This window comes from Typopeltis vanoorti, chromosome 3 (genome assembly GCF_054136105.1).
Source record: "Typopeltis vanoorti isolate ZY-2024b chromosome 3, IOZ_Tvanoo_1.0, whole genome shotgun sequence".
In the NCBI taxonomy this organism is placed as follows: Eukaryota; Metazoa; Arthropoda; class Arachnida; order Uropygi; family Thelyphonidae; genus Typopeltis; species Typopeltis vanoorti.
Genome location: NC_143551.1, coordinates 46,289,798 through 46,431,934, shown reverse-complemented (window position 1 = coordinate 46,431,934; position 142,137 = coordinate 46,289,798). Strand labels below are relative to the sequence as shown.

General features: G+C 35.4%; 1 protein-coding gene across 1 annotated transcript; it reads left to right on the top strand.

Annotated features, from left to right (window-relative positions):
* Positions 1-27,255: 27,255 nt before the first annotated feature.
* On the top strand, positions 27,256-102,595 carry LOC150108097 (heparan sulfate glucosamine 3-O-sulfotransferase 6-like). The gene is made up of 2 exons (XM_090415580.1): positions 27,256-28,463; positions 101,443-102,595. The coding sequence occupies exons 1-2, from the start codon at positions 27,859-27,861 to the stop codon at positions 102,059-102,061; spliced, it is 1,224 nt and encodes a 407-aa protein (XP_090271706.1). The 5' UTR covers positions 27,256-27,858; the 3' UTR covers positions 102,062-102,595.
* Positions 102,596-142,137: the final 39,542 nt, after the last annotated feature.

The window sequence follows — 142,137 nt, the reverse complement described above, 5'->3', positions numbered from 1 at the left end:
TAATATCAAAATTCGTAATAATAAAAACACATACACAAAATAATAATATGTATAGTTTCTGTATCCACCGGAAGATGGCAGGACTGCATGATATTTTTGACATTGGCTTGATTTATATATCGTCTTATTTCAAAGTATGACGAATGCAAACTCATGATGAAATACTTCTTATATCCAATAGGATTAGAATAAACTTTTTTTTTTTAAAAATATCTTATTTTCTTTATTTTTAAGTAAGCTATAGAAACAGCATAAAACAAACAATAAAGTGTAGCCAAGTGATGAAAATTTCGCCTGATGTTTCGTATTTTAATTATTATTCTCCCCCCCCCCAACTTAGGTTTGTTGCTTTTCAGCTGTAGTTCTTTCATTACAGTCATACCTTTATATATACCTATTTTAATATTTCGAAGGTCAGTATGATTTTTTTTTAATTTTGTATTTCTGTAGTTAATAAATTAATCCGTAGTAATTTCATTAATTTGTTTCATCAAATATATAAAAACTGTCTTTACATACTTTTATGACAATTCAGCCACCGAAAGACCGGAAACCTATGACATATTAATTAATAGTTGGATTATAAATCAGATGATGTAGAAACTATGCAGTATTTTTCTTTGAGGAATTATCTAAAGAATTATTAATTCTTTAGATATTCCAATTAATTATTATTAACGAATATTTTTATTATTGCATATCAAACTAAATAAATTAAATATTAACATTATAAATATTTATTTATAAATTACTGAATTAATAATTGAATATGATGGATAATTATTAATTAATAAATACGTGTAAATAATCCTGATTATGTAACAATATTAATAAGTTACAAAATTAATTTTGTAATTAATAAAGAATTAATTATTTACCTAAATCATTACTTTACATACAAGGACATGCCTTTCATTATATCTAATAGTATTTTATTTACATTTAAATTTTCTCAGAATTGAACCTTTCCGGTTGCCAATAGATGGCAGCACAAATTACAAATACGTCAAATAATGTCCATTTCAAAGTTTTCGAACTTTGTGTCATCTTTCTGAAGAAACAAATATGAATCCTAAAACTTAGTGGGGGGGGGGGGATACATAGGCGAGTATTTGAACTAAAAAAAAAAATTTTTTTTCAAACCTTTAGAAAAATCATCTTGATGGTGCAGTTTTCTTTTAAATTAACTGTGAAGTTGAAAATATGATTTTAACAACGTCAAAAGTGTATTGATTAATGTGATCCGCTGTCAATTGTAATTTGAAACCAAATTCTAAAAAAAAAAAAAAAAAAAAGAAGCAATGAGAACAATTTTGACAGATTAGAGATTTTTTTTTTTCTGCTTCCATCTCCGAGAAAAAGAATCACCCTTTGATAACTCATGAAGGTATAGTACTGTAGAATGAAAATCTGTACGACGCACCCCTAGAGGCCAGCAGCAAAAGTAAGAACAATGAGCGGTATACCACGACCCTGGGGTTGTGCGCACACTAGTGACACCTATCTGATTAACATCATTATTCCAGAAGGAGTGACTCAGTCTAATGGAGAACAAAACTCTCCATCCTCACGCCCTTATCCCCTCTACGGAATGGCTGACGGAACAAGATGTGCACTATTTCTACACCGTTACCATTCCCAAAGGCCGGATTAATTACGTACTCATAGCCGGCGGTCGTGTCGGCTCATGCCTTGCCTGACCACCGGAGGGGCCAGCGGATAATGAGCCAAATCTAACGTGAAAGCTGTAAATGCACGTCTCAGATTTGTCATTCGCTAATCGCGGGATGATAAAGGTCACTAGGAAACCCCAAGTAACATCATTGTTATCTAGGTACGCGGACATAACCAGTACTGCCACCTGGTATAGTTCCTCAAAATCAACATCGACTTATTTGTTGAGCAGTTGGTACGCAGTGTATTCTACGATATAAAGACGCGTTATGAATTTACAGGTACGGAAGAGAAACGTGTGGCAATTCCTCGAAGTTATTTTGAGAAGGAGCTAATTAATTACAAATGGATTTGTTAGTATAAAGTAATCCTTTAAAATTACGTCTGTTGGTGTCTAAGGCATTTTATTTTTGGTTTCCACTTGATGATAGTGAATGCTGTTATAAAGCGCGCGCGTACGTGTACGTATTACTTTAAGTTTTCATTTGTTTAGTAGTATCGTTACAGAAGTTTCCTAACTTCAGTTTTATTTTTCGAGTGATCTTCCATTGGTTAAAGCTGTGAAATTGAGCTTCACAGCCAGTTGAAACCAGACAAAGTGAATATTTAATAAATAAATAAAAAAATAATATTAATAATAATACCCTGGATCTCCTATTTGCGAAATGATGATAGAAATATATAAAAGGCAGGGTAATGAACACAAATAATGAAGCTGCACTATATTTAAATAAACAGCATATACCAACTGCTAATAAACTGGCAATTGTTAATAAAATAAAATAACCCTTAGTTCGATTTTAAAATTATTTATTTATTTTACGTAATTCAAATTATCTTTCTGATTTTTTTCAGGTAGTGCTTTGTGCAAATGACGTTTGCATCAATAGCACTAGACCGCCAGAAGAAAGACCTTTCTAATCGACTAGGGAACTTCTTCTTGGCTATTTTTAAGCCTCTTCCCGAGTTAGTCGACCTTTGAATAGGCAAGTAGGGTTTTTCTCCTGTAAACTCGAGTTCTTAACCCTGTAACTAAAAAAGCGACTACAGAACTCATTCTAATTCACACAATAACATAGTATTAGGATTAGAGATGGCGAGAGTATTCTGCTGTACTCTCTTCCTCGGATACTTAGGAAATCATTGATAGTCTTGAGTCAGCTATCAGTGAGAACCGAAGATGGAGGTTGATGCCCACCGATGTTCAAAAAAAGTTAGTTAAACGCTAAACGGCCTATCCTTCGCCCTTCGTAAATAAAATAAACAGAGAATTTTGCATTTATTTTTTGAATTATTATGTTTCATTTTAAACTATTTTACTTTTGATTTTTATCTCATTTAGCTTATAATTTATTTATCAAACTTTATATTTGTTAGTGATATTTTATAATAACTTGTGCGTACTGGTTGACAATGGTTGGCCAAGCTGTATTGGTAGTGTACATCTGTGCACATACTTAATGGAAAATTGTAAAGATAGGATAGACTGGAATAATAACAGTCGTTTGTTTCGTCACTTGAATTTGTGTACTTCTTATTTTACATCTTTTTTTTTTTCTTCCTTCGCTGTGGTAGGTAAGAAGTGAAGGATGTAGGAAAAAAGATTTAGATAAAAAGTGAATGCCAATGAATAAAGAAGTAAAAATGAATGCCTATAAAATAAAAATAACAAATTACTAAACTATCATCTTATTTGTGCAGAGATATCAGAAAGGAAATCATTACAGTCATAAGATGTATACAACCGATGTAATTAATACAGTATGGTTTCATTACATTGATTTTCAAATGTGGAATTTATTCACCCTGTGAATTGTACCTTCAAAAAAAAATCAACTTGCGCTTTATTTACTTAAAAGTGTAACTTAAGAGGAAACTGGTTCCTCTTAAGTACACTCGACGTGTCAAGAACGCTACATCTCGTTATAAATTCACAAGAGGCCTAGGGGTTACTTTGAAAGCAACAGCGATGTGTAAGTCAACTATACCCTTTTTGTATATAGTAAACATATTAAGGCAAAAGCATCTCAGACGTTTTTACATGACACTGTTAATCGTGATGTATTGTAAGTGATAAAAGATGTTCGTGGATTCGTACCATTTAAAAACTTTTTTTTGGACAACGTTAAAATCCACTACACAGAAAATCTCTGTGGGAAGTGAAAAAGCAACTGAGAATGCTGAATGTAACTCTTCTTTCCACGGCTGTCGCCATCTGTAAACCAAAACTCTTTGTAACATAATAGAGCATCTGTAAACTATTTTAGGAAATTCAGAGAATTATTTTATGGTAGAACTGCTGGGAAACGTGGACCAACAATGAATAGCACAAAATATTCAATTATTTTTCAGAGGAGAAATAATTTTCCTAATTAAAATCTTTGTTGGAATATTTATGATTATTAACAAGTATGGAAATAATCAAAGACAGTGATAAATACAAAGGCGTGCATTTCTTAATCGGAACCAAATTTCATCAACATCCGTCCATCCATTACTCTTACTTATTCCTACTTTCAGTTCCACCCTTAGTGGCATTCATTTCCAGCTGCAGTCTGCAAAACCACACACACACACACACACACACACACACACACACACACACACACACACACACACACACACACACACACACACACACACACACACACACACACACACACACACACACACACACACACACACACACACACACACACACACTTTTCTTATTAAATAAACTCAGGTTCTCTTTGAACTCTTTTCATCTCAAAGGCCACATTTGTGCAAATGTTCGTTCTGATATACAATGTCAGAGTGTTCCAGCTTAAAATTTCCTGTTCGATCGTCTTTGGCTAAATAATCTCTCTACTGCATTCTATCAGATTAATTTCCTATCTCGATTGCTTTCTTAATGCTACTATTAATTCTGAACGGTTCAATTCACTTTCGTTAAATGTTGATTTTTTTCGTTCAACTTTTCTAACAGTGGAGTCATCTTCCATAGACATTTTAATCTTCGCAGTTCTAACTGGCTTTCCTTTTTCAAATGCACTAATCCAACAGGCAGAGACGCCAAGGCATTTGCTAACACCCAGTGATCTCACTCAGATTGTTTATACGCTTACCCTATCCTACCATATCCTCACACGAGATAGTCCTAAATACTTTTGCCTCACTGTGTGATGTATTAAACCATATTGCTGACGGTTGTTTTCTAGACAATTCAGACCACAGTCTAGTGTTGATTCTTCTTGTGAATTAACTATCCCTTGTGAGGGATACTCACAGATATTTTCATTCACATTATAAGAATGCCAATAGTTATTTGTTTTTTATGTTCGTGATTTCTACGCCTTATTTTCTTCGTTGGATTGTTGTTTTACAGTCTTCATTATTCAAATATTTGCATCAGTGCTTTACTTGAAATAATTTTTATTGGTATGAAAACATGTTCAATTCACTTTCGTTAAATGTTGAATTTTTCGTTGATTTTTTTCCTCCTTCAATATACCCTATTCCTCCTATGGGTTTAAATTTGGAAGAAGGCTGTTTCAGAAGCCTTAAGGTAGCAGCCCTACCACTGAACTATTCCATCGGCAGGCTAGTCCCCTGACATTGAGAACATAATGCTACTTGTAAGCTGACAGAAAAAGATAATCGGATTGAATCTATGGGAAACGACCCTGGAATGGAAAAGGGAAAACGAAAATGGAAACGACAAAATATAACACACATAGCAAACTGGAATGTAAGAGGAATAGCATATAAAGAAATAGAATTAGACCAGTTATTAAATGAAAGAAATTTTAAAATAGCAGTAATCACTGAAACAAAAAATAAATTAAAAGGAACCATGAGAACCGAAAATTTTAATGTGATATACAGTGGTGTCGTCAGAGACCAAAAAGCACAAGCAGGAGTCATGATTTGGATTCATAACTCCTTTTCAAAACAGTTAAAACATTATAAATTATGGAATGAAAGAATAATAGAAGCTAGAATAAAAATAGATAGAGGCTATTTAACAATAATTGGTTTATATGGCCCAGAAGAAGGAAAGAACAGGATAATATTGATTTTTATAATCAACTACAAAACATATATAATAAAATAAATATATAATATAATAAAATATAATATAATAAAATAAATAAAAATGATTACATAATTTTAGCAGGAGACTTAAATGCAAGAATTGGAAACACGAAAATTAATAATAATATAGGAATACATGTAGGAATACATGGAGAACATACTCTAAACAGGAATGGTAAAAAATTGATTGAATTTGTAGTTTATAATTAATAATCTAAAAATAATGAATTCCTTCTATAAACATAAAGACATACATAAATATATAGGTCAGTTAAGGGGATAAAAATCGGCTTATTGTTTTTCAGCCAGTAAGCGAAACTAAGATCGAAAACTAAGATCTGAACGTTTCATGCCGACGAACTGTCAGCGTATCCAAGCGTAAGTGACCACTTGGTAGTGCCACACCACGGCAACTCGTTGCAAAGGTGGAGCAAGATCCCTCACTGTTCTTGACATTTTCTCATAATGTAAAAACACACAGCTCTTAGGAGATGTAGTACTGTTTTACATTATGAAGAGAGGTCACTACCCAGACCGGTTTCAACCTTTTTTGAGGTCTCATCAATGAGTAGCTAGACCTAGAATATCAGAGTTTAAGTGAACAGAACGTACATACTTTTGCTATACGATTGCCAAAAAGGTGTGTCACTATATTATATTATAACATATTATAACTAAGATGAAAAGCCAAACGGCTATTTTTTTTCTGGCGAGGTTGATCAGTTAAGGGGATAAAAAGGGGATTATATTATGAGAAAATATCAAGAGCAGTGAGGGATTTTGCTCCACCTTTGCAACGAGTTGCCGTGGTGTGGCACTACCAAGTGGTCACTTACGCTTGGATACGCTGACAGTTCGTCGGCATGAAACGTTCAGATCTTAGTTTCGCTTACTGGCTGAAAAACATTAAGGGATTTTTATCCCCTTAACTGATCAACCTCGTCAGAAAAAAATAGCCTTTTGGCTTTTCATCTTAGTTATACATAAATATACTTGGGCAGCAAGAGGATGGAAATCAATATTAGATTACTTCATATTAAATGAAAAGACATCAAAATTTTCACTAGATGTTAGAGTTCACAGAGGATATGAAATAAGCAGTGACCACTTCCTTGTTAAAATAAAATTAAGATTACCATCTAAATGGCTACAAGTAACAAGAACAGAAAGAAAAATTGAAACATTTGTTTATAAAACTAGACTATTGAATGACACAAATGTACAATGGCTATATGAACAAAGAATTAACCAATAACTAGATAAAATAAAACAAAACGAAGAAACAGAAATAGAATGGCTTAATATAAAAACTATACTAAATGCATCAGCAAATGAAAGCTTAGGAAAGACCACAAAATTCAATGAAAGGAAAAAACTGAAGATCTGGGATGATACAATGAAAGAAATAATCAAAAAGAAAACAGAAGCCTATCACAAATGGTTAAGCAGTAAAAGATTAGAAGATGAAATAAAATATAAAAGAATAAGAGCCATAGCTAAAAGAGAAGTCAGAAAGAGACATAGAGAATCATGGAATAAATTTGTTTCTAATTTAGAACATGATTTATATAAAATAAGACCCAATGTATATAAGATTTTGGAACACTTAAATGCAGATACCAAAGAAAACATAAAATTAAACACCGAATTGAAATTAGAAGAATTTCTAAATTACTATACAGAATTGTGGAGACAAATATTTTAAAAAAGACAACTGGCAAACAATTAACGAAAATGAAAAGGAAATAACTGAAGAAGAATTAGAAATCAGCCTGAAAGAAACAAGAAACGGAAAATCACCTGGAGAAGATAAGCTAGGTTCAGAACTATACAAATACGCAGGAACGAGATTCAAAGGAAGAATCTTATTATTTTTAAATAAAATTTATTCAACTGGTATCCCCCCCCCCGAATAGAATGGAAGAAAGCAATTGTGATTCCTATCTTTAAGAAAGGTAATAGAGATGACCCTAAAAACTATAGAGGTATCAGTATACTAAATTCATGTTACAAAATATACAGCAGAATCTTAAATAACAAACTAATGAAATATTCCGAATAATTCATTAGTTCGCTATTTAAGATTCTGCTAACTAATGAAATAATCCGAAAACTTTATTCAAGAGGTACAGAATGGATTTAGAAAAGGACGATCGTGTATAGACCCGGCCTTTTGCCTAAAATTAATAATAGAGAAAAGAAGAGAATACAATTTAGAAACACATGTTGCATTGATTGACTTTGAAAAAGCTGACAAAGTTAAAAGAAACATATTATTTAACATATTAAAAGAAAGACAAATACCAAATAATAACCTAAAAGCTCTCACAAGTATATATGAAAATAATCAAATACAAATAAGATTAAATCACGAGTTATCGTATTAAATCACGAGATAAACCAAGGGGTCCGACAGGGATATCCCCTCTCAGCAACTCTTTTTAATATCTACTTAAATGAAATAATAATAAAATGGAATAAAAATTTACATCAAGGAATTAAACTTTCTCCTGCAGTAAACTTAAACACTCTCCTCTTTGCAGACGACCAAATAATAATTACGAATTCTGAATATAACTTACAGAAAGTTATTTTAGATCTAAATGAGATATCCAACGATTATGGTATGATAATATCAACGAAAAAATCAAAAACTATGGCCTTTAAAGGACAAGATCCAGCAAGAACTAAGATAGTAATAGATAACAAGATCTTGGAACAGGTGAATTCATTTAACTACCGAGGATGTATGATCACATCATGAAAATGAAAAAGATATAAACGTAAAAATGGCAAAATATTTAAAAATAATAGGTGTAATTAACTCTATATTTAAACCAAACCTAGTTCAAAAACAAACCAGGCTAAAAGTATACAATACATTAGCCCTGCCAGTCTTAATGTATGGAAGCGAAATCTGGTCAATAAAACAAAAAGACAAACAAAGATTAACAACAGCAGGAATGATGTTTATGAGAAAAATGCAAAGTATACCCTATTTGATCACAAAAGAAATGAAGAAATTATGAAAGAATTAAACCAAGAACCAGTAATAGAAAAAATTAAAAAATATAAACATAAATGGAAGGAACACGTTCAAAGAATGAAAACAGAAAGATTACCAAAACAAGCCTTAAAGTACAAGCCATTAGGAAAAAGAAAACCAGGACGTCCTCTTAAACGATTCAACGATGACTTCTAAGGCTGGAACAGGTCATACTAGGCCTAAATCCTTGATACGCATGATGATGATGATGATGATGAAAATATTCATTGCCCATTCCTCTTTAAATTCTTATCCCTCATCAAAGTCTCTGTCTTCAGGAAGTCTGTTACCGGTAGGCCAGAGAAGAATCACCATATCGCAATTGTCTACCGTAGAAATATCCATCTTTCTTTTCTGTTTATACCAAACCTCGAAATAGTTGCTACAGAATAATCAACACAGCAAAACTAGCAGAAACAACAAATAGCAAAAAAAAATTGTATCATGTCCAAATGGCAGTCATAATTTTTGGTGCACTGCCATAACTTTTGTCTAATTCTGCTTCACCTGTTTTGCTGTCGAATTAGTCTATTAGATCCTTACCAACAGAAAAAAAAAAATCTTGGCTTCTTGGTTATTTTCTCAGTTTCCGCTTTGATGATCTTGATAAATATCTTCCAACCATTCTCAACAAGCAACATTCAAGTTACCCTACTTTAATTTTCGCCGAAAAGCGATCAAAGGCATTTCCTCGATTTTGTGAAGACTGTTTGTACTCTACAGTTGACTCCAGTTCTCTCCGTTTTTTGTTCTTTCTTATTCCACTGCTGTCTATCCTGTAGCCAGTTATCTACTAGGAGAATAAATATCTCAGCTCCTATTCCTGAGAACGGCGACAAATCGTAATCATCAAATTAACTTTGATTTCTACCTGGAAACCGTACCAGGTCAGTATGGATTCCGCTGTGGCCGATGAACAGCAGATCGTTTTGCTTATATCACCCACCTTTGAACGTATGTCATGGAAATGTTTGGGGAATTTCAAGTAGTTGCTCTCTTAATATCTAAGGATCATGATTCGCACAGTGGCTTATTAAGTAATCCTACTCTTCTCGTATGGTCTGTCTTCTGACTTCTACAACTATATTTCTTTCTTTCTTTCTCTCTCTCTCTCTCTCGTCGCATTTGATGGAGGGTGGACTTTTATTATCAAACTTTGTTAATAATGCTCGACTCATTTGACTTTTCTTTTCATCAGTGATCTTCTCCAGTTGAATGCAATACTCGGTTCAGCTGATGAACAGTATAATGTGCTTCTCTTTTCATTTAACAAACTCATGCGCTTCAAATCAACAAAATTTCCCGAATATCAACTTCTATAAACCCTAAATTCTGATCTGAAAATCACAAACCGTTCTTCAGTGGGGTTCTGATAACTTAATTAATTTTAGTAGTAGAAAAACTCAGTTCTTTCTTATTTCTCAGCAAAAAGAGCTATTTTCCTGCTTTAGGCATCATCCAGATCTCTAGAGAAGAGAAGATTTCTCTTTAATAGATAATTCCAACCTCCATTATTTGTGGATATAAACATATTACAAATATCTCCTCCCAGGCATCCAAGAAATTCAGTTTTCTTTTTCGTTCGTTCAAAGCGTTACTTTATCATGGAAAAGTTATTAACTGTATACAAATTCCAAATCTGTGTTATCACTAAATACTGTTCTCACATTTAGGGCTAACAATAGGGAATAAATAGGGAATTTATTCCCTAAAAATACTTGATTTAATTGCGAAGAAAGCAATTGGGTTGATGAATGACCTGTCTCTTCACATTTTACTCTACTCTCTTTGATACAAGGTTCAATTTCTGCTGTTTAATTTTCAACAAATATTTCTATAGACACTGTTTTTCATAATTAGCATAAATTTAATCATTAATAATTCTTCTAAATCTGTTTCTTCTAAATCTGTTTAAAAAATGTGCAAAAGAAGTTCAATGCTCCACAGTTCGACTCCACATAGAACAGATTTTTTTTTCTCTTCGTTCATTTCTTGTAGTGGTTTCTTTTTTTTTATTTCGTGAAGAATATAATGTGCAGGTCTTGAAATCCAATGTTAGCCACTTTATTCTTTCTCTCCAAGTTTCTTTCAGTAAAAATTATTTTAATACTTGCAGCAATGAAGGGATAATCACACGGAAAATCGATTCTCTGATGCTGATTGTTCTACACAATACTCCGAACATCTGCATGACATCATCGTGTCTCAAGCATCCTATTCCCTACTTTCCTTACGAAATCATATATCCCTTCCTCCCTCTTTCTCTCCGTCTGTCTCTGACTGCTTCCATCTGGTTTTCAGACAGATCATTCTTGGTTAGCTGCACAGATTTTCACTTTGTTCCAACTAATATTTTTTATTAAAACACATGCAGCGCTCTTAGATCCAATTATTGTAAAAATAAACATCCTGAAATTAGTTAAACAAACTGGAAATCGGCTTATTGAAATCTGCAGATAATAATAAGATGATCTGAATATTTCATAGCAACACAGTTCATATCAAAAAATAAGAAAAACTACGAGAAAATAAACTTCCTCATCAATTCACAATTAGAAAAGCACTTTGTTAGTTTTTCACCGGGGGGGGGGGGGATCGATTTATTAACATCCGAGCTCGGTGAATGAACAAGTCCACATCTGATAATATAACTTCCAACTTCTTGGATTTTTGCAAATTTATGGATTTACAGTCATTTTTTTTCTCTTTTTCTGTAACATTTGACAAGCAGTGCAATGAAAATATGCTTTGGTGGTTGCTCAGTAATTTCAGAGTATGATTCTAATGATTTTAAATAAAAATCTCCCTAGATGAACATAAACTAACATTAGCAGTATTTGTAGATATGCACAAAGCTTTTGACACTGTATCACATGAAATTTTAATAAAAAAAATTAGAAGTCATAGGAATACGAGGTGCTGCCCTAAACTGGTTCAAAAATTCCTTAAATGCCAGATCACAAATTGTAAAAATAAACAACAGCTATATCAGCTCCAAAACGGTATACTCTGGTGTACCACAAGGACAAGTTTTAGGATCAATTTTATTTAGTATTTATATCACTGACTTCTTCATCTTAAACTGAACAGTAAAATAAATAGTATTGCAAATGATACCGTCTTAATTTTCTCTATGGACACGTCAAACAAATGCAACCATAGCTGATCTTTTGAAAGTAACAAATTGGTTCCCGTCAAATAAACTTAGTCTGAATGCCTCAAAAACTAAATATGTAAAATTTAACTTGCGAAATTCTTTCTCTTTCTTAATCTTTCCCTTTTTTACATTTACAGTGTCGAGGGTTTCTATTCCTTATAACCGCAACCATTATGCGAGGAAAAGGTGGTTAGTTCTATGTCTGTAGAAGCGTTATGTTCTGAAGACCGGTTTGCCTGTTTGCGGGAGGAAAAACCATAGATAAACTGAGGAGGAAAAATCCTGCAGTCCACGCTCAAGAAAGATCCAAAGCTCCTCACGTCAGCGACGGGAATCGAACCCAGGACACTCCTTTCAACCTTCTCATATGGTTGCGAAACGCATAGCCACTCGAACTTCACTTGCGAAATACAAGAAAAATGAACTTCACGGCACGATTATTCTTACATGATTAGAATTGAAGGACAAATTCAAATTGCAACTGTGCTGAAATAGAAACAGTCGGTGTAATCACTTACTTAGAATGAAAAATTCATAGTCATTTAAGCAGGAAACCGCATATTTTAGATGTCTTAAATAAAGTAAGGATTATGTTAAACAAACTTTACTACCTAAATAGATTCTTAAATTTAAATATGCTAAAAATATTCTGCCTGAATTCAAAGCACACTACAATATGATATTTTAAGTTGGGGGGGGGGGGGGGGGGAAACCTATCGCACTACGCTGAAACCTCTAATTTCGACTCAGAATAAAGTAATTCAAATCTTAACCAGAAACAAATGCAAGGATACTGCCATGTACATAAATATACCATACTAAACATACTGTCCCATTTTTCATTTACAACATGATAATATATACAATAAGATAATACAGTAAGTACATAGCATGCCTATTTCAGTTAACAATTTTCATTTACAAAGTGATAACATGCCCAATATCTATTTTCACCTAGAGTCATGTGCAATCATTTGGGCAGTTATTTTGTCATTTAACATAAGTTACACATTGAAATATTACAATATTTTTACCTTATCTGAATATCATAAGACATATACAGTGATCCAAAAGTAACAGAAAAAGTAAACATTCAATAATTCAAAAAATTCAAAAGTAAGAAGTATAGACAGTAGAACGATGCGGTTTCACAGAAATGCACAGAAAGACATGGGATTTTTTTAATAACAAAAAAAATTTATTACCAGAATAATTACATTTTCCACCGACAGGTGGCGCTTCAGTTGTATCAGTAGTTTGTGCAGTGGCGCAGCACAATTCGCAACGCTACTAGGATTACAAATGTTCCATGTGACGGCCGTCATTCATGAGAATGGACGTCAGATGTGGCAGGACACCCTGCACAGCATCCAAGAGGGATTCAGCTGTAATTCCTGTCACATAATGGCGAATCGCTTCTTTCAACATGGCCAATGACGTCGGCCGACCTCTGTACACCTGTGACTTCAAGTAGCCCCATAACCAAAAGTCACAAGGTGTAACGTCTGGAGATCTTGGTGGCCATTCTTGTGGGAAAGAGCGACTGAGGACACGGTCATCGCCAAATGTCGATCGCAGCAGGTGCTGGACAGGACCTGTGATGTGCGGAGGTGCTCCATCCTGCATGAATGTTACACTATGGAGCGCTTGCCTCTCTTGCACATTCGGAGTTCTGATAATACAGCTTAACTAAAAGTGCTTTATCTCGTAACGATAACATGCCTCACCTTGGCGGAACGTTTAACTTCAGTAATAAACGTTAAATGCTTAAAGTTTAACTTCAGTATTCACTACGACTGAAATTTACATACCTCGCGGTTTAAATAGTGACAGATAGCAGCTCCAGGACCGCTACAGCGCCACTTGTCGGTGACAAATGTAACTATTCTGGCAATAAAATTTTTCGTTATTAAAAAAAATCCCGTGTCTTTCTGTGCATTTCTGTGAAAACAGCATCGTGCTACTGTCTATACTTTTCGAATTGTTGAATTTTTATTTTTTCTGTGACTTTTGGATCACCCGGTAATTCCTCTTATGCAAATAGATATATTCATTACTATACAATATTTCTACACTTATATATACATATTTACATTATGCGTTTAGTTTTCTGTTCCATTATTTTTCCTTTCACAGTGAATTGTATTGGCTTGTTTTCATGTTTTTACTTTATGGTGGGTCTTTTATTTCTATTATTTGTATGTTTTCTTCATATTCATCCGAGATAAGGCCTGTCTTCCGCCATTGGTGTTTTGTTATCTTTTATCTGTTTATTGTGTCTGTTATGATTTCGTTTAGTTGTTTGTTGAGATTTTGCATTATATCTGGGCCTGTATCTCTTCCATAAATTCTGTCACATCTGTATGTCCAGATGGAGTACATTGTTGTTATAATTCTAATTGCTTCGGTTATTGTTATGTTTCCGTCCTTTAGCCAGAATAGTGTGTGTGTTCTGTGACAGGTTCTTTGTGTTTTATGAATTTCTGAACAGTGTTCCATATTGGAGAGGTGTGGGGGCAGTATAACATTATGTGATATAGTGTTTCTGGTTCAGGGCAGAAGTAGCATTTGGCTGGGGCTTGAAGTGGAATACCTTTGTATGCGCACCACATTCTGGTGGGTAGGCAAGCGTGGTGAACCTTGTAATAAAATGTTTTTAGTTTGGGGTGTATAGGTAATCTGAATGCCTTTTTGAGTACATTGGATAATTTAATTTTACCTTTTTCAAACTCTCGGTGTTGTGGTGGCGGTATAACTGCTCGCGTGAGAGTGATATGTTCAATTTTTGGTTTCATTTTGAGGAAATCTTTTATTGCTGTATGGTTATTAATGAATTCGTACCCCTCCGCAACTGCAATGAACATTTTTGGTATTTTGCCATTCGATTGTTAAATTCGAATGGCAAAATGCCATTCGAACAAATTAAACAAATACAAAACTCGAATGAAAGAATATTTATTTTCCCGCAGAAATGAGGAAGCTCTGTTCAAAATAATTGCATAAATTAGTATTAGCATATTTGTATTCAAAGATCCGGTTTCATGTGTAAAATGTAAAAATTTAAATGCTATTTAATCACTTCGTTTTATTTTGTTCCAAAACCTAATTAATGTTATGCAACTTTTTCTGTACATATTAACATGTCTCCGTGATTGTATTATGTTATTATATTCTAATAATATAATAAAATATAATATGTATATTATATAGATATACATGTGTGTTAGAAGTAGATGCATTACATAACTTTTTGTAGCTCTATGCACATCATAACCTGGAAACAGCAAACTGTTGCTTCCAGATGCGCATGAACAAGTAAGCCCCTTTTTCCTCCCCAAATGAAAACTGTCCTGCACAGCAGCTAATTTTTTGCGGGACGTGAAATGCCCCACTGTTATCGGAAATGTGAAGGTCTTCATGATTGGGGGTTGCTACGTGGTGGTGAATAAGATGAGAAAAAAAAAAAAAAAAGCAAAATGTGTTATAATTTATGACAAGATGTCTGGCCAATGGAAGAAATGTTTATCCGCATTATTTATTATTAATGTTCCGTTTATTTATTTATTCATACGAAAAATTTATAGGATGTTAACCTTCTCGACTATACGGTAGCATTTTAAATGTTATGTTAGAAGGATAAAATTAATTGCAAGCATTAAAACTAATTTGTTATTCAAATGATATTAATAAATAAATAAATAAAAAATGATAAATTGGGATTCTCAGTACAATTAATAATTCTGAAATTAAAATTAGATTAAAATTTTATTTCATTGTAATAATGAAATTTTTATTTATTATTTAAAATTAAATTAATTTAATTTTACTCATCAATCCTTCCCCCTTTTAAACGAATCAAGGTTGGAATTCTCTAAGTAAATAATGGTTTAATATTCAAAGGACAAGTGTGAGAATTAATTAAATATTTTCGTTACTTTTAGACAAGCGATGGGGGGATTTCTTCTTTCTCATTTTGCTTCAAGTTTTTTATACCGCCTTGTTCGATGCCTTCTTGTAGTCACGATACTTAATTCTATGTGGTAATGCCGTCATTATTGCAGTCGTATTCAAAGTGTCCCACAGTTTCTGACAGTTTACAAGCAGTAAAAAAAACTAATATTGAAAAAAAAAAATGCACCTTCCCCTTAATCCAACAATCTTCTTAAGCTAAAATGCAAACATAGAAAACATTACACTAAGCCAGCAAACCTGGGTTCTAATATTACAATTCTTGAATATGTGGGTCGTCTTTCTCTTACGATCGTGTCTGATAGGAGAGATTAAAGTTCACTTCTCGGTTACGTATTAGGTTTATATCGGATGTTATTGCTTTGTCTAACGACTGAGCTATAACAGCGGAATGCAGACCCATTAACGTCACCAACACGAAAGCAAATAAAGTTTTTTTTTTAATTTTCAATCGTCCGTACAAGGCAAGTGAATGGGAACTAGTGGTGCCATCTATCGAGTGGTATTCATTTACCGTTCCCGTATGCCCAAAATAATTAATTACGATTATTTTGTGCATGTAACCCACCCTAGTTGACAATAAATTCTTGATGCCTTGTTAGAACATTTACCATGTCAGGGCGTATTCTCTGAATAAATGGTTCTTAAGATACGGCAGCCCTGGATCGCAACAGCGTTCCTTAAAGAGAAGGTGGAGGAAAAAGACAGAAACACAGAACTCCCCATTATCACTTCTTAGCCCCCTGACATGTGCACAAAAGGCCAGCGTCTCCGTCCGTCACCATGACGGATGTTTGCAGCGCTCGGAAGAATGATGAAGATCCCCCCACTTGCATCTAAATGTCCGTATTGCGACTCCTGAACAAGTCTATCAGGGCGAAGGTAAAATGTAACTCTCCTTTTCCGTACGAGATGCCTTTTGTATATTTTCGTAACGGATAGCAGAGTCAGCCCTCCTTCCTCTCCCCCCCCCTCTCACCGGTGACAGACACTGATTATTATCGCAGGCGCACCGTGATCGGTAGCCATTGACTGTTAAGCAGCTGTTCATTTCTGTCATCCTTACAGCGCTGTCTCGTCTGTTGATGTCAGCAACAATCATTTCATTTACAATTCTTTAAAAAAAAAAAAAAGAAAGAAATAAAGACTTTTTTGTTTTGTTTTGTTTGTACAGCAAGAATAACTGGACTCCTGAGAAAATACCATTGTAATAATTTTACTTTGCTAAAATGTTAATCTCTTCAACAATTGTGTTTAGAATTCAATTGTTGGAAATTTTATGCAAGTAACTTGATGACAATTTTATTGAAGTGGCTTTTATATGAAAGCCACTCCAAATTTTTCACTGTTATCTATATCATCTAACATTTCTAATAAAAATTTAATTGGTAACTTTATTCTTGAATTGATACTTTTAATATCAACCATCCAAATTTCATTATTAATTTTAAATATTTATTTCAGGTTCACTGCTTCGGTTTACTTTACCATAAATTACTTTGATTACCTTGATGGACCTGTGATTTCAATCAGGATTTCTCTGTGACTGCAGGTCGTAAAGAGTCCAGCTATTCCTATCTAGGGCCTTTCTTCTCCATTTTCTTCCGACTTTCTTAATCATTGGGTCTTCCCACCTTAAGGCTGGTCTTCTAGGTTTCCTTTTGATATCTCTCGGATACCAGTTTGTAACTCTGACTGTCCATCTGTTGTCTCTCATTCTGGCGAGATGTTCAGCCCATCTTCTTTTGCTGTTGTAGATTGCTTTTATTATGTCCGTGAGTCCAGACTTCTTCCTGATTTCTGTGTGTCTTACGTGGTCTATTTTGTTTATATTGCACGTTGAGTTGTTATTAAGCTTTGTTCTTCTTTTAAAGTTGTGTTCCATGTTTCACTGCCATAAGTTAATGCTGGTAAGATGTGACTATTGAAAAGATGGGCTCTTATTTCTATATCTATGTTTTGGTTGGTAATTGTTATTTTATTTTGTTGAAGGCTATCCAAGCAGTTCTTTTTCTCCTTGCTATTTCATTTGATATGTCGTTATTCATTTTTATGTACTGGCCAAGGTAGATGTATTCTTCAACTTTATCAATGGCGTGAGATTCTAGAGTGATTGTATGATCTTTACAGTATTTGTTTTTCATCCATCGTGTTTTGTCCGGGTGTATTTCCAATCCAATTTTTTTGGCAGTTTTGGCTTATTCAGCATTGATTCTAAGAGTTTGGGTGAGTGAGATGTTAATACCATATCATTGGCGAATAATAGGATATTTAACATTTCACCATCAATGTTTATTCCATCTTTCATGCCAATTTTTCGAACGATGCTGTCCAGAGTAGATGTGAAGAGATTAGGTCCTCCTCTACTTGTTAATTTTAATCGAGTGATTAAAAAGGGTGATATTTGTTGTGCCTTCTTTGTAGATATCTTTTATGAGTTGGATGTACGATTTTTCTATACATGGTTCTATTAAAGCTTGGAATACTGCGTTATGCTCAATTGTGTCAAATGCCTATTTAAAATCTATAAAAAGAAGACAAAGTGGGATCTGGTATTCTCTGCATCTTTCTGTTAGCTGAGTAATAGTTTGAATGTGATCTATTGTTGAAAAGCCTTTTTTGAAACCAGCCTGTTCTATGCAGCTATTTTCGTTGATGGAGGTTTGTATTCGGTTTAGGATGACTCTGGTGAATATTTTATATGTGTGTGTGTGTGTGTGTGTGCTAATAGACAGATAGGTCTGTAGTTTTACCTTTTTTATGCAGAATTATGGTCTTTGATGTTTTCCATTCAGTGGGTACTTTCCTTAATTGTATATATCGGGTAAACCTTTCTGCTAGAGCTTTAAAGATTATTCCACCTATTTTTAATTTATCAGATTTTATACCGTCAATTCCTGGTGCTCGATCATTTTTCATATGGTGGATAGCCATTTTTACTTCAGGTAGGACAGATGGTATTTCCAAATTTTCGTCTGGTACTGGGGATGTGATTACTTGTTTAGATGAGTAAAGGTTCTCATAAAACGATTTTCCCATTTCACCTCTGTTTGTTTGTCTGTTTCCTTGATTGTCTATGAAGGCTGACGGTAGTGGTTGCTTTAGATTTATTTCTTTTTCTACTTTTTTTAGGCTACTGCGGAGCCTAGTTGCTTCTGCCAATTTTGTTGTTCTATATATGATATAGTCGCCTTTGATATTCTGCCTCAGTTGTTTACAAATAATTTTATATTCTAGACGATCTTTTCCTGAATCTTTCAGAATTCTTCTTTTCTTCAATAGTTCTATTGTTCTTGCTGATAGGCGTTCCCTGGTCTTAGGAGGAAGTTCATACGAAGTTCTTTCTTTGCAGTTCATTAATTGATTGTTAAAATTTGTTAAATCTTCGTTAATGTCATTTTTTAATTTCCAGTCTCTTTTTTTTGTGTGTATTTTGAGGGTGGCTCTTATTGGACGGTGGTCTGAATGAATGTCGCAGTAGGTTTTCCCAATGACTTCGAGATTTTTTTATTATTCTTTTACAATTAGGATGAAATCAATTTTATTTCTTGTCTCTCCATTTATATACCATACATATTTCATAAATTATTACATTTGCTAAAAAGAATTGCTTATTCTTATTTCCCGTTTGTGAAAGATCAATTACCCTGGATTTCTTGTGGTTTCGGAGCAACAGTTGGAATGAAGATCCGAGTAAGACTTCTATCGACAAATTAATTTTTTTTTCTTGTTCGCAGATGTTGAATTTGAGGCAGTGGTAGGAAGTAGGTGGAAGGTCGGGAGTCTCTCCCGCATAATCGCCACCGCACTCAAGACTTGGCAGACGTTTTCCTCCCCTGATGGCGGAAGTTGACGAGCATTATCAAGTGGTGTCAGATCTGAAGTAGTCCTTGTCAATGTCCACAACACCAAGTCCTTTAGTTACTTGGGCACAAAGTTATCATAACTATTTGCCCACATAGAAACAGCTCTTTTCCACTTCAACTCAAAGGTTTAATTCGATGATGAAATGTAATTCTCTAGAAGAATATTTAGATTTTTTTAAGAATGATTAAAGAATATACGAATACAGAGAAAGAAAGCGCGCGAGCAAGAATGAGTGAGAGAGAGAATCCTGACAAACAAATGTATTTTCGTAAAACCAGGAAGGGGTTATTATTATATTACCACGCGTGCGCAAATATAACTGCTAAAAATTAGTTTCTGAAATCATGAAGTTTTCTTCCTCGACAGAGAGCAGTCACTTTAGCGGTGAAATGTAAAAGCTGTGTGTTCTATCTTTCTCTCTATCTCAGGAATAAATATGGCTTTTTCCAAAACCAAACAAACGATCCTCTTGAGTTTAAAGTAACATTTTGAAGTGCGAATGTTTTTCTCCAAGAAAGAGAAAGATTCGTCAGCGAACTCTGAAATATATGTGCGCTTGTCACACGCGCGACAGTCTCCTCCCAGCGTGGTTCATCTGTCACTTGGCTAAAGAGAGTTGTCAGCCCATCGGCGTAGGTGTCAGACAAGAGCTCACGGTGTCTACCTTCGTTACAGAACATTGTCACTTGAGCGAGAGGAGTGGGGGAGGGGGATATCCCCCTAGCTCAACAATAACCTCGGCCACTTACTGTAGTGATTCCCCCCCCGCCCCACCTTACACCCCCAATGGATGATTCCCTGTAGGCTCATTGATAAATGACTGGTCACGTAAGTGAACTGTATCTGTCTATTTCCCCTTGAGGGATGTATGCCGGTGACTTTTTCCTCGTCATAGAGAGTCGGAGAACCCATATTCGATCCCATATAGTAAAAGAGCTCTTCCACACATTTATAATAAGTAGAATCCAGTTCTAGATAGTCCGTCGAGATTTTTATAGTCTCAGGTAGGCTTAGGCTCAGGAAGTCAAGATAAACTTCAGACCCTACACAGTACATTAACTGTAAGCAGTGTTAATATAACACTGAAAGAATATCCTCCAAAAAATCCTTTGCGAATGAATAATCATGAACATTACATCCTATCTCAGTCATAAAAACGTGCAGTTAATTTAATCCGAGGTACAAAAGCCTCACGAGGGATTATTTTTATCCTTAAACTGAATTCACTTGCGTAGTTTAACGATCGAAAAAGCGGTGTCAGGTCATAAGAATCGTTTGTCAAAAAAGCATTAATTAAAGGCGAATAGACTCATCAGAGATCGTGTCTTTTAAGTAGCACAATACCAAATACTCATGAGACAGTTCGTAACTAGTTTGTGGATACTGTGTCATAGTGCTACTAATATCATTTCATTTTACGCTTCTGAGATCGAATTTAAAGTTAGAAATATTCATACAGGATCGTTAGTCGAATGTGTAATCCGATTGATAGATGTCACTCACATGTTTTATCCCCCACCCCCAAAAAAGCAGTGTAGTCACTCTAGTTTTCTATTACAGCACCGAAAACTGCTGCTAGGGACGAAACACTTTTATTAAATATTTGAAATAAGATATCTTTCCTTTCAAATTCAGTATAGAATGAAATGAAAGGGTTTTTTAAGCACTTTGAAAAAAAAAAACGAAATTTTTTCTATTTATTTTGTGATCTGTAAAATGAAAAAGAAAAAAAAATCTAGAAACACAAAATTCACTACCAAGTTACAGTTGATTTGGGAGAAAAAAAACATCACTAGAAGAGAATTTTGCTGCTCATAAACCGACTATGTGCATGTTGCTTGCTTAAGATTCTGAATAAAACTCCAAGCGGTGATTTCTTTCATGCCGAAATGAACTCTAGCGTATAATAATCGGTGTACGTGTGGGTGACTTCTTATGTTTCGGACATCTTAGCGTTCTGTTTGCGCAGAGCATTTAGTGACCAGCTGCATGCGACATACGAACGCCAGACCACGTGGCACAGGACGTGAAGGGCGTGCAACTATCTGAGTTTCTCCCTGTGGAGAGGGTGATGAGATTTGGGAGCTGTCATGGAAGCACATGTCGTGCAAATAGCGGTTCGTAGTTCTGGTGAACTTGAACGCAACACATGTTGCCCTTGTCCGTCAGATGAAAGAGAAACACGAGCTCCAGAGGTAAGTCGAGGATAATCGGTTAGCTGTGGTCTATCCGAGAAGGTGTCTGGAAAGTATCAAACCTTCTGCGAGAGAGAGTTTTTCTTTTTACAAAAAAAAGGAGCCTTCACCTAAGACAAATGAATCACGTGATCAGTGCATGCACACCTATGGTAGGGTAGGAAAAGAGAAACAGAAAAAAGACTGAATTGAATAACAGAAAGAGAAAGGGGTTGGTTGTTTAGAATTAATGATGAGAGATATTGTGAGACAAGTATATTATGGCCGTCAACTGTGTGTGTGTGTGTGTTAACTCACCAATTTACGTCTTTTTTTTTTTTGAGGAAACCAAAGTTTCAGGATAAGAAAAAAAAAAACCAAACCTGTTACTTTTACCTGAGATTGACTAACCCGCTAATCCAGATTAAGCCGAAGAGGATTAGAAGATATCCTTCAATCCTTGAGAGGATTCTAATCTGAGTCTTATCAAGCAAAGGAACATCTCATTTTACCAAATTATGAAGGGAAAGAAATGTAAACATGGGGAACGGACGCATGAAGAAAGAGACTGAAAAAAAAAAATAATAAAAAAGACGGGAGACACCCGAAAGATAGAAAAAGAAACCAAGGGATGTGTGTGTGTGTGTGTGTGTGTGTGTGTGTGTGTGTGTGTGTGTGTGTGTGTGTGTGTGTGTGTGTGTGTGTGTGTGTGTGTGTGTGTGTGTGCGTGTGTGTGTGTGTGTGTGTGTGTGCGTGAGAGAGAGAGAGAGAGAGAGCAAGAAATTCTATATCCATTCTTCACGCCGCAGTTTCTAGAATCCCTGGCGTTTTTCTATTAAACATCTGCAATGACGCCACAAGTGAAGGCGAACATTTGTTCGTTTACCTGCGATATTTGTTGCGCAGCACCAGAGGAACAAATTTTCAATGTTTCTTGATTAGTGCCTGATGCTGAAGTCTCAGTGGATTAATTCTAATCCCATTACGGATATTCAGTGCCTTTGCTAAGAGTAAAGTCACTTACGCTAAAAGAAAGATTCGCTAAACCAATTATGGAAACGTCTCCGATTTTTCCCGATTTTCAGTTGGTATTCCGCTGTCTTAGGGGAAGGGGACGAAGAGGGGGGGGGGGGGAAGGTATTACAAGAGTTCCTCTTTGCACCAGCTTAGAAAGACTATCTGGAAGACTTGTGTCGATTCTTTGAGGGAGGTGAGGCCATTAGCGTTGCACCTGTAGCTCGTGATAGCTCTGTGCTGTTCAATTAAAAATAATTAATGTCCCTCATAAGAGACGGGACGGGCGAGATAATTCTCAGTTTACCATCCATCACAGAGCTACACGAATGACGCTATCGCTCTTTCCACTCGGAAGATAAGAAGAGTTTTAGAGCTGGCGTTCCAAAGACGGCACCTTGTCGATCTCTGATTGACTGATTAGCTCCCGCACTTCATGAATTGGCGTTGTCGGCATCTTGGCATCTACTGCAGTCCACCAAAAACAGGCCCTCTCAACACCTCGGTCCACTTTCTTGCAATCGTGTCGCTTATCAAGTTAAAGAGCTTGTTTGGATTCATCATCGCTAACTCCAATCTGTTTTCACAGCAGATTGCGTCTCAACAGAAAACCAAATTAAAAAAAAAAGAAGTGTTTCAAATTGACCAACCAGTCATTGCATTACCATCCTTATATTTTTTATCATTTTTTTCTGTTCTCACTTTTTTTTTAATATTTTTTGACATTTTTTATTTACTCTTCTGCCATCCATCTTTTCCCTTATCTCCAATTTTCCATATTTATGATCAGTTTCCCACTCTTAGTTTGTTGTCTTACATCAGTTTTGCAGCTACTTCCACTCTATTAGCATTCCTTTAGTTAACCATGATCAACTAAAGACATGCTGTGGATTAATAACTAAAAATGCATTGGTATTCATGAGTGATAAATCATTAAACTTTTGTAATATTGCAGCAGATTATAACTTGACTATATGTTGGCTTATCAGGACACAGCTTACAAAGCACTTATGGAAAAACTTCTCGATTGTGAAAGAGTACCATTGTAGAACGACAGCCTATCTTTATCTTACGGTTCGTAGGTAGATTATTTCATTCTATATTCCTGTTGTTAAACGAAATATTTATTTAACAAAACATATTTACAGGATTGAATGTAATTTCCATTCCACCTTATCAATACTGCTCAAAGCATCAGACAGCAGCGATAAGTCTTGTTATTCCTGGCACAAAATTATTTTTGTTTTCATTATTGGCGATGTCTTAGAGAACTGGGGTCCTACTGCAGAAACCGCATCATTGGTAGTGAAGCATTTCCCGTGGACTGGTTCTTTACACTGAAAGAAGAGATCGAAATCTGGAGTCTTCACATGTTTATGTGAGGACTTAACAGGTGAGGCACTTGCCATCCATATTTTTCTATAAGTGCATTGTCCTGAATAAGCCAGATTCTTTCTTCATTTTGAAGTCTTATTTTGCAGCAAGAATAACCCTAGAGACGAAAATGAGAATATCACGTGTCTATACAGAGTATGGCTTGCAAAATGACATGGAGGTGAATACCATTATATCATCCCGTTGGCCGCGCATGCGCAGAGTGCAGAACTTTTGAAAAAACCATGACATTTCAAGTCCTTTATTCAGTAAACTTTATGTTACTGATTTTGTAGTACGGTCGTAAAATAATAGCACTGGGAAATAAGAAACTTTTATAAGAGCTTTGCGAGAGAAGAATTAGCTGATCCATACGGAAGTCGAAGTATTTTTTCCTTCACAAAACAGAAAAGTCGGTAATAGAATAAGCAGTTAATAGAATCCGTGTGAGGTGTTATACCACTTGCTTTGGTGTAATTCAAACGAACACAAGGGTTTCATTAGCAGTGACATTTACAACAACTTTGAATTATGTATAAAAATTCTGCTCAACAGATCTTATACTGATTAAGACTGAAGTTATTCGTAATGTATATGAGATTGAAATGTGAACTATTTTCTCGTATAATTTGTGTGCTAAATATTATAACAGAAGTGAAAATGCTCTCGTTAACACAAGTGTTTTCAGGTAAAACGAACTTCACGAACTCTTATATGATCATAGAAGCAAATTAGAAGCGTTACTATCGTAAAAATGCTAACGTGCAGCATCGTTAATACTTGGGTTAATAATTTAGATTACACCGAGAAAGAATGAAATTTAATATTATAATTAAGCGAAGCACTGAATATTTAAATCGATAGAATGTTTTAAGTATCAAAGTAGAAAATAATCATAGGAGAAAAAAACAGATAATTCCATTTATGTTCAATGTATTCATCCGCGTGATTTTGTTTTCTGTGAAAATGGCTTCGTTTCTTGCACTTGTTTGTCAACTAAGTGGCCCTCTGGAAGAGGGCCACTTCTAGAAAACTAGAGTTCTACTGGACAAACTTCAACGGTCTACCAGCATTTCCTGGACCTATCCTGTTCACAGTATTCACTAGAGATATTTTGCACTAAGACATCTAGTGATCGGCAGATCTTTTCTCCTATTTTCTCCCAAGAGAAAAACTTCCGATATCGTCCATTGGATGTTTTTTACGATAGACAATATTGGAGAAACTGTCATATACTTTCCAATTTATATACACCACTGACCAGCTGTTAGCTGCATATATCCTCGCCTCGCAGAGTTCTCACCAAATGTTTATTTAAAAAAAAGGAAGAATTTGGGCTTATTCTTCCACCAAAGTATTCTTCTAGTGAAGTTGAAAGAGTTCTTGCGATCAACCAATATCCTAATTTTTCCAGCGATAGTTCTATAATGGGCTACATGATACTGGAGAGCTTAACATTTGAATCTCTCCCCACTTCCTTTTCCTCAAACTATGTCGCCACAATCCTTGCAGTGTGTGACCCTCTGCGTTATCATGTTAACGATGTTGAAACCCATTGGGTCGTTTCCATATAATAGTCAGAGCGCGGGCAAGAGTCGTTCTAAATGTCTACGATAAGGGATTCTAGTCCAAATTGGGAAGATATACTCTAGCACGGAACGTTTTCCTAGCAGCTGCAATATCCCAATAAGCCAGAATAATAAATTATTTGATGTGTTGGGTCTCAATGCATTTCGCTGACTGATAAAAAGTGGGCCATTTTATTCAAAATCATAGCTATTTTTATATAAAGAAATTGGTTCGTATGACCGTGGCTGTTTTATAATCAAATGCAGTTGTTGTGCATTAAAAGGAAAACAGCCGCTGAGAAGGAAATTATCCTGTTGAAAGATTAAACGTTTCCTGCGATGAAATTCAACTATTTGTTAATATGCAGTGAAACGTTCCAAAATTATTACAAAATGATAAATTATTCAATCGGATCGGTCCGAATATATACGTGCGAGTTTTTCCAAGTTAAATTAGTGTTATTCTTGTAGCAGCACATTACTGAGGCAGCAACATTTGAACAGTAAATAAACACTACAAGATTTCAACAATGAGAGCGAGTAGAATACAACTGAGCCACTAAAACAACTGAAATATTGTCTTTTGCAAATGCTCTCCTGGTTTGCTCAAAATGATCTCTTTTGATCCAGCCTCGTGTTCTACAATTTTCCATTCCTGACCAATATTTTTAATGTTCGTTTCCTTATTATTTTTCCGCTTGTTTCTGCATCATTCACTCATTCCAATGTGCCGATGAATTCCCTTTATCCCTAACTATCAGTAGATCTATGTGTGGGTCCGGTGCATTTATACCATGCGAGGAGTTGCAAGTTTTCTCTCTGCTTCCCTAATGGCAGTTCCTCGAATGAGCGCGTGTTGTTTGCTGTGACCGAAGTGTGCTGTTGATGAAGAAAGTGTGGCGTGCAGGAAATTGCGGGATAAAGTGTTTTATTCACCGTGCTGTTTAATGTGACGTAGTTCTGGGCATAAATTGAGTTTCGAGAGGGGATTTAAGGCGGAAATTGGTTCTTCAACTCCGATCATATTCGTCGAGTGCTGCAAATACAAGTACGGAAATTTCGCACCGACCCCCTGCCGTCCCCCTTTATGTCCGTGTCCCCACTAGTCTCTCGCGAGCGACGGTAAACTTCAATAAATCTGTAACGTGGTTTGCAAATGGCAATTATGAACGTGTAAGAGGTGACGGACCGACTAATACGTCATCTGTGACTGGAGCGTAACGGCCTGCCTCGAACCAACCGCTTTCTGCCAATCACCGAGCGTCTTGACGACTATCCCACCTAGAGATTCTAACCTACCGTAGTCTGAGTCGGGGCTGCTACGGAAGTAGGCAGTGTCGGCCGGTAGCACGTGGAGTGTGTCGTTGAAAACAGGGATTTTTTCCCCCTTTTCTTTTTCTTTTCTTTTCTTCTGTCGGGTTCGCTGCGGCAGAACAAGTCGGTGCAGTCGCCAACACCCAGAGAACTTATCAAACTCGGATCGATGCTGACAATCTGCTAGATGATGTCTGCTAGTCTACGGAGCACGTGGAGCTAGCTGGCTAGCATGTATGTATGTGCGAGGGAAGGGTGATGTGTCGGGTCTTGGTCGGACGGTCGGTTGATCGTCAGCGTCTGTCGCTCTACGGCAAACATTAGAAGCACCATTCTTACGGGGCAAACGATCGCATCGACCCCAAAACTAGGATGATTTCTTGGCACCAGCTGCGTTGCGGAGGGAAGTGGAAGTGCTCGCTCGAGACACAGTTCGATCTGCAGGCGTCAGCTGTGCGATCAGAAAAGTTAGGCTTAGGATCACCGTTAGGCCTAAGACTGTAAAAGGGCGGTTTCCTCCGTCGGCATGCGGATCACTGAAGGTGCGTTCCGTGCTAAGGGTGGCCGGAGCTTCCACGTGAGCACGCGCCGCGACCCCGTGTTATACCGGCCTCGTGGCAAGTGATGGTGACGGGAGGTCTGAAAATTGAGTGCCGCCTGGGCGGACCTGGACGACGTTTAATCCCACTTACGGCTTGCATGTGTCTCTTCGTGTTCTACTCCACCCTACAACTACGACCTCCGTGTTACATGACCCCTTTGTCGGAAACATCCGAAGTTGGGGAGGTGAAAGAAGCGAGACCTTCCGAGAGACTCTGGCCGAGCACACCTACTCTGGTGGGTCGCAAGGGCACGAGGAAGCTGTCGGCCCATATAGGCAAGTACAAACGCAAGCAACTTCTGCAGGATTACACATATGACGACGTGCAATCCGACTCTGGCAGAGGGACAGCGGACATTAATTATTTGACCGTTTCGTCAGGTATTGGAGCAGCAGCAGAGGGCGATCTGAAAGCGATTGACACGAACATTGCTGTGAAAAGTGTTCAACCAGGCAGATACAACCTCACCTGGACTCGGAGACTGCCTCAGGCTATCATCATCGGCGTCAAGAAAGGAGGAACCCGAGCTTTGTTGGAGTTTCTACGACTACACCCAGATGTCAGGGCCCCTGGACCAGAGATTCACTTCTTTGACCGGAACTACAACCGTGGTCTCAATTGGTATAGGTGAGAATTCTCTCTATCAGTTGTGTCTCGTGATAGCACATTTTAAATCTCTTGCTCACTATTCCCTCATGACTTTTGCGCTATCTGCATCCTCCCCTCCAATTCCTCTGTTAATCCGTGTCTATTTATCTTTTCCGCATTCAAGGCTTTCTCTCTCTCTCTCTCTCTCTCTCTCTCTCTTACTATTTAACTATATGCAATACCTTAGTATCATCACAATAATTTTATTTAATTATTATTTGCATTTATTTCAGTATCCACTTCATGTCTGTGTAGTCCGTCATCAAGAACTAAGCTTTCAATGACATCACTTACGAATTCAGAGATTATGGACAATAAATACGACTCTTCCTATTTTTGCCGTTTTCTTGTTTCGAGTATCCTTCCTTGAAGAATGCTATCATTTTTCTTTCCTTTCTGTAGATATTCTTTTAAATTTGAATGCTGATATTAAAGTTAAACCAACAAAGAACCGAATTCTGCAACATTAAACGTCGAATTGAAAATAATAAATTCTTGGATTTATTTCTCACATCATAAGAATGAATACCAAGACAGATCCATTAAAAATCATCTTTTTGACCCTTCCTTTGCAATAATCGTAATATTGAGATCACTCAAGAAATATCAACACTTTTATAGAAATATCAATAGAATAAAGTAGATCAAGAGATCAAATCAATATATAGATTAATCATAGAAATATCAATATTAGTAGAAATATCAATAGAAGCAGAACTTTATAGAAATATCAACATAATACAACTGCGATTACTCAAAAAATATCAACACAACGTTTTTGTATAAGACTGAGTGCGAAAAATTAATCAATAAACAGAATTTATTGCTATGTTTCCATTTTACTTTTCAAAGGTTATTTGCTTATTTTCTTTTCAGGTTTGAAAGCAGTGAACAAGCAAAAACGAACGATTACTTACAATTAGGACTTTTTAAAGACTGAATTTAAAAAAAAAAAATAATAATAATTTTCGTGCATGCACACTCTTGAAAGTTCATAAAGAGCGTCACATTAAAATATTTTGCACAAAACCTGAACAGAGTTATGATTGCCTGCTTCACTTTTGCTAATCATGCCCTTTAAGTTACCGTCTTCTTTCTTCTGACAAAAAATATATTAAGGAATCTTACCAGCAGAGTCCTGTTGAGCTTCAACTATCGAAGACATTTCCTCGAGATTGATAAGCGACTCCTCCTAATGTCCCTGAAGGAAAATGCTCAAAATATCTTACAGAATATTACCTCGAGAAATAGGTCATAAATTCTCTTTCCGAATTTGAAAACGGATTCATTAAATTTTCATGTTTTATTAAGGCTCGTGTTCTTTTGAAAGCCAAGAATTATTCGACACCAGAAGGCATAAACTTCAGCTGTTCAAATATTTTTGAGACGATCAAGTTCTGCGACGGAGTGAATCAAGAAAACGTTTGTCTTCAGTAACCGACACAATACAGTACTTAAAAGTCGTATGAAGGTGGCACTTTGAATGACTTCCTTTACGATAGATTACTGGCCAATATGATGGCCATGCAGTCCAGAAATCCTAAAATGAAAGCAGCTCAATGGGGGGATGTTTGTAATAATAGATGCAACGTTCAGTGACCTCTCGCGAGTTTAAGGAAATCGTGAGTTTAGCTCTTTTCCAATTTTGACAAATGTGGGTGTTGATGGCCCTGTGCATGAAGAAATCTGAGTAGTGCATACACCACATTTTAAAAAAAGAATGGCACAACTCGTAATGAGAATATATCAATGTGGACCATCAGATCGGCTTATTTATGTGTACTAATTATTGTGCATGTTCTTCAGCCTGTTTTGTAAAAGCAAACCCCAAGTTTCCGGGAAGGGAACAAAATCCCTGCCACCTCCGTGCGAGACTGGATACCTTACCTTCAAACGAAAAGCTTGATAAAAGTTTTTCATGCCATGGACGGAATTTAAACCGAAGTCTTTCCAACCGAGGGACAAATATTGGATCGATTTCGCAACTGAGCTACGAGGCACTTATAATAGGAAAGAAACAACGATGTGTATTGATTCATCGTGATTTCACCTCCTCATTTCACCCTCAGGCGCAATTCTTTATCACTCGGGATAGTCCTGGGATTTGATATAACTCCACAATCGCTTGAGATCTCAAATGTGATTTTCTTGATTTCGGTTGACATAACAAATGCTCAAATAGCTTCATAATCGTCGTGTTGCAAGGAGACAGTCCGTTTCTGAAACCGAATACGCTTTGAAAATTGGCAGACATTCATAAAAGTATTGATATTTTAATAAATAATTTATGTTCCGCTTTTGAAATTCAGAAGAATAATTTCAGATAATTTCGACATGGTTTTGCGATGACCACTGAGAATCGGACTTGCGTCATAATGCCTGTTACTGAGAATTATAAGGATTCTGCAACTTTCTTTCTATTTTGATGTCAAAGAACGTTCAAAGTAAGTGAAAGTTTTTCCTTGTTGTTGTTAGACAGACAATTCCTAAAATCAGCTGGTTTGGTTTATCTCTATTTTAATCTGTGCTCTTTCAAACTATCAAGTAATTCTCCACCATTATTAATAGTTAACAATTTTCAAGATTCCCAGTCAATCATCGTTAGATATTTATTATTTAGGTTAGAAATTTTCCTGTCTCTTATTTGGTAAGTTTCCTTTGCTACCTGTCCATCAGTAGCAGAAATTTTTGATTACTTCCTTAAACGTTTTTACTGTTCGATAATTTCATATGCTGAGTTTTCCTTCACTTGAGGATTTGGAGTTTGTAATCGTTGACTGCTGTGCCACAATTTGAGTTTTATTTTGTTCATTGTCTTTGGATCTTCGGAATCAGAAACGCCTTGGTGCCGAACCCTCCAAGGCAGGGCAGGGCGCACGAGCGGATTGTGTAATCTTGTTGTACAAGCTTACGCCTTGTTTCGACATACACTTCAATAACAAGGTGACACATTGTTAATAATCAGCTGCCCACTCAACAAGATGAAAGATTTTGTTTTTCTTTCTAACACAGTTCCACCTCTTTTACATTTGTTTTGTAGAAAGATTTACCACCTGATCGAGATAATTCAGCCAGTTACATTACATCAAAAGTTCTTTTTCTCAAACTGACACTTTTGTGAGTTAACTTGTACAAAACACCTTGTATTATCTTAACCGACATGCAGCCTATTTGCAACACTCACTGAGCTTAAGCATTTCAGGTTAATCTGTGAGTGGTGTTATCAAGCGGTGATTACATACAAAGTATTCCATTGCTGGCTTGCTCATGTCGCACCTGGAGTGAGTATTTGACACCCACTGAGAAAAACATTCCACCCTTTGCGAGCTCGCAAACAGACAGAAAAATAAAAAATCTATGAAGAACGGATGATGTTTTATTGGAAGGGGAGGAGGGAGGGGGGAAATGACAGTTGTCATGTGCAGTGGAATGAATAACTGACATACCGATTATTCAGTAACTAGACCTTCTTGCATTGTAAAATAATAATAATCATGCATATCAAGGATTTAAGCCTAGCATGGCCTGTTCCGGCCTTAGAAGTCATCGTTGAATCGTTTAAGAGGACGTCCTGGTTTTCTTTTTCCTAATGGCTTGAACTTTAAGGCTTGTTTTGGTAATCTTTCTGTTTTCATTCTTTGAATGTGTTCCATCCATCTATGTTTATATTTTTTAATTTTTTCTATTACTCGTTCTTGGTTTAATTCTTTCATAATTTCTTCGTTTCTTTTGTGATCAAATAGAGTATACTTTGCAGTTTTTCTCATAAACTTCATTTCTGCTGTTGTTAATCTTTGTTTGTCTTTTTTGTTTTATTGTCCAGATTTCACTTCCATCCAATAAGACTGGTAGGGCTAATGTATTGTATACTTTTAGTCTGGTTTGTTTTTGAACTAGGTTTGGTTTAAATATAGAGTTAATTACACCCGTTATTTTTAAATATTTTGCAATTTTTACGTTTATATCTTTTTCATTTTCATATGTGATCATACATCCTAGGTAGTTAAATGAATTCACCTGTTCTAAGATCTTCTTATCTATTACTATTTTAGTTCTTGCTCGATCTTGTCCTTTAAAGGCCATAGATTTTGATTTTTCCGTTGATATTATCATACCATAATCTTTGGATATCTCATTTAGATTTAAAATAGCTTTCTGTAAGTTATCTTCAGAATTTGTAATTATTATTTGGTCGTCGGCAAAGAGGAGAGTGTTTAAGTTTACTGTAGGAGAAAGTTTAATTCCTTGATGTAAATTTTTATTCCATTTTATTATTATTTCATTTAAGTAGATATTAACAAGAGTTGCTGAGAGGGGGACATCCCTGTCGGACCCTTTGGTTTATCTCTCTCGTGTATGATAGCTCGTGATTTAATCTTATTTGTATTTGATTATTTTCATATATACTTGTGATAGCTTTTAGGATATTATTTGGTATTTGTCTTTCTTTTAATATGTTAAATAATATGTTTCTTTTAACTTTGTCAAATGCGTTTTCAAAGTCAATAAATGCAATATGTGTTTCTAAATTGTATTCTCTTCTTTTCTCTATTATTAATTTTAGTCAAAAGGCTGGATCTATACATGATCGTCCTTTTCTAAATCCATTCTGTACTTCTAAAATAAAGTTTTCGGAATATTTCATTAGTTTGTTATTTAAGATTCTGCTATATATTTTGTAACAGGAATTTAGTAAACTTATACCTCTATAGTTTTTAGGGTCATCTCTATTACCTTTTTTAAAGATAGGAATCACAATTGCTTTTTTTTTCCATTCTATTGGAGGGATACCAGTTGAATAAATTTTATTTAAAAATAATAAGTCTTTCTTTGAATCTAGTTCCGGCATATTTATATAGTTCTGAACCTAGTTTATTGTGTAAAATAATTGTGTAAAATATATATATAATTATAGTGTAAAATAATTGTTAACTCAATTATACACTTTAAATTTATCTCGCTTTTCAACATAATCTCCCAATGGCAAAACATACTTGTAAAAAGAAAGCACTGGCGAAAACTGCTATTTGAGATCAAAAACATTGAGAAAGAAAAGAAAAAAGCTGCAGCACTGTTCAAAATAGAAGGGAGAAAACTTTTCCGCCAGTGATATTTTAAGTTCCGAAGTAACCAAAAATCGTGGGAGTGTTAGTATGAGGAGGAGAAGAGGAGAGAATGAGAACTTTTCTTTGCATTTTCTGATAAAAAGAAAACAAAAATAGAGAATACAATGTAATATTCCAAAGTGGAATATCAATAAGATAGAATAGCGTGATTTGTGTTGAATATTTCCAGGGAAAAGCTGAAATCGCGGGCAACCCATCCTTGTCACAAGTATCATCAGTGGCCACCTTTCTTTATAATCAACACTTCAATCAGATTTTTTGACCTCTGTGAAAACTTTGGTCTTTCGAAGACTAAATGAAAGACTCCATTCTTCTTTATTTCTTTCTTTTAACTCGTTTATCCACCATCTGAAGCCGCTTTCGTCCAAAGAATTATCATCACAAACATCTCTGGAGTTGACACTGAATATTAAGCAGTTATCTTTCGAATTATTTTTGTAATATATACTTCATATAATAATAAAAAAAATAAAAAAAAACTCAAGTTCCAATATTGTATTGTTAACTGGCTGGTTGCCGCTGTTTATTCAGTTAGGCCACGCCTCTATGTACACAGGATCCAGCTGTCTAAAATTCACGTTATTTGCTCGGCAAACTTACAATACATATTACTTCATGCTATCTCGTAAACTGTACACATGCGAAGTGCGATGCTGAGACTTTCCCAACTTGGTGAGAACAGATCTCAAAAGATAGTATGAAAGCTGCGAACGTTATCTTATTCTCAACTAAAACTTACTCTTAGCGTGTCTGTTTGGATAGTGAATATGCAAATAATTGAACGGACCATTGCTGTAATGACAACATGACCTGTGGACCGCAAACGTAAAGCTACATTATACAACGGAATTCCATAAGTGACATTCTCATTTGGCTTAGGATTGGTTGGTATTGATTGCAGTTAACAGATTTAATATATTAGCATAATAATGCGAAGTAATAATACTACCCTGATTACTTAGCATAATGTTTTAGCTATTAGGTAGAATATGGTGTCATTCCGATATAAATAACCTCAGCTACCCCTTTAAGTACATGCTATATAAGAAGATGAAACCGTTGACATCTATATATTGCATCCGTCTAAATCTATATTTATAGCTTAATATCTGGCACCTGAAAAGGCCGTAGGTAGGATGAGCAAATGTATGTCAGGGTTAATAAGTCTGCTTTTGATTATTCTAGTGGTCGCTAAGATTAGAAATCATCCCTTCTAATTGAATATTTTCAAGGTTTACCTAATTTATAAGTGTTGTCGCCAAAGTAATGGAAAAGTTAATTAGGATTCCTATGCATACCATCCTTCATAGAAATTATTGAATAATGCATAGCACGATTTCTTTAAAGGGAGATCCATTCTGACAAACGTATGCTATTTTTTATGAAGAGATAGTCTGAATATGCGCATTAAAATGTAGCAAATAGATAATGCTGACATTTAGTGGAATGAATGCTCTCAGTTCCGATGGGGTAAGCAAGTGACTGAAGGACTGTTCTGAATTCAGGACGTTAGGATTAAGAGTGAAAATTATCTTTTTGTTGATGGTGGAAAGCTGGGCAGAGTAATAAATTGTATTGTTCTTATTCTCTTTAGGATGATCTTAAAAGATTGGTGGGACAGGGAAGTGGGGGTTAAAATTTAATCTGTGATAAAAGTATGCGATTTGGCAAAAAATATAAAAGAGTGTATTATTAGATGGGCACCTTTAGAAAGATTTAATAAATACAAATATTTGGGTGTTTTATTTCGGTTGATAGCAAATTTAAATTTAAAAGTTTCCTAATCATATTGATAAGACGACTAATAAAGCTCATAAGATTGTTGATTTAATTAAAAGAAACCTTATTAGTAGGAAAAAGCAAATTATGATATCGTAATACAAGTCTCTAGTCAAGCTATTACTGAACCGGGTTTTGGGGTGATTCAGAGAAGATTCATGGATGTATGGAAGCACTCTATTTTGATAATTTTGAGAATCGGTTGGTTACTGCAATTTTCTAAACTTATCAACAGAAGGAGAGGGGATAATTGAACTTTTTAGAAGTTAACTCACGGAATACATAATGCAGATAGCCTAATTTAGCGGATATAATAAAGTTTACAATGAATTAATTTTTTACTGTTAGTATGGAGAATTGCTGGCTGTGATTGGTTTTAACCAATGCATGTTTACAAGTCACTTCCAGTCTCCAATAAGCAAGATATCACAGCAGGTGATCTCAGGCAGTGAGAATCATCTACCACTCCAAAGACATTCGTGCCATAGTAGCACATATGACGCAAAAAAAGTGCTGAATAACTTCTTCTTCAAGTTTCATCTTCTAGAAGGGGATTGACAACCATGTTACGGAACTTTTTTCTTTCTTTTGCTGCTCTGGAACATTTATGGTAATTCAAGCCAGTCCAGTCTTTAAGGGCTTCAAACCACATTCTCCTGGATCTACCTCTCCCTCTTTTCCCGTCCAGTTTTCCTTCTAATATTTATTTCTGAATGCCTTCTTGTCTTGTTATATATGGAGTAGACAGGTGTCGAAGTTCAGTTTGTTGGCTGGAAAGTAGAAATCACATCATTCTTGATGTGATTTCTACTTTCTACATTCTACACATACCTGGCACTGAATTAGAAACCTTTATGCAGATGTACGTAAACGTCACTTACATAGCGTATATGCAAAACACTTGGTCACGTGGGTCATCAGGTTTTCTAGGCATCTATTTAAGAATGCTGCTGGTCAGTAATCGTCAATAGTGTTGATCACAATGGGGAAAACAAAGGATCTTTCAGAATTCGATAAAAGGTTTGTTGTGAGTGGAGCCACGATATTGAAAACAACAGAGCTGACTGGTTTCTCAAAAGGTGAGATATTCCGGGTGTTTAATCAGCGTAAAAATAACCCAAAATGTTTGTTTATAAGAAGCGTAACTGTGGTCCTTAGAGAGTCTGTCGGGAACGAGATCGCTGTCGTCTGAAAGGCTTGTACGGACAAACAGAACTTCCTGTAAGCAGCAATTGACAGAAGCATTTAATGAAGGCTGTTCCCGCTCGAACTATGCGCAGTTAATTGAAGAGGATCGGTATTGGCAGTCGCATACTTATACGGAAACCACTGTATTAAATGAACGTTCCTAATTCAGTGGCCAGTAATGCAATGTAGAAACATAGATAATTCGAAATTTTCTGTACGAACATATGCGACGAGTGTTAAAAATAAAAATAAAACAATCAAATAAATAGGGGATAGTATGAGGAAAAGGAGAAGAAGAAAGAAAGCGAGTTAACTTGAGAAAGTGAATATGTGCAAGCTCATTTATAACTTATTATACCAATAATGGCTGCAGTTCTCGATTCAGTTTTCCTCTCATGAACTTTTGGATATTCTGTGTTATTAGTACATACACCGTCCTACCAAATAGCGAAACATCCTTCCGATTATGGAAAAAATGGATGCAACTACTCAATGGACACATTTCGTGAGACATAAAGCTCGGCAGTTAGCTCGAGAGTCATTTCGATATTGCATGCCGAACGACTGGCAGCGTTTAAGAGACGAACGATACTTGGTTCTCGTGTAGGGAGATTGCCTGTACATGTCATTGCACAGAATTCCCAACTCACTGTTAGCAAAAATGCTCAAGAAATGAAGGTCCACGGTTAGTGAGGCCAAGAAAAATCCTGACAAGCGTAAATACTGGGTGACAAGAGTTGTCGCTTCTTGAAAAAGTTTGGCCTAGTTCACTGCCATCTGTGTTTGGAGATGAAGAAGCGGTTCCACCAGAGGTTTCACAATACGTAGTGAGCTGCAGCCCGCCAACATTTGAAACAATGAAAAGCAATGCTAAGGAACGATGTTTGGGTATGACGAGAAGCCTGGAACAATGGATTGGTGCTATGGGCGTTTGGGTATAATGAGAACTTTGGAGACCGTTTTTAAGTGGGTGTGTTGTTCCAAAAATAGTCTGGTATTGGCAGTATAATGAAGTAGGGGTGCTTTTCATGGTATAGATTACATCTATAGGTTGTGATACATGGAATCACGAAGGCTAGGTCCTGCAATGTTAAAGACAAATTTGAATGACTTACGTTATGTTAATTTTATGCCGGTATCGGCCTTTAGATCTTCAATTCAATAATGCTCCATGTCACAAAGAAGCAATGATTGTAAAAACGTGGTTTGAAGAGAAAAATGTCGGAACATTGGGAAGGTTTTCGAGTCGGAAGTGACTTGAAAACCTTGGGGTACTGCCCAAGGTTTTCAAGTCACTACAAACACCTGTGGGATGAACTGGAACGTAAAATTAGGGGAACGCAATAGGCTGCGTTTTCATTATTTATTGGAATTTTCAACATATTAAACGATGTTTCCTTGTTTGGTGGAATTACAGCCAAAGAAATTAAGGCCATGAGGCCATGTATTATGCCTATGAATTCTTCTGGTTGGTTTGCTTTTGCGAGAAAAAAAACTCGGATTTCCCGGAGGAAAACCCTGGCATCATCACATCAGTCCCTAACGTACGTTTTTTCAAGAAAAGGGTATCGTTTGCAGTAATGGGGACGCAGGTTACAATACCACCAATTCCTACCAAAAATAGGACTCGCTGTCCTAACAAAGAAATTATCAGAGCTAAAAGATGGAACAACGCTATTCATTTATTAATTTTGCCAATGTAGATGAATTGTTTATATCTGCAAGTGTCACGTGACTTTTACGTGGCGAGAGTATGACTTTAATTAAAGGTCAGGAATTAGTTCATTTGCGAAGTTCACGCCACTGCCATCCTAGATGCGGCAAAGGATAGCGGCTCTCTTCCCTGTTGGAAAGACGCGGTTTAAATCCGTTAAGAGCCACAATAAAATTGTTATAAAAGATTTAATATTTAGGACTTCATATGCAATCAAACAATTTTTGCACACATTTTTAGTTTCTCATTATTTTTATTTTGTGTTTTTCTCGTTTAGTTGTTCACTTTCGCAATTTGTAACCGCAATTTATAGTTAAAACTTGCAGCATCTTTCTTAAATAAATTATGAATTGTTCCTGATACGAAGCAATATTTTCTAAGAATCCATTAACAACGTCGGAGTTTGTGGTATTAAATACTGCTGTAATTTTCCTTTCCATAATAAGTCTTTGGAATCAATAAATATTTCCAATGATGAAGATAAGTTCTCGAGAATGATCATGTTGAGATTCCGAAGTATTCGAATAGTCTAATGATCATTAAAATCAACGGTATGGATCAATCAAATCAGATACAACACTCTCATAATATCCGGTACAGATTATATCGTTACATTTTTCTGCTTCATATAATCACCCTATCCCCCTCCCTCTAGTGATTAATAAATACCAAGAGAACTGGGTGGAACCAGTCATACTGTTTGAGTGAGCAAAGTACAGGAGTTGAGCACTGAGAAGGTGAACTTGATGATAATGCCCCAAGCTCAGATTTGACAGATAAGCCTTTCAAGATAAATTATATAATATCGGTGCAGAGCATTCTGTCTGTGTATACAGGATGCAGTTGATCGCTCCAAGTCAGTTTTTCATTTCTTCTTTGAAGCTTTAAAACTATTACTTGCCAAATTAAGAAATCACTATTGATTTAATATATTATTATTATTATTATTATTATTATTATTATTATTATTATTATTTTAATGAGATCGTCATCATAAGTGCTTCAAGTCAGTTCACACTGTCCAAGATCAAAACTCTTAATTTTCATTTCTTCACGATAATTTTTAATGAACTGTATGACCTGCTTGGACTACAAGGTCAATCGGTTTGGACAAGTACTATCCACTTCCTCTTCGTGACGTACTTTGCCTTGATACTTCCACTGCCGTGTTATTGTTGGCTTCTCCGTTCGGACGCTTGTCGCTGTTGTTTACACCCTACCTGAAGGACCCCACTTGAAACACGTCGTCGAGTGAATAGCTTCGTTGAACCGCAACCAAACGCAGTAAATACCTAACGCAGTAAAGACCCCGGCGTGTGGAACGGCAAGAGCTCGACCTAACAAAGCGTCCCTCAATATAAAAGGGCTTTGACTACGTACCGCGAACCAACCGCTGCTTTCCGTAGATATTAGGTGAACTTCCACCGCGATTTTCTGTTTTGAAGCTTTTATAAAGAATGAGATGGACATATTTCAGGATTGTGCCTACAGATGACTACAACAAGACTTAGGTAATAAAAAGGGAATAAAAAATTCAGTGCGTGAATAAAAAAATAAATATTTAATATATATATTTCAAATTTCGCAAACGAGTATTGAAATGATTTAATAAAATGCACGTTACGTATAGTAGAACTTTTATTAAATGAAAAAAAAAATTCCAATTGTGTTTATAAAAAACATTTCATTTACCTGCAACGTTCATTTTCTAGAATTCCAGTTTGAGTTTCTGTAGTTTTATATTATAGAATTAACTGCAATATTAACATACAGTAATCCGAAAAAATAAATAACGAATGGATTCGTTACTACAACTGAAAACTTAGCAGACGACCAATTTTTACTTTGTACGTAACAGATAAGCTGGCGCCCCCATACGTGGCATATTTGGAAATATTTTGACGTGAACAGCTCAATTATTTATTTATTATTCGTTTAAAAATTGATTAATTAGATAAAATTCAATACAGATGGTTATTTAACCATATTATTTCTTCATTTACAAATCCTACATTACGATACAAGCAGCTAGCATAATTATGCGACAGTTTTGAATAAATAATAAATAAAATAGTTATTAATATCTACTTTTGGGCTATGCATATTTGCATAGACAAGAATGAAATAAACTTCTGGACTATATAAAAAATAAACTAAAGTTTTTCATAAGTGCAAAATATTATTAAGTGCTAATAATAATAATAATAATAATAATAATAATAATAATAATAATAATAATAATAATAATGTTAAGTGAAACGCAGTAATTTGAAAATTTAATTTTTCAAGTCACTTCCTTTGTCACACAAGACTTGTTAACACAAGCTTTACATTCAGAGAAAATAATGTCTTTACAGAAAATAAAAAAAGTCTTTACAGTCTTTTAAGAAATAAAAGTCTGAATGAATAATATGTATCGTTTGCGGATGTTCATAATTTTGTACACGCAATATATTTGTTTTTGTTTAAACGCGCAGAATTCTCACGATCCGTGATGCCTGGCCAAAATCGTTGTTGAGATAAGTTCTTTAGAATTAGAAGCAAGTTAGCAAAGTGTGTTTTGTTATACGAAAAGTCGTAGTTTAATTTTCTGGAGGGAAAAATTCTACTATCATCGTATATAGCTACCTAACAGCTTGCTTAAAAATAAAAATAAAAAATCGGGGAAAATATCCTTGCTTACGAACTAAGATCGTTCCAAACACGAGGCTTCCGTCTTATGACAATTCTAGTATGCCACTACAATAAGCTGCCTAAAAATCCTACCATAAAATAATTCTTCTAATTTTAGATAGAAGGGAGGAGGGTCAGAGAATAGAATTCTTTGAGAAGAATTTCGTTCAGGTTTTTAAGACGTCTCGGCTTTAGGTTCTAGTCACGCTAAGGAAACTTTACCAAAGCATTTTTAAGACCATGGCAATTTTTTAGCAGAAGACTGCCATTTCTTGAACAAATCTTTCGCGAGTACATGCTGTTAATAAGAAATAATCACTTCAATATTTTAGTTGTTTCAGTCTAATTTAACGAACGACAAATATAGTTCAATTCAGTTTCAATCGCATCACATTTGATTGATATTTCACTTTGATATGATTTCGTCTGAATTGGCATCTGTAACTGAGCCGTATTTTTCTATGGCGCTCAGTTACAGATGCTTCAAACTTGCTTAACTAACTTTTTTTTCCCCTTCATTCTTCCTTTTTGTTCTCTGGAAATGTTTTTTTTTTTTCCTTCCTTTCTTTCTCGTTTCCTTCCTTCCTATGTATTATTCAAAAAGTTACAACACACAGATATCAAAATTGATGTTAATGTTTCTCTTTTAACTCTTCTTCAACTTCATCTCCTCAACTTTTATATTTGAAATAACCATAAGAAGTGCCCACATAACCATAAGGATAGCAATTTAAAAAAAAAAAACAGACATTTCTGAGACTTGCCGTTATATATATGTATCAATTCCTTTACACACATTATGAGTGAAACATATTTCAGGGGGAAGAAAAAGATAATGTCCACTAAAATGAGAGGAAAAGTGAGTGTGAAATTTGAAAGTAAGAAATTGTCTCAGCTGAGTTACCAAAGAAGTCTTATTAAATATGAGTATTTTTTTCCATTAAAATAAATGCAATGTCGAAGAGCATAATCCCAGTTATGTAGAAAACGTTCAGTTTATTGTTATTTTAATGGCTAATATAGCCTACTTTCGTTTAGGAGTGCCCCTTTTTTTTTTTAATGTCCTTGGCTCTTTACTCAAATCTTAGGGCATTATTGAAGTGTTATAAAACTAATATATGAAGAATAATATAGGAGGAAAATTTGGACATATCTTTTTAGATGTTGTTTGCTGACTCCCTATCCCAGCGATATGCATTCATCTGCTGTTAGGCTGTTAAAGGAAGGTTTTTTTGGGAAAGTGGGGGTAAAGTAATGTTGGGGGAATTATTTGAAAAAAAAACCGGTTTTTTATATGTATATTATTATTATTATTATTAAGGGTGGGGAGAGAGCGTTTGGGAGGGGGAGAGAGGAGGATCTGAAGATAGAAATTATTTTTTGGGGGGAAGAGGAGGGATTTATGGGGAAAAAGTCAGGGATGTGAGTAACGGGCTAGTTTATGTTAATAAAAACATTTAACAAAACGAAATTGGTTTTTTCAAGTAAAGGTGAGTTTTAAGTGGTCTCTCATATGCATGCAAAAGGATTTTATTCCTATATAGGCAAACGTGTCTGATAACACATGACGGGGAGTGGACATTGAGCAATACCATGGATCTATTTAAACTAGCGTCGGTGCATAGGAGTAATTGTATGTATTCAGAGGTTCTTGAGATCTGGATCTATGAAGAAGGATTTTTTTAAAGGTGAAACCTAGTTTAGGGACGGTTTACATGAATTTTTAGGAATTTGATTTACATGCTCAAATTTGGATTTGGGGTCTAAAGAACTGATTCTGAATTAAGGAATGACCAGATGGACTATACATTTGAAAAGGACATTCCCTTGTAAATACCATCCAACCAGTAATGTCGAATAAAAATCACATCATATACTATTAAAACAAAATTTGCATTTAGTGTAATTTTTGGAAGAGTAAAACATATTTTATTGCAGGTATTAATCTAAAGAAGACAATTATTCTATTTTATTATCCTATTCAAATTTCCCTTTTGTTTTTTGATAGCTTAAATATATATAAAGGAACAGATATATAAAAGGCTCAAGATGTCGTAATCTGTTTTTGAATGTTGACAGTGCGCGTGAAACGAAAACTAGAAAGATCAAGAATTTTCTCCAATAAATCAGCAACCGAAGGAAGTGTGGACCATTTGATAAACCATATGGTGTTAGAAATAAAGTGAGTTTTTATGAAAATTCTTGATTTTGGAAATGAAGGAAATATTTCAAATCGACAGGGAAATTTCCTACTTGAGAAGCTTTCTTACATTTGATGCGATGGGCATTTATATCACCCATTCACAAACACCCGATGGCAACTGAAAACCTACATACACGCAATATTTTAAAAGTAATTTTAATTACAATTTTTGTTGTATTTTTGTACATATATTTCGACATTCTAATCCACAATACACTCTTTTACAAGTTTATCCTTATTCTCAGTTCTGTTACTACATAGCTTTCAACTAATTCTTTTTTTTTTCTAAAAAAAAAAAAAACTAAAAACACTGCGGATCGTCATTCTGTTTATGAGCACATCACACCTGTTCAAACCTCGTAGTAACCCGAAACCAGACAAAAGTAGAAAATTTCTAAATTCCGAAATAAAAACCCTAGCCCCTACTTTCCCACCTCCCGAAGAGGGAGGTCAAAAGTCGACCGTTCATGTAGGAACCCAGGAAAAACTGTAGGAGATAGTATCTGCAGACGCAGTGTTTCCCTACTCTGACCCCTGACACCTTTTTACTAGCAGAGCCCGCCTTCAAGCTCTTGATAGCCATACCGACATCTCACCGATGAGAAAAAGAGAGTAACATACAAAATAGAGGTTCGGTTCTTTTGAAGGTGGCTGTGTACACCGTACTCCTGACTGCCGAGACATAAACCAGATGAAAAAGAAAAGAAAAAGGGAAAAAAAAAGAACGAAGAACAATGATCTCAAGACACCTGCGCATTTATTAAAGCAGTCAGCAAGCTAAAAATTGATTTATTTAAATTTTTCCGATAAAGTATTAGTTACAGTAGGTAGATATTCCCATTGTTTTACTGTCAGATATCGACAGAGAATATGATATATTTGAAAGCAAGCGAATTTTAATATGGAATTTCCAACTCGTTGTATCTCTGACGTATTTCCGCTTTGAATGATTTCATACAAACCGTTCGTATCTTCAAGTTTCGACATAAAGAGTGCCTTTCTTTACCAAGAAATGTTAGGATACTGAGTTTGAGACCTGAAATCTATACATTCTTCTGAAAAGATAGCGAATTTCTTTTTGCCTTGATTGCTTTGTCAAACTCTTTTCTTGGATATCAAAAATAGGACATTTTCTATTTACTTGGTGTAAACGGTAACTTCCGGCAGGTGGCTGTAGTATCAATGACCTGTTATCGGTTGAATCTAAGATGTTATCCTACAACTATTAAGGTGACAAAGTGCTTACCCTGTAATAATGGGCACTCTGACTTTTAGATTTTGTAAACTTACTGGACCACGCCTTTTTGTGCATAACTCTTCCTTGTTTGAGTCCGGGAAATATGGAGATGCTGCGAATATATCGGCCGGAATAATTAATAAGATTTCACATGTAGGAAGTTTTCAAGCTGTACTAAATTCTCGTATGAAGTATGACGTAAGAAATGATTCTGATTTCACTCAAAAAATGCGATAAAATAAATGCTTGTATTAAATCTCTCATTTCACAGCTTCTTGTTGTTTAGCGTTCAATGCAAACAGAAAAAGGAGTTATTGGAATTGCTTTTTCAGCAGGAGGATGCTTGCATATTGAATTACTATATTAAGATGTTTATTTTTTTCCCCCTGAGGTCTGGTAGACGACAAGGAATTTTGTAATCTATCGAACTTGAAAAAAAAGGAGTCAAGAATTGTTTGTCGACGGTGCTAAATGCATTTAGCAACGCGAAAGAACGTCTTTATTACAAACTAAGTACTTGAACCGATTTTCTAGATAGTGCTCATCGCCGAACTGGTTAGCCAAGAGGCGAATCCCACTGTGTCATGAATGTTTGCGGATGACTTTAAGAAGTAGATGATTTTCATAACCCAGTGCGATATCACTGCCCTCCTTGTTAGAGCATTAAGGTAGCTTGGAGAGAGAGAGAGAGAGAGAGAGAGAGAGAGAGAGAGAGTATATTTAAGTATGTAGTCAAATTTCTTTATCCTATCCGCAGTACTTTGATGTGCTACAGGTTTAGGACTGGTGACTGGTGACTGTGTTAGTAATTAACCAGTTGTCTGATTAACTGTGCATAGAATTATGCACCACGCCTTTCATACACTGCCTTAAAATTCATTTGCTAATTGTTGAACTCAGATTAATCACAGTAAAAGGAGGTTTTTCTCTGGCTGGTTGGTTGGTTGGTTGTTTAGATGATGCTATAAGGCAATTAAAACTAAGAGGCGAGTGTATTGCGGTATATCTGAAGCTTGAGCACGTTCTCTGGTTGATTTACAGAATGAAAAATCCAAGTTTCCTGAAGAAAAACTTAATCACCTGTGTATGTTATAAATAAATGAAGAAATATAGGCTCAGTTGCTCTCCAACCAAAAGGCTGAGGATTCGAATCTTCCTCCTAAGGGCATGGATATGTTTGTGTTTCACACCGGGCAATGAGATTCACAATGGGAATGAGAAGTGACTTGAAAAAGTTCGATGTTTGTCTCTAGAACAAGGTTTCCGGACTATGCAAAAATAAGTTTAAAAAATTACAAAAGAAATTAAATCAATGCCAAAAATCCTTAGCTAATCCATAATAACAATTTACTAAGTTTACAAACAAAAAAATCTTTCGTGGGGAAGCCACATAAAAAAACAAACAAACAACAAACACACATTAGACTTTCGTTTTAAACTTAGATTTAAAATTAGACTTCGAAATGTTCTTTATCGATGTAAAATATGTAAAATATGTAAAACATGTAAAATACGAGTATTAAGTATTGAAAATAAAAATAAATTCATGAGAAATAAAAATATTTGTTTTCATTAACTGCGTTTTATTATCCAACACAGTTCTTAGTTCGACACTTTACATGTTATATTTTAAATGCATTTGCTAATCGTGTCTTCTCAAACCTTTTTGCAGAAAAAAAAAAAAAAAAAAGCCATTTTCTTGAGACAAAAATTTCTTTCTGATCTAAAATTCACGTGTTTTTTTTTTTTTTTCTCCTAACAAAATAATTGTGCCAAGGAACGTCCCCACATACATTACTGAAGTTAACTTTTCGGAAGTAATGTGTATTCACGATTAAAATTATCGGAGAAAAAATATCTTTTTTTTTTTTTTCCTGGAAAAAAGTGAAGTTATTTTCCTTGAAAACAAATCATCTCCATCCATGGCTGTTGATCTAGGATTGGAACATTTGAAGAATGCAATTAAATAATCGGTCGATTTGATTAGAGTTTATCTGACATTCCTTCCCCAAGTGGCTTGATTTTTTTTTGTCTTTAATGAATCGGGATACAGATGTCCTTAACTTCCTGATTTCAACCTGTGTGCTTAGTCTGATCAAAATTCACAGCTCAAGATAGATTTCTACACCATATCCTTAACTGTGATTGAAGAACCTTCTAAAGATTGCTACTTATCACCAGAGGAATGATTTTCATACGATGTGTCTGTGTATGTTTTTCTCTTTTTCTTTCTTCTCTTTTTTTTTTTTTTTTTTTCATAGAGCACACACGTAAACATCTCTTCGTAGTATCAGGAGTCGTATCTGCTTGGTATCGTGTGATTTATCACCCTCATCATATGCTTACGGTCTTAAACCTAGGTGAAGAGCAGGTTTCTAAGAAAATTTCTGCCACACCCTTTATTATCGCCAGAAGGGAGGTAGGCAAAAGAAAGGGGGAAGTTAAGAATGGGTTGGCTATTAGCTCCTATTGTTACCGCTGTTTAGATGGACGTGGAGATTGAGCGCGCGGCACCTCGTAGCGTCCCTATCTCTTAGTGATTTAGGGGACTTAGTCTTTGCGTATGTCCTAAAACTTGTAACGCGTCTCCTTCGACGGATGGCCGCCCAGAAAATTTACGGAACAGGAGGAAACACATCAAAAGCCATTATCCCACAGACCAGAACATCTAGCGACTTATAATGATGTTGTGAAGTCTTATTTTTGCTTCGTGGCGAACTGAGCATGTACACCCCCACTGGTCTTAAAATGAACTGCATTGTGCTCATAGGTCATATATTCGTCAACTTCAACGGATGTAACACCAATCGTAACCAGTGTTCTTGGACACTTTTTATTTATTTAGTTTTCTCTTCTTCTTTTTTATTTTATGTGGTTTGCAGATGTTGTTCCCCCCCCCATCTCTTCTTAGGTCTCGCGTTTGACGTTGTTATTCTAAGAAACAGCGCATTTGGTCGACAAACTTGACAAGCTTAAGCAAGTCAGCATTACATGTAGTGGCACGGTAAATTTCCGAGTGTGTTCCATTTACCAGAAGAGCGATAAAAGGCATTTTTATGAGGTAAACATATAGGTTAATGGCTGTCCGGTTTTACTAGTGGACAATCGCGAACAGTTTCTGTTCTTTCTTGTTTATTTTCATAGGAGACAGCTATCTGAAGAAGACAAGCCTGCTGTAGAATATAGTTTCATAAAACCAGCCATTATTAAACGCCGACCTTTTTGAAATGGCTGAAGCCCTTTTACGAATGTCTCTGTTTGTTGATCTAGACAAGAATTTTACGGTAGCTGTCCAGCTTTAAAAGAGGAGTAGTTCTTTTACGTAATTTTAAGCCTTTTTCTTATTTCTAAATATTCTCTCTCTAACAAGAATAATATAATAGTTACAAAATCAAATGATATACATTACAAATAATGCTGTTTGTGCATTAATTCTTAGCAAATATTTTAACCTAAAGATCAAACAAAAATCACTAGCTTTGATTTAAAAAAAATGACTTAATCTAATTAAAAAAAAAAAAAAAACACGAATATTGGTTTATTTGAATGTTCTGTATGGAAATTTGCATTCGATGGACTTCCACCACCGAATTTTCAAAGTTTCGCTATTTTTGATATAAAACTTTACCATCCCCCCGCCCCCCGAGATCTAATTCTATCACTGTTTCTTGGCAAGTTTTGGTTTATATCAAGAGATCCATTTCTTAAGAACAAGAATCTTCAGTTGAATCGGTGGTCACAGTTTATTTAAAAAAAAAACAAAAACGAACAGATAAATAAATAAAGAAAGAAAGTAATAAAAAAACTTATCATTTTCTCCTAAAATACGTAGATAATTTATCATTTGAGGGAGAAAAAAGCATGACCACTCATAAATAAATCTTCATAAACATTATCTTCGCAATTTTTTTTCAAAGTTCACTTGAAAAACGATTGGGGAAATGTGTCAGCAAGAGCATATGCAGAATCTATTGGGATCAAAGGATCTGAGCACTTTCAGATAAGCGAAGTCAGAAACTAATATTAACGAAATTATTACGTTAACATATTCCACCAGTCTTAAACAATAGTTAATTCTTTCACCTACACAAATATCATTGAAAGAATTTATCCTCGACAATGATTTTAGTGTTGTAAAAGATTTTTTTTTAAAATAATGTGATTCCCCTTAATATATGCTCTGGGCAACGCTGAACAGTTTAATTAGTAAACAAATAAATACCGAACTGATAAAATAAAAGCAAGATTGTTCGATAATATTTCCGCCAAGAAGAATATTCTTACATATAGTTTCATTATGGCTTTATAATGTTTTAAATTAGTATTCTCCTTAGTATTTTATCTTTTACTGAATATCAAAGATCTCATTTAAAAATTAATAACGAGAAATCTCCATTATTAATAACTGACAGTACAAAAATATACAGAATATTTTCTCTATATTTATGGAATTGTAATTTCGGAACTAAAAATAAGAACAAATTCTGCCGGTTAAATGTTACTTAATGTTCTAACTAATTAATAAAAAATTTGTGGTTTTAATTTAATGATCTAGCCAATTATTGTTAATTAAAATAATCATTAAAACAAAATTTATTTATTTATTTAGGATTAATACAGGATGAAATTAGCAAAATAGTTAATTAAATTCCCGAAGAAGTATGTACAGCAAGCTTATGTAACAAGATCGATCTAGTTTGTTCGAAAGGCAGCCATTGAACAAACAGACAGAAAATAATAAAAGAACGACGAACTATAAATAACGCTTCTCATCGCACCACTTTACGTCTGCTTTTTTTTGAAGAGAAGAAAAATTACTATTGATAGGGGGCGCTTCAAATCTATCTGAATACAACATGCTGCTTCTCTCCACGTCTGATAAATACAAAGAAAGCAATCAACTGTTTAACTAAAATTATATTAATGTTAAACTAATATTCGTAACTTAAAAATACGTTACTTATTGTTAAATGAAGTGAATCATAAATGGGAAACTTAACGTCACTTGTGCTAAAAGAAAAAAAAAAAAAAGCTGGGTAGTTTAAAACCAATGGTTTTAAACTACCCAGAAGGTGAGGCAGGGTGTGCGCTTAGACAATAGCACTCAGAAATCAATGGTTGTGATTGGTGATTGTGTCGACCAATCCAATTGAACGTTATTATATGTCAGTGGTGTTCAACTTTTTTTATACTAAGTTATTCGGCGATCTACTCTCTTATATAGATCACGTTCCCCCAAAATGATATCTCATTACGCACAACTATGCAATTAAATGCGCTCACTCACTTCGGAGGACCCACTCTCCCAGCCCTAAAAACTTTAAATAAACTAAAAACTTTATTTGTGTATTGAAAATTTTATTTATCAATTATAATTATTTTAATACAACAAATAAAACAAATGTATCGAAATAAAATATTTATTTCTCTATTTTAAACCAAAGTTAGAAAAAAAACCACAGAACTCACAAGTTACAGGGAATGCTGGTTGATTAAAAAAAAACGTTCTTGTGAAATTTGGCATTGTTTGGACCTCGCAATATTTTCATAGTCAAGTTGATATAAAGAAGTGGCCAATCGCAGACAATCATCTAAATGATCATTTGTAATTTGGTTTCTTAATTGATTTTTTATGACGGTCATATTTGAAAAAGCGGATTCTGACAAGGATGTCGATCCGAAACACGACAGAATTTTTCGCGCAATATCAGTTAATATTGGGAATTTTTCATGTGCATACTTCCAAATGACTTCATTGTTTATTGATTTTAAATGTAAACTATTCTGAATGTTTATTATCTCAAGTTCTACTTCAGCTTGGTTTATATCAAACAGCCCACTAATTTTATTTGAAATTTCTGTGATATTCAAGTTTTCTTGAAATTGATTATGATAAAAGATACAATCATTTCAGTTTTATGAAAATCTTTAAATCTTGAATTTATTTCTTCCTCAACTAATTCTATTTCACGAATAAATTCTTTTAAATCACAGCGAAGCATTTCTTGATTTTGTTCAAAAAATTTTAATAAATATGGGAGATGTCTAAATTCGCAGTCATTTATATTTTTCTTTAATAAAAGTAAGTTTTATTGTTGGAAGGTTTTTATTGAACTTAAATTGTCAATTAAATTTTTATCTCTACCTTGTAACTCTAAATTTAAATTGCTTATTTTCGTACAGAAATCTACTAAAAATGATAAGTGTAACAACTAACTTTTATCACTCAATTGTGGATAAATATCTCATTTTTCATCAAGAAAATTTTTATATCGTAAATTAATACAAGAAATCTTTCTAAAAATTGACTTCTGCTGAGCCAGCGAACATTATTGTACAACAGAATTGTTGTACAATAATAATGTTCTAATAGTATTGTAGAACATCATCTGCCTGTAATTTAAATAACCGCCGTTGCAGGGCTTTTCTTCGAACAGAATTTACAATTTTAAATGTAATATCCAAAACATCTTTTGTGTTTAATCTTGTACTACGCAGTACTTGTTGGTGAATAATACAGTGGTACGTTAAAATATCTGGATATTTGTCATCGTTTTTACATAATGAAATGAAGCCTGATTTATTAACTATCATTTCAGAGCACCATCAATAGTAATAGACACAAGTGTAAAAAGCGGAAGTTTGTGTGTTTCATAAATTCATCAAATGCCGAAAAAATGTCTTCTCCCGTAGTCCTTCCCAATAATCGTATAATTTTCAAAAGTTCTTTTTACTTGAATTATCTTGAGATACCATGCGAATAAATACCATTAACTGAGCAATATCAGTGAAGTCGTTTGATTCATCAAATTGTAATGAAAACGCAACACACTGGTGAATGTCTGACATTAACTGAGTATTCAGATCGGCACTTAAAATTTCAACTCTTCTCTTAATCGTTGTTCTGGAAAGTTGTTAATCTTTAATGATTTCATTTTTATTCATATTTTGTTGTCCAGAGAGTCCTGCCTTTAAATTTATAATTTTTGATTCACGTATTTCGGAATTTTTGCGAAAATCTTCATCATATTTTGCATGTAGCGATTGAAAATGTCTCTCAATATTACCTTTTTTTGGAATTACTACAGTTGAATTACAAATCAAACAACAACACTTTCCATTTACCATTGTAAAGAAATAATTCATTTCCCATTCCTTGTGAAAATGATACGTCTTCGATTTCTTTGATACACTCATGATTATCCTCAAATTAAAAAAAAAAAAATCTTAAATATTTTATTAAAATAAAAAATGTTTATAAGTTATCAATTAGCGAACAAAATAATGGTAAATCCAACGATAAATTTAGAGCAACTGAAACTCGACTGAAATTCTAACAGTGGGAAGCGTGTGATGTAGTTACGAGTAAACACGATTATAAACGAAACGCACACGATGTGCTTTGCTTATAATCGTATTCACTCGGCTCGCTGTTTGACTTCCACTGATCCAAATTAATACATTTACCCGGACTTATAAGAAAATTACTGATTTGACAATTTTAACGAAAAATAGATAAACAATAGCAATACACTTAGAGAATTAAAAAATAATACAAAATAATGATAAATAAAATATTATGTTTTCAGTTTTAATTAAATTTGTAAGTAAGGAGGAATTCACATCGACCAAAAATCGCTCCGCGATCGAACACCACTGTTGTCATGAATTGCTGTTCTTTTTTTTTTTTTTTTTTAGTTTCATCTGTTTTGCATGCGTGAAGTGTGAACTGACGTGTTTAGGACACCGATATAGACAAGTAATTTTCTATAAATAATTTATAACTTTTATTTCTTATATTTACAATGGCAAACAATGTTGACGAGCTACTGAATGTCCCATTTTTTGCCAGCGCTTTCGGATCATGTGATTATAGTCGAAGGAGGTTGGAACTTGTGTATAAATAAATAAGCAAAACGAGTTATTTCAGCCTTTCTTTGGTTCAATCTAGAAAAATATTCCTAATAATTTCCCAAGTGATTACTTTTTCCGGTTTCTGTGCGTCTTATATGACTGTATATAAAAATCGTATCGAAGTTCAAATTATCCGTGTCTCACCCTAGTATTTTCTAATAATAATGTAATCTCACCACGAAGCGTAAACCCTTCGTGCTTTTTCACATAAAACGACCCGCGTGAGCATATAAGTTTGAAATCTTGTGTTTGTGTAAAAGTATTTTATGAATTCCTGAATCTCTTTAGGCAGAACTACACCACTTATTCCAAATCAAATCTCGAGAAATAAAAATACCAATGTTTCAAGTTTATTCATGCTTTTTTAATATATATATATAAACAATACATAAACAATAAAATATGATAATAAGTACGATAGGAGTATTCTGGGTTGTGTGAAGAAGGCAGGTTAGTCACCATAATTACTATTCATAAGAAAGACAAGTAAAGCCAAACCAAGGTGACCACCCCTTTCTGTATTGCCTTTACTGAGTTGAGCATTTGTATATATATGTGTGTGTGGTCTTCTTCAAAAGTTATTGACCCTTCGCTGACGGAAGGAGATATCTGCAAGGAGCTTTCCAGGATGATAAATTTATTTTTTTTTTAACCCTTTGGACACCTATGCATTGGTTGCCATGGGTGTGATGACGACCGCTGCGTGGGACAATAGAATGCACTCAATAAACGTTGAGTTTAAAAGCAGTTTATTCGAAATGGGATCCTACTGCGTGTACGTGTGGTCTGTTTTCTTTCTTTTTATCATTCTGCTTTAAGGAAAATGGTTCGCTCAGTTAATTTCTGTGTGGTCAATGCCAAAAGGTTTACCTGTCAGACGAGAAATGTGATAAGAACTCTGACATGCTGCATGCTGACCATTAACAAGGCAGACGTCAGCATGTGTGGTTTCTCCTCTCTCTCTCTCTCTCTCTCTCTCTCTCTCTCTCTCTCTCTGTCTCACTCACTCTTAATGTGGGGTCCTTAGGCACGAACCTATTAGCACAAGCAGACTGGGGAATGGCTGGTCATTGTGTGGCTAACCGTACGCGTGTGCAACAGACTTTTCTCTGCATAGACAGGTGATGGGCGGTAAGTTAAGAGTGTCCACGCAATGAGATTCATCCCAGTCACGTGACGTGCTTGAGGTTTACGATAGAACAAAGCCTACTTGATGGTCAATACTCAGATAGAGCACGTTTTGGTGATTCTAGTTGAACTCGAGTAGTTGAAACTGAAGCTCTCTTCTCTTTCTATGAACAATCTACTTGTGTAGACTGAACAACAACATTCGATGCTGCGATGCTTTTCACGTTTTTATTTCATTGTATATCTGGTCAATTCCCAGAATAACAATGTTAGCTTTAACTTCTTAGATGTCTTCTTGAAAATATGATTCAGCACCATTAAAAGATCGTTTTAATTCAAGTATTCGAGTCATCCACATGTGCTGTTCTGAATTTCTCGAAAATATTGGAATTCCGATTTTCTAAGAAGTATATTATATGAGAGTATATTTAAAACTTTTCAACTAATTGTGTATAATGTGTAAAATGTCACGATAAAAATAGAATAAAAATTCCAAAGAAATGATGCGCAGTTATTTTATACATAAGGAATAGAGGCAGTTCATTGCACTGTTTATACCAATTAAAGGAGATCGAGAAAGATAGATGTCATCTGGAAATCAATGATTTCTTAAAGAATACCATGAGTTCCTTCAAAAACTGATTTCGTTGAATTATATTCTACAAAAGCGTGGTTGGGAATATCTCAGAAAGTTTTTCTGTCTCAACGGTTTTGGTAATGGCCAACAGCTGAACTGCCAACCTCCCACTTCGTTAATAGATCCAGTTTGCTTTCTAATCAAGTGTGAATTCGAATCTCACTGTTTCGTTAATGCTTGTGAATGTCTTTAAGTGGTAGTTTATTAGGGCATTATTATTATTATTATTATTATTATTATTATTATACTAGTGAGAGGCCCATTGTGCTTACTGGAGTGCTTGAAAAGTTCCTTTTTAGTCTGTAGTGTTTGATAGATTTACGATATTTTGTAAATGGAATCGATTATCGTAAAGTAAAAAAATGAGATGGAGGTGTCTGAATCACATAAATATTTGGTAACTGGTCTTCGAATATTTCTATGAAAGTAAAACACATACTCGTTGATATTTAAAAGGCTTTTGATGGAGAATAGCGAAAATAAGTGAGTTAGTTCATTCATTGAAACGCGTAACGCATGTGTTATTAAAAATAAATAGGAAAAGATAAACAAATAATAAACAATAAAAAAAAAAAAGAACACAAGAGGTGTTTTTCCTCTAGTATACGGGAAATTCAGTTGTGTTACGATGATTGGAAACCATTGAAGTTGCTGAAGGTCTGTACCCGCTCATGTTTTTAATGGACCCAAGTGTGGCGGTTATTATCTTCTTTTGGAAAATAACGGAGACTATAGACAGACCAAAGGAAAAAAAAAATATGCTACTGTCAATGGAAATTATGAGAGTCAAACATAAATTTTATCTTAATTTGTAAAATGCTTTCGTGAGTAGTAAAAAAAAAAAAAAAAAACGTGATTCGAAGAAATTCCTGAAGCATTCCTTTTAGCATTGTTTAGTGGAAAGGTTGATAAACACACACACACACACACACACACACACACACACACACACACACACACACACACACACACACTCAAATAAAGAAATTAAAAAAAAAAAAGATTTTTAGAAATATAGTTTGGCGAAACAGCCTGAACAATTCCCAAACACTTCAATTATGTTTTTTTTCCAGCATTTTCTTCGCCGATTCTTATCTTTTACTTTATAGAGGCATTTCATCTGAAGGTGAATTAACCAGTCTCATAATGCAGCGTGTTTTTCATCCTGAAAAAAAAAAAGGGGGGGGGCAACTAGCCAAACGACACTAGTAATTATCGGACCTTATTACATTGCCTCAAACCTTCTTGCTATGGCCATAATTCCTAACAATAACAATCTTATCTTCAGCCATATCAAATCACTCTCTGTCTGTCTGTCGGTTAGAAAAGGGCTCTGGTCCTTTTCTTTCTTTTTTTTTTTTTTAAAAGGCATTCACACCTATAGCTTTCTGAGTAACAAATAAAAAGCTGTTTTCCCATGGCGTTATGTTTCTTTGAACAAAACAGTTGGGAGAATCAAGAATACGTCTTACCGTAAAATACCTTTTCGTGCTGAGAGCAGGGGGAAAGAGAATTCCTAAGACCTTTCTAACATTTTTCTATTCTGTTCAAAAGAAAGAGAACCAAACTAAAGAAAGGATTAATGAATTCTCTGCTCCCCTTCGCTAACTCCGTTAGTCATCGACGCTCAGATTCTTTAACTTGTGTTTTCTGTGTGGCTATGAATATAAGATATAAATAACGACCAGTTAATATATTTTAACTATACAGTTTGAAATGCGTTAAACTAATTAGTTTTCTTTTTTTTTCATTCATGCTTTTTATTTTGTGTATATATATATATATATATTAACAATAATCAATATATTATTGTCAGTACTATATATATATATATATATATATATATTGCTTTTTGGATATCACGTTCGAATAACTAAAACTGTCCCAATAGAATATCCGGCCCATTGACCAATGTGCCAAGCAACCCCCATCGTTTTCAGAACCCTATCAAGACCTAACCCTCTCTCCTTTCCCATCCACCCACCCTGCACCTTAATCCAGCACCAAATCCCATCAGATAAACGGTGTCTATGATGCTGAACATACCAATGCGAGGTCACTGGGTATTCATACGCCAGAGCGACGGAGTATTTTCTTACATGAAAACAAGAGCGTCATCTGTCAACATCCTCCCCCCTGCTTCTGTTCCTCTGCCATCTGTTTATGGCGTCGCGTCAAAAAAAGTCGTTCAAAAAGCTGGTCGAGGGAAGGGGGGGGGGGGAACAACCATCTGCACGCCTTGGGTGTGAGGTGTCTGCGATAGTATCTAGCCTTTATATGCAAGTCAGTAGTAGACACAATAGTGGAAGATGCAGTAGGGAGATGTGTGCTCCCAGCTCGATAATCATCTGTTTTCTAATAGCAGTACTATAAGGTTGTTCTGTTAGGGGGTCGTTAGTGACGCCTACAAACATATAGAGTGTTGGAAAGATGGTGTGAAATAATATCCTCGTTACTGTTTTGAGCACTGGGAAATAAACAAGGAATAGTAGCTTAGGTTCTGTGCACGCAAACATGATACTAAAATAAAAATTTTTAAAAAGTGTATATACTAACAGTGATGTCTATAAATTCTTTGTTAAGTAACCATGTAGCATGTTGGAGCTTCGTACATAATAATTCAACTCAGGATAAATAAATTTTATTAAGATTTACAATTTGGGATGTTTGCTGAAATTTATTGGCCCGCCTGAAGTTTGATTTCCTTCAGATCATTTTGGTGAACACAATTTAGCAACGTTAAGAAAAACAGAAAGCAACGTCTGCAGTACATAACCCAAAAAATGAGTGTCATTCAGCTGCTCTTTTTTTATGTTTACAAAATCTTTTTTTTATTGTAAACCTAAAGTACATTCGTACAGGTATGACAGCACCAGCTGTCATACCTGTTCTTGAATTCATTCACGCTACTTTCACACACATACACAACATCAACGGCATTCATTCCAATCACACCTATGATTTTTAATGATTTTGTGGGTAAAACTACTTTATTATAAACAGCAGCTATGTTCTTGGTTGCGGCTTAGAAATGAAATCTCGTACGGAATTAGGAGGAAATAATAATAATAATCTGAAGAAAGTATGGTATTTAGAACGATCATTGGTGAGAACTATTATTATTATTATTATTAAGAGAGACCTCCAGGGAGTCAGAGACTCATCGAGGGAGGCCACATACTACACACACCAGCTATCATACTTATTCTTGAATTCATTCACACTGCTTGCACTCACAACATCCAATGGCAATCCATTCCAATCAGGCACTACCCTATACAAAGGATATTATTTATCATTTATCATTTTTGCATCTTTAATTTTTAGCCAGATTCAAAATTTTCCTTAAAGCTTATGAGAACATAACCTTCGTCATGGGGGGGGGGGGTTGCCTTAAAATGAATGAAGCCTTAGAATACCCAGTTTTCGAACTAGCTTATGTATTATAACTGTCTTGACACATCGCTGGACTAATTGTAATAATCAGTAGTTTCACGACGCTAAATAGGAACCGTGATCATTCAAAATAAAACAAATATTTAGAACTTAAATAGAAGTATATATTTAATATAAAATATTTTAAAAAATTATTAACATGAAAAAAATTAAAAATGTTTAAAAAAGTTTAAATAACATAAAATATAATGCCTTTTATAAGTACACCATTTATTTACTAATATAATTTTAATACTTGTTATAGTTTTCTAGTTCAAGAAGATATAGAGGTGGATTGATTCATACAATCCAATATCCTTGGATGGATAGCAATGTTGTAGCCAATGAAGTTCTAACTGAGGCTCGGCTATTGCTGTTACCCTCCTGCCATGATCAGAGCCTTAATAATAGCTCAATAACCTTATCCCTACACTGTCCTCTACAGATAACGGGGAATATGAAAAGCATTCTTGCTTCGCCCCTTTAAGCCAGTCCTTATAAGGACTATATATAAGGAACACTTACGTACTAATAAGATGGTGCTACTTAATCTGGATTTTTTTAAGGCCTTTTCAGAGAATACTACATAAACTATATTTGCAAGATTTTACTTGTACATTCATTATGGTAAGAGGAATAAAACATCTACATGCTTCACTGTATAAATAACTAACAGCCTCGCAAGGAAAATAAACCTGTTAGAGAACATACAAAAAATATGAACACTTCTAACAGTGATTGTTTTTAAAACACATAGCATTAATAAAAATCTGGATCAGCCACATGGATCTACATTCTTGTTATAGTTTTGGAATGGATAATCTTTTGTGTATCAAATGATTCATGAAACATTATCTTTAGATTCATTATGGAGTTTAATGAAAGAAATATAGCAACCAATGAAGTTTTAACTGAGGCTCGGCTATTGCAATTACCCAGCCATGACTAGAGCCTTTAGCTCAATAACACCCCATCCACACACAGATTTTCTTCAATCAGATGAAGGAATAAAGAGTCAAGTCAAGGACTCAGTCTATCTTCAAAAAAAAAAAAAAAAAAAAAAAAAAATTCATTGTGGTATGTAAACATTAGTAAAGATATAAAGCGAATCTGAGTTTACGTAATGTAAAGAGTCGTCATAACACGAAATAACATAATTAAATATATTATACGATTTTAATATAGCAATCCTCAATTATTTGTTCTAGCTAGTTACAAGAAAGATCTTTGTATATATATAAATATTAAAACCCAGAGAGCATGCATAATTTATAGTGTATTAGTATCGTGTGTGGGCATGTAGTAAAAAAAAAACTTTTGTAAGTTGCAATTCTTGAAGAAAAACGATGTGACAGAATCGTTCTGTAAGCTGCTGAACTGTACCTTGTACAGAGGGTCTTTGATTAACTCCGTAATATCTCTCCATTTATGAACATTTCAAAATTCTGATCTTTTAAATTCTTTATCATTGTTTTTCTAATATTTCTATTACCTCTTGTTTTAGATTCCAGTATCTTTTGTTTTCCTACAAAATGCTTAATGTGTGTGTGGTGGTGGGGGGATGCAGATTTGATTGTGTAACTTTTTTATTACCCTAATTCCCTATATCACACTTCGATTTCAACAGTAGTAGAATTATTTGCTGAAAAGAATCCAAACAACAAAGAAAGAAATATAGGTCCAATAATTCACCGCATAGAACGGGAGAACTTTAAAATAAGACACTTGAATCAAGTTACTGGTAAAGAAATTGGGATTGACTTTAAATACAGTAAGTCCTCAACTTACGACGAGATTTCGTTCCGACGATCCCCTCGTAAGTCGGAAATCACCATATGAACCATAAGGATACATTAGCAACTAACATGCTGAATGTGTACACATTTTAACTAATTTTACTCTTTGATTATAGTTAAATAATCTAATGTACAAATTAATACTGTTCTGTAACAAATAATGAAACATGCGTGTGTAGTGTTTTTGTGCGCTTGCAGTCAAATAATAAGCTGGAAACACATGGAGCAAGAGTGGGTCTTCGATGCTGCTGTTTTATTAATTGCACACTTCATTGAAGGAGAAAGGAAGGCTAGAGGATCAACAACAAATTCTTCAAATTCAGGAATTGCAACAGAGTATGAATGGAAGGTCTAAACTCGTCTTCCTCCCAACCTTTTGTGCTTCTAGCTTCTATAAGGTCTTCACTTAAAAACTCTTCTTCCACAACTCCAACCAACTGCTCTACATCTTCATTATCAACCTCCAACTCTCTAGTATTTGTCACCAATCACTTATAATGCTTTGTCTGTGTTAAATCCCATGAATGTATGAACGTATATTGCCAGCATATATATACTGTCTTCCACTATTCGTACACTTTGTTGTCACCTCACTCAGTACTATATCTACATTCTTTGTACAATGCAATATATTACATCCTTTCAAAAGAGATTTTGGAGGGAGGGAACTCAGTAGCATGAATATCCTGAGAAAAAGTAATTCTTACATAATATACCTTGAAGGAGTAATAACACGTAGTCCATGGATTACAGGATTGATATGGTATTCGATAATGAGATAGCCATCACAAGTATATATACGTCGAGGATGGACTATAAGTATTGCACTTTGTTCTAGAACGTGATCTGTTGAGGATTATTTATTTTGGTTAGATACATTCGTTTCGAAAAGAAAAGCTTCTGATTCTGATCGATTTTTTAAGTTTATTAACGTGTTACTATCTAGTATTCATCGGCTGTTCTTTATAGTATATGTAAATACGTGGATTTCATATGTTAAAGCCTCCAATGGATACAGGTTTCGATATCATAAATAAATGTCGCTAAAAAAGATAATATTGGGACAAAGAATGTGTTTGAGGTGATGTTGACTTTATCAGAAAGCAACTGATAATAACTGACGAATTCGATCATAAACAGAGTGACATCGAAGAATGGTTCCTATAGCAACAACGGACCATAACCCTATCATCATAGATAGATAAAAAGCAAATGTCAAAAGGATCATATATAACTGCGAATATATATACAGCAAGTGGGCAAATTATTGGGGAAACACCGCAGACATGATCGTGCATTGTAGAAGATGGTTTAAGGTTCGCCTGTGTTTGACGGAGGGGGGTCACGTCTTCTAATCATGCATCATTACGGAGGTTGTTGAAACCGTCAGATGCATCCGGTGATACGTTACCAGCCTCGTAACCCTTTTACGCAGCTTTCCTTGACAGTCGCTTGTAATGCAGTAAGCAACTCTCAATTCGTCTGGCAGACCAAATTCCTCCTACTTTGTTATAGTAGAGTGACGAGTGCCAAAGGTCATGACAACCCCAAACACACCGTTACCCTCTTGAACCCGCACCTAGGCGTAATCCGAGTAGGCACAAATCTGTGACACTGTATGAAGGGTTTTCCAGAATTTCATTACAGCCAAATCAGATTACGAGTCGATGCACCTACCGCAGCGCGTGCTGCCAACCTGACGTACAATCTCCAGCAAGAATGACGGCAAGGACACACACACACACACACACACGTGTTCATACTTTCCACTTCCTTCGGTTTTTCCCTTTTTTTCCCGTGCATTTTTATGCTACGTAAATGCTTTTCGCCAGGGACTTATTGCTCTTCGGATAGTAATTTGATTATGTTTTGTTTCCATAGCAACTGTGAACGGTTGGAGAGATGCCTGTTGACATGTCCTGACTGTTGGATGGCGTAGACCTGTTTTCTTTCTTTTTTTTTTTTTTTTCTTCATTTATAGCTCCATTTAGGGATCAAACTTAAAGTAAAGACGGAATAGAAAAAAGAGGAGAATTTACTTTAAAATATTTTGTTTTGAGGCAAATCCCGCCAGGTATTTTCCAAGCAACGTTCGATGTTTGTTAGAAAATCAAAACTGACTTTGTAAGAATTGGAGGAACTACGTACTGAAGTATTTTTGACTTGAAATAAAAAAATGAACTAATCTGAAGCTTAGAAATCAGTTGGGTTTTTAAATTATCTTAACCACAGTTTTTTTCAAACTTAAGGTTGCACCCCATTATTGGGGTGGAGGGGCAGTTGATATATTCATCTGTAATTTTGTAGTTTGTTGCACTATGCAAATACTAACAATCACTTACTAGTGGATATAGTTTTAAAATCGTAAGGGACAACACAAAGAATTAAGGCCCTAATTTGACACTGTCTATTGTTGAACAACGAGAAGTTTACAAGTATCAGTTCATTGTGCTATCTACAGTTTGAAAACTGTCCTCACTCTTAACTAGTTGTTATTGTTCATAGTATTCATAGTATAGGTCATAGTGTGACAGATTATTTATCCTCGGGTGATTCTGGGTATAAAAATCAATAAATATTTGCACTACATAAGTAACTATCGTGTTTATTTTTTCTCTAATGTTGTGAATTAAATTACAAATGAAGAAATGCTAAAATCAAAGCTTTTCTTCTCATCTAACTTGATATATATCTTTTAACTCTATTTCCTTTTTAGGAAAAGTGAATCATAATTGCATTACTTTGGATAACGGTTATAACTGGGTCTCTTAAATGGATTATTGACTAAAAAGATAAAGAAAAATAGAGAGAATAAAATCCAAGCAATTCCTCTGTTTTAGGGTTCCCCCCCCCCCCAAGAGAATGTCTAAAACAAGCATAAAAGTGGAGAAAATCTAAAACTGGTCAATTAATAAACAAGAAAAATAAAAAATAAAAATAATAATTAAAAAGACCAATAAAAAGGTTAAAATAAACATTTCAACTAAAATCTAGTAAAACACTATATCTTTTTTTAAGTTAATGAATTTTAAAATTTATAATTTCACAGGCACCTTACTGGCGAAGTTTAAAAAAACTCATTTAAATATTAACAATGGGATATAGGTGGTACTCTTTCACTCCTAACCAGCAACTTTTGGAAATCGGTGGGTAGATCGTCTTCATTTTTAGGCGTCGATGGTAGTTGATTATTGACGGTTATTGACACTTAAATATCAGGACGAGAGGAGTATGGCAGACAACCTAACTATATTACTAAAACCTTATAGGTATATTATTGTCTGAAATAGCACGAGTTTTCTACCGCAGATTTTTTTGAGTTGCGTTGTTAAAAAACAGTTTCCAGAAATAAAAAACCACCCTCACTGCGCCAAAGAGCTACTAAATCTGGAATGGGATTTTCGAGAAAAAAAAAAAGTTCCTCTACTCGTCGATCAGAACGAACCTATAATAAAGGAAGTGTTAACAGAGATCAAGGTAGATATCTAAGTTATTAACATTTCTTCTTCTTGTGCCTTATCCCATCTATTTGGGATCGGTCGTTTTACATGATGCGACTTTAAGCCATACCGATCGACTTGTCACAGATCCTGACGTTGGGGGGGAAATGTATTTTTGTCTGTGTTCAAGGGGTCGGTTTGCCTGTTTTGAAGGATAAAAAATCCGCGTTACCTGGAGAAAACCCTCCGCCGCTAACTCACCTTTAGCCGGTCTCATACGGGAGCGGAGGGTTATGGATGAGAATCAAAGTCTTTCCGACCAAAGGGCTTTGTCTATACCGACTGAGCTACGGAGACTCATACTTAAGTTATTAACACTACTCATGAATAATAAAAATATAGATAAATGTATAATAATAACAGGACCGACATCTGCAATCATATCACCTATGGAATATGACTGCAGTTCGTTGTATTCAGTCGAATAGGTTCACCCTGGACAAATGCAGTTGCTTTCTAAATGTGATTCTAGATATCGCTCATAGCAATCATCCAATTAAGAGGAAATATACACAAACGAGACTTTCCTGAAATATTTTGAAAATATTATATTGAAAATTTTCTTTAAAAATAAAATTTTGATGTTAATTTTTTCTCTTTCAGCCCGACCCTCAGTTAGTCCAAAATTCATAACAATGATGGAACAAAAAGCTTAACTTATTTTTTATTTGAACATTTTACTTTTGCATAGGTTTCTACAGAGTTAATAACTTTAAATAACAACATGAAATCGATCTAAAGCAGAAATCAGTTACGCACCACAATACAAATTGATGAATACGACTGTGAGCTATATATAAAGCGGCAAAGCAAGTATGCTTTTCATATTCCCCGTAATCTGTAGAGGACAGTGTAGGGATAAGGTTTATTGAGCTATATATAAATATAAAGCTCTGATCATGGCAGGAGGGTAACAGAAATAGCTGAGCCTTAGTTAAAACTTCATTGGCTACAGCATTGCCATCCATTACCCTGTCCAAATACGACTGTCCTTACAAGGACAGGCTTAAAGAGGCGAAGGAAGAATGCTTTCATCTTTCCTGTTATCTATAGAGGACAGTGTAGGGATAAGGTGTTATTGAGCTATTAAAGCTCTGATCATGGCAAGAGGGTTACAGCAATAGCCGAGCTTCAGTTAGAACTTCCTTGGCTACAGCATTGCCATCCATTACCCTCCAAGGGTATTGAATTGAGTGAATCAATCACCGCATCTCACGGTCGATTGATTCCCAATCAACCACTCTCGATTGATGTCAATCCCGAATACGACTGTTCTTAAAGTTCTTAAAAGAACTGGGAGATGGATTTATCCCGTTATCTGAATGAAGAGAATCTGTGTGGATGGGATGTTATTGAACTAATAGCTCTAGTCATGGGTGGGTAACGGCAATAGCCAAGCCTCAGTTAAAACTTCATTGGCTACAGCATTGCCATTTGTTACCCTGGAAGTCCTAAAAAGGACTTAATCCCGAATACGACTGTTCTTAAAGTTCTTATAAGAACTGGGCGATGGACTGAGTCCTTGACTCTTTATCCCGCCATCTGAATGAAGAAAATCTGTGTAGATGGAGTGTTATTGAGTTAAAAAGCTCTAGTCATGGCTGGGTAACGGCAATAGCCGAGCCTCAGTTAAAACTTCATTGACTACAGCATTGCCATTTGTTACCCTGGAAGTCCAAAAAGGACTTCTGGCTTCTAACCCTTTCTAAAGCCCTCCGAATACGACTGTGAATTTTCTCCTGCCTTAATAATGTTATGTTAATAATATTAATAAATAAGCTGTGTACTAAAAAACTCGTTAATAAGTTCATAAAATGTTTAAATAATAAAATTTTTAAACTATTTGTAATTAATATTTAGCTTCCTTCTATATTCTATATAAAATATGTAATTTAGTTGCATGAAGAAATTTTTTTCGTAATTGATTACAAGTCTCTTTCCTTTTATTGTTAATTTTTTTTCCCTTACATTTCCTTATCTCTGTATTTCCTGCCGTTTCCATCACAACACGTAGAAGTCGTTAATACTGATAACTGGGGGACCCTTTCCTTGGATAGCTGAAGTCTCGGACAGCTTGTTATTTGAGACACTGAGAAAGAGCTCATAATGATAATAATTCCAATGGAGGTGTAAGCTCTAATGACCTCATTCGCTACTGATTAACGCTGTAGTAACAAGCTCGGAACATTTGCATCCAGGAATGACAGTTCAAGCCTTTTCTTTTCTTTATTACGAGACATTTGGGTTGCACTAGAATCACATTTCACGTATTATTCTGAGCTGTAGTTAGTCATTCGTTCCTATTAATGGCCGTCAATGCTTTGCTTAATAACTGTCAACGCATTGACCTCCGTGACCTCGTAACTTTCATACAAACAATAGACTTTTTTTGTTTTTCAACTATTTCTATCGATTTTTTTTAAATTTTTTTCGATTTCCACCCATCACTAAGAAATTATTGAATTGATTTTGAGTTTTGTGTGTTTCTACTAATCAATTCTAGATGGCGCTCACAGCAGTCATGCAATTAGGGTGGAAAATAAATGCAAACGATTTTTAACTCTATTATTTTTCGGGAAACGCCTATTTGGATAATCCGGAGATGTTTTGGGGTATTACATGTCATCAACAGTAAAGTCACGTAAGCATTCTAGTGGTACGCAATTTGGTTGGGGAATGGGGGGGGGTGATAATGCAAAGCTCTTGTGGCGTTGAAGGTGTGGTCGCTGAGCGTTGTTTTTATATGCGGCAGACAAATTAATGGCAGTTTAGTTGAAATATCTGTTGTCACCTTTATCCCATGTCAGGTGGCCACTTAATTCTGACTGTAGCATTTCAAAACATATGTAAGACCTAGTTATCCATAATACGAAATTTGCTCACTACGTGGCAGTAGAGTAGCTGTCGACAAATTGCTGTTGTTGATTTCAAAAACAATAAATTCTAATCATATATGAAAATATGTAAATGTGCAGAGTTTAATAATAAATATACATCCAAAGTCAAAATTACATATAGCATGGCTACATTAGATAGTGAAATTATTTAAACTTTCCTTCCCCACTTCCCCCTGGTTTTAGTATAATCTTTATGAAAAACATTGAGCTAAATAAAGCAAAAATATTCTCTTTAAGCAATAAACACTCTACAGGTGGCGCCATACTCCCTATACACAAAAACAAAACTCATCTACTGGGTTAACTGTTCAAGAGTGATGATTTAGACTGAAGTGTTGGCATTCATAACATCGGAAGCAGCATGACTGCTGAAGGAACAAAGTAGAGTGGAGGATTGGCGAAACGAGGACGATAAGCGAAATCGCTATTATGTATAGTTTTAATTAATATTTTATTTTTTTAGGACCAGCTCCTGCTATATTTTATTAAATCTAGAGACCATTAAATTTATATTATATATAATATTAGTTAAAGTAAAGAGCCAATTGGCTTCATTTCGGCGATGTAAAACATTATTTAAATTAAGGGGGTATTAAATCCCACATTGGTTTAAAACCGAATATAGCAACTCGTTACTATATTCGGCATGAAACTCTTTGATTCCTATCTTTGAGTTTCTTATTCGGTTTTAAAACAATGTGGGATTTATTATCCCTTAATTTAAGTAAATTTATATATAATAAATTACAGACAATACATTTATTATTAATGTAATAAAATACAGGATTGCTTACAAATAACATCGATGTAATGAACAAAATATTTAACATAACTCTTAAATGAAATGTAATAAGGGTGAAGTTCTCGAAATGTAGAACGGCAGCATGGGTACATCAACGACCGCTTCATTCATCGATAGCTTTCCTTGAAAAGTCAGTCATTTCGCAGTAGCAATGGAGAGGATAGAGTGGGTTGATTATTTTGAATTATGGCCGAAGCAACTAAGACTGTGAGTAAGTGTATTATGTCTATTATCTAAGTGTATTAATTGTATGTCTGTCTGTGCATTCTTCTGATTGGTTTGTCTTTTGGGGGGACAATCCTTGTCTTTCCCACGAACGGTTTGGGAAGCTCCACTGGAAAGGAACTTCATCTTGTTGTAGCAGAAATGTATTCTCTAGATCTGGAGCATGTGATTGATTTTTAAGAAAAAACAAAGAAAAAGAAAAGAGGAACGTATTAACACAATTTATTTTAACTTTATTATAGTTTCATGGAAAAGCTGAATCGGCTCACTTTGCTGTCGGATTTTGGTTTGCAAAAGTTGCACTTCATTTTTATTGGGCTTTTTACGATCTTCCACAGTTTGCACTGTTCCGTTTACAGTTCATGACACACCCATTTCACACTTTAAGACTTCTGTAGGAATACTTGATAAACTCTGCTTCCCCCCCCCCCCCCCAGTCGTTTGTTTAGCGAAGACCATCCAGAGCTTTTATCTGTGCGTAAGAAACGTTCATCCTGCTTGTACCAAGAAAACGGTGGATCCACATGAAAGTTTCATCGAAACCACAAAAAAAAAAAAAGAAAAAAGAAAAAGAAAAAAAGTCACTCTGCGGACACAGAACATACAACTGTTAGTCAAAGTTGAAGGGATCAACTCCATACGATGTGTTAAAACTCTGAATTTCTTCTGAATAATGTAAGTGTCACCTCTGTAAGTCTTTCATTTTCATTTTTAGAAATGGAAGTTTCCTAAGTATAAAGATCATTTATAATTATCAGGTATTATTATTACTCTATATAATAATAAATCATTCCAGGTTGAAATTCACGATAGAATATAAAGAAATTAGTTGTATTCATTTTTGAAATGATCGCTTACCAGATGCAAGCCCGATTAGCCGAGCGGTCAGCGTATCTCCACTCTCCAACCAACAGATTGTGGACGAATATTCGGATTATCTTTAGGAGTGATGAATTCCATCGTTCGTGTGAGGGCACTGCAATGGAGGATCAAAGTGGCCCAAAATATTTTCTCTGTAGAGCAACATTTTGGGACTATATAATAAATAAATAATAATCGTCTATGAGAATATTTCTGGGGATGAATGGTTCTAATCCTAGCTGCCCTCAATTGCCTAATGTAAATAAGTATTACTTGATACTTTAAAGAAATAATGTACACATCTTCTTCGTGAATCGATCCTTACATGCAATTCTTGTTGGTCCGAAATGAGCCTGGTTGAGTCCCCTAATCAATATTTTAAATTTAAAATTATAACAGTTTAATTAAATTTAAAATATTGACTATCGATATTATATTGCAGCAATTAAATTTAAAATTACGTTTATGAAATATTTTGTTAATTTGCTAAAATAATTAGTATTTATAAAAATAATTATATAATTAGTCTTGAAGATTTTTCCATGTTTCATATATATTAAAAAATATATATATATAATTTTAGTGTTAATGTAGAGTGTTTTAATTCATATCACAAAATTCCTGAGTGATAAAAAATGATATTTTACTGTTAACGATGTTATGAAACATATATCATTAAATATAGATGATCTTACGTAGGGATTCATTTGAGCTAAGTGGGAAAAATTGAAATTTATCTAAAATTGAATAATTATCTATTGCTTAAATTCTACATGTATAGAAATTATAAGAATCCAAATAGAAATGATATATATATATATTGCTAAACAATATATAAAATGACTGCAAATGAATTTTGAATAAATAATTTACCCGGCTTAGGTAATACAACTTTCCTTGAGGTTAAAGTGCAGTTTTGTGTCCACGCACGTAGCTAAGTGTTTCCAGTGGGAGGCCACCCAACGATATTGTTCTTCAAAGTCGCACTTTGAACTCTTCACACACACACACAGACACACACAAATTTCCAACCCCGGAGGACGATATGTATGGGGGCAATATAAGAACGCCAACACGTACAAGCATTATTTTTTGTTGTTCCTGCTGTAACTTGTGGATTAGAAACATCACTTCCTGTGTCATCAGAGTACCCAATAAATCTTCCCCACACTCCATCCATTGGCAGCACTTGTACACATTTCAACCATCTGGACCGAAGTTGTGTTTATGTTATCTGGCAAATCTTCTGGAAGGGTTGAGATATGTTAGAAGAGGCGTGTTGTCGACTATAAGGAGTAAAGATGGGGATGAAGGGGAGAAAAAAAAGGGGGGTTCTATCTTTTAAATATTGCCACACTTCACGATCTTCTGGTGTAGTGAATGGTACAGAATAAACATCCACATCCATCTCCACATCGATTTATCACACGGTAGAGAAGAGTGAAGTTGTCGTCAGATAGACCATAAACTTCCCTCTTAGCGGGAGGAGAAAAACGAGGGAGATTGGGAGAAATATAAAAGGTTTTCTTTCTTTTCTTGTTTCTTTTTCTTTTTTATTTTCTTTTTGTTACCAAGTTAATAAAGACAGGGGAAATAAGTTGTCCATTTTCTCAATGTAGTCATTAATATTAGAAATTGCATTCAAAAACCTCTAAATCCTGGTAATTTTATATTATCAATACACAGACGATGGACGTAAAGATACTTTATGTTTCATTTAAAATTAAACAGTGAATAGTGATTAAATAGTGAAGTATTTTCAGGTATATTCCTTTGAAGGTTATAACGACGAAAAAAGTTTTTATAAAATGAAGAATAATTTATCAATTCGTGCCATACCAGAACCAATAATAAACTTTCGAGAATGTCCTGTTGCTTCGTATTGCGATGATAACCTTGGTTATTCAATTTTAAGGGAGGAAAAAAGTGAGTAACAATATTCAGTAAATGCGACAAGTACACTTGACTTGATTTCTCGATTTTTTTTTTAATATCCGTATTGTGCGCACTCTTTTCATGCCCACCTTTTCGGTCACAGTAATTTTTAGGATCTCTGTTGATATCTATTTTTTCTGCCATCATATTGATAGATAAACCATCAACCATCTTGAACCACATATCGCACAAATTTCTGTTGTGCCCATGATCTACGTTTTAGTAATAATTCTCTTTGGATACAATCTTGATTTATTGGTTACTTTATTGCCAGCATAAAGTATTGCGAGCCCATTGCCACATTAGATCATTGACTGGAAAGATCTTGTGCAGAAACGAGATTTTATAATGCATTTTTTGAATGAAGTTAAGTTTATCCAGAACCTCAATGTAGAGTTTAGCAGTCACGATTCTATATATTACAATTATTTACAGAATATATTTTATAAATGTTTATGTACTTTATGTCTTCAAGGTTCTTTTGAGAGTGCAAATGTGTGAAATCTGAATTCTTGCAGTCAGAATGTAATATTGCAATGAAAACTTTCAATGTAGTTTTTAAATACTTTCCCTAGCTGGCTCTCATGTTAAAAACAAAAAAAACAACCACCACAACAACAACAAAAAAAAAAAAATTATTATCCAAAGGCAATCCTCTCTTATCGTTTAATTTTCTGACTCCCCAATGGCTTGTGTTTCGTGAATGATGACAACAATATGGCCGATGCCGCTGTCTTCTTGTGTTCTTAATTGTAATTAATATTGCAGTTATGTAACTGTGCTGTTCTAAAGTCGATATTTCTGAATTGTTGGGTGGTTAAGAAATATGAGTTTCTTCCTGAAGAAAAAAAAATACTCGCAGAAGATGTAGAAAAGGTCTTTGTCTTTCTTCCGCTTATCATTGAAGTTTCCACAAAGCTAGGCCAGACGTCCTCTCTTTTTTAGGAGAATTTTGAAGTTTAAAAGGATGAGAGAGAATGCCAAAGAATAAAGGAGACATTATGAATATAAGGACGCCAGCAATTCGCTATTCAAGGCCGAGAATTTACAAAGATGATTAAGTACTTGTTTGTTTCATAAAAATAATTAAGTGGCTAGTATCTTATATTATGAAAAAAAAAAAGTAAAAAATAATAACTTGTCTATATAACTTTTTGTATAAGGAATAAATATCCCTCCTTTCTTGTACAGGTGGTCCCCGGGTTACGGACGACCCGACTTACGGCGTTCTGTACTTACGAACGGGCTCCCCCATAAGGATAATTAATAATTAAATAATTAAATTAATAATTAATGCAGAAAAAGGCCCGAAGCATTTTCAACAGCTTATAAGCTGCGCGCGTAGAAAGTGAAGATAGTTGTGATGAAGAATTTGTTGCAAGTAAAGGTTGTTTTAATCATTTTGAAAATAGGGCAAATGTGCATAATATTAAAGTGCAAGGGGAGGCAACCAGTGCTGATGTAGCTGCAGCAACTGAGTTTCCTGAAACGTTGAAAAAAATTATTGAGCATGGGGGCTTATTTGCCAGAACAAATATTTAACGTAGATGAAAGTGGATTGTTCTGGAAAAAAATGCCTGAGAAAAACTTGTATCTCGAAAGAAGAAAAACGTGCACCAGGACATAAAGCAATAAAGGACAGACTTACCTTATTGCCTGTGGATAATGCATCCGGAGATTTTAAGCATTTTGCTTGTTTACCGCTCCGAAAATCCAATAGCATTTCGGCCATTATTAAAGCAACTTTTCCCGTTATTTGGAAGTCAAATTTAAGAGCCTGGGTCACACTTACCATGTTTGAAGATTGGTTCTTGAACTGTTTTATTCCTGGTGTGGAATCCTATAGTTTGGTAAAAAAAATTCCATTTAAAAATTCTGCTTGTGCTGGAAAATGCTCCTGGACATCTTTAGATGACCTTCATCCTAATGTAAAGGTCGTATTTTTACCACCCAACACTACATCATTACTACAGCCAATGGACCAAATAATATTAATATTATAATTTAATATTATTTCTGCATTTAAGGCTTATAACTTACGGCGTACTTCCCGCAAGCAGTCAGGGCTACGGAAGATGATGTGATAATCTTGAGAGCGTTCTGGAAGAATTAAAACATTGCTGATTCTTGGGAGGAAGTGAGTCATTCAACAAGGAAAGGGGTGTGAAACAAACTGTGCCCTCAATTCTGTGATGATTTTCGTGGCTTCACAGAAGACGACATCTCCGATGCCAGAAAGGCTGTGGTGGATGGTGGCAATGCACTGCAATTGGACATCAATGTAAATGATATCATTGACTTACTAGAGTCCTATTAACAAGAATTAACCAATGAAGACCTTATGGAGATAGAGAAGCAGCTGATAGAAACACAAGAACACGAAGAATCAGAAAATCTAGAGCCAAGAAAGTTTACGACAAAAGAATTAGCTGAAGCCTTTCGTCTCATTGAAGCAAAATTTGCTAAACTTGAGGAGAAAGATCCTAACATTGAGCGGCTTACAAAAGTTTATCGTGTAGTTAGTGAGAACATCAGCTGCTACAAGACCATTTATGATGGGGAAAAAAAAAGAAGAAAAAGGCTGTGCAAACAATCCTAGATACCTTTTTCAAGAAACCGACTTCAGTGGTAAGCTTTTCTCCTCCAGCAACAGAATCAAATCCTGATTCTCCAGCACAAGGTCCATCCTCTCTAGCACCATCTTCCTCATCATCTTTCGATTAATGTTAGCCTACCTACTGTTTATTTTCTGTATGTTTGAATTAAAAGAAAGAGCTTGATATTTGAAGGATACTTGTGACATAAAGATTGTATAATATAAGCACGTACACACAAGAAAGATATTTAATTAGCCAAATATTTCGTTCTGAAAATTGCAGACCGTCTTCAGTGGCAATACAAGAACACTTTTAAAAATACAAGGTGGAATACTAAATTTAATATTCGTTTATAAATAGAACAAGCCGCGTGATGTTATATCACTAAGTATTAAAGAGAAATATTTTTAAGCAGAGACATGATTGAGTTAAAGATATTAATTAATAATTTCAATAATTTTAAATAACATAAAATTAATATGAATTAATGAGTTATCCTGATTTGACTTTCCCAGATTCTTGATACAGATATACAGTGATTCCGATTCAGGTTAGGACGATGGAGTAAGGCCTCTACGCTTTCTTTGAATAAACGTTCAAATTTATAGCGGGATCTATGTAAGAGGCGAGTTTTTGACCAAAGGATGTTGTGGTTAGTTTCAATCCCGTGCTGAGTCAATCCAGATTTTTCAATGAATGGAGGATTGATGTTCTTGGATTCGTTTTTCAAGAGAGCGTCCAGTTTGTCCAAAATAGGAGAGATCACAGTTGCAGGGAATTTGATAAACTGCGGGGGAAGAGATATACTTTATAAGAAAGAAAATGGGAAGATAATTTGTTAATAGGTGAATAAGTAGCTTTTAACTCATATTTCTTCAGAATTCTTGAGATAGGTTCTGAAATCCCGGAGATGTATGGAATTGGAACTCGACGTATTGAATCTTTGCTGTTCAGTGGTGGATTATAAGAATCGAGAAGATATTGTGTACTCTTTTCGGAAAAGCCATTGAGTTTCATGTGCTGTAGGATAGTAGAAAGTTCTTTCTGTAGAAAATTAGAATTAGAACAATTAGTTTTGGCTCTTCTGATTAGACATTTTATGATTCCTGTTTTTTGACAAGGATGATGGGCAGATTCTTTAAGAATATAACGACCTGTGAAGGTTGGTTTCCTGTAAACTGTAGTTATAAGAGTATTGAAGGTGACCGGATGAGGAGAACGTCTAAAAATGATAACTGGTTGTTTTTTTCCATTTCCATAGTAAACTTTATACGATGATGTAAGGAACTGATACTGTTTAAAAAAAGAAGGTAAGGAGTCTTTGTTGTGAGGCCATACAGTAGAGATGTCATCTATATATCTTACCCAAAAGGATGGTTGAGGGAATATAGATGACTTTTTCTAGATGTTCTAAATAAAAGTTGGCTATAGCAGGAGAGAGAGAGGACTTCCCATGGCAGTTCCTTCTGTTTGGCTGTAAAATTTGTTTTGATATAAGAAATATCCAGAGTGTATTACGAAATCGAATAGTTTTATAATGTCTGCTGGAAAGATGTCAGTCAGTAATTTCAGTCTCCTTGAGAGATACATTTGTATATAAAGATTCTATATCAAAGCTCACCATAAGATCTGTAAGTTGCAATGAGATATTTTTCAATTTTTCTAAGAAATCTGAGGAGTTTTTAAGAAAGGAACTAGAGTTGCCTATGTGAGATTTCAATAATTTAGCTAGATATTTGGCTATACGGTAAGTAGGAGAATCAATACAATCTACTATTGAACGAAGAGGAAAGTCAATCATGTATTTTAGGAAGACCATAAAATCTGGGAGGTCTTGCAAAATGAGTTTTAAGTCTTTCAATTGTGTCTCTATCTAAACTAATGACTGTGACTTCATCTAAAAGAGAATTTAATTTCTTTAGTTGTCTGTTGGTTGGATCATAATCAAGTTCTTGATATGTGGAGCGATCTCGAAGTAAAAGAGAAAGTTTTCTTCTGTAATTTGCTGAGTCCATAACTACTGTTGCTTTCCCCTTGTCAGCTTTGGTGATAATGAGGTGATTGTGTTTTTCTCAAGGACTGTGAAGATTTCATTTCAGAAAGAGATATGTTGGAAGGAGGAAGTTTGGCCTTAAGTAGAGAAGAGGCGACTTCTAGGCGAAGAGAAGCATTATCAGTAGTTAGATGACTGAGATTCCGTTCAATGTTAACTAGGATATCTAGATATGGTATCTTATTAGGAACAATAGAAAAATCATGTCCTTTTGAAAGGATGAGGGTTTCGCTAATAGTTAGAGGACGTCCGGATATATTGACAATTGAATTATCTGGAGCTTTGAAGGGCTTGAATTGTTTAGAAGAAAGAGCTTCAAAAACATCCTTATAAGGACTGGCTTAAAGGGGCGAAACAAGAATGCTTTTCATCCTCCCCGTTATCTGTAGAGCACAGTGTAGGGATAAGGTGTTATTGAGCTATTAAAGCTCTGATCATGGCAGGAGGGTAGCAGCAATAGCGGAACCTCAGTTAGAGCTTCATTGGCTACAGCATTGCCATCCATTACCCTCCAAGGGTATTGGATTGAATTGTTTTTCTACACCGCTTCAAAAACATCCTTATCCTTATGAGGACTGGCTTAAAAGGGCGAAGCACGAATGCTTTTCATCTTCCCCGTTATCTGTAGAGGACAGTGTAAGGATAAGGTGTTATTGAGCTATAAAGCTCTGATCATGGCCGGAAGGTAACAACAATAGCCGAGCCTCAGTTAGAACTTCATTGACTACAGCATTGCCATCCATTACCCTCCCAGGGTAACAGTTCTCCTGCTTCCAGGCTCCGCTTCAAAAACATGGAGACTATCTAGATTTACATTTTTAATTTATATAAAAAAGAAAATGGTATGTTATTGTCATTCAACTCTCTTTATAATGTAGTTTACATTTTGTGCCATGTGGAATATAATATTAAAATAGATAACTGATTTGAAAATGTTTTCTATAATTGTTAATAAAGAAATCAAGTACAATCAAGAAAGTAGGATCAGATAATTCAGCTTATGGCGATCGAATGAAAATGTGAAAGTATTAGGTTAGGCTTGTCCTGAATTGCTACTAAACGATACAATAATTTACACCTTCAATCAAAAAAGTGACAGATTTGACAACTACTAGTAGCAAATAAAAGTGTTTCTAACTTTTAACATATTATTAAAGCTGGAATATTTTTTAGAAGTGTTTAAGATTTAGGTGGCATACCTGTCAAAGTAAAACACCCACGGCTCATTGTAAACGCTATTGTGGTTTCACCCGTATTTCATTGTCCAGACAAAGTCAAGACGGACGTGCTAGATAAGAGTGTAAACAACAGTCCATCATGATGTGGTTTATGCCAACGCCAAAGCATAGGAAAGAGGATGTTTGTTTGGTTGGAGATGAAACGGGAGGGTTGGAAAGAGGGGGTTATCTGTCAGCCCACTAGAGGATGCCGCGAAGCTGTGATACATTTACTAAGGGGCCCCCTAGGGCCACACACAACGCACGGAACTGTAAAGTACCTCCTTCCTCTTTATTTCCATCTTCCCTACAACGATTGCGATTGTCATCAACATCTGGGAGCTCTACCAATACGTATGCACCCACGTTTTTTCTCTCTCTCTCTCTCTCTCACGCGAGAGATAACCCCATCCCCTCTAACGTGCATATATTTCAAAAGCCACCAAGAAGTTTCTTAGAACATATAAAAGCGTCGGAAAATATTAAGTTTGCGTAGGATGAGCTAAATGCTGCAGGGGTGGTTTATCACTTGTTTTTTTCCCGTCCCTGGATCATCACGATTTTTAACGAGTGGGAGTCAATAATTGGCCCCTTGTTAGAATTAATGTACTTCATTTTTGTTACTTTACAAGTGAATGAGGAAGGCGTGATAATGCTAACAACATCGATCCAGTCAAATGTTATTGTTTAACTGTGAAATAGGGATTGATATCAACTAGAATTTAGCAGCTACATATATCAAAAATTTAAGTAACATTTCATAAATTATCAAGTCAAAAGTATTTCGTTAAGAAAAATTGTAAACAAAATTTCGATAATGTTTACAAATTTTCAAATATTTCTATTTTAAATTCATACACCATTTAATTAATTGAATTAAATTAATTAAGAATGCACACTTTGAAGTTTGGATTCATTTTTATTATGAGGTGAGCGGAATGGTTAAATATGCCAAATTAATTAGGTATAAATATGTTACGAATAAAAACGTTACTGATAATAGTTGTTTAATACGAAAACATAATTGTTTATAAATATTTTGATCATTAAAAATATGATAATTACTACGAAAAAAATATCGTTTACACAAATGTAAAACACTAAAGAAGTGAATCCACAAACATTTCCAAGCAATATCATCCTCAATTTCCTGATATACACCTTCAAAGGGATTAGTAATAATGTAAACAGGAGACTAGTGATAATGTAAAGTTAATCCTGTAGTACTGTCAAGTTTACATTATTGTTAATCTCCTGGCAATAATTTTCCACCAAATTATTCTATCACTTGTCAGCACACCCAACAGTGTCTGATCTGTTTACTGCATCAATCCAACGCGATCCAGCTCTTCTTCTTCTGGGTCTTTTTTGCCTTTCATTCTAGCATCAACATACTAGCTTTGCTAATCTTTCCTTTCTCATTCTGTTTAAGTGATCTGAGATTAGCCTTCTCGCTCATTCTTGAATACTAACAATGGCAAGTTGCTTCCTAAATACTGATTTTTGATATGATTCTGCCAATGATGCCATTAGTTCACTCCTCAAATTTTTCTTAGAACTCTATAATCTGTGGTCGCCAGTCTTTGATCAAGTGCTTTATTTCTAACCCAACTCCCGGATCCACAAGTTAAAACTGATTTGAACACTGTCTTGTATAAAACTAATTTATGATTTGATTAATTTCGTCCTTATTCCACATACAATTTATTCAGCTGGCTACCCACCATACCAGTTTTATTGATTCTGTTGTCAATTTCCAGATTTAACTTTCCATCACTGAAAACTGTGCCTAAATAGCTGAAAGATTTTACTTGTTCTAAAGGATCATCATTCAGAATGCAGCTGAAGTTTCTACATTCCTACCTATTTTCATAGTTTTAATTTTTTTGATTGCTGATTTCCATGCCAAATTTATTACAGTTGTTATTCATTTCAGTTAAAGAATTATTTACATTTACATCGGATTCGTTTAATAATGCATAACCGCATTAAAAAAAAAAAAAAGCTGAATTTGATATCTCCAATTCTGACATTAGGGCTAATTCCACCTTCTTTCATAAAGCACACCTTCAGAAGATATATTTGCTAATATTTTCTTCCTTCCTTTTATTTTTAAGAAGATAAACTTAATTTTTCTAATTTTCAATATTTTAGCTTTACTTTGAGCGAAAGACAAAGTTTAAATATCCAGTAATTCGTACATGTAATCTATAGCCGATACCACAAATACACGACAGTCGCCACCAAAAAATAGAATCACTTACGATCCTTTGCTCCAAATTTCTGTACAATTCTACGAATTGTACAAATGAAATATGAACTTTCTAAAACTCCGAAACGTTTATAATGTTGTAAATTAGCTATTTTTTACGCTACTGTGAGGTTTGATCAATGCAAAAACGTTTCTCTACTGACAACTAAATGACAGTATAGGCAGTTAAATACAAAAACATCCGCTAGGTGTGTGTACAACAAAGCAGAAACTCTTGGGTAAATCGCCATTTATTTGAAATTTTTAGCTTGCATTACTGAGAAGTGATATTTTGTAAAGCATAACGCTTAATTATGTCCTTCGAGATTTCCACTCTTACAAAGGAAAACACACACACACACACACACACACACACACACACACACACACACACACACACACACACACACACACACACACACACACACACACACAAATTCTAATCCTTGTTGTAAGCAACGATGTACCTCCCAAGTACAAAAATAGGTCCATTTATTTAACAATGCAAAATTATCAGTTTCCGCAAGTTAGTTTTTTTTTTTAAGTAGTTAACGAGAGAGAGAGAGAATTTACTGTGATCAGCAATATTTGATAATGAGCAAATTCGATCGGACGTAAAATATAATGAGATCGAAATTTCTCGTTACGAGAGTTTTGAAATGAACTGCTTTGATTTTATTAATATGTCAAGATAACTTCTAACTTACTGGAATTAATATGACTGATAAATGTTATTAAACATTAAACTATTACTTTTGTATTATTATGTTGTATGTAAAATTAACGTAGAGATTTAATAGTTAGAAAAAATTAGCATCCGTAACTGTAATTTATCTGTCACACCTTATTTCACACAATATAACTTTATTTTAAATAATGAAAAAAAAAAAAAAATAGTTATAAAAGGGTCATCTGAAGGAATCAATCGACCGTGAGATGCGGTGATTGATTCATTCAATCCAATACCCTTGGAGGGTAATGGATGCCAATGCTGTAGCCAATGAAGTTCTAACTGAGGCTCGGCTATTGCTGTTACCCTCCTGCCATGATCAGAGCTTTAATTGCTCAATAACACCTTATCCCTACACTGTCCTCTACAGATAACGGGGAAGATAAAAAGCATTCTTGCTTCGCCCCTAAGGACTATAAGGATAGTTATAAAAAAAATTGGCTCTTCTGAAAAAACTCATTTTATTATCAAATATTATCAAATAAAATGTCGAATTTGCAATTAGGGTAATTTAATAAACAAAAATGAAGTGTAAAATTTGCATGTATTGATTTAATATTTTATTTTGAAAATATTATTTTAAAAATAAAATAAAATTCAAATAGTAAATAAAATAAAATCATTAATTCAACTTAATTCTATATTTATACTTAATAATATAAATAAATAAAAGTTTATTTATTCAGATAAATAAATCTTTTAAGTACAATCTTTATACTATTTTCCGAAAGAACAGTTTAAAATGATAACTTTCCAAATGGTCACCATGGCAATATTCAAAAATCCAGTATTGCGTGACATCAAGCATTTGAAAGCGTTTCATTGACTTTCAATGAACTGTAATCGATGAGAGACCCTCATCATTACTTTTACTTGACAAAAAAGTTAATTTTCTTTTCAGTATCTTTTTTAATTTTAATTGTCGGACTAAAGAAGCAATTACTTTCAGTTTCTTAGGCAATAAACATAATCCCTGTACCCGTTTTTCACCTGCCAAACTATTTTTGCCCTTAACCCCACGGACGATAATTTTCAAGCGTCTCTTGAAAAGGCTGCCGTAACGACCTTTCGTGTTTCGCGGCAAAGTCTAATTGTTTCCTGATAACTCAATACATGTCACGTGTACAAGCTGCCATTCGCTCATTTATCAACGAACAAATGAAGTTTTTCCGACTGCGAAATGTTCACAGCTGAATGGTATACGAGAAAATAAACGATAATGTTAAATCGATCATGTGACATGTCACGCTTAAATGCGTCATTTGCAGTGGATGTAATAAATTTTCTAAAAGAATGAAATAGGTGGAGATTAAACTAGATATTTTCATATTGAAGGTTGAAGTACAAATTAGGGAAATTGTAAAAACTCTGTTGTATTCTTTATAACTGCGTATTCTTGTATATTCAGCATAAATTCTGAAAATTAAAAAAAAAGTTTCAACTCTTCTTTCAATATTTTTTTGGAGGTGGGGAGGAGATAGACTGAGTCCTTGACTCTTTATCTCTTCGTCTGATTGAAGAAAATGTGTGGATGAGGTGTTACATAGCCATAAGCTCTGGTCATGGTTGGGTAATGGCAATGGCCGACCACAGTTAAAACTTCATTGGCTACAGCATTGCCATCCGTTACCCTGGATCAGTGATTCTTTTATTCTTAAAAGTTCTTAAAAGAACTGGGCGATGGACTGAGTCTTTGACTCTTTATCCCGTCATCTGAATGAAGAAAATCCGTGTGGATGGAGGGTTATTGAGCTTAAAAGCTCTAGTCATGGCTGGGTAACGGCAATAGCCCAGCCTCAGTTAAAACTTCATTGGCTACAGCATTGCCATTTGTTACCCTGGAAGTCCTAAAAAGGACTTTTGGCTTCGATCCTTCTTGCTGAACCTCGGCCTGATTCTTTTATTAGTGTCCACAAAGTGTCCACAAAACAAAATATATTATTTATATATAGGAAAAAAATTAGTTTATTTGCAAACTATTTAATCATAATTAAAAGTTTTGAAATTTAGTTTATGAATTTTAAATAAAATTATTACAGATAATTATTATTTCACAATGAAATTCGACAATAAATAAATTAAATTACGATTAATTATTTGGTAACACAATCTACTATAGCCCAACTTACAAACACATTTCCAGTAAATTTAAATATATTTACACTAAAACGAATGATAGATTTGGAAAGCCAAAATATTCCATAAAAATCCTTAACCATCATTCGATATGTCAAGCAATATAAATATAATTTAAATTTGGCATCATTAAAAGAAAAATTTTTAAGTAGAGGAGTAACCATACGGCATCTGTGGATGTCCAATGAACAATGACATGAGAATTTCTTTGGGTAAGCTTCGTATAACGCGGTACTTATACAACGCGCTCTACAAATTGTAGTGACCCTTGTTGAACACGGTACTTATACAACGCGGTTTCGATATAAGACGGTCTATAAACTGTAGTAACCTTTATCTTTTCATATATTAACGCGCGACTTAAAAATCAAATTTTATCTTCGTTAATTTTGCGTCTGCCCGTATCGCGCATGTAGTTATAAGTAGCGAATTTATATTAGGGGAAATACCCTTTAGCACGCATGTACGTCAATTGTTTACCCTATAAAGTATTTATTGTTGAAAATTGTCTTCGTTTTCTGCCAGAAAAGCGCATTAAAAATCATAAGTGTGTTAACCTCAAGTTGAACACTTTATTTTTTGGTGAGTGACATGTAATGCTTTTTATTATGTAAAAAAAAATATTTTTATAGTAATAGCCACTTAGAGCGCTTTTGCGTTATACGCGTTTGTTAATAGGGATAAATAAACCCACCCACTGTAAACTGCCAAGGTAACAATTGAACAAGACTGAAGATATATTCGGTTTCGATCAGCACATGAGACTCAACCATCGCGAACTTCTTCATAAGTGCTCCAGTCTTTTGAATAGTGAATTAATTTATGGAGAAACAGATTTAAATGAGGAGGAACTGGTACAATTAATAGATGACGTCGAATCAAATGGTGGGGAAAGTTCTTCCGAAGATTCTGATTGTGATAAATCCGTTAAAGAATTCAGTTTAAAGAAATTAGCAGAAGGATTGGACTTGGCAAGAAAGTTATTTTATGGATAATGATCTCTCAATGGAGCGCTCCGGAAAATTCACGAGACAATTGGATATTTGTTTAACTCCGTATTATGAACTTAATAAAAAACTGCAGCGTAGTGGTAAGCAAGGTTTTAGTACTGACTTCTTGATAACTAAACCAGCCGAAGTATGCAATGAGAATTATACAAATGATGTCCAAGAGATTTCAAGTGATGACGACGTCCGGCCACTCGTAAATAAAGAACATCTACGAAATGTTGGTTTTGAAGACAGTCATGACGATTAAAATATGCACTTTATTTTATTTTGTCTAAAACATTTATGTATTATGTGCAATGAAGTTTACGTACAATTTATAATTTTTTATAAGTTTATACTATGCATTTGTTTCATAGTTTATGTTTTCTTAACTTACATGAATTACCCGAATTAAATAAAAATATTTTTTTGTTGGATATGTCTTTGTTTATATAATCTTAAAAAAAAAAAAAAAATTTCGGAACCTAACCCTACTTTTTCTATGTGATCTGAGTCTCGCATAACGCGATTTATATCACGCGGCATTTTTGTGGAATCTAGCATCCGCGTTATACGAGGATTACCTGTATTTTTGATTACTATAACTTTCATTGCTTCCGATAGATGGCATCGAACACTGCTAGTTTTTCTTTTCTCAAAATGGTAAATTTTGAGCTTTAAATTTCTGTCTTTTGGTCGCACGTTAGTTTAAAAAATCTTGAAAAGGTATTTGAAAAATTTATTGAATCGCAGTATTAATATGAATAAGCAAATACAGTCAAAGCAATATGTATTTTTATTTATATATTTATGCAGAAAATATAAAATTATATATTATATTAAATAATATGTATTAAATGATATATATTATAGTAGGCTTAAGATGAGAGTTTACATTTTCTTTCGCATATTTCATGAATCTTGTTTTATCTGTTATGTCTACTTTAGGGAATTTTCGTGACAGATTACTCACAAATTAGGTTTTAGAAGGCGTTCAATTACCTTCCGCTTTGACTTTCCCCTACAACCCTTGGAGTCAATTACATACAAAGTAAAAAAATAGAAAAAGAAAACACTAAATATCACACCTGTCAGTAAAAGCAAGTTGTATGCCTCTTCAAAACCCCGTTATTCCAGTTAATAATGGCTTCTGTCAGTAGCCCTACTTGTTCGCCTTGTCAACTAAGGGACAAAATTATAGCGCGATTAATACCTGAAAGACGGAAATACATGACATTCACTTAAAAAGTTACTGCGGTGTAGAGTAATAACATTAGCCTTCGTTCTCTCATCATTTCAACTCAAGTGGGCGTGGATTCTTACAAAGTTTCTTCGCAGACAAACAATACATTAGGGCTAACTCATTAAGCCTAAATCTGGGCGTCAACTAGTAAAAGGGCCAACGGCTAATATGAGGTGGGGGTATATATACACCAAAACGATATAAGACTACTTAAATTTATAGCTACAAGACCCACCTTTTACCCAAAGGGCCATGCAGTTTAGTTTAAGGTTGAAAAAAAAAAAAAAAAAAAGCGGTTCATAATTGCCCTTTGGGGAGAAAAATAACGACATGCTAACAAGTTTTCTGGTTGATATTTTGCTTACAGGTATCTAAGTGATTTGATTAACCATCCATCATTACTTGCCTCCTGTCCATAACAAATTGTCTTTCCCTGACCACCAAACACGTGAAACTTGCGATTATAGAGAGAAGGATACGGATATCACAAATATGAAGTATTGTCAACATATGAAGACTTTGGCAATTGATTAAACATGGCTGTCTATCAAAGGTTCATTGTAACAGTACACTGCGGTTATGGTGTAACATTCTTATTGTCCTCTGTGGGAGTGTGTCAGTAGGGTTATTGTGTGAATAGGGATGGGTCTTTCTTTATCTTCCCGCTTCTATTCTTTTGCCTCCTTTTTTTATCGGGTGCCTTCATCATTTTTAAAATATTCTAACCCACTCTCTCTCTCTCTGTACAGTTGAGGGGAAATATCAAACAGGAAGGGAGTGATTTTTCCCTCCCCAAAGATGGGTTTCTGTCACTAGGCTTTGGTATCATGGAAAGAATTGGGGAAGCGATGGAGCGAAAGCAATGCATTTGTGTCATGTGTAGTTCACACCATGCAACCAATATGGAGTGCTGAATTTAGTTAAAAAACTGTAACCATGATACGTCTGTATTGTAGTTGTAAATCTCGTGGGTTTTAAAGGTGGAATCATGTGTTTCATTTGATGAAATAAGAAGATTTTTAGCGTAAATGCTTGTTTTTCTTTTTTTTTAATTATGACAAAATCATCTAAGGTTTTAGGACAATCTTATATGGCTTATAAGGCTTTAGAACAATATTATATGTCCTTTAATTAGATATGTTTTTTTAACCGGATTTTTATGGAGTAAACAGCAACTTTTCAAGAGGAAAATGTTACTTCCGTATTAGAAGGGCTTCCTACCATTCAAATGAAAACTCTTATGAAAGTTTTATGTTTGTGAGGGTGAACTGCGTACTGAATTACTGTCACTTCAGTGTGTACAATACGGAAGGAGATGTTTGAAACATCTCCTTCCGTATTGTACACACTGAAGGAAATGCACTGAACCGTGTCGATGATGAATGATGGAGTTTCCTACTTTAATATTTACCAAAATGTTAGAGCTAAAATAAATTATCGTCTATTCCCTTTTGGGAATGAACAAATGTTAGGTGAGAGGAAGAGGTAAATCTGCAGATGATAATGGTTACGGGTAGTTATCAATGAAGAATAAGAACTGTTTTGTTTAGGGAAGATTTAAATATGATATTAAAATGCAGGATATTATTGATCCAGCCATTTTTATAGAAAGAAACTTAAAACAGTTTATAAAATTTATCCGAGAGCTAATGAGAATATAGCCTTCGGCATCGAAATTACTTTGGTTTGTACTTGAAAGACAGAAGCCTCTGCCCAAGAGTCTGTGTTGCTGGAAAAAAAAAAAAAAACATGAACCATTACGGATTGATCACATATTAGACACAAAACCGTAATCATTCTCCCGCATAAAACAACCATTACACTTCATTTCGTATTCAAGTTTGGAATCGCTAAGAAAGACCATTGATATGCTAGAGAAGATGCAGAGTAGCGTGATGAACTGATAAATCAATAGGTTTTTTGGGTTTTTTTTTTTTATCAAGAAGATTTCGATTGTATATGTTACAAACTTCGGAGTCAATACCGATTGAACTAAGAGGATCTCCAGTGAAAAAGTAGTTATTCAATCAGGTTAATAAATTTTCGAAAAGTATGATAGCAGCAGATATTTTAACCACAATCAAGAAGGACTTAGCCAAGTCTTTGGAAGACGTATAACTGATATCTTTTTGAGAGTTTTTTGGAACAATATTTTTTATTGCGAATTGTTTTATTTATTACGTGTAACATCTTTATTGAGAATAGTTGTACCATCGTTTCTTCTATAACGCTGTCTGTAATGCGCGAATGATAAATAAGGGAATAAAATCACCAAAACACTAAATTCTGTTAGCTGACACGCAATTTTTCACGAAGTGACTGGTGCTTTGAGCTACCGAGTAACAGCAAGTGACCAAGAAAAACGCCACCCGGCTTATGTGGCGACGACCCACGAAAGAATACACATCTCAACTGCTCTCTCTCTCTCTCTCACTCCAGTATACCCACGTGCGTTGCTCTACAAGCGTGGATCGCGCTATTCTCCCGAGTTAGTGTACGTTCATTGATAAAAGTATTTAATACAGCATCCCAAAAATGAGTAGGCGTCCTAGATATTAAGCATAAGCCTAAGTATGAGGATAAGCTGGAAGTAATAAAACATTTGAAAGAAATCAAAACTCAGGGGATATCGCGAGATTAACAAGCCTAATACAGTGCATGAGTGCTGCAAAATTGATTCGAACCAAGCTTAACAAAATATGGTATTTACTCTGTCACTGTATTTCTTTATTTATTAGGAAATAAAGATGCCTAAAACCTTAGTAGCATTTTATTTTTTAATGTGCTGTATTATTTATAAGACTGTACGGGTTTTGGGTGTTCTGTCCCTAATCATATTTTTCTCACAAAGTCTGTTATTTTAATTGCGCGAAATTCTTTAACAATGATATCTAGGAACACGTGCCACGACAGGGAATATGACGACAGTATGACCTCATCAAGGTGTTTTGTTTTTGAGGATTCTGTTTGTGTTCTGACATGGATGCTTACAGACCTCATGGGTAGAACGAATAGTGTACCTGCTCTCCAGCCAATAGAATGGGATTCAACTACCACTATGGGCATGAATAGTTTTGAATATCTTTAGGTAGTAGATGAATTTCATCGCCCGATGTCAGATCATACCATTGTTAAGTTTTAAAAGAGGTATATCGTGAGTAGACATATCGATACAAAATCAATAACGGAAAAAACTCACGTACAAAGATTATTTAATAGTATAATTTTCGCCTGTGCATCACAGGCATCTTCAGTACATTAAGCTCAAATTGAACAATAACTGACAATTTTAAAAACTAGCTTCTTCTAGCCCAATAGACAAGCTTCCACATCTTAATCATCCAAGTGTCTACCAGATTCCGTGCTCTTGTGGATTATCTTATTTCGGACAAACGGGAAGATCTGCCTCTATTCGGCTAGAAGAACACCAATCTTATATTGAATACTTTAAACCAGAAAAGTCTGGACTTGCAGAACATGCCATCTTCACTAGACACAGAGTTCATTGGAGAAAGACAAAAGTTCTTCACAAAAGTCGATTCCTCATGGAACGCCTTTATAAAGAAACATGTGAAACTCTACTTCATTCTCCTAACTTAAACAGATCAGACGGCTTACGTCTATCCCCTTTGTGGGAGATAATACTTTACAAATCAGCTAATCTTTCCTAACTTTTTATTGTATTAATTTTTTTTATTATTATTTTTTTTTTAGGAAATTTATTGACCTTTTCAGTTATCTTACACCAGCTACTTAGGTAGCGCTTTTTTAAAATTGTCAGTTATTGTTCAATTTGAGCTTAATGTACTGAAGATGCCTGTGATACACAGTCGAAAATTATACTATTAAATAATCTTTGTACGTAAGTTTTTTCTGTTATTAATTTTGTATCGATATCATTGTTTAAATGAGTACTGAAATGGCTTAAAAAAAGTTCCAAATCTTCCCTTACCGACTCACAATACTAATGTCCCATAAATTCACAACCTATCAGTGGGAGTCGAATAAAAATAAAATATTTGCATTTGTTTCCTTGTCTCGGACTAAATACTAATATTAATTAATATAATATTAATAATGTCTTAGGCTAAATACTAATATACTAATACATTAAATGTAATCGCATAAAACACATAAAAATATATATAAATACGATCAAGAAGTATGGACATTGAAGCTGTGAAAATCAATGTAATTACGGAATAGAATGTCCTACTCCAAAGGACTATTAGTCCTTTGAAGTAGGATCATTCTGTGTGTGTGTGTGTGTGTGTGTGTGTGTGTGTGTGTGCACTCTGTCCGGGGTTCCTACCACTGCATGAACAGTTTAATAAGTGACATCAAATGCAGTTTATTTAAATTTTGATTACACTCTCAGAAAGCGTAGTAGATTTTTTAGTCGGTTTTTTTTTTCTTGGTTAAAAAAAAAAAAAAAAACAGACCGTAGAACACATGTAACGATGACATAACTCACTTGTATTATGGCTGGAAGCAATATATTCAGCATAATCTCGTTTATGTAAGCAATAACCTGCCCAGATATATCATGCATGTGCCGTGACACCGAGCAATGTGAAAAAAAAAAAAAAAAAAAACTCTCAAATGATTTCTTAAATCTTGTTAAGAAGACTTAGTGACACATTTAAGTATTCTTGCGATCGCGTTTCCCAATTTGAAACTGAACTGTTTAATTGTAGTGCTCAGAATCTCGTGGACTTTCTTAAAGAACAGTTAAAGAAATAGCCAATTACTTCACGCTTTTGTGGAGTAGCAAATCGTCCCTCCTAATGCGTGTTTGGCTGGCTCCATGAGGAAATTTTTGCCGTTATCTGTTGACGGAAAGGCGGAGATAACCTGGCCGACAGGCTAATGGAATAAGTCGATGCATGCTTGCCTGCAAGATAAGCAGAACAAATCTTATCAGCGCGCTTCGATGGCTGTACTCAGGTCACGTGGGTCAGGCGTTCTTTAAAACGGCAAACTTGGAAGAAGAGAAGGGGGGGGGGAGAGATGAAGAAATTAACGACTTAGAGGCCGGTGTTTGGAAGCAATGTCGAGCGAAGAATAATCACCCAAACATCCCTGGTGTGTACGGTCGTGGACGAAATATCGCAGATCCCGTGAGCAAAGCATCTCGCCAAATGGTCCATATATTTAGAGAAAATTTACAACAGGTTAAGAAAAAAAAAATCACTAAATCTATTTTCTTAATCTGATTAGCTCAGTTCTTATTTCAAAATTCTTAATTCGGATTAAGATGGCCGAAAGTTCCCGTTCATTCCTGTATCGGTTTATTCAAACTTCGTTACAATATAGGCTTCATTTTAACATGGTCAAGATATTAAATTGTAGGATATTATGGATCCATTCATATTTTATAGCCAAAGGTGGGTCTACAATATCCTTCAATATATAGCATCGCATAATTTTTGTATTATAAATGTATAGAAAACAAATTTGAGTTCGCTGCTCAAACAAGAGAGGGCACTGTGATTTTATCTTCTGAGTGGATTTCGTTTTTTTTTTGTATACGGAGATTTATTTACTAAAATGTAATTTCCAAAATATGTTTTCGTCTAGCTTATATAATTTAATCAACTCATTTGCGGAGGAAAGTTTTATGTGTGCATTTTTATATTATTAGAATGTATTTGTTGGATATGTTCTGCTGAAACATAAGCAAACAAAGCTTTTAATAAGCTTGAATATTAATTGGGTAAAAAAAAAAGCGCTTAAAAATAGAGTACAACTTTGTTTATTCCACATCATTTTATTTTTGTACAGTTGTAGAGTAACAAGTCGAGAGTATTTGGGGGGAAGTAGGGAAAGAAAAAGAAAAAGCCTTGAATATTATTTCCATTATTATTTTAGATTTTTGTTTTTAGTCTCTTTGTCTTATAAATATAAATATTGCCAAATCCTTCTACTGTTTCTATAGATTAACATTTTGTTCGAAAGAGTACGTCGACAAAGAATAGTCCTTATAAGGACTGGCTTAAAGGGGCGAAGCAAGAATGCTTTTTATCTTCCCCGTTATCTGTAGAGGACAGTGTAAGGATAAGGTGTTATTGAGCTGTATAAAGCTCTGATCATGGCAGGAGGGTAACAGCATAGCCGAGCTTCAGTTAGAACTTCATTAGCTACAGCATTGCCATCCATTACCCTCCCTGGGTACCCATTTTAGTCGCCTCGTACAACATGCATGAGCTACATTGGGACTATTCTTATCCCGGCCACCACACGGGTAGATAAAGAATAGTCCCTATCCTTATAAGAACTGGCTTAAAGGGGAGAAGCAAGAATGCTTTTCATCTTCCCCGTTATCTCTGTAGAGGACAGTGTAGTGATAAGGTATTATTATTGAGCTATTAAAGCTCTGATCATGGCAGCAGGGTGACAGCAATAGCCGAGCCTCAGTTAGAACTTCATTGGCTACAGCATTGGCATCCATTACCCTCCAAGGGTAATGGATGGACGTAGAGGACAGTGTAGGGATAAGGTGTTATTGAGCTATTAAAGATCTGATCATGGCAAGAGGGTGACAGCAATAGCCGAGCCTCAGTTAGAACTTCATTGGCTACAGCATTGCCATCCAATACCCTCCAAGGGTATTGAACGAATCAATCACCGCATCGCACGGTCGATTGATCCCAAAGAATACAGCTGTTAAAACTTTTTAATATAATTATTTTATTAGATTTTTTATGGTGTGGCATATTTGTAATAATGAAATCAAAAATCTTTAGAAAAATGCAAAGTTTTCTTTTATATTTTGTAGAATTTATTTTAATTCTCATCGTTTTAGTATTAAATTTAAATATAAAACTCATAACCGCACAGTCTGATATTACAAACGAAAATGTCAATATTAAAACAAAACGTTTCTCTTATATATACGAGATCCCTCCAAATCAAGAATTTCAAACAATTATTCACGTGATCACAAGCTGCTTAGTTTCCTAACATCCTTCCATAAGCAGTTTCTTGTAGCGTTGTCACACTAATGTAGAGATATGAAAATTATGTCCAACTTGAAATACAGGGCCACCATAAAATATCTTTCCCTCTTAGGAGGCATCTGTAGCCAAAACCAATAAACGGAATGAGACCAAATTTTATTTTGAGACTTTTGAAACCAAGGGGAGATGATTTCCGCGAAAAAAAAAAAAATTAGTACCAAAAGTCGCCGATATGGGAAATTTTGGCGCTTGCGGTAAACGCAGGTAAAAAGATTATGCAAATTTTACTGTGCGTACGTGACAGCAGCGCCACCAATTCCACTTAAAAAAGGGATTGGGAATGTTCAGGCAGTTATTCGAATGACTGACGAATTGTGCTCAATATGCGTCCTACCTTGCCGCAGCAAGCTTTACTTGTTAAGTTGTTTTACCTTAAACAGTGCAATGCCGTAGCGGCCCTTCGAGAATTTAAAATGCTTCATAACCTGCGTTCAGGTCCTATGTCAGCTGTAGCACTGAGAGCTATGATTAAGAAGTTTGAAGAAACTGGTTCACTAGGAGTTGGACCAGAGGACGGAAAGCAGTGCAAGAAGAGACAGTAACAGACGTTGCTACACAAGAAAGGTCAGCACATTGAAAATCGTGTATATGGTCCAGGGGACCCTGATTCTGATGAATAAAGCATTATTTCCTGTGAGTTCAATCCCTACATTAATTTCTGTGTCTCTCGCAAGTTGTTGTTTAGTTTAATTAGGTATTATTATTATTCTTATTATCATTAATAACGCGCCACAAATCCAGCTGGAATGAGTGACACGGCTGTCGCTTACACCGTCGAAATGTTATTATTCCATTTTATCTGCCTTTAATGTAATTATTCGCTTCTTTTCGGCTCCTCCAGCGCCAAAATTTCCCCTATCGGCGACTTTTGGTACTAAATCTTTTTTTTGCGGAAATCATCTCCCCATGCCTTCAAAAGTCTCAGTATAAGATTTGGTCTCATTCCGTTTATTGATTTTAGCTACAGACCTCCAATGAGGGAAAATTACTTTATGGCCGCCCTGTATTACTCCAACTGTTTTTTAAAGTGGTTGAAGAGTTTCAAAGAATGCTGGGAAAAATTTTGAGCACGATATTAGGAAAGGAAGGCTTCCAAATCCATGCTGACGCGAAATAAATTGAGTTCGAATTTTATTATTATTATTATTATTATTCAGTTAAAATTGAACTTCTGAAAAGAAACCTGAAATGAAATGAACAAGAACCTAAGTCCATTACACAATCGTTCTACCGATCACCTATAGAGGGCGTTACAGTTAGAAAGCTTTCAGAAATGTCAGTAATATCAGTTTGTTTTAAGTTTACGTGATCTGAATATTAGTTGACATTGAACTAAAAATAAGTGGCCTAGTAAGAGCACAGAAGTCAACGTTACAATAGATTTCAATTACAAACTGTGGACACCTAGCTCTAAAATCTGATTTGGTTAATGGCCACTTTATTTTCTTTATCATTCGGAAGCTAGCGCCATCCTTTTTTTTTTAACGCCTTTTCTCTCTCTCTCTGTCTCTCTCACTTTCTTTCAGTCCCTTTTAGACAGACGATGAAGTTGAGATAAGGATTGATATGTTTATCTAAGGGTGTCTTAAGTAAAAACTGCATCACGCCAAACATATTTGCCAGACTGTAATCTGACAGAAATAATGGTAGCGACCGTACAACACCAAACTTTATCATTTTGCATTCCCTCGCAAATGCTACAGGTTCCTCCTCTATGGTCTTGCAACGTGGTGTGAGTACACACGCCAATAGAAAAAGGAGACAAGTTTTTTTGTTCGTCAGGTGTTTGAGACAGGATGGGGGCACCTTCACAGTTACACGTTCAATATTGAACTAAGGGAGCGTCCGTGTGAATACACACTCTGTTTGCTGTTGCAACTAAACAGGGATAATAAAAAAGGGTGATCCACCCCCATAAAACACGTCAATTAGGGTTTTTTTTTTTTTTATACAGACCTTGATTGAGAGACAAGAAAAAAGAAAATAATATATGCGAGTAAGGTATGCGACACAAGTTGCTGGCATACAAAGAGATGAACATGAACAGAAAGAAAGAAATATCAGAAAATTCTTTTATTGATTACAGATCAATGGCTTTTAAGTGCAGCATGCATTTCCCTTGTGATATAAAATAAAAATATAAATGAAATACATAACAATTGCAGTGCTATTATGTATTAATTTTTTTTTTGCTAGTTAATATTTTCTCCACTTTTGTTTTTGTATCTTAAAACCATAAACCCGAATGATAATCCCCAGTTTTAGATTTGATATACTTTGTAAAACTTCTAATACAAAAATAAATATATAAATAAATTTAGATAACATTATAAAACTCCTGAAAGTCTTACCATATTCATCATTGGGAGTTTGTACGTCATCACTGTAATATATTACATATTAATTACGGATATCCAACAAGTGTCCTAAAATTCTTCTTGTAAAACGTTCAAAGCAGTTGAACGTAAAAAAAAAAAATTAATAAAACACTACTTACCAAAGTATAGGACATTAGTAGGAAAGGTAATCGATTGTTTGGGTTGGTTCAAGTTTGGCACCGATCAGTTCCATCCAATCTTCCATTTTACCACATGCACCAGACTACTAGATTATTCTTACTTTGTTCTTCAAGTGCTAAAATACTTTTGTAAATTTTATAATGTTACCAATGCTAATAACACAATAATTTATGTTAGAAGTATATAAAATTTATCTACAAATTTTTAGATAAATTTATATATAAAATTTATTTATCTAAAAATAAATAATTTAATAAATAATAAATAATAATTTAATAAAAGAAATTTGTAAATTATAAATTTAATTATAAGTATAATAAGTAAGATAATGTTAGGTTTCATAACAATGGTTTGATGGAAGCTGATAAACTCTGATGGAGTGAAACAACAACCAACAACTTTTGGCTTTGATAGCCGTTGTTCTTTTATTGGCCATATGATTTCGATCGTGAATATTCATATATAAACTGTTTCTTGTTATTATACTTATACATTTATACCAACAGAAAGCAGTCTAGAAGTAGACATTCTACCTTATACATGTCGCCATTGTTTTTCCAACAAACGACGTAGCGAAAGGAAAAACAAGTTTCTACAATCTTTCGTTACTACGAAGTGAGGAAGTCGGTTACTTAATCTTGTTAATAAAGGGAGGATCTCTTTGACATCTTCCCTTGTATGGCTACTCTCCCTTCTCCTTCTCATTCCCCCTAACTACACTCGCTATCCATCTGTCACTAATCACCTAACTTATTTACCGGCATCAGCTTCAGTTAACTGAGGTATTTTTTTTATCTTTCTTTATGGGTTTATTGGGGACCAGGGTTCGTTTGAGGATAGGTTCCTCCCACCTTCTCACATAGGATAAGATTAGAAGCGATTAGTCGATGCAAGTGACACCTTAGTGATTACACAAGCTGCGGGTCGCCAGTTTAGCAAACTTAAACTCCGATTGAACAGTTGATATCACACTCCATTACCTCAGGTCGCAATTTAGTTCCTCTTCTTTATGGAAGTGGGTGGGGTAGGAGGTAGAAAAAATACTTGCAAACCGACTTCCCTTTGTCAAGTTCTGATTACAAGATGGCGAGGTATTTGGCAGAGAAAAGAATTTCAACCCTCAAGCAAAATAGGAGAGGAAAAAAATATGATAATGAGGGATAGTGATCTGTCTCCGGCTTATACTAAACCACCACTAAGGACAAACTATATTTTAATCGATATATGAAAGCATTTTCATGATTACGGCCAAATTTGGATATAAATTTACTGTCAGTATTCTAAACTATATTACACAAAAAAATGTGTTAGAAATTTCCTACAGATTAAATTGTAATATATTTTCAGCAAAAGTTACAAATTTCCTAAGGATGTAGTTAAGGAATTAATGTACAGTGCTTAAAGAAAATTATGGAAAACTATGTTGAGAGACATTTCAGTATGGAATATGTCCGCCAAGAACTGCAATGCAGCTCTCACAACGCAGCCATGCTTAGCACTTATTCAGGAATTCTTGAGCCAAACTGGCCCACTCCTCCTTCAGAACAAGTAAGGCCTTGTTTATTTTCTGGAGGGCAATTTCGAGTAGCAATGCATCTCCCCATTGCACCCAAATGTCTTCTGTAGGATTGAGATCTGAGGAGCGTGCTGGCCACTCGATTCGATTCATATCCTCGGTCTCCAGAAGTATCTCCACCGCTCGTGTACGATGTAGTGTGGCATTATCATCTACAAAATGAATTCTTCGCCTACAGTACCACGCAACAAACAAACATGACGTTGAAGAACTTCGTTACAATATCATTCACAAATCCTAGTCCCTTTTTTCCAGCACTTTTTGCTAGGTGCGTCCATTAGATATAATGCCTCCCAACACCGTCCTTCCAAGAACATTCTCGCGATGGTAAGCAGTGCCACTTTCAAGCCAGGTCAAGTGTCGTCTAGAATGTGAGGAAAGAATGAGAATAAAACGACTCTCATCTGTAAGGAGCCCTCTGGTGTCTTGTCCATTTTTTATGGCTATAGCCTACGATGAGCTGTGGATAAAGGGACGCAGACTACAGGCCTTCGGGAGTATAGGCCTACTTGTCGCAGACGTCTTGCCACAGTCTGTCGAGATATCCGCGTACGTGTGCTTGAATGCATCCTACTTACAAGCTGACCTGCTGTGGTGCGTCGATTGCGTTTAGCTCTTATAACCAAATATCTGTCATCACGCTCCATGGTAGAGCAAGGGTAACTTCGTATCAAACGTCTGGAACAGATTCCATTGGTCTGAAACGCTGCCCAGAGCCTGAAAAAAACGATATGTGACCAAACTCTCTTTCAATATCAGTAATTCTGTGGCCTTCTTCACGTTTTCCAATAATTCTTCCTCGCGTGAAATCATGTAGGTGAAGGAATAAAGTTACAAAGTTGTATCGTATTTTGAAGTTGTATTTGGAAAGAAAAGTTGAGAAAGATTGTTGAAGGTGGGGAGGGGGAGTACATGGAATAAAACAAGAGAAAAATAAGTTGTCTTGGTAGATTTGATACCTGTAGAAAAATGTGTAATGCAAGAATGGGAGGAACGTTCTATGAAAAATGACTGAAGTGAATTTGTGAGAGTTATTTAACTATATTATTCCTTTTAGATAGAACCAAAAAAAGTAGCAATATTTTAGGTGTCACCTTAAATATGAGAATATTACTATATGTCTGGAATTGATACGATGATAATAATTGTACAGATAGAAAGTGCTGTCTTGAGTAAAAGGATACCAAATTATGTAGTTTTGGATGTGATGTGTTTTACCGTAAAAAGCTGCAAGTAAAAGTCACTCAATGAAGCGAAATAGGATGATTACCCACTACCGAGTATTGACAAAGATGATGGGAGGCGAAATGAGATTTTTCTTTCGAGGAAGAAGAAGGCAGGACTGTGTTTTGGTATCGCTGAAGTTGACAAAATTATCCTCCCCACTGGAGAATGTTAAGAGTTTAAGGTACCAATTATGGAAGATCCTGAACATTGAAAAATTTCAGTGCTTCAAGATTTATTAAATGAAAAGGAGAGAGATGTATTTTATCAGGGAAAAAAAACTATGAATAAATTTTAGGTCAGTGAGAGAAGATCTTGTATGCATAGGAGAAAGAGCACACGTCAAAGAACGGTGCGCTGTGATACTCTGGAGTTCGTGTAAAAATCTTAAGAAAAGAAATACAACATAAATTGTATTTCCACTCTTCAGAAAACATGCCTCTGTGCTACATGCGATCAAATGCCCCGGGAATGTCAAGAGTAATCATTTGCGATTTTTTGCGAACTTTCTTATGGTTTGGTTTATATTCAAAGGTGGATAATTTTTGTAAGAAATCCGCTTTAGATCAAGAGTAGCGGAATTCATATAGTTATTCAGTAACTAACTAATTCATCTTGTAGTTAATGAATTGCCTGAAACCTTCCATTGAGAGAAGTGAGATGAGGACAATAGGATAATAGTAACAGAACTGACTCTCTCTCTCTCTCTCTCTCTCTCTCTCTCTCTCTCTCTCTCTCTCTCTCTCTCTCTCTCTCTTTCTCTTTCTCTTTCGAATGAGCTGATTATAGACTTGCTTCTAAGATGATAAAGGATGGGTGTTATTTTGAGTACAAAATTTTAACAATAGTTAAGGTTTGAAGTATATGATGTGACCCAAGGTGACCTTTATCTTTGGGTCACATCACGATGATATAATCTGAATAGAAGACAGGTGAACGTATAGAAAGGGACAGAAATCCGTCCAATAGTCTTAACGAGGAGCAAGCAGGCCGGAACTTTTTGTGTCGAGCTAACTGTATTATTCTTCAATTTTTGGGAGTTTTCGATTGGACCTCTTTGGCACATTAACCTTAAAACTGAACTATAGTAGGGAAGAGCATGAAATTCAAATGCTAGTAACTTTGATAAACATTTCGATTCTGCTCAGTAGTAGTAGAGGGAAAAAATTAAGACGATAAAATAATTTTTGTATAACTTCAAAGAAGATGCCTCCCTGACTGAATGTCGGTAAGCATTCAAAGCAGGGATACCTGTTGGTTTCTCAGATCTCAACAGTCAAAGAGAATACCTCTAACCCTAGTTACCAGTTCTGACTAGTGTTAATGACTTAGTGACACAGGATTCTGGTTTCTTTGGCATGTTGGCATCGATAAAAAGCATTTACTAACTAAGGAACGTAATGAACTCTGAATAACTGAAATAGTGGAATATTAACTGATATTTTTGCTACACCCTTATTTGGGAAATACTGACCTCATGGCATCGCCTTTTTCTACAACGAACAGCTTACCATTCCAGGAACGTTGCGTTGTTGTTAACAAGAAATTGTACACCCAACAAGCAATTATTAGCCACAGTGCAGAAACTTCATGTGAAAAATAGCAGATAGGTTTCCTTCCGTGACTCTTACTCAGAAAACGCATTCAAATGTGCATGCAAGCTAGGATTACCTTTCAATGTGGGTCCTTGAAGCATAGAAAACAAATGAGAACAAGCTTGGTTTCCTCACAAAAGAGAGTGCTTCCAGAGAATACTGGGAATACTACTATATATAATTCTTGAAAGACTTCATTGTTGATGCTCAACAAGGGACAAGAAGATGAAAAAGGAGAAGAACACTGGAAAGAGATATGGAGATCATCAGTGTCAAAAGGTAACGTTACAAAAGCGAGTAGAAATATATAGAAGAAGGCCTTTCCAATTCCATAGGAGAGGAATAAGCGCAGTAGAAACAGGATACTGCAGGAGAAGCACCATTCAGCTTCAAATAGAGCTTTGAAGGTGAATTGATGTTCTCTTGTTCTAAATAGTCTAAATGGTAAATCAGACAGTTTGTTCAAAACACTGCATCATCTATCTGACGATTGTGAAGTACAGGCTCTGAAAGAGATGGAGAAGGAACTCCACTAGCTGCTTCAGGCACATATAAAAATCATTTAACCCAAACATTTTCAATGAAAGTGTAATGCATCACCAAACAATTTCCTCAATAGCATATTTTATTCCATGGTAGGTAAAACTCATGAAAAAACTTAATTACGATTTTATCTCATAGAAATGTGATCTCATCAATCAAAATTAACCAGTTAACCACTATTCCCCATGGTTATGATTTTAATCGTGATCAACGACTAAAACATTATTTCATCAATCAATCAAAATTAATGATATGATTTTAATTGTTTGTGATATTTCTTATTAATAAGAAATTACCTAAAAATGTAAAGGTGCCCTTTTAAAAGGAGCAATTTTCATTTAAAAATTTCGGAAAATATTCTTTTTAATTAAAAAAAAAGAACTTATTTACGAATCTGATTTTTACTTTTATCATTACTTAGAGATATGGAAATATACGCAAATGGGCTAGAGCCAAACACTGAATTTTTTCAAACTAATTCAGACTTCCAAAGAAGCAGAGAAGTGGTTCACACCGGCATTGAGCGATGAATATCATTGAAAAAATCAAAATAGAAATATTAAGAACATGATATCTCTTAATCTCATCAATATCATCACTTCACCATGCTTTTAAATCATTCTTGGATCAATGGTCTGGAATTATGGCAGAAGCAACTAAAACTATGAGGCTGGTGTATTTATGCTGACGACTGCGTGTGTTCTTTTAGCAGGTTTGCCTGTTTTACCAGCATTAAAAAAAAAAAACGAGAAAGACAGTCGTGAACATAAATCTATAAACGTTCAATAATTGAATCAATTGTCTGGTCTGGTTGGCAGAGTGAATAGAGAGTCCACTCTCCAATGAGTAGTTACAGGTTCGAATCACATCGCGAGCACGGGTGTTTGTGAAGATCTTTGGATAACAGTCGACTTGGATCGCCTGAGACCATTCTTCTGCTTATTGGGAATGTATCTTTATCGTGTACCATGTTTTGCCTATAACAGCAAACTTTCTTATCCACGATATCGTCGTAACGCACTAAGAAACTAGGACAATGCCTGGAAACGGTAAGTTTAAGGCAAACGTTTATTTCAATAATTTCAACAATAACAACAAAACCCTTTTTGTTTTAATTTACATATTATATTGAATTTAAGGGCGTCAAAATAGTGCTTACCCACGATTGCATGTATCCTAGCAATCCTGGTTCTTGGGTTAAATATCGGCAATAACCCCTATTTCACAATGAAAGACATTAATAAGTACATTTCAGAGGTCGCACTTCGCTTACATTACTATATGTTATCATAAAATGTAATATCAGTGGTCTATCAGGTCATGGCATTGGTAAGAAACCGCATCGCCCAAAATCGACTCAAGGCATATTGTCATGCAAGAAATGTGAGGGCGTCACCTCAACCAAAAATCGTGCAAGAAGAGCCAGGAAGCTTACACCAAAGTACAAAAAGATTCTCGAATAAGGGTGGTATAGAAATTTTGGCAATCTGATGTAGAAACGGTCAACCAGGAACCAAAAACGATTACGGAGATTCTAATTAGTGGCATAGCACTATGTAAAGATATGCACAGTCTCCCGAGAAGAACACACATCAGTCATAGCAATCGATAAGTTCCAGTGGTATAAAACGTCTTAAAGGGTCCGTAACGGATGCATGAGGATCGCAAAATGCCTGATCAGTGCATCCCAAATGGGATGAAGCTGTTTTTACTCCTAATATTCCTGTGCCTAGAAGAATGAAACCCACATGTGTGCAACACTTCTGGTTAATGCAATACTTCATTTCGTTAGTTTCAACAGACCATGTTTCTGTCAACTCAATAATACATCATGCCACTGCAGATGATATTGTAACAAGATTTGCCGAAAAACTTGAGTGACCCTATCTCAACGTATGCGGCCACATAGTGCATCGAAGAAGAACACATAGACAAGTGGTCAGGGTCCAAAATATTTGAACCATTCTCACAAAGTAAAACAGAATGTCTTCAACAGGTGGGAAATTAGATTAAGAGTGCAATAGTAATACATCAGAACCAAGTGCTATAAGAATACATCATAAATAGCGAATATATTCCAAAATATAAGAATACATCAGAAATAACGAATATATTCCAAAATAAAATCCTTATAGTCCTTATAAGGATTGGCTTAAAGGGGCGAAGCAAGAATGCTTTTCATCTTCCCCGTTATCTGTAGCGGACAGTGTAGGGATTAGGTGTTATTGAGCTATGAATTAAAGCTCTCATCATGGCAGGAGGGTAACAGCAACAACCGAGCCTCAGTTAGAACTTCATTGGTTTCCCAAAATAAGATATTTTAATCTTTATTATAAGTATGAAATTATTTGTAAGAAAAAAAGGTGTAGAAATAAATTTTAAGTAATTTTTAAAATTTTGTAATAAAAGAGAATATTTTATAGATATTTAAGTAAAAACAGTTTAATCATGTATTTTTGTATAAGAACTATACTAGACAATCCCATAATATATTTTTATTCTTTATATATTTACTTTACTTTTCATTATTGCAAAAGACTACTAAAAATTCAATACCTTTCTGGCTATGGCCGCCAATTTTTTATTATTTATATTTCACCAAATAAGTATTTTTATTCTATTGCTTTTTCATTGCTTGAATATTATTAACTATAGTTTTAAATTTCCGACTTTAGTCTGCTGAATACAATAATGCCAGTGAGAATTATTATGGTTTCTTTTTTTTTTCCAAAAAGGTTTGTCATCTGTTGTACATGATCATAAATGTACAAATTCATCATTAAGTAAATCGAGTTTATAAAAGTCAAGAAGTCCAACATTAATAAATCTATTTTTTATTTTATTTTATTTCTGAATGATATTGTAAAATCACAATAACTATCTAGAAATTGTCCACTCAGCCAATGATTGAGTGGACAGCTTCTCTAGGAGGCTGTAGTTTCTATCCATGCTACTATAGCATCGATGTTTCGGGAATGAGATTTTAATTCCTCAATGTAAAATCGCAACTTACATATTGGTGACTCGGAGCCACTTGGGAGGTGGGGGTTCAATTATTTTCCAATAATTTCTATGATCAGTTGGATTCTCTGCTCTCAGTATTGAAAGTGAACTACTTTGTTTCACCGAACTCGATTCCCACAACAGACTCCATTGCCAGATGAAAATAATCTGAGGGGATCGGAAGCCCATGCTTTTTCCGATGTTTTCTTCTGATTGTTTTAAGCGCGGCTTTCAAAGTATTTTACCAATGACCGCTAAAAAGATAATGCATTTTTTGTTTTCTCCAGAAATGTAATTGGGCAACATTCTGAATTAAAAAAAAATATATATATATACATAAAAATTATTCAAACCCTTCTGTACCAGCGCGAATGTGCCAAGGCAATCCAGAATTAACAGAAGTATCCTCTTAAATCTGTTTTGATTTTGTTAAACTTTCATTGATATGATTATCCCCCCACCACCCTCCTTGTAGGGTGATGTTTGTTCAAATATTTTGTGGCATCAATGCAGAATGCAAAGTCGCACTCTTAGACTCCTCTCTTCTTTCATATTCCAAAGTCGAAATCGACTTTAAATCTCCACCTATCAATGACTCAACCAATCTTCTCTCTTTTCTCAGATTTAACTTCACCCAAAAGAATCTTAAGAAGTTAATTATGTTCGGATTTGTAGTTACGCTCAAAGTTGAGTGCACTACCGTCTTTGAAGACGTACAACTCGATGCAGTCTTCCTCTCAGATGTCTACTTATGTATAATTTTTCAGTGTATATATATATATGCGTTCCTGCAAAGTGATAGAAATGATGATAAGATATAACTTTGGTTTTATGAAAATAAATAAATTTTAATTTGGAACTTTTTTTTTAAGGAATGTTATTTTAATTCTAAGAGTTTGTATTTTCCTCCTTCTTCATGAAACTGGATATCAAACAAGATAATAATCCCACGCTACCAGCAGGTTACTCATCCGATTATTATCTAATTTTTATTTCAAATGGTGGAATTTACAATTCGGACCGTTTTAGAACTGTTTTCTAAAAAGGGTCGAATTGTTATCTATATATAACAATGAAAATATATTTTTTTTCTTGGGAATTTTAGTTTTAAAAATTATTTTAAACAGAAATTAATGAGCAATCCAATCTCAAACAGGATAACTTTTCTATTCTATTTATTCCGTACTAACACTGAATCTTTTTTCTGTTTTAGGAACCAAATGCCGGCGACGTTAGAAGGCCAGATCACCATGGAGAAGACGCCAAGCTATTTCGTCACACCCGAGGTGCCTGCTAGGGTGTATAACATGTCCCGTAACGTGAAGCTTCTGGTGGTGGTCCGTGACCCTGTAACCCGAGCGATTTCCGACTACACGCAAGCCGTCAGTAAACGCAGAGATACGAAGTTGTTTGAGGAGATGGCATTTTTGAACGCTTCTACGGGACTGGTGGACACTTCTTGGAGTGCAATCCGTATCGGGATCTACGGCCGACACTTACAACGGTGGTTGTACTACTTTCCTCTCAGTCACCTCCATTTCGTCAGCGGGGAGAAATTAATCTCGGACCCAGTGGGGGAGATGGTCAAAGTGCAACGGTTCCTAGGCCTAAAACGGGTCATTGGCAGGAAACATTTTTATTTCAACGAAACCAAAGGATTTCCATGTTTGAAAAAGTCCGAGGGAAACGGAAATCCGCACTGTCTGGGGAAAACCAAAGGACGTGTGCATCCTTACATACACATGTCGACCATTCTTCGACTCAGAGAGTTTTATGGACCTTTTAATCAGAAGTTCTATAGAATGACTCGACAGAACTTTGGATGGCCTTGAATAACTTTACTTTGTTCACTAATTCCACTCAGTTTTTCTACGTTGCTCATGCTCATTTATGTTTTTCGCTCTCACGTTTGAGTTAGACAGAATGAAAGAAAACGACGCATATATATATATATATAGAAAGTATTTTACCTTGGGTAAAATAAATGTTAAAGATACCAAGCTATTTTAAACCTGGTTTTACTCCATTTCCCAAGTAAGCAAACAGACAAACAAGTCCAATTTGCGCCTGCACGTATAGGAAGTCTAGCTGACCCCTCAAAGTAGTGCAAGTCAAGGCAACTCATGCTAAAAGTAGAATAAGCTCTGATCACTATTCTTAATATTTACCCTTAATGCACAGCCCATCTCCTTGAGGAAATGTATGATGCTATGTATTAAAGGCAAGGGGACTTGCACTACTTTGAGGGTCAGCTATACTTCCTATACGTGCAGGCGCAAACTTGATTTGTTTGTCTGTTTGATTACTTGGGAAATGGAGTAAAACCAGGTTTAAAATAGCTTGGTATCTTTAACACACACACACACACACACACACACACACACACACACACACACACACACACACACACACACACACACACACACACACACACACACACACACACATATATATATTGTCAAAATGATGATGATCAGAAGATAATTCTCCTAGTCACTAGATCTAGTGATTGCCAAAGTGTTCATGGTATGTATGTGCTGCCGCACGAACCAAAAAGATTCCAATAACAATTTTTTTATGCGAATACTATCCACGAGCGGTTGTAAACCTTTTGTATCTACTAATATACGAAAGGCTTACAAGATAGTACTCAATGATTAGGTAATCCATAAGTTCTACTCCAGACACCAAAAATGGAATATTTTTTCCAGCCACTTGAGGGCGCTGGTCTCACGCACCACAATGAAATTCATTTACCTCCTAAAGATATTCACAAACATTTATGCTCGCAGTCAGATTCGAACCCTCAGCCTACTGGTAAGAGAGAAGGCTGTCCACTTGGTCATCTAGAAGGCTATTCCTCTGGAAAATCTCCTTAAAGCCAACGTGTTCTGCATGTGCGTCTGAAGAATTTTATTTCATTGCTTCAAAAATGATTAGATTTATTGCCTTTCATGATAAAGTAGTCAAAAGTATCCTTTTATTAAAAAGATCTTTAAATCTAGTCTAGGAAGCAAAGAACTTTTTATAAGTTTTTTTTTTCTTCTTTCTCTTTTTCAAGTGAGGGTGGTTGAGAATCAAATAAAATGGGAGGCTTCCCCCTCCCTGCCACCAACTAATCTCCAAAACAAGCAGAAGAACATATACAGTTAACATATAATACAGTTGCCTTATGGCCTTAGTTTTCTTAGCAGAGTATTAAATAACAATACCCTTTCAGGAATTTCTGAATCAGAAGAAAAACGAAGATTTGCGCAGAAGGTAGGTCTGGATGTATAGAAACATAATGAACTTTTTTTTTTCATCTTTCTGGATGTATAGAAACATAATGAGCATTTTTTTCATCTTGATTTGATCATGGATAGACAAATCTGATATGGAAAAAAAATCACCATGGTGGACCATAATGAAGGGACAATCTTCCATTATGTATCACTAAACTTACGCCCTTCAACCTTTTTTTTTTTTTTTTTTTTAGTGAGAAATGTCACAATTAGTTTGCAAAATCCAAATTGAGCAGTTGAGGTATGCAACTAATGAATTGTTCAATGTAACAGACCGAAGAGAGATTGACAAAAAAAAAAAGTTATTTTTTGAAGATCGTTGTGAGAAGGAACATGTAAATCAAGCAAACTGTAATCAGATGTATGATAAAAATCCCTAACTTTGAAAATGAATGAGATGAAGGTGTGGCAGTATTCTTTCCTACTAATATCTTTTTTTTTTTTCCAGACGAAATGGTTCTGGAGAACTATTTTGTTTTGGGACCTTCTTTAAGGATCACAGTTTGAGCATCTTACTAAGCATCGCGTTGACATCTTGCTTTTTCAGACATCACGAGAACATAAACCATGACATATTGCCACATCTCTGTTCCACTATCTTACTTTCTTCGTCTTTCTAGTAGTTAAAACGTTTGTGAGGGGAAAAAAACGTTTTTATTGAGGGTGTGTGTACTTATTTTAGCAACTGTTTCATGCTTCACACAGCAAAGCCACGATTTCTACTTCAAGATGTCAGTAGATCATTGGAAAGAGGGACTCTATTAATAGACTACGAGAATTTCTTAAGAACATTCACAGAGTGATTGTTTACCTTCAGTAAACTAAGAACTTTGTGTTTATTTTTCTAGTTAAGTACTGAATATTTGGACAACTCTTAAAATCAAAATCACATAATCATTAGATTTCTATTTACTACAATCCCTAAATCTGGACCATAAGAATTACTTCTGATCATTCCATAAAGAACTTTATATCACTTGGCGAAGTAAGTCCAGTTTTTTTTTTTTTTTTCATTGAGCTTCAACAAAATTAGCAACAACACAATGTCGAGCGATTTTTCTGATTATTTAGAAATTATCATACAACAATCAGAATTAATCACAAGCAAATATATTCTGAATTTATGTAAAATCATTTGTTCGATGATTTGTAATTTTCACAGACTCTCCAGAACTTTTCTCAAATCATAGAAAGTTTTGTACTAAACTTGTATGAGATCAATTTTAGAAGGTTTACCAAAAAAAAAAAAAAAAAGAGTAGTCATTTCTGGAGACATCTTAGAAAAATGCTGCTACTTATGTCAAATATAGTAAAGTGTTTTCTCAGGTTCGCTTCCTATGTGGAGAATAGATTTTACTATCGGGAAATGTCAAAAATTATGTACTGGAAGTTTCCGTCCAGCTATTTATTCTGCTGATTCAGGATATCAAAGTATTAGGTTTTATTCTAATTTTAAAACATTCAGCAATATATTCATATATAATTTAAAATATCTTATTAACTTGTAACTTGCAACTTCAAGCACAGCATTGGTTCATCTTGTTTACAAATATTTGGATTCATTTATGTGTGTTATGTCTTTTTTTTTTTCTTGATATTTATGCTAACAGTGTACGACATGGACTACATGCACGGACTTTTGTTTATGGAGCGAAGTGGAACATATGAGTGAATATGGATGACCAGCTGATAACTGCATTCATTCATTCTAATCTCAGTGGTTAAGGAACCCATAAAGACTGTAGCATTACAGTGTTGTCTTCCTCTATGAGCGGCTCATGCTCCAGTGTGATGAAGTATAAATAAAGATGTCTATATTGTTATTTATGGTTTTCATGCCTCTATATCAAAATCAACCTAAACATTTTTTTTCAAGAACAAATATACATTTATTTAATAGGCGTAATTTTAAATAACAAATAATTTTTAAATAATACATTCAAATAATAAATGAAGTATCAAAAAACTTAAAAAGCTCTAGTTTTTAATAAATAATACATTCAAATAATAAATGAAGTATCAAAAAACTTAAAAAGCTCTAGTTTTTAATAGAACTTGTGACATATATAACGATTATTATTCATTATTAACCTTAATATTAACCTTAATATAACGATTATTATTATTCATTATAAACCTTAATAACCTTAATATTAACAAGACTAAATTTTCAAATTTCAAGATCAAATATATATTAAAATAACAGGTGTAAATATAAAAAAATAAAATAATTTAATAATTTCTTGGAAATTTCAAACTTTTTCTATTTCTTAAAGAAATTTTATAGATTTTATTTTATTATATATATATTACTTAATATATATTTTTGAATATTAAAATACTAATTTTGTTATTAATGACATAATTTTAAGTAATTCGTTTTTTTTTTAATTTACATCGAACATTAGGATACAGTATTATAAAAATGAGTTTTTTTTTTTTTAAATCCTTGAAGGTTCATCATTCTAGATAATGTGTATTTAATGAATGTCTTTTAGACCTATTCATTTAAAGACTAGGTTTAATAAGTATGCAAAAACTATCTTAATGCCGTTATTGGCAATTTTCCCTCAATCAAATATTATGGCAGTGCTAAGTCTCTATACAGAAATAACTGAGGATTGGTTTTCGGATTGTTGGGACTCTTCAGCGAAATGTTACGTTTGTAAGTGAATCAGTAATACTCACAATGAGTGAGTCACTTGTAAGTAAGTGTTAGTTGTGACTAAACTCGTGTAATCTGATGATTTATAATCTTTACAAGCCTGTTCCTCTAGGGGGGAGAGGGAGGCAGTAACCAGGTGACGCCTGCTATATATTAGCTCCTCCCAGGTGGAGTTGGCGAGGCCTCTTACTTTCACAGCTCCCGCTTTGCAGTTTCTTACGACTTTGTAAAACCCGCCGCCGCACCCATCCTTCTCGGTTTTACTTAAAACATGACAAAACTCCCTCCTTGTTGACGCCTCTAGCACGTTCAGACACACGAGCGGGAAAGAATGCCAATTAGGCCGCTGTCCAGAACTGATATTCATATCTCTTTTTCTTTTCCAACATAAATTGAATATGTTCACACTATGAAATAATAATAAAATATATGATGAATCCTTGGAGGAGTCACATAATAAAAATAAAAATAATAAAATCATTAACAACAATAATAAAAATAATATTTTTTATCTTTATTTCTAAAAAACTTTGCATTTAGACGAAAATTACTAAATATTTTGTAAGATTATCACACACACCTTTATTTATTATTCTCTCAAAATAAATAAAGTGATGAGAAGGTGAGATCGAAACATTAATTTTTATTTAATGAGAGTTTTTATTTTCTTTAAGAAATCGACAAAAAAAAAAGTTTTGGTTTTCAATTTTGATTTGGTTTTCAAGGAAGTGACATCACGCATACTACTTTTTCGTGGTCAACACGACTTATATTTGTGTTGGAAATAATAATACAATTTATATTTTTCGTATGATTTAAATTACTTTCTAAAACTAAAAATACAGAATGCTCCTATACGAATAGTAAGATTTTGAGAAATCTAGAAATATTTTTGAAAAAAACTATTATAGCAATATTGTAGATAATGAAGATTAGATATAGCAGTCCAGTTATTATAAAAGAGGGCCCTATTATCCTGCAGTGATCTATTTAAATAAATTTTGACTTTTAGTAAAGAATATTTGCAACAGTTATTACAAAAGTTTGAACTGTAATGAGGAGTAAATTAGTAAAAAAATGCCGCAAATTATATAAATAAAAACACTGAATTGAAAAGAAAGTAAACAATATAAGAATGTAACTGAAATGATCATAAGAAGCTGTGAATGGTCCTTAAAATGATTTCAAGATGTAGGATCGCCTTTTACATTTTGAAATAAAGCTAATAAGAAACTTGGATAGTTCAGATATATTGACACCACTATCAGACCATATTCATCTAAGGTTTGGGGATGCGTCGTGTCTGTACATACACGTTTCGTCACGAAAGCTCCTGAGCAACCAGAAACAGAAAAAAATTGAGTGCGTTGCTATTACTGCAAAATTGCAAGACATTTACAAAAATAATAAATAAACATCATGAATGAACTTAAAAATAGTCTATGGACTTTTTTGACAGATCATCAGAAAAACTACCATTGTTATGCATCTATATATCTATTTATCAACACCTACCAGCCACTGTTTTAAGTCTGGTAGTCAGTGATTCGAAAAACAGGGAAAGGTAACTGCATTCCAGATAGACATTAACTCGGAACTGCCTGTTTCTAATTTGCTTTTCTTTCTATCCCTATATTTTCAACCTTTGAATTTATAAGCCTTTTCTATTTTTCTCTCTCTCTCTCTCTCTTTCTCAAGGAGTTGGGACAAACAGGTAGAGAGAGAGAGAGAGAGAGACAGAGAGAAAGAATTCGTCTTCCTGTCTTCGCTGTAATTATATCTTTACATTTAGTCATCACTGTCACCAGTTGATGTTTTCATCGAGAGCGTTTCTCACGACCGCTTTCCTCACTGCAGCCCCTTAAATACTCATAGTGACCAGAGGGGTCCAAAGCAGCTGTTCCATTATCCATTACCCTCTTATGTTTTCAGATAACGGACAACTCCAATTACCGAAGTGTGGTGTCTGTAACAAAGAGGTATTTTCTCAGTAGATATTCGACTTAAGGCACCGTTTCCACCCTTTTTTTTTTTTTCACCCTAAATCCTAGAGGGAGGGTGGTTATCATGTATGGATAAGTACGTTGTAATATTACACTTAATGGGACATTAACAGTGTTACATTTTTAAGATGGCACCGTTTCTTTTTCGTCCGCTTCTCAAGGATGACAATTTAATGGAAGCGCCACCTGTTGCGATAAAGAAGGACCTCGATAGTTGTAGAAGCTGAGTATCTAATAATCTGCATTATCAATTGACTGATATTATACTGCAAGGCATTGTTTCCATGGAAACTGCTGTTTCCTTTTTGTTTTGAATTTTGAACAGTATATATATATATATATATATATATATATATATATATATATATATATATATATATATATATATATATATATATATATATATATAAAGCAGAGTTCTTCACTCTTCTAACTCATGTGGTTTCCACAGTGAGATTTCTGTAACAAATTAGGAGTGTACCATACTAATTGCTAAGGTGTGATAAACATCTCCCAATGTCACTGTTGTCATAGCAATTTCGCCCACGAAAGGTTAAAAACCCATAGTACAGTAACGCAGCGGGTGGACCAAGGGTTAGGTAGATAGAGAAAATTACTGGCATTCGTTTTAAATCACTGTAGATTATAGTTTTCTATAATATACTAAAGGAAGCTTGTTCTACAGGACAGAAGTTCCGGACATGAATAAGGAAGAGGAGGAGTTAGAACAGTTGGACTGAGAATGGATGGTGACTGATTGCAGTTCAGTTCTGACAGGTTTTGAGGAGAGTGGAGGTAAAATTCTAAATTCAGTCTAAGATGAGCGATGCCGGTGAAAGTATTTGCAGAATAGACACAGAGCAGAAACTAAATATTTGTATGCTAGGTAGTGGGGGGGGGGTGAATAAGAAAGACAGAGTTAATATTCAGTATGTTTGCTCTCTTGGCATTAGCGATGGGGGGGGGGGAAGGATTTCTTAGATAAGCACGTCCGAGATTTGTAGAATCTGGCGCCTAAAAGAAAGGGAAAAGCAGCCATCCACCCTCTGTAAAGACATGAGTTTGGAGTTCTCCCGTCTAGGACGCGAGGAATTTTATGAGTATTTTCAGCACAAGGTGAGTTAGCTAATCTGATATGAAAGTGAAAGGCTTTTTCCTCCCGAAATCTCAAATTCGTTGGATGAAAATTGTCTGAAATCACATGCAATCGATATACAGTACTCACTTCACGATTTTCTGTCTCGATGTCATCCTAAATAAAACAACAGATCTTTTTTTTTTTTACTTTTATTTTTTATTTTATAGAGAGAGTTGAGATAGAATTTAAGCAATGTCGCTAAGTATTTTTTAAAATATTCTTTGTTTGTACATCGCAAGGTTACTAAAGCAAAAAGTGGTAGGTGACGAAATCATTGATATACAGAAGGAGAGAGAGAGAGAGAGAGAGAGAGAGAGAGAGAGAGAGAGAAAATAGGGTTTCAAGGTAGTTCAGTATTAGTTGAGAACAAAAAAACAAAAAACAATCCACCCTCATATACGCAGGGAGCGACCAGAGACGGTACCTAGACACCCAATTACGAAATGCAGCAGGCAAATGATACGATGGGCGCTCACTTAGATGCTTTTGTAGCAGACTCGATCAAATGCCTTGAATAGGTTAAGTACGTGTGCTCGGTTGCACACCCTTCCTTTTTTTTTTTTTTCTTTTTGAGCATCTAAAGAATCACCATAGTAGGATTCCAATGATAAAACAGGAGAGGTCAAAGCAAAACAACAAAAGTTGCTAATGCATATATACCTAAAACGTCGAACGTGATTCTCAATTTTCACTGATAAAAATCTAGAAAAATAAAGGTGTTCTATAATAAAGTAAAAATTTTTCTTCAAAATTTAAAATTTTTCAAAACAGAATAATTATGTTAAAAATAAATATCATATTATATAAAATATTAGTATTATTAATAAATAATTAATAATAAACATTATATTATATTTTAAAATAAATTCAAAACTATTAAAAAACTAGCACAAAACCTGCCGAATACGAAGAGAATGTTGATTTAAAAATATGCATTATTATTAAATGAAACTGTAGGGATTACTAAAAAATGAAAAAGTTATCCGGACATTGTAAAGACAACCTTTGTATTTATGTATCAATTTTTGTTTGTAACGTAGTACAGACAAAAAGGAGGGACGAGGAAACAGAGGACGCTTTGTAACAAAAATGGCATTGGGTGGGAAAAAATTGTAGCACATTATTATCATTGGTCTTTCATCATCAAACTTAAGTTCATTTAGTAATTATTTAAGTCAAACTCCCACTTTTTGTCTAACTTAAGGGTGATCCTTTAACACTTTCATTGCCAAGCTGAAAATTTGAATTTCGTGTGGTGGGCAAATTTTTTTTATTTTTTTTTATTTAGTTAACGACGTCCACGCGATAACGCGTGATCGGCCGTTTGGTGAGAACTCGCATCGCGTGATCGCGCGATATCGTTCATTGCCAAGCTGAAAATTGGAATTTCGTGTGGTGGCCAACTTTTTTTTATTTTTTTATTTAGTTAACGACGTCTACGCGATAACGCGTGATCGGCCGTTTGGTGAGAACTCGCATCGCGCGATATCGCGTGATTGGCAATATATTTGCCTCTCTCTCTATATATATAATCATCTACGAAAATTTAGTGAGTAAGAGTTTAATTCATTCTGTGACTATTACTCTGTTTGTATTAGCTTTTCGAAGACAACACGGTAGAACGAAGTTATATACAATAAAGAATAAAGCTATATGGAAGGAATGCACTCACAATATAAAATCAATAAAATAATGGACAGAAATAAGAAAAATATAAAAACAACATATCCTAAGAATGACAGAAGAAGGATGAAAAGAAAATAACTGAAATACAAAACAAGAAGGGTAAAGAGATCGAAAATACAGTTTGCATAACGAAAGGTGTTTGCCTCTATTAGTTCGTGGACGTGCACTGTACCGCTTATGACTAACCGCAATGTTATTATTACTTAAGTTAAATTATACATAATACGTTACTCTCCTATGATGTAAAGTGTTGAATGGCAACAATAAAGCATATTATTCCAGTAGTTTGTCTTCAAAGCTCATCTCTGGTCTGGGATCCTTTTCTTTAGCACAGCTCAATTAGCTTCGCTGGGAACAATAGAAAGGGTTCCCTTATAGGGACCCCGGAGCGTTAGAAAACTGTGGGAAGTACACCGATGAATGGATAACGAGAAAGAGCGATCTTTTGTATCTGGACCCAAGATAGGATTTCTTCAAAATCAAGTTGGGAGGGAGACAGAGAGAGATGCGGAGGGGATCGATAGACAGCTGCCTTGACGGAGCTGTTGACCCAGACTCTCCAGTACGGTGATAAAGGTTGCCCAGAGCAGCCGTCCTACTTGTTCAAAAACTAGACGATGGGGTACTCCACAAGTCGGAAAACAGAGGCGTTGGTGCAAAAAGGAAGGATTTGTTTAGAGAACACACAATAGTCCTTTTCCTGCGTCAGGAGTCCCGTCACACGAGCGTTGTGCCGATCGGCAGGGGGGTGAAGAAGTAGGGAGAAGTAAGAGGGGGCTTAGGACAAAATTACATGGTACTTTCAAAGCTTCGGGTGTTCAGAACGTCAAGCTGGGTGCCGATGAAAACCAATGCATTGTGTGCAACCACAAACATTGGCGGTGGTAGAAAAGACAAGCTGCTCAGGGATGGCTAAGTAGGCTTACATGAACAGTCATGTTTTGTTCCACTTCCTCCCAAGTTTTCTTTGTGCCATTATTTTTACATCTCTATGCCGCGTGTCCTACAATTCACCCTACTTACTGTAGGATTAATAAGTGCCTCCCATAACGGCAAACAATACATTATTCCCAATAACCTTAACCATCCATCTCCTATGTGTTGTAAAAAAGAAATATAGCCTATCCACTGGTTGCCTAGGCAACTACTAGTCAGTATAAGTGCAAAACGGTAGCTTGTTTTTTATCGTAAAGACAACAAACAAATTCAAATACGAGCTTTTTTTTTTTTATTCTCCATTCTGGATAACTAACAACTTCTCGCTCTCGTCAGCATCTGAGTAAATTCAAGTTTCTGCATTGACAGAAAGCAGTTATAAACACTGGTACGGTAAAGGAAGTCTCTGGCGTTTATCTTTCATCGAACTCATTTGCTGGCTTCACAGTCTATTGCTATGAATGTTGTACACACTTCATTTGTGTCATCTTTTCCCTTAACCTTTACACTGCACCCAGCACCTATCCCGGCCTCTTGCTGCTATTATCGTCTCCATTTCCCGCAGTCGTACGTTAAGGACCCTGCAGGCTCGTAAAGGTGGCACATTCCACCTATGTCTGCATTTAAAAGTTCATAGATACTTCATCCACAGTCTTCGAATGATTTGTTGATTTGAACTTTTGTAGACAGATATATCAGAGCAGTGACTGACACGAGATCACCTTGGTAACCAGCGAGCGATCTCTGCTCTAGCAATGAAATGAACATTTGTAAGAAAACAGATTTTTCTCTGTAGGATGTTGCTCATCGCACTCTAGCGAGAGAGTTTCGAACTACGCTGAGTGATTGTTTAATCCAAGAATTTATTTCCAAACCTCCATGTTAACTACTACGAAGTGGTGGTCATAAACAAAAATGATAATAAATAAAATAAAAAAGAGCCTTCATAAAAAGTGAAATTTCTCTTTCACACCAGTAAGCTGAATAAAGTAGCTCCTAAAGTTTCAAGGTTTGTATCTTCATTTTGTTTTATTTCCTGCTTTATTTTTAGCTGTTGAATTCGTCAATTTCACAGTTCTAAGAAGGCTCGTCTGCCACGAGCATATTGTTTTGTTTGTTTGTTTTGAATGTTTAACCGAGGCGAATTATTTATGTTAACAGTATGTAAAACGTGTATAATGCAGGAGAGAGAGAGAGAGAGAGAGAGAGAGAGAGAGAGAGAGAGAGAGAGAGAGAGAGAGAGAAAAGAGAGAGATGAATTACAGCCAAGAACGTCAGTATACAGTATGTCAAATATGTGTTCTACGGCCGGTTTGACTGTTTTTTTTTTTTTTTTTTGGAATGAGAGACAGGTGGGGAGAAGATCTGAGAAGTATAAAAAGCCGGAAGATTATCAATCCTGTGGGAGATGTTACCTTCCACCAGAGAGCGGATGACTTCACACTGTGTTTATCTGTGTGTCGGAACCTCCTCCTGTTGCGAAGCCGTCGAAAACCGTTCCCTGTCGAGGTCAAATCAACGACACAGCTGCTCGTACATTTAATGTACCCTGGACCCGACTCCGTCATCCCTTCATCTGTTACACCCCCGCGCCGATATCAGCAGCCGAATGATGGATGGGGTGGCACTCCTGACAAATTACAGCCAACCTTGCTCGTTGTCGTTTAGTGACAAGGGAGGGTGCCTGCTGGGGAACGTGGGAGGTGCTTGTAAAGAAACACGACGAAAAGATTCTAAACTCGCACTGATAAGGTCGAAAGTGCTACAGACACCCCGGCACGAAAGCGTTAGACCCGGATTTTCCAAAGCGGTTAATGTTAGAGTGACGAAACTAATAAAAGTTGTTAATTGAATACGAAACTGTCCAGAATCAAATGAAATCAATTAACCTTCAGTCACATTAAGTTAAGCTACATTCATCAGTTGCACACCACGTGACCGCTCTCTTAACAGGATATGCGAAATTCAATAGTCCATAGCTAACGCTGTACATTTCCGTCGTCATGACAACAACTTTTACAATAACCTGGACAGACTGCACTTTCGGGTTTATAGGTTTGCGAAAGACTTTATTCGTTTCGTTGTACTCTAATAACACTAAAGAAATAGAAGCAGTTCTCGATTTTAAACGGAAAATAGACAAGCATTTACAGTCCACTGCGCATGTGTGTAATATCCATGATAGTAGTCATGACAACTGCTCCATCGACATTTGCTGAGAACAAGAGTGGGATTACGTCGTTACATAGCACCGAACAATGTGGGTTGTCATGATAACAGGAGAGCAACAAGTTGCCTAGGAAACTAAGTGAATTTCACGTAAAACTCTGCAAATGAAAATCATATTTATAAAAGGCGTGCGCTGTGTAGATCGGTTGTAATGGCTACATTACACTTCGAACTGTTCATTATGTTGCCTAAAAAGTTTCCCTCCTGCATTAACGTCGTCCTCCCCTTTCTATTTTCTATACCTGTTAACAACTACGTGCGTCCCCAATCTAAGAACCTCTCCTTGAAGCGCGCGTTTTGACAAAGTGACTTTTTTTTTTCTTTTTTTTTTTCGCGTGCTTGATACAAAAACTTGTAATTACGGGGTGAAAGCTGAATAAGCCCTTCGGGAGGGACTATCAGACAGAGGAGGAGGAGGAGAACGCGTAAGAAAGATTAAGCATTTTATTATTGCTCATATTTTGAAGGACGTTTTACGTTAAAAGTTAGATGTCTCAATATTTGGTTCAATATTTTATTAAGCCCACTTAAGATAATTTAGTTGAGGCTCTGTCAACATCGTATCATTCGAGACTAAATTTTAAAGTTTTTCAATTATTATTGTTGTTGTTTCGCTATAATTTTCCATAGAGGGAGATCAATATGGAAGAAATGAAGACGAGAGAGGCGGGGAGGAGTGTAATAAAAAAAATATGAAAGACTGAAACACTAAAAACGAGAGAGTTTGATGGGGGGGGGGGAAGAGAGAACAGACTGTAAGTTTGAATCGCACTGGAGACACAGATGTTTGTAAATGTCTTTAAGTGATTAAATGAATTTCATTGCCTGGTGTTGACACCATGGTAATACTTAGCGTACTCACGGTAGTAAAGTATAAGTTCATAACGTTTTGTGGGTCGCATTCGCATAAATAATTTTAAATTATCACCTATACACAGCTGTTTAGGCGATAATAATCCCATAATCTGTTTTATGAGAGAAAAAAAAAAAAAAGTCGGGTGTCCAAGAGAGAAAAAAAAAATGTTTCCATCTGAGATTAACAAATTGAGACTTCGATTAAAAAAAAAAAAAAAAGTTAAGAAACAGACAAAGTAGCGAAGAATACAAGACAGAAACAAGTGTGTGAGAGAAAGACTTTGGGATTAGTAATACTAACCAGAACAGGTTTTACGCAGTTTGCTTTGGGTCGTGTAAAGTCATTGAGCTTTTGCGTTGTTCATAATTCTAATATTACAGGCTATAATTAAACGATTAATTCATTTCTCGGGATATAAAGTTACTTCGTAGGAGTGTAGAACATTAAGGCGCTTGAACATATCCCGTATAAAAAGCCTAGTTGCAAAACAAGTTCCGAACAAGGAAGTTGGCATGTTAGTAGGCATCTATCAGGTTGTAATAGTCCTTAACACATGTCTATTCCACGACAAGATCCCGTCAGCCGAATGTATCTATACAGGGCGTGGACGGTGTCTAGCTTTCTGACAAGCTCAGCCCAGGAAACAGGTTCCAAAAAGGCGTGAACTCAGAGGAGCTCCGAAGTGTGCCCTGCCTTGTCAGAAACATGCCGACCACACAGTGGGTTGGTGCTCCAGCAGTGTCGCCTATTTTATTTTTTTTTTCTTTTTAGGTATGTCCCCTGTTCGTTGCCTCTAGCAAGCGACAATAACAGGACATATTAAGCCTCGTCGGCATGTTGAATTAAGCTTTTACCTGCAGGATAAATCTATCACTTTTTTGCTCTTCCAAATGATGTCCTCAACAAGACGAGAGGTCGGAGTCTTTTTAGCGTGTGTCTTAATGTAGCAAATGACAGCTGGCAGGAACATTGATTCTTGCGCTGACAGTGAGATGAACATAAAAACATCGCACGCAATGTGAAGACAACATCAGAGAGAGCTCTACTGCTGACCTACATGGCAATCATTCCAAGTTCTTGGCTGAGTAAACAGTTATCAAGAGTGTACTTTTCGTAATGGGGTGTCTTTATATAGATGCCACAGCACGTCCTTTTTTTTTTTTTTTTTTTTTTGAACCATCTACTTTTGTTTTTCCGACCTTTTCATGGGCCTCATTGCATCCCCCTCTTCCTTGAGCGCTATCTGAAGCACTCGTCACACACACACACAAACGCTTATCGTGCGTTTGTGTGAAGAGAAAATATTTGATACTTGTCACAGCAGGTTCTTTTAATATTATCACTAGTTACAAGTATGAAAAATAACATTTGACAAACACTGGCTTGATTGAAACGTATTTGCTATTCCCTGAAAGAGCATAAGTTTAGGGGGGTCTGATGTATAATAAATGAATATAATCACTTTGTATATTAAAGCCATAAAACTCCCATTTTGAAATAAAATGCAGGCCATTTTAATTAAAACACAGCATTGTAGTTTGAATTTAAATGTCTTAGCCAATGCGGTCAAATGGATCATGTTGGTCAATCCTTAATTTGAGAGATCGGAATATATGCTTTTAAGTCATATAAAAAATAAAATAATATAAAATATTATATTTTTTCACCGAAGTGAAGCCTTTTGGCTCTTTATTTCATGAAAACAATATATTTATTGAATATATACTTTTACAATAAATAAATATATTAATTAATTAAATTAAATATTAAAAACACACTAATTATTTAAAAAAATCTTTTTGGCTTTTTATTCAGCAAAATATTCCACAAGTTTATCAAATTTTAAATTTCTTGTTTCAGGCCCAGTTGAGTCCAATCGGCTTAAGGTAGGCCCTGACAACGGTTCACAATTTTGAGGTTGATCATAACATAAATCCTCTAAAAAAATCGCCATAAGGGAAGAATTTTATAAACCAAACCAAGCAATAAGAAATCTTCATCAATTTTAAATCAATCCTCCTCCTTGTCCTCTCCCAGTAATATTTACTGTCGTGACACAAAACTCTGCAATGCGGGGGGGACTCAGGAGAGCGAACGCTCTCGAAGGGACTAATGAAAGTTTTCGAAGGAGAGGATACCAAGAGGGGTGAATAGTGATGGTAGAGCCATTGACTATACCCACAGTATCCTACAAATCGAAAAATAATCAAATAAATAAAAGAAATGAAATTGACAACGCAGGTTTTTTTTTTTAATCAAATGCCATCATATTCCTTTTCACTTATAGTTTGATGCTGTAAAAACAACTTCTGATATGATCACATTGGATTTTTCATGTGTTATGTATGTTGAAGGTAAAAGGTCGGAGCTTGATACCAGGGGGTGTGAAACTCTTAATTTGTCGTCTGGTTGCATTCCTTGCCGTCAGATGTCTACGAGACACACCCGTAACATACTTCCCCCCCCTCTTCCCTCCAAGAAAAACTGAGTATCATTCCTTTTTTTATTTTATCAAAGTAAGTTGAATTAAGTCTTTTATAGGATTTTATATCGATTTGCGTTTCAAAATTGTTTCCTCAAAAAATGTCATTTTTTCTTGGAGAAGAGCGAGAGAGATTATAATTTTGGGCAATTCCAAAAATTTTGGAATCGCCCAAAATTTTATTCATATAACTGGCAGTTGTCCGAACAGCGGGATGTGTGTTTGATGCAGTTAGACGAACAACAATCACTTGGTTTTGGTTGGAAAAAACAAGCTTCGAATCCCATCTGAAATAAAACGAACATTTTATAGACTTTTTTTAAATTAAGTTTTCTTAAGTAGTAGAAAAAGGGGGTTTAATCCCAGAAAAGTAGGTCTTTCCCCCCTCCAGAAAACCAGATAATGAACATATGTAACCGAAAAACATAAATACCCTAAGATATCTTATGGGATTACTGATCATCATTAATTCTAAATAACCTACTGAAAAAGAGCACGATGGGTTATGTCATGTTTTTTTACACATCTGATATTACACCAAGAACTAATCCCTGTGTATGAGTTTAAGATGGGGGGTTGCCAAATGATGGTTTAAATTTTCCTAATTTAGTACGTAAATTATACATACATCTTCAAGGCCCACCTTTCCTGGGTTGTGGGGGCAACAGCTGCAAGAGGAACTTCCAATGGTCACGATCCTCTGCCACCAAGCTCAGGTGTTCTGGTGGGAATCCCAAACGTGTCCGCCCAAGGTTTTGGATATAATCTATCCAGCGAGTCCTTGGCCTTCCACGTGGCCTCCAACCCTCTGGCTTGGCAAAGAGGGCCAGCTGAGGGAGCCTCTCTTGTGGCATTCTGACCAGGTGCCCGTATCAAGGTAACTGTGATCTCTCAACACGGAAATGCAGCGGTTGAGTATTGAGGGTTTCCCGAATTGCAGAGCTTCTGATTCTGTCGAATCTTGTCAGCGCCGCAACCCCTCGAAGGAACCTCATTTCAGGCGCTTGGATTCGTGTCCGCATTCTTTCGGTCATTACCCAACTCTCATGATCATAGGTGAGGATGGGGACATAGACTGTATTGAAGACAGCCAGCTTTGCCTTCTGGCTTAACTCCCGCTTCAATACTACCGAACGGCCAAGCTCCCGCAATATTGAGCTTGCTAAGCCAATTCTAGTATCTAGCTCTACGTCCCATTTTCCATCATTCGTGAATATGGACCCAAGGTATTTAAACTTCTCCACCTGCCTCATTGGGACTCAACTTACATGTAGAGTGCACTGGGATGGTTGTCTTGAGACCACTTTCAGTTTTGGCCGCACTGATCTTCATTCCGGCGTCTGCACAAACAGCTACAAACCTATCCAGGGTCCGCTGGAGGTCATCTGTGGAAGAGCTAAGCAGAACTAGGTAATCTGCAAAAAGCAGACGTCCAATGCTACCTCTTCCAATTCTGACACACACTCACTGCCTCAGATGTGCCCATCAATCCAGTCCATAAATATTATGAAAAGGAGAGTTGATAAAGAAAGGTTCAGACTTTGTGCTGTTTGCCCTGACACAAAACTCTGGGCATTCATACAGGGACTTGATGGCAGCGTGGCCATCCACTCCATACTCCTGTACACTTACCAAAGCTTATCTCGAAGAACCCGGTCATATGCCTTCTCAGAGTCCACAAAACATGTGTAGACATTCTTGGCATATTCCCAAGATTTTTGAAAGACTTGCCTTAAAGTGAAGATTTGGTGAGTTTTGCTTCTACCAGGACGAAAGTCACATTGTTCTTCCTGGAACTTTGACTCAACTATGCTCCTTCACCGTCTTTCCAAGCACCTAGCATACACTTTCCCAGGCAGGCTGAGCAGAGAGAGATGCCACGATAGTTACTGCAATCCTTCTGGTCTCCCTTCTTGAAGATTGGTATTATTATGCTTGTCTGCCATTGCTTTGGTGCTCGCCCAAATATCCAAGCAGCCTGACACACTCGAGTCAGCCAGAGAACACCGTCTCGATTTAAGGCTTTTAGCATTTCGGGCAGAATTTCATCATCGCCAGCAGCCTTGCCCGATTTTAGCGATTTTATTGCTAAATGGACCTGTTTTGCTGCGAGACTAGTCATTGCCCCGATCTGCACCTCTTGGATGTCCACAACCGCTGGGCCACCCGGGTTAAGAAGGCTCTCAAAGTATTCCCTGAATCTGTGGAGGATGTCCTTCTCGGTTGTTAAAAGTGCACCATCTGAGGCCTTAATTACCTTTGCTGTGCACGATTTCGTCCCTCGAAGGCGGCGGATTGTCTGCCAGAATACTTTGTTTGCATTTGCATAGGATGAGTCTAACCTTTCTCCAAAGTATTCCCAAGCCTTCTGCTTTGTTGTCTTTACTGCCTCAGCATACCGCAAACGCATCTCAGGTAACCTGACCCTAAGCCATGTTAGGTAGGACTCCTTTTTTGCCTGGACAGTTTTTTGGAGACTTCTTGGTTCCACCAAGGTGTACTTTTCTCACTTCCCGTTGCCACGCCGAGCCGCTTTCTGCCACAGCATGAGAGTGGAGAGGCAGTGACAGCTGTTCTGAACAGCTTCCACTCCTCCTCAACATCTGTAGTATGCTTGGGAATCTCTTTGAACCTGGAGGAAATGTCATCTGCAAAATTCTTCCTCACAGCCTCATTTTCCAATGCCTTCCATTTCACGTGGTATAGCTGCTTAGGCCTACCAGCGTTGATGGTAGCATCTGGATTCTGCTGTACTAACAGCTTGTCCATAACGAATGCTTTCTTCCAGCACCGAGAAGTCCATAAGTATACCTGGTACAGGGATACACGAGAAAAAAAGGTCTCTGATTGACTTCTTTATAGTCTCAGCAGACCTAATTTTCTCAGTGTTGGATGTTCGTGTGAGGAGCGGGGAAGAACTGTCAACTGACCACCACCCTGTTGTGTGCACTGTACAGCAGAATCCAGATGCTACCAATAATTTCAACCCATTCGCGTTAAGGTCAGGGGCGCCGTTCCTCCCAACCGCACCCCTCCATGTCTGATCATCTGTTCCAACATGTGCATTGAAGTCACCCATTAGCAGGACTGATTCCATGTCTGCCACCCTGTCAAAAGCAGCATCCACTTCCTCTAGGAAGGCAGAGTATTCTGACTCCAGATTAGGTGCATAGGCTTGCACCACAGCCAAATCATGGTTTTTCATCTGAACCCTTAACACACATACCCGTCTCCCCAATGGGATCCACTCAGCAACACAGTCTGACAGCTGTGGGCTTGTGAGTATCCCCACACTCGCCTGAACAGACATTGTCTGGCTCACCCCAGAGTAGTAGAGCTTCCACCCCCTTATCTAGGTCGACAGTTCCAGAGCCTCTCCTCTTGGTCGAAGAAAGCCCGACTAAGTCTAGCCGGTAGTACGTAAATTAACATTTAATAAAGCATTCAAATTCCAAACTTCATCAAAATTTACAGTATTTCAGATTTTTCTCACTTTAATATATTTTTATTATATTTTTAATTACGATGCTTCCAATCCAAGTGAGGTTGCTCTCCCCGAGAATTGGCCTTAAGACTACTAGCGAGTACTAAGCAGGGCCGACTCTAGGCACTAACAAAGCAAAGCATATTCTGTTATATACAGGGTGGCCCATAAGTCATGAAATATTCCGTAGAAAGGGCCAATTTTTGTGAAGCAATTGCATAAGTTTTTAACATCACCAGATTTTTTTATGTTATGAAAAACCACATCAAGTAAATGCCTTCATTTTCGGCTTCACAAAGGGCGCTTTCTAAGGAATGTTCCGTGACTTATGGACCATCTAGTATACCGTGTGTGTATTTAAAGAAAAAAGTATTTTATGAAACACATTTTTTTTTAATTTTGAAGTAACTTTAGAAAATTTTGAAGTAATTCAAAATTTTCTAAAGTTTTGAGTAATGGTACTAATGTTCCATTCATGTCTCATATATATATATATATATATATATATATATATATATACTGCATATATAAATGTGGTAATTGAAAGTTTTGAAAGGATGTTTCATTTATACTACTTTTTTAAAGATTTACAAAATATTTTTTATTATTTTCTGAAATAATACTGTAACTTATATTTTAGTTAAGCATTTTTAAAATTTTATAAAATATTTAAAATGTTTTTTTTATTTATAAAAGCTTATCAGACGCCTTTAAATATTTCATATCTTTATATTACAATTAACTGATACCAACAAAGTACACATGTACATACTATACCTGATGACAATTCGTCCTATAATCACCTACGCCTCTCCGGCCTGGAGCCACACCTCTAATACTAACATTCTCAAAATACAGCGAGTGCAGAACAAGTGCTTGAGAATGATTCTGAACGCCCCGTGGTATGTTAGAAACAATCAACTCCACAGAGACACAAATATTCCCTATATTTTCTCTTTTCTACAATCCTTAGCATCCAAATTTTTCCTAAAGACGTCCACACATCCCAACGATTTGGTTCAGAAGACCAAAAGCTATATTAGCCTCCTTTAGTGATGCATAATCTCCATGCCCTTTCAGGGCGAGCAATCTGCTCATAAATTTTACCTTTACTGTAACCACAATAGATAGCGGGGAATATGAAAAACATCTTGCTTCACCCCCAAAGTCATAAATGTCAATTGTCAATTGTATACATGTACATGTATATATGTATATATGTATATGTATAAAATTACTGCAATTACTCTGAAACATTGAAGCGATTTAACAATTTGGTCCAAGCTGAATGCTGTTTAGATTTGTTATAATATAATACTAGGTTTGGGTGTCGTATTTATCAATTCATTCTCTGAAAAATGAATAAGAGGATCCGTGTTTCTGAAAACCTGGCCACAATATGTAATATCTACCCTATACTGTATATGTAAAATAATATGCCTTTTTGTGTAACGTTTTTGTGTCACGTTTTTTTCAAGTTATTTGAAACATTTTGAAACTCAGGGGAGAACCGGCCTACCAGTCCGGAACTCGGGGAGTTGGGCGCAGTAGGTGCCGGGGGGAGAGGGGGGAGGAAACCCCTTTCGAATCTTCGAAATTCGAGTCATCAGAATTCAAGGAGAACCGGCCTACCAGTCCGGAACTCGGGGGGTTGGGCACCGGGGGTGAGGAACCCCCTTTCCAGTCTTCGAAATTCGAGTTATCAGAATTCAAGGAGAACTGGCTTATCAGTCCGGAACACGGGGGAGGGGTTGGCGCCAGGGGGAGACGCCCCCTAGTATAATATAAAAACACAAGGTCTCATTTCGTCGATGTGAAGCGAATTGAAATAAGGGATATTAAAGATCCATACTGAAGCCTCTTGACTCTTCTTTAGGATAATTACATACCGCATTTTATAAGGTTTAAAATGGAATTTTCCCTACGAAATAATAACGTAACGTATACTTAAAGATAATTTACAGTTTATCATTTTAGATGGCTTAAATATATATTTTTAATATTTAAGACATAATTTACATGTCGCACGTTCAGTACGATATTATAATTATTGCATACTATTATATTTACTGTATTATACTATACACAGTGGCCTCTTTGCCACCCCCCCCACCTAAAAAGACTACTTGTTTTTTTTTCTAAGATTCTTACAGTTTTTTGATAGTACACAGTTATACTTCAAGCTAAAAGTAAGATAGCGCACAAAGATATTTATTTGAAAAATTACAACTTCGTAAAATTTTAACTCAGTATATTAATGACAAGAACTTTTAATATTATATTATATTAAACTAAATGGACGGAATATCCAGTACATGATGTGCTAGAAATAAATAATAATAATAATGGGCAATTGTATTACACCCACTCCTCAAAAAAACTCTCTCTCCCTACGGTTTGAAAACCAGTGGGCTGGGTGATTATAGGTTCTTAGAGTTCTCATTGTCTCCAGGAAAAAAGTTATCTGTACGCACGCACTCTGTTTTGTGTACGGAATTTCTGTACATCATTTTAACTTCAATTTTCACTATAAGGAACTCAGATTTTTATAGCGTCTTATCTTTTGGGTTTGGGCATGCTATTTTTTTAATTTGTCCGCGCGGTTACCCTAGTGGCTTTGCGCTTCGCAACTATATGCCTGAGGAAGGAGTGTCCCAGGTTCGATTCCCGTCGACGACGTGAGGAGCTTAAGGATTTTCCTCAGTTTAAGGATCTTCCTCCACGCCGGAGACCGGCTAACTTCCTCAGTTAGCTTGTCTTGGGCGTGGACAGCAGGGTTTTTTTCCACCAGTTTATCCGGGGGTTTTCCTTTCGCAAGCAGTCAAACCGGCCCTGAGAACATATTCTACAGCCATAGGATATAGTACGGCAAGGAAGGCAACGGGAAGCCACCTTATATAGCTACTCCCACCAGCTGTACAGCTAAGGGAATAGAATAGGAATATAGTCCTAAAACTTTCTCCTACGTATCATCGGTATGTTATCACAGATTTTTATGTGAATCTCATCCAGCTTTTTGTACATTTACGATCTTGGTTATACTAATGATGAGATAATCCACTTCTCTTGACCAGAAGGAGAAATTTTCAATCCGCTTCAGGACTCTAATAAACAAGGTGGTGGGGTCATACTAGCAAAGAAAATCGCATGCAATCTAAAAAAAAAAATTCACAGATATCCATGCTAGAGCGGGAGTCGAACCCAGTTCATTTGTTATATTGCGGTAGTGTTATCCATTCATCCAACATAGCTGGTAACGATGCCAGAGACAAGTTCCTCGAAGGTTTCATCTTTGATGGAATCAAGATTATACCAACTATTAGTGAAGCATACGTTTTTTTTTTCCCATCTAGCAAGATCTTTCAAAAAATGGCTATTCATTGTAATCACCGATAGACTAAATCAGTACAGCAATGTCTTTAAATATCCATCTTCATTGGTGGATACTTAAGGACTTACTAGCCAAAGGCTGAAAGAGAAGTATAGTTAATGGTGAATACGAAATTTCCTAGCCTCATAGCTACACCTACAGACGAATAAATGTGATGTAATGATGGGGCAACAATGAGCATGCACACGAACAAGCCGTTGCCCAATTTCTTGAAATTACAGACCGAAAATTTCATTGTTATATGATGTAACTAAGATGTGAAGTAAGTATGGAAGTACAGCTGATCTGTTCTTTGAATGTTTTAGTTATCAGTGCAGTAATTGCCAAACTTATAGTGACATGGCAGGCGTTTGAGAAGAAATCTTCTCTTTACATGCAGAAGGTGATCATCAAAAACTCTGCCGCGAGTTAAGCTACGGTCATCAAAACATCTTTTATTTCCTATTTATATAGAGTACATTAATATAATAGTTTCATCTTCGCATGTCAACATTTCCGTTGTTTCTGCAGGAACTATAATGCCATACAATGAAGTTATTCACAGAACTCTATCGAATGGTGGTACTTTTGTAAAAATTTGAGGCGGTGGGAAAAATTGTAATACATATTTTTAAAACCCGACCGCTTGTCACTTTATAAGACTTTTGTCAAAATTGGAATGGTTCCATAAATTCTGTCAGGATTCCAAATACCCAGTTGCACTACGTATAGTCAAACTTCCAGAAGATCTAGAGAAGATACATTTTTGGAAACACACCCCTAATGACAGGAATAAAACCCAAATACAGTGATGAATATATACGATTCTGAAAACAATAACATTCAGCAATATTATTAAAGTACAGGACTAATGACAGGGTTGGATATTGCATCAAGTCAGTACGATTTGTATCATGTTTCAAAAGATAATACGAAACTGTATTAGAGTTGAATAGACAAAGCTTCTCTAATGTTAGAATACATCACAGAATGAAGATTCTACTTGCTCAAATGACACACACACACACACACAAACACACACACACACACCCGAGACCAGATCCTGTTTTGCGTGCGTACATCGTATCATATTGATGAGTCTTGTTCAGTAACCTCTAATCGTCAACTATTTAGACAGCGATAATTTTGATAAACACGCATCCCTTTCTAAGGGCATTAATAAGACGGAGATGAATGGCCCGCACATTAAGATGTAATTATTAGACTGTTTACCTTCGTTGGTCGGGTGGGTCTCTTGAAAGACTGCAAGGACCAATAGATTGTTTTGCTCTGGTAGGCAATGAGGTTCGCTAACCCTAATGCAAGCGGCCATTATCCTCTCGCATAATTAGGATATCAAAAAGCAATAATTGCTTTAGATTTTCTCTCTCTCTCTGTCTATATATATATATATATTAAAGAATTGAATGACTAGAACTGAGATTTAAGTAAAAAGGTTTTAATATTAAAACACTACTAGTTTGGGCTTGTAACAGCCTTCATCAGGTGACATTATAAAAGAAAGAAAAAAGAAAAAAACACTAAAACACTGAAGCTTAAATAAACTAAGAACATCATAGAGAGTCTCTATACATGATTAACATTAAAACGTTGTGGTTGTATTTAAAGCTGTTCTTTCGTTTGTGGTATTGTTGGGAAAGTACGTGCTAATAGCATCTCGTGAATGCCAGTACATGATTACAGCTGAATGACTATCCGGGAGGTTGCAGCTCAAGTTATTATTTAGATGAACAGGATTGAAGATGATTTCTCTAGATTCCACGATTTTTCTCTCTAGCTCATCATTGCAACGGAAGATGTTAGTAGATTTTTCCCAGCAGACTTTGTGACTTTGGTTTTCATCATTAGGATTAGCCGAGAGAAGGCTATCACTTGATAATGCACTGGCTCGCTGTCTCTTGTAAGTAATGTCCCTCACGTATTCTTCCATACGCAATTCGACAGATTTGTCTGTCTGCCCAAAATAAGGAATATCACAATCACACAATATTTTATATACACCATGGCATTTAAGATGATGATGATGACAAGGTTTTGGGTGGCTTATTAAGAAACGGATTTTTGGAAGTGGAGTGAACAAGGTTCTGATATGGTATTTTCTTAGAACGTTTGCTAATTTATGTGAAACTGTACTTATGTAAGGAATAGAAATATTGCCTTTGAATCTATTTGTTTCTTCTGAGTGATATCTAGGAGGATTAAGAAGGAATTTTTCAATGATTCTCTTGGAATATCCATTAACTTTGAAAGAAGTTTTGGGATGGTATATTTCTGTAAGAAGTTCATTTGGATCATCCAGAAGAGAACGGGCTCTATGTCCGAAGGTGGAAATTATTCCAAGCTTATGAGGAGGGAAGTGATGGGACTAACTGTGCAGATATCTGTTGGTATGCGTTGGCTTTCTATACATCGATATTTTGAGTTTACCTGAGGAGCGTGTCAGTTTGACATCAAGAAAAGGCAGGGAATTATTCGTTTCAAACTCGGCAGTAAACTTAATACTTTGATGTTGGCTATTGAGATGTTCGGAAAACCATAAGGGAATTATGTCCATGGCTCCAAATAATGAGGACATCATCTACATAGCGTTTTCAAACTTTAGGTGTTAAAATAAAGGAAGAGATAGCCTTGGTTTCAAAATCCTCTAAGTAAATATTTGCGAATACAGGGGATAAAGGATTACCCATAGCCAGTCCATGATTTTGCTTGAATATAGTTTCTTGAAATTTGAAGTAACCGGACTTGATGCAATGTGTAAGCAAGGCTAACATTTTTTTGGATAACTGGTCCTTGAGTAATCTTAGGACTTCATCTGTTGGAACATTAGTGAACAAAGAAGTTATGTCCAAGCTAGCCATGGTTTCATCTTCATTAACTGTTATATCCTTGATGTATGTAACGAATTCTGTAGTGTTCTTGATAAAGGATGGTGACTTGCCTGAAAAACGTTTTAGGTATTTGGCAAGATATTTTGAAAGGTTGTACGTCGGAGAATTGATACCTTCTACAATGGGGCGTAGTGGGGTGTTCTCTTTATGGATTTTAGGAACACCATATATGCGAGGAATTAACGGATGGAGAGAGCGTCGGGATAAGCGAACGTTACGTGATAATTCAGTGGTTGTTTTTAATAAGTTGTTTGTACGATTTTGAAGTTCACGAGTTGGATCTCTCTCGAGTATGGAGTAGGTATCATTATGTAGTAATTCAAGCGTTTTATTCAGGTAATCTTCAGAGTTGAGGATCACTGTTGCATTGTCTTTATCCGCAGGAATGATAATTATATCTCTGTTGTTTTTTAAACTTTTAATAGCTTTGCGTTCTGTTAAAGTAATGTTATCTGCAGGTGGTTTTGCGTAATTGATAATAAAGATTGATTCAGTACGTAGAAGTTTTGCATCTTGTGGAGGGAGAAATGAAGCAGCATTTTCTATTTTTGTAAGTAGTGTCTCCTTTGGTATAAATTTTGGGAAAGGAATAAAGTTTAGACCTTTACTAAGGATGTGTTTTTCTTCATCTGCAAGGTATATAAGAAAATATGTTGATAACGACTTTGTCAATATTGATGTGTGGTTTTGAGAAGTTCCTATTATTTTGTATCTTTTTTAATGTTTCAAATTTTCTTATAAGATTTACTTTGTTATTATATTGTATTATCATCATCAACTCAAATACCCTGGTGTATATAAAATATTGTGTGATTAAGATATTCCTTATTTTGGGCAGATAGACAAATCTGTCGAATTGCGTATGGAAGAACACATGAGGGACATTACTTACAAGAGACAGCGAGCCAGTGCATTATCAAGTCATATCCTTTTCTCGGCTAATCCTAATGATGAAAACCAAAGTCACAAAGTCTGCTGGGAAAAATCTACTAACATCTTCCGTTGCAATGATGAGCTAGAGAGAAAAATCGTGGAATCTAGAGAAATCATCTTCAATCCTGTTCATCTAAATAATAACTTGAGCTGCAACTTCCCGGATAGTCAGTAATCATGTACTGGCGTTCACGAGATGCTACTAGCACGTACTTTCCCAACAATACCACAAACGAAAGAACAGCTTTAAATACAACCACAACGTTTTAATGTTAATTGTGTATAGAGACTCTCTATGATGTTCTTAGTTTATTTAAGCTTCAGTGTTTTAGTGTTTTTTCTTTTTTCTTTCTTTTATAATGTCACCTGATGAAGGCTGTTACAAGCCGAAACTAGTAGTGTTTTAATATTAAAACCTTTTTACTTAAATCTCGGTTCTAGTCATTCAATTCTTTTAAAAAATATGTATATTAACCGAGTTAATGATCATTCATTCATATATATAAATTTCAAAAACACAAAAAGGTTGTTTGACATACAGCACTATAAGAGTCGATGACTTCAAGGTTGAGGAGCAAAAAAACGTTTTAAGTAGTAGAGACCTGATTGCTTTAAAACAAATATTATATTAAATTACAGTCGACGTGTATACAGAAATGAGGTTCCTGTTCTCTTATTTATACTCCTATTCGAATTACATATTTCATTTAAACCATTATTTAAAAAAACAATGAAGTGTAGAAGTAACTTAGACAAAAATCAATTTTCACTTGATTTTCATGCAGCATTTAAGTAAATTTTATTCTTGCACTGTTGAGATCTACGTTACTTAACCAAGCTACTGAGTGAAAATCAAGTGAAAAAAGGTTTTTAAATATCTTTTAATTTCAAAAAATTGTAATCTTTATTAAAAACAAATTAAAACACCATGATATATTTCTAAATCAATAATTAAAAACACAACGGTCTTTAAATAATGAACTTATCAACTTCAGAAGTAAAAAAGTTCAATTCGTCACTCAAGCTGTTTTACTTTGTAGTAGTTTTAGTCAGTAGACAATAAGTCAGCAACATTCCAGATTGACAGCCTATCCTCGTTCATTAAGTATACATATAGACAACAGGGTGAAACAGTAGAAATTGACGTTGAGTCAGAAGTCCCGATCATGGAAACGAATGTGCTACATAACTGGGAATTCCAAGATAACAGAGGTCTCTTTCCAGTTATCAAGCAACCCTTATTTGAAAGATAAGGAACCTCCTTATTTATTCAAAGTAGAATTTATGTAAGCGTGCAAGAGAAAAGGATAAGATTTTTACTTTAAAACAAATAATCAAGAAATCATGGGAATATAACAAAGATCTGTATTTAAGTTTTATAGATCTGGAAAAGCATATGACAAGATGCTAAGAGAAAAACTGTTTAGCAGATATAACTACACGTACTGGCCACTCAATTAGAAACCTTTATGCAGATGCACGCGTCCCTTATGCAGAGTATATGCAAAATACTTGGTCATGCGTCATCACAAAGAAGACGTCACCACGTCTTCTAGTCACGATGGGAAAAAGAAAGGATTTTTCGGAGGTCAATAAATGGCTTACTATGGATGACTGACTGGGACCATGATTATGAAAACAGCAAACCTGACTGGTTTCTCAAAAGATGAAATATCCCGGGTGTTTAATCAGTGGAAAAATAACCCAAATTGCTTGTGTAAGAGGCGTCATTGTGGTCCTAAAACAGTCTGTCAGGAACGAGATCGCCGTTGGCTGAGAAAGCTTGTACGGGCCAACAGCATTTCCTGTGTGCAGCAATTGACGAATGAAGGCTGTTCCCGATCCATATTTCGCCGAACTATGCGCAGGGGAATTGAAGAGGATCGATCGGTATTGGCAGTCACATGTCTATATGGAAACTACTGTATTAAATAAAAGTTTCCAATTCAATGGCCAGTATGTGTATTTGAGTAAACAGAATATTATGCTGAGCAATATATAATCTACAGAATCTAATCCACTAAATTAGAAACCTTTATGAGCTGAATGTTTCTAACCGAATTAGAAACATTTAATTTAATGTGTTAGAATTAAAGGAGGTCGTACAGGAAGATGGTTTGAGGTGTAAAACAGGAGTGCACGACTTCTCCACTGTTATTCATCTGGATCGCATTATGAAGAACAGTGGCATTAAACCTGATATTATAATGGATGATATTCAGCTGAGTTCTTTACTTTATGCGGATGATGTTATGCTACTAAATAAATCCAACAGTCTTTCGAATTTCGGACGGTTAACTGAATAACTGCTATAGCAAATTTGGCATAAAAATCAGTAGAAAGACAAAAACTCTGAATATACACATACTGACCACTGAATTTTATTTATTTAATACAGCGGTTTCCGTATAAGCATGCGACTATCGACACCGATCCTCTTTAATTCCTTGCGCATAGTTCGGGGAGATGGGTCGGGAACGGTCTTCATTAAATGTCTCGGTCAATTGCTGCACACAGGAAGTTCTGTTTGTCCTTACAAACAGAACTCATTCTTGACAGACTGCTGTAGGACTAAAGTTATGCCTCTTAGACAAGCAATTTGGACTATTTTTCCTGGTGATTAACAACAGAACTGACTGAGAAGCCATTCAGCTCTGTTGTTTTTAAAATCGTAGTTCTAGCTAGACGGTCACCTACAAAAAGTCGTTTATCGAACTCCGAAAGATCTTTTTTTTTTTTTTTTTCATTGTGATCAACACTGACGATTACCGACAGCAGCTTTAAATAGTTTCTGGAACACGTGGTGACGTACATGAGTAAGTATTTTGCATATACGCTGAGTAAGTGCCATTTACGTACATTTGCATAAAGGTTTTCTAATTCTGTGGCCGGTATGTGTAGAATAGGATGCAGTTGATCCTTATCGATATCCTTTTGTGCTTCCACTACCAGTTTTTCAAGTGATTCCAGACGCTAGAGATAGATCTTGTCGGGAAAGAATAAGTTTAATTTTTTTTCAAGGTTATTTCGAAGCAAGTTATATCGATTTGTTGATTCACGTCAATTTCTAACACAACATCAAACGATTCGATTTTCTACATACGCTATACCTCAATGAAAACTGTTTATCGATTATGATCGAGAACTCGCTGTTAGCATTTATCACCAGTAACTCTCACGTTGCTGTTACAAAAACCATAAATAACATAAAATGTTAGCATATTTCTATCACCTTTTCAGTAAAAACACACCGTTAAACACAATCAACTCAATAACATCCACTTTAAACGCTGTTTATAAGTCCTTAGAATGTTTGTGGGAACTAGACTGCGAAACTAGACCACGATACGTGCATACAAGAAGTTCATAGCTGCTGAATCGTTGTGAAATGTTCGTATTTCTTTATCCTTTTGGAATCGAATTCACGTTGATATAACTGATGTTTGTTTGTTTTTGCTTAAAATCACTCAAGAAATTGACCCTCGAAGTTTGATATATTACTTCTGTTGCACTCTGTTAGATTAGGTTAATTAAGTTTTTAGTATTTATACGATTAGTTTTATCTGATTTAAAACTGGAGCAGGGCCACCGGTATTTCGACTTTTAACACCAATAATTACTACGAAACTAGTAATGTTCTTTATAAATTATATTTTCAATGATTTTTAAACGAACTTTATGTAAACATAAAAAAAAATTGACACTTCCAACTTTTTGGACCTCAAAATATCTGGGATTGGATAATTCATATCCCCCACCCCCTCTCTCTCTCTCTCTCTTCTCTCTCTCTCTCTCTCTCAATACGCATACACTTGATCTTGTACTGGCGAGTAGTCCAAATACACTTTTCAAGTGTTTGGATTCATTGAATCTAAAACTAGTAGAAAAGTTACGGATAATGTCAATGTCTTCCCTTTGCAACAGAGAAGTTGTAGGTTCGGTTCAAATCCTAGAGGACACAGATGTGAAAGCCTTGAAGTAGTAGATGAATTGTTGTGCTCCCAATGTGAGACCATCGTCTTGCTTATTAAAGGTCCGAAGTAGCTTGAAGAGATAGTGTTTAATCTCAAAGACATGCTTCTCAGTTAACTAACTATATATTCAGCTTATATATTTATGTTCAATGCTTATATTCAGCAAGCGTGTTAAATTTTACGGATTTAAAATTTTTAAATGAAGTAAGAAGTGAAACGTCAGTTTCTGTGATATCTAGAAATTACTCAGGCTCGCCTCATAAAATATTTCCAACTCTTACTTCTCCTTCCTCCAAATAAAATACGACATATTCCCTGTTATCGTGTTTTGGCCTTATTTGAAATACGAACTCAGTCCATTTATTAACTTTCCAAGTACTTTAAGTGGGAATCACACGTAAATATGATTATTTATTTTTAAAATTTTAAAGCTTAAGACTTAGGCATATCTTTGTACTATTACAGAAGCGCATACGGAAGCCAAAAAACCTCCAATTAAAAAAAAAAAAAAAAAAAGCGTGTGTTTACTTAAACTATAAAAACCAAGTCTTGTAATGTTAATGTTCTCTATGTATAGCACACATCGCAACGGAACATTGACTAGTGCCGAAATACCGTAGTCTCTCTCTTAAGTTCTTTCACCAGACTTTCTCTGTTGAACAGAGAGCCCTTCAGTGAAGACGGCGATTTATTTACGGAGGTCATAAGGTCGTCATCACTGTACCGCTTGGCGAAGTTTCCAGTGAGGACGTTTTTGTGAGACCAGTAGTGGATGGCCAAAGACAAAGAGTAATTCAAAGAACATCTTCGTCGTAATGGCTTGCTTCCACGAGACCACATCGTCCTGTTCGTTTCCACCCCCCCTCTCCCCCAAACTACCCCACATTCACCGGATATGCCAGCGAATGCAAATGAGGACGTCTTGATAGGGTTTTTCTGAATGCTGACGCAAGGAAGCCTCTCACTCATTAAGAAACCAAAACATTCTTTATGGTTAAAAGCGTTGGGTGTTACACAAGAAAGAGTCAGCGAACGTTCAAATACTACACTGTGTTCTCTCGGTAGGGGCAGGTCACGCTACTGACAGAGACGAATGGGACGCGAACACTCAGAGCGCACCGCGCAAGACAGCAGCTGGTCAAAGGGAAAAAGAGTGTACTTGTTGGCGAACTGTAGTACCGTGCACGGACGTCAAAGAGACGCAAGCAGTTTCTCCATCTGGAAGCATCTATCAGTAAGGAACTGACCCAGAACAGCAGTCTGTCGGCAGAAATCTCAGAACCGTGCCGACCCTCCTCCCTAAGTCGGTAATGTCCCATGACGTCACTAATCATGTTGGCTTTTGTTTTCCTTTGTCAACAATTTAGAATTGCAGATCTACTCCAATAGTTATGGCTCCTTGGAAAATGGAGTTCTACGAATTGACTCAGTATGGAGGTAGGCGTTTTTGGGTGAATTTTGAACCATAAGCTTTTCTATATGATAATGATGGTAATGTTGACAGTTCGGAAGATTTGTTTTTGAATTAGCTGAGCGTGCATCTAGCAGCAACACGTATTTCAGCAGTAGTCAGGGTGTCAAAAGCAAGAGGGAAGAATTCAAAAATAAAAATAAAAAACAGAAAGCAATATATAATAGAAGGGGTTATGAAAAAAAAAATTTTTTTTTTCTCACGAAAATTCAAATATTCATTGAATTTACCAACCAAGATTAACATACTTTGTATGCAAAAAAAAAAAAAAAAAAAGTTCTGGATTCACAGCAACGAATACAAGGTAGGGCTAGACAATCAGAAATAAATCCCAAACGCTTATCGTAATGAAGTATACTCTGCATTAACTATCCAGGATTATTCTCGCTTATCCGACTCTCAACCCATCAGCCATTTCAATGTGTTACAGGTGTGAAACTCCTTAGTGGATGGGATTGTCACGAAAAAAATCTTACAGATTACGCTTTTTTTTTGTATCTCACCTTATTATGTTGTCATTCTAAAGTATGAATACTATTTGTAGAACACGTGATAGGAAGCAGACGTTTAACTGCTGGAGCATTTAGCATGAAATTAGATTCGTCATCATCTTCAGCCATTTTCTCTCCACTGCTGGACGAAGGCCTTGCCCAAAATTCTCCATTCAGTTATATCCTGAACTTTCCGATGCCGCTAAGTTCCAGTCATCTCTTTAATCTCGTACTCCACTGTCTCTTTCATATTCCTGTAGTTCTTTCCATCTCTGGATACAATTTTGATAAACTTTGTCCATATTGGAGCGTCACTTCTTGAAGTATGACCTGCTCATTGCCATTTGGATCTTTTAATAGCAGTTGTAATGTTCTCTCATCCTAGTCTGAGCTCTGATCTAAGTATTGCGCCTTCTATCGAGAATGGTAATGCCCAGTAATGATCTATCCGTTGAACTCTGGGTAATCAACTTGGTCAATTTTAGTCAACGGACACGTTTGACTTCCTTATGCCATCACCGCAAGTATAGAAGCATCGATTATTTTTCTTTTAAGGCAGATTGCGATATTTCCTTTAAGTGCTTCATGGTGTTTTCCAAAGGCTATCCAATCAAGTTGAATTCTACGTATAGTTTCTTCTTCTTCTTCACATTCTCCCTCCACTGTGATTTTTTCGGTGTTCCGCTTATACTGGCTTTTGGTAATGTATTTATTATACATTCTTTTTATTTTGTCTTTGTTTATATTTAATCTTTTCTTTTTAACTTTTCTTCCTGCATTAAATTCATTTATCCACAAATATCCTCTAAGTCCTTCTGAAGAGTTTCCTAGGAGAACAATATCATCAGCAAATCAGGCGATTTAGTTCTATATATTAGAACTATTTAGTTCTAATATATAGATCTAGATTGTCATCTTCATGCTACAGTGGAATGGACCCAGACTGAAAAATCGATCCAGAAGTCCTGGCTAAAAAATAAAAAATAAATAAAATAAAAAGATGCTGGAAGCTAAAAGATTTTCATTTTATTTACAAGATAGGTAAAAAGTTTAAAAACGAATTCAACGTGGGAACTTTCAATTAGAACTGAGATATCGAATTTCTGGGATTTTCACACAGCTGACTCTGTAACCAATATCGATGACACCAATACAGATTTAGAGGCAAGCGAAGGTTATTGTATCCACAGAAGGGGTGGGACGTAGGCACTTACTTTAGCTGAATAAAGAATGATTCTTAACGTTCCAAATATGCTTCTCTGCCAATGACGTACATGGAAATGTTGCTCGTCTATCACTGGCAATGAATGACTTCTAGACTGGTCGTGTGATGTCAAGAACTGGGAGGTCTCTGAATACGTGTATTCTTCTGGGTGGTTTGCCTAAAATTACGGGCTGAAAAGACCAGAATATTAGTATTTTTGAACCGTGGGTCGCGATCCGTCAGTAGGTCGCGAAATCAGCTTAGTGGGTTACAAACATATTTTTTTTTTAAAATGAAATATGACAGAAAATATCAGCGTGTATTTCATAGATTTCGTACCTTTAACATGTTCACATCCCTTGTTTGGTACTCTCTTGACTGTATATTATGTCTCTTCTGCGTTGAGCGGACGGATTTTTACAAAGTGTTCAATATATAGGGTGGCCCATAAGTCACGAAGGGATTAAACATTTAATAATTTTTATTTATTAATTATTTTTATTCTTTTCTTTGTTATGATGAAATACAGAACCTGAAAATTTATTTTACTAGTTATGAAAAACCACATCACATAAATGGCTTCCATTTTCGGCTTCACAAAGACGATGTGCCCTTTGTGAACTATCATTACACTGCATATGTAATATCTTAAAGAAAGTGAAGAATTGTCAGCTTTATGGTATTAAATCCTCAGTTTTTTAATCTGCATCATTATATATTTCGATAACATTAAAGGATATTTTTATGTGAATCCAACCAAAAGATCGGTTTACAACCGTTTGTGGGTGAGATTCACACTACATTTTGCATTTTTAATGGGCTGATGATTGGATAATTCAAAGCGAATAGTACTGTTCATGCCAACTACCAAACGATGCCTTAGTAATAATAAATAATAACAATAAATCATTTCAGATGCAGATTTCAAGATCTAGATTGTCATTCATATTCACATAGGAAAGCATGACCGGAAACGTCACCCGAAAGTGTTAGGTGGCGCTGTTCGCAAAAACGCTCCAGGTGAGCAAGTGGGCTTCCTCATTCAGCTTTCGACGTCGTACGAAGAACATGCGTCGTTTTACGAACGCTGAGCTGGCAGACATGCACCTCGTTTACTATATTATGTATCCAACTACTATTGAACTGTTCAGTTACGCCTAATAAAGTTTTTTTTTACACTACTTACTGCCTTGTGTTATTTCTATATCTTGGTATCCCTGTTAGTACCTTCCGGTGGCGTTTCCGGTCATGCTTTCCTATGTTTTTCTCGTCTTTCCTCGCCTATTTATTCTGTCCAAGTGACCATACCACCTGAGATTAGCTCTGCTAACGCATTCCTCGATGCTGACAATGTCAAGTTCTTTCCTAATATCCTCGTTTTCAATAAGATATTGCCATTGATGCCATCTGTTCACGCCTCAAATTTTTCTCAGGCCTATCATATCTGCGGTCTCTAGTCTTTGGTCAAGTGTTTCACTTCTGACCCAGCTCTCAGATCCATAAGTTAAAATTGGTTTGAACACTGTCTTGTATACAGCCAATTTAGTGTTCCGACTAATTTCTCTCTTATTCCATATGAATTTATTCAATTGACTTCCTGTCATACCAGCTTTGTTGATTTTGTTGTCTATTTCCATATTTAATTTACCATCTTCACTAAGTATCTGAAATGTTTTACTTGTTCCACAGGTTCTCCGTTCACGACGCAGTTGACATTTTCAACAATTCTGCCTATTTTCATTGTCTTTGTCTTTTTATTGCTGACCTTCACACCATATCTATTACAACAGTTATTCAATTTAGTCAGGGAATCATGCAAACTTGTAGCGGATTTATTTAGAAGTATAACATCGTCAGCATAAAGCAAAGAGCTGATATTAACATCTCCAATTCTGATATCATGTTTAACACCACTTTCCTTCATAATGTGATCCATATAGATAATGAATAACAGAGGAGATAATGTACATTCTTGTCTCACACCAGATTTAACATTAAACCATCTTCCTGTACTTCCTTCAATTCTAACTGCTGACTTACAACTCAAATAAAGACTAAGTATTGCTTAATATAATACCCCATTGACACCATATAACTGTAGCGTATTGAATAGCTTCTCTCTTGGCACCTTGTCATATGCCTTTTCCAAATCGACAAAACTTAAATACAGATCTTTGTTATATTCCAATGATTTCTCCACTATTTGTCGTAAAGTGAAGATCTGTTCCTGACAGCCTCTATTTGGCCTGAATCCAGCTTGTTCTTTACCAAGCTTTTCTTCCACAATTCTTCTCAACCGCTTCTGAAGTATACTTGCATAAATCATGCTAGGAACACTCAGGGGGGAAATACCTCTGTAATTCTCACATTCAGTTTTATTTCCCTTTTTATATATGGGTACTATGAGCTCTACTCCAATCATCGGGAATTCGTTCCTTTGTCCAGGCCTTCTGAACTATGCAGTGCAGCCACTGTAAGACCTTTATACCACCATACTTTAGCATTTCTGGTCGAATATCATCTACTCCTGTTGCCTTTCCACATTTCAAGCCTTTGATGGCTTTTTCAACTTCAAGTATAGATATGTATTCCTGACTGTATGCCTGGTCAGTGCTTTTTTACTACTGTGTTATCACTGCTTGTTTCATTTAGCAGTTTTTCGAAGTAATTACTCCATACTTCAAGGATATCTTTTTCTCCAATTTTCATATCACCTTTATCATCTCTAACTCCTTTTACAGCACTCTTGCCTCCATTTCTAAGCTTCTTGAACAACCTCCAGAATATTTTCCCACCTTCTTGATATTTATTTTCAATGTTCTTGCCAAAGTCCTCCCATGACTTTTGTTTAGCTAGTTTTACACACTGTTTAGTTTTCTTGCATTTGTCTCTGTAATCTCTAAGAGCACAAGCTGACTTATTTGCCAAGAACTTTTGATATGCTTTCTTCTTTTCCTTCACTGCCTCTTTAACTTCCTGTGTCCACCAGGGAGTTCTAATTTTTCTATCCTTGCAGGCAACTTCACCACATGCCTCTCTGGCTAAATCAATCAGGGTTTTCTTCAAGGTTTGCCACTGAATCTCCAAGGTTTGGTTCCTGGTCTCAAACTCTTTCATTTTTTCTTCAATCATGTTTGTGTATTTTAGTCTACAGTTCACATCTGAGAGCTGCTCAACTTTTATTCGCTTTAAAACTTTCTTACATGTCATTCTTTTCAATATGAAATTCAATTTTATCCTGCTCAAGACTAAATAGTGATCACTTCCAATTTCAAATCCTCTGTACACTCTGGTGTCCTGTACCAAGGAGAAAACATCACTATCAACAATAACATAGTCAATGAGACTTTTCTTATTCCTTGCCTCTTCTCTCCATGTGAATTTGTGCACATTTTTATGATGGAACATGGTGTTAATAATAAGCAGTCCATGTCCTGAGCAGAAATCCAACAGATATTTGCCATTATTATTAGCTTTGCTCTTTTCTCCAAATTTTCTTTCCATTTTTGCATAATAGTTTAATTTTCATAACACTATTCATTATATATTTTTCAGTGTTTTCTCGTTATGATTTATTACTGAATTTAAGAATAGTTTTCTACAAAAACCTACAGACGGAGTTGGAACAGGAAGTGATCTGTTCTAGCTGAATACTTTTTCTCGCATATTTTTCACGAGAAGACGTACCGGAGGTAAAAGAGATGTATTTTTCTCATCGTAATCATCTTTCCTTTCGTGTTAGTCATTTAATTAAACTATTATTCCCAGAAGCTTCTATAAACATACTAAAACATACTTTCAAATGAAACAATTGCTGCAAATATACTTCTATAATAATGTAATAATTTTTAAATGGCATCCCCTTTATAAAGCAATACATTAATAAAAAAAATGGTTTATTTATAAAACTTCTTATACAGATTACATTTTTATTAAATAGTTCATAAATTGTTATATATTATTTAATTTTATTTCTTGTTCTATATAAAATGTCTAATTATAATAAAATAATATTTACATTTGGTACAATTCTTTGAAATTATTTGTTTTTAACGTAATGCTAATAAGGTTCTTGAAAATGAGAATACAAATCATGTCGCGATTTTTTGGTTCAGATTCACTGCTTTAGAGAATGTCAAAGCAACTAAATCCATGAAACGAGTGCGTTGGCTGTAAATTATAGAAAGGCATTCCTTAAACCTTTTCATAATTTTGCGATATACCTCTAGTGATATCTCAAATTTTACATAAATACAGCTTCTAAGATCGCGTAGTCATTAGTGTTGTCAAATGTTCAACTTAAGCGCAAAAGTTAATAATCCTAAATAGAGAGAAAAAAAAATCGATTTAAACACGTTTTCTTCATACCTCTTCCATATTTCCCTCATACATTTCCTTTTCTCATCAATAAAGTGGTAATAAATACAACAGGAAACTATTTAAATATGCATTCTGCGAAAAATCAACAATGTTATCAATTTCTATACTCAGAATGAATATTTTATCTGGTAAAGCTATAGTGGCGCCACCTGCGTGTATTTTATTAAAGGACTTCTGTACTGCTCCCGGTGATGGTGTATCTAATCCCTTGATACGAAATTTAGGCCTAGCCATTAATAATAGGGCAGTCATTTTTAAACGAGCGGTCTTCCACTAGGGTCACAGTGGCTAGTCATGTAAACTGTAATTACGAGAAGCATCGCATAATGGTGATTAATTGGCTTCGTTCTGTGGCATGTACTGTACGTTGTGTACACCCACATGGGTAGGGAAGGTAGGAAAAGGGTCTTTGACATACAACGTACTCAGGGCAGCCCCTTTCATGAATACAAGGGCTCCACCCTTGCCATAGGCCACCGTATCTTAGCAGACAGGAGAGCGCTTTTGACCTGACCTTCTTGCTTCTAGAAGCCCACTGAGGGTCATCCAAATGAAACAAACAAATAAAGGCACGAGGCTAAATTTGGATTTCTTAATTAAAATTCGAAAAAAATAAATCATTTGATGGCCTATATAAATTGCAATGATATTTTGTTGTTTGTTCCTGTAGTTTTCCACAAAAGTGATGGTATTCCAAATATCCTAGGGGGAAAAAATTAAAGGGGAAAAAAAAGAATAATATTTGAAATAAAAGTAAACACTATACAACATTTACTGCTTAATTTTATTTTCTCTCTTTATTTTTGTGTTAAATCAAAACAAATAAAATTCTGTCATGAAGAAGAGATATCAGCGCTATCTTCCTGTCAGAGGGCGAACTATTAAAGATTTTTTTTTATTTATATCTAAAAGGTGATCAATGAGCAATTGAATATTTAAATTTAAAAACAAAATTGAAACAAAAATATTCAGTGAATCTTGGAGTTATTTTATAATCTGGAAGCACATTAATATAGAAAAAAATACTTCAGATGTTATTGTCTGCCGTCCTTGTTAGCAGTTATGGAAGTAACTTTGCCGAAATTCCACTGAAAGCTGCTTGGACACACACGCACGCACGCACACACGCACACGCACACGCACACACACACACACACACACACACACACACACACACACACACACACACACACACACACACACACACACACACACACACACACACACACACACACAGAGAGAGAGAGAGAGAGAGAGAGAGAGAGAAGGAAGTTCGATGACTTTGCAATTGGACTGTAAAAGGATGTTGAGCACCTGCTGCTGGAGTTTTAACAAGCCCAGAAAATGAAAGAATGATGGGAAGTCAGTTCGGTGGAGCAACGTCGATGGAAATACCTGTGTACCTTCGATGTGTCGATGCAAATATCTTCTTCTGTGTTTCACTCGCATGATAATCAAATTCAGACACTTGTTCAGTCATTTGTCGAGGGAGACACTTTTTCCTCCCTCCACATTATGGAACTTTTTTGGTACGTTCCATTAACTGGGAACCATTCCATTCTTCTCTGGACGTTATATTTCATAAATATCTTTAAAAGTTTTAGGTATTTTGGTGTTAATAAGATTTGAAATTTGGTGCACAGACATCATTTTATAATCTAACGGAAACACCCAAAATTAAAGATTCAAAAATGAGCACGGAAGTGCTTTTTGATTAGCAGACAATTAGTCATAACGTCTGACATAATGAATTGATCTTTTTTAATAAAAACTTAATTGAATGTTGAATTTATCATTATTCGATGGATCAGAGTGGAATTGAGATTCTTACTAAACGAACCTTAGCACACACACACACACACACACACACACACACACACACACACACACACACACACACACACACACACACACACACACACACACACACACACACACACACACACAGGCTGGTCTAGATTGATCAAGTGGATTTAGTCTCCGCTTTCCAATCAATAGATTGTGGATTCAAATCATGCCACTAAAGTGAATGTTTGTGAATTAATTTGATAGTAAATGACCTTCATTATTTCGTTTGCACCATTCTGATTACTGGAGGTCCGAAGTGGCTTGAAAGAGTTCTGGGCTTAGTCTCTATAGCTAGGTTTCGGAATTTTCTAGCTCTTAGCTCAGCCATCATACTAACAAAAGCATATCACATACAAGAATCAACGCACATTCCCCTCTCAGCATCAATGAATCAAGGATGAGACTTGCTTGTTTTGAATATATAGATTTAATTAAGACAAGAATAAATGCTCTCTCGACTCAAACTCTTACAACTTGGGGAAGAATTGATGACAACAACTGTTGAGTAGGATGTCAGAGTATAGATACTTTGGCTCATGTTGCTGAACGTTGTTATCGCAAACAT

Excerpts from the sequence above, each read along its gene's own strand:
- LOC150108097 (XM_090415580.1), top strand. The coding sequence starts at position 27,859 with ATGGTGACGGGAGGTCTGAAAATTGAGTGCCGCCTGGGCGGACCTGGA. Across the intron at positions 28,464-101,442 it reads CGTGGTCTCAATTGGTATAG|GAACCAAATGCCGGCGACGT; the intron begins GTGAGAATTCTC and ends TTTCTGTTTTAG.